The sequence below is a fragment of the Crinia signifera genome, chromosome 4, assembly GCF_055691185.1.
Source record: "Crinia signifera chromosome 4, ASM5569118v1, whole genome shotgun sequence".
NCBI classification, from domain to species: Eukaryota; Metazoa; Chordata; class Amphibia; order Anura; family Myobatrachidae; genus Crinia; species Crinia signifera.
The window spans coordinates 121,496,775-121,626,535 of record NC_139220.1 but is presented as its reverse complement, the minus strand read 5'-3'; the positions used below and the strand labels follow the sequence as shown (position 1 = coordinate 121,626,535).

At 42.1% G+C, this 129,761-nt stretch overlaps 1 protein-coding gene across 1 annotated transcript; it reads left to right on the top strand.

Annotated features, from left to right (window-relative positions):
• The first annotated feature begins 8,185 nt into the window (after window positions 1-8,185).
• On the top strand, window positions 8,186-76,655 carry SLC6A15 (solute carrier family 6 member 15). Its single transcript, XM_083182343.1, has 12 exons — window positions 8,186-8,387; window positions 24,562-25,009; window positions 28,999-29,156; window positions 34,162-34,288; window positions 38,911-39,092; window positions 40,450-40,560; window positions 52,573-52,814; window positions 52,902-53,094; window positions 56,980-57,172; window positions 62,837-62,996; window positions 68,278-68,440; window positions 73,469-76,655. The coding sequence occupies exons 2-12, from the start codon at window positions 24,721-24,723 to the stop codon at window positions 73,844-73,846; spliced, it is 2,196 nt and encodes a 731-aa protein (XP_083038469.1). The 5' UTR covers window positions 8,186-8,387; window positions 24,562-24,720; the 3' UTR covers window positions 73,847-76,655.
• The last annotated feature ends 53,106 nt before the right edge of the window (window positions 76,656-129,761 follow it).

The window sequence follows — 129,761 nt, the reverse complement described above, 5'->3', positions numbered from 1 at the left end:
ATCTGTGCTGCATAATCCAAAAATCACTCCTTCCCTTCTGAGTCCTGCCATGCACCCAAATGGTATTTTTTGGTCACATGTGAGACATTGCCGTACTCGGGAGAAATTGGGGCACAGATTTAGGGGTGCTTTTTCTCCTTCATTCCTTGTGAAAATGAAAAATTTTGAGCCAGAACTGCATTTTTGTGTAAAAAATGTAATTTTTCATTTGCACAGCCCAGTTGTATCAAAATTGGTGAAACCCCTGGTGGTTTGAAATGTACACTATACCCCTAGATGAATTCCCTGAGGGGTGTAGTTTGCAAAATGGGGTCACTTGTGGGGGGTTCCACTGTATTGGTGCTTGGGGGGTCTTGCTAATGCGACATAGCACCCACCAACATTTCACCAGAATCTGAGCTGCAAAATCCAAAAATCACTCCTTCCCTTCTGAGTCCTGCCATGCACCCAAATGGTATTTTTTGGTCACATGTGAGGCATTTCCGTACTCGGGAGAAATTGGGGCACAGATTTTGGGGTGCTTTTTCTCCTTCATTCCTTGTGAAAATGAAAAATTTTGAGCCAGAACTGCATTTTTGTGTAAAAAATGTAATTTTTCATTTGCACAGCCCAGTTGTATCAAAATTGGTGAAACCCCTGGGGGTTTGAAATGTACACTATACCCCTAGATGAATTCCCTGAGGGGTGTAGTTTGCAAAATGGGGTCACTTGTGGGGGGGTTCCACTGTATTGGTGCTTGGGGGGTCTTGCTAATGCGACATAGCACCCACCAACATTCCACCAGAATCTGAGCTGCAAAATCCAAAAATCACTCCTTCCCTTCTGAGTCCTGCCATGCACCCAAATGGTATTTTGTGGTCACATGTGAGGCATTGCCGTACTCGGGAGAAATTGGGGCACAGATTTTGGGGTGCTTTGTCTCCTTCATTCCTTGTGAAAATGACAAATTTGGAGCCAGAACTGCATTTTTGTGTAAAAAATGTAATTTTTCATTTGCACAGCCCAGTTGTATCAAAATTGGTGAAACCCCTGGGGGTTTGAAATTTACACTATACCCCTAGATGAATTCCCTGAGGGGTGTAGTTTGCAAAATGGGGTCACTTGTGGGGGGGTTCCACTGTATTGGTGCTTCGGGGGTCTTGCTAATGCGACATAGCACCCACCAAAATTCCACCAGAATCTGAGCTGCAAAATCCAAAAATCACTCCTTCCCTTCTGAGTCCTGCCATGCACCCAAATGGTATTTTTTGGTCACATGTGAGGCATTGCCGTACTCGGGAGAAATTGGGGCACAGATTTTGGGGTCCTTTGTCTCCTTCATTCCTTGTGAAAATGAAAAATTTGGAGCCAGAACTGCATTTTTGTGTAAAAAAAATTAATTTTTCATTTTCACTGCCCAGTTGTACCACAATTGGTGAAACCCCTGGGGGTTTGAAATGTACACTATACCCCTAGATGAATTCCCTGAGGGGTGTAGTTTGCAAAATGGGGTCACTTGTGGGGGGGTTCCTAACTTTTAGCATCTTATGGTGCCTAGAAACCTACATGGTGCCTAAAAAATAATCTCATAAAAAGGAGGCTCCAAAATCAAGTAGGTGCTCCTTCTATTATGAAGCCTGTGGTTTGGTCAACGTGCACACTAGGGCCACATATAGGATATTTATGAAAACAAAAGAATTGGGGGAATCAATTTTTAGACACATTTCTCTAGTAAAATCTACTGTCTTCCTTAGAAAAATGTATTAAAATTGCAAATCTGCAAAAAAAATGAAATTTTGAAATTTCACCTACACTTTGTTTTAATTCCTGTGAAACACCTAAAGGGTTAACAAACTTCCAAAATGCTGTTTTGAATACTGTGAGGGGTGCAGTTTTTGAAATGGCATCATTTATGGGGGTGTCTTACATACAAGTCCCTCAAAGTCACATCAGAACTGAACTGGTCCCTAAAAAAATCAGTGTTTGAAATTTTCTTGAAAATTTGAGAATTTGCTATTCATATTTTAAGCCTCCTAGTGTCCAAAAAAATTAAAAGGATGTTGAAATAATGATGGAAACATAAAGTAGACATATGGTCTATGTTAGTTATTAACTATTTTGAGTGGTATGATTATTTTTCTCACAAGCAGAAAATTTAACATTTTGCAAATTGCTAAATTTTCCATTTTTTTACGACATTTTTGTATTTTTCACAAAAAAACACAGACTGTATCGACCCAAATTTACCACTAATTTGAAGTACAATGTGTCACGAGAAAACAATCTCAAAATCACTGGGATAAGTAAAAGCAAAAAAAAGTTATCCCCACTTAAGTGATACATGTCAGATTTGAAAAAAAGGGCTCTGTCAGGAAGGCAAAAACTGGCTGTGTCAGGAAGGGGTTAATTTGGTAGGCGAAAATTTTTACAAAAACTATTTGTCTACAAAAGTTTTTTTTCTGTGACTAAGAAGTAATGATAACAAAAACAGGAATTTCTTAATAACGAAAATGTTGACTAAATATAATTTCATGTCATTATGACAAAAATTGACCAGATGAAATTGCTGTATCATTTTCTTCTGGCCATCTCCAGGTTGTATTTTTTGAGTGACTGATTTATTGTATTCTTTACTTAACTCTTTGAGTGCCCACGTTGCTGAGAGAGATGTGCAAAAAGAATTAACAAAAGATTAACAAAACTTCAAATAATTGACTTACTGTAAGATCATTTGCACTGCGGCTGTGCAACAACTCTTTGTCATGAGAAAACAGTTTATGTACAGTAGCTAGCTAATTAGATAACTTTAGCTAAATACTATATATTATAATATGCATCCTTACAGCTTCATTTTTTTTTTGCAGTAGACTAGTAAGTAGACTACTAATACTACAACTACTTGCTCATATCAGGCGGGTTGTATATTTGCTAGTGCATGAGTGTTTTCTTTAATTACAAATTTTTTTTTTTTTATTAAAATCAATTGTATTTTTGAATTGATAGTTCCAAAAAAATAAATAACCTACAGTAAAAGAAATAGCGTTTGTGTTGCACTTGTTGATACCTAGATTACTGAACACATAGTGAAAGGTATACAAAGTATTCAAGGCAATGATATAGAAATGCATCTGCAAAATCCATTACAGTATCATTAAACTGCACAGCTATGACTAAATGATTGACTAAAATTATACTACAATGTTAGTCAAGATCCACTGACTAGATCTTAACTGATCCTCAATTACCTGAGTACATAGACACCGGTGGACAGGAGGTCCTGTAGATCAATCAACACCAAATACACATATATATAAAAACACATAGAAGAATACAGTTTTTTTTTAAAAAAAACAATGATCATATAGACTTCAAGGACCATTAATTACAGTGAATATTGATGTTTCATTCATTGAAAAAATCACAGTATCTAACATATGTTGACACATTAAGTCGACAAAGAGTGTAAACATTAAATTATGGATGATTCTACACCGTGACTAGACTAGATTAATTTTCTTTACAGGAAACAATGTAATCCCGCTTTCTCATTGAGCCCCCTAGGAGCCAATGAGTCCAATTTAATTATCCATTTACTCTCCATTCTTAACAATAGATTATCTCTATCACCCCCACGTATTAAGGGGGGGGGGGGGATATGGTTAATAATCATGGTGCGTAGGCTGGCGATGGAATGACCAGCAGCTACGCAATGTCTGGCTACCGGTTGGTCACTGTCTCCTGACTGCAATGCTGCACGGATAGTGGACTTATGGTTAACTAATGTTTCTCGCAATGTAGTCTCTGTCTTGCCAACATATATCAAGCCACAAGGGCAATAAATCAAGTATACTACTAATCTGGTAGTACAGGCAAGTACATGATTGATGTACAAAGTTTTGCCACTATAAGGGTGCTTGAAATGATTGCCGGTAAGGAGAGAACCACATGTAGTGCAGCCTAGACATTTATAACAACCATTAGGTTTAGTCAAAAAATGGCTTGATTTAACAGGTTTAGTCAGTTCTATAATGTCCAACTTCACCAATTGGTCACGTAGATTTTTAGGGTGACTGTATGCCGGCATTAATCTGGTGTTATGGAGGGATGGTAAATCCCTATCTGTATTTATGTTTGGCCACATCTGTTTAACAAACCTAGTGGTGTTATTGCTGTCAACTGAAAACCTATTAATCCAGGGAATGAATTTGTCTGTTTTCTCAGTCAGACATTGTTGTCGTGGAATTTTCAAAACCCTGGACTTAGATGCCCTCAAATCAGTTATATGGGACCCTCTTTCCAGAAATCACTCAATCATCACATCTAGTGCCCTAATAGTCTCGTCAGGGTAACTAGTGATGCGGCGTACTCGTAACATTTGAGAAAATGGAAGACGTCTAAGTGGTAAGGGATGGCAACTGCTGTGCAATACATATACATATATATAACATATATATCAAGCTATTGCATAATAATTCTCTTCCAATATAATTAGTACAGTAGCTCTCAAAAGCTTAAACATAAAGAAAAATAACAAAATCAAAGTTGCCTGACTGCCCGGAGGGTCCATAATGTCTAAATGCTGAAATTAATGCAAATGCAATTACTGTAAAGACACCTTTGAACATTTGCATGATATTGTGTCGTGTATTTGTATCTACTGATTCAATAAATGGTCCCCACTTGGCATAAAATTTGTCTACTTCTTTTTCAATATCTGGGAACATGGCATGTACTGTTTCTCAAAATACATAATTTCCAAAACCCATTGCTTGACTTCAGTATAGTTGTGTACATGCGGGGCGATTCAGCCAGGCGATTTCGACTAGATCATCAAAATCGCCTTGAAGGTAAGCCAGAATTGCTGCATGTGTACACAGTCAATGATAGCCATGCGCGGGCCCGCAGTGCCGCTATGGCCTGGCCTAATAGATTGTGCAGGCAAGGCAATTTTCACTGGCTGCGGCTGGGGGAAGTACAAAAAAGAGATTAGAACCTCAGGCACGGCCAAAGTTGCTGTACAGGGAGTGTGTAATTCTCCCAATGGTATATAGGCAAAAGAAAAAAGTGGATGTACAGCGCTAGGTTTTTTCTGAAAAAAGTATACACTACCACATGTGAATATTTATAACATTTATTAATAAAAAAAATATAATTCAATGAGAGCTCTCATAATAATTCATAACAATAAAAATACATTAAAAACACATATATTGGAACAGAGGCTCTCTGATGTAAATATCTCCATAATGTTGGCACCAGCACGTTTATAGTTACCAGGGGGAGACAGGGGAAATGAAAAGTCTCCTTAGATGTCTGGCTGCATAGATTGTGTCCCAATCCGGAAAAATGCCCAGTAGGTCCAGGTGATCCAAGCAGGTTTAGTTATGGCAGTCCTTTTGGTATAAGCATACCTGGCACGACACTGCTGATGGCTGCTGAATTGGAGAGATCCTGGAAACAATAGTGAAACCGGTCCGGAATAAAGTGCGGGATATAGTGCAGTCCTGGTAGTGCAAATGGCACTTAGGTGCAGTGGAGAGATACTGCTCAACGCGTTTCGACGCTGGCTCGCGTCTTCATCAGGAGCTTGGCTGGGGGAAGGCAGGATGTAGTTAGCTATGTTATCTCTGATGGCCAACACACAGTTCCATGATCCTTATGATGTCTTGATTCTTTATCAGTTGTTCAGTTCTGTGATGGCACCTTCCACTCTTTAAGTCTCTCTCCCTGGTGCAGGAAATCCATGCAGAGACCTAGTGATCTGGCCAAGGACACATAACAAGGGGAGCCTGACAGCCATCAAGGTAAAGGGAGGTGTCCACTCCCCCACCTGCACAGACTAGAATTGATCATACAGACAGAAAAATTACTTCTGCGCATGTGCTGTATGGTAAAAATGTTACATGCATCTGTGATGAGAGATTAGTCTAACGTGGGGTACACACTAAACGATATCTTGAACTTGTCAGTGACATTCACCATCCTCTGTACCTGCACTACAACATAGGACATTGTTAGCATGGCCGTCCCCAGCGCTCCTTGCTGCCGGCATCAGGAAATGCGCATACACCTTCTGATGCCATTCCCCCGAGTCCTGTCGCCCACAATCTCACTGTATACACAGAGGGCGGGATTCTCTAAAATCCACAGCCCTCTTCGCCCGGCATCGCATTTCTAATGACCGCATATTCTCTAAAATATGCGGTCATTAACGCAAGGGACAGCTCTTGCGGTAAGTGCTGTCCCTTGTGATGCAGCGCCGTTGCTGGACTTCCGGGTCTATGACCCGGGAGTCCGTCTGCGCATGCGCAGACTGACGTGCCGGCCGCAGGGCATGCTGGGAGGGATCCGTGACGGATCCCTCACACACCGCTGCGGTAAGAAGCCCATAGGCTTCTGCAGGGGATCGCCAGCTTTTGCTGGCGATTCCCTCCGCAGCGGTGACACTGCGGAGGGAGGTTAGAGAATACAGAAATGCAGTAAAAACCCCGATAACTGGGTTTTTATCGCATTTCTGTAATAGAGAATCTCGCCCAGAGACTTTTGTGTGTACCCAGTTTACCTCAAAATCTGTCCCAATGTGAGAATGGATAGAGACTAGGGGTGGGTTATTAAGGGCCGATCGCTGGTGTGTGAATTCTCATGGTGATCGGTTATTGAATGACTGCGCTTGTGTACAAATCACAGTAAGCATGTGTGAGGCCAAACAGCGACACATTCTATGAAAAATCTAATTGCAATCCCCTGGCAACTTGACTGACTGGATCCTGCTGTTCATGGGCCACAATCTGCTGTTTTCTGGCCGTGTCATAAAAAATGCAGGCATGCCCAGGTGTTGTCTGGGAGGGTGTGTGATATCAGCTCTGGCCTCCATCAGCCTGACTCTATCGCAGAGTTTTGGAAGGGTCAGAGTTCTGCACACTTGTACAGACTGGGAATATCATTCGATGGGGAGTAAGTTGTGAATGGATTTGCAACTGGACGTTGAGGCAATGGGGGCACTTGGCTCTGTGATCCCTGCCCTGAAGGGGCACCTGCATGTACAGCAGCACCTGTTTAGTTCACAGCGTGATCCAAGTGTGACCGCTGCTCTTCTACAGTGCACCCACTTGCTGATGCATAGCTAATTGGCTCAGTCTCAGGAGCTCAGCTACCACCTGTGATAGGGGACAGAACAGCTCTCATCTGATATCACTCAGCTGCAGCAATCAACGATGCACACGCCACTGCTGCTGGACTGTGAGATGGGACATGGGATGTCGTGATAGCTGATTCTGCATATGGCTGAATCTTGTGGGTCTGACCCTTAGCCACCGGCTGTTGTCACACAGCATATCTTTTTTTTTTTAAAGAGGGAGGAAGCACCAAACATCAGCTTGCCTCCGGGAAACTGGGATGAATTTACGCCTCAGAGTGGGTTTTCAATCAGTCTGGGCAGTGACTACCTGACCACAGGGCTCTGCAAAATCACACAGCAGCTCTGACTCATCCCTTACATTTCAATGCAATCCTTTTGAATGAAACCAGATTATACATTTGATAATATAATACATTTGACAATTTGAGAATTGGAATAGTTAGACATTGGATTGCCTGACAATTACCCATGTTATACAGACTAAATGATTGGCTTGAGTATTACCAGTTATGTGTAATTTAAATGTAAATAAAATGGCATTTTATTTTTATGTATACATTTTATTATGCTCCATTTTCATATCCGCCCCATACAAGCTCAGTGCTACAAAGGGACAGCAACAGCTAAAGTTGTATCTTCAAAAGTGGGGAGGGGATGGGAGAAAGTAAAAGCAGTGACATTCCATGTGCACTGTTATTACATCCATCATAGGAAAACTATTTGCTTTCCTGCTCAATTTTTTTAGAGACAACAAAGGGATGAAAGTTGCATGGGAAATCACCCTTGTGCACTGACCCTTAGGCTTGGCAAGGGATTAGGGGAAAAACAAGAATGTATGTCATGTTGTTATAACAACTATATAAATGAACACCATCCAAAGATATATTTTACATTTTGGTTGAAATTATCCTTTCACTGAAGTTCAGTCTAGTGTAGGTGGGGGCTAATAAAATAATAATTGGGGGGAAAAAAAGTATTTTCACCCAATTTATTTGTTTGTGTCTGTGAGGGATAATGTAGGTATGACGTCTCATACACTGTGTATGGACCACTCCCTGGACCAGGATGATGCACGCTGCTTGCTACAGCTTGTACCGAGGTGGAGAATTTGTAGCAGACACTCAGCGCTCAGTCTCCTCCCTCCCACTCATTCCTCCTCTTAACCCAGCTCCCAGGGAACATGTGCAGATCCGTCATCATCACACAGTGTACACACAGCAGGCGTGCTCCCTGACCACACCACCGACCATCTCCATCCTTCTCCCAGCAGGTAAGAACTGCCCATTGCATCTTATGTTATTAGTATTCTACTCTAAATTGTGGATGGGGGGCTACAGGCATTTTATATGAGCGGATGGTGCTGGGTGAGAGTGCTGCAGGCCTGTCTGATGCTGGTGGCATTGTATTTCTTGTAGGCTGTAGATGGTATCAGAGGATGGAGGGCACATGTGTGTAGCTGCTGTTCTGCTGCCTGGCAGCTAATGCCAGCACCTGCTGATTGGCACACACCAGATATAGTGTGTACCATGTGCCATCACCGCAGGGTGACTGGGAGACAGACACCTGTATTGTTTGCCTGCAATATAATACAGCCATAGAGATTGTGCCTCGCCAAGGGTCAGGAAACACATGCATGATTCCTTGTTATTCTTATGTGTGTGTGATGCCGGCTTCTGGCTGGATACAGGACATTAGATGGCTTGCAGGGGCTGCCAGGTGTAGGAGCTGCTTCCCTCTGCGCAGTGTAAATGAATCATTCCTATTGGAATCAGGCAAAGGCGCCTGTGAAGGTCGAAATACAGAAATGTATTTAATAAATGATGCTATCCCCCTTATGGGCAGCATTAACTCTCATTAGGACGATGCCGGTCCTAATCATATAAGCTGACAGGGCGGATGAAGGGATGAAGGTGCTGCTGACTGATGCAACATCCCTGGGAGATGAAGCACTCGTTAGTAAATGTCATTGATGTGTGCAGTCTACCAGGAATGTCTGGAAAGCTACAGTTGCCGCAGGTATGCCTGGCAGGCTGAGCATGGGTATTATGGTGCACTGCCTCCCAGGGCGGCCTCCATTGCCCCCCTTCCTCCATGTAAACTACGGTAGAGTAAGCAGGCGGCCGGCTGCTGGTGCACTGGAGGTATTGGTGCTGGGTGGCTGATTCCCCGGCCTCCTCCTCCCTCTGCTGTCTGTGTGTTCTCAATGACAAGGGTGGGCCGGCCCCTCTCAGCTCCCCGTCACGCCCCGGGTCATTGTATTCCTGTCATCTTTAAAACATGAACTCGCCAGTGCTCCTGCACATGAACCTTTGCCTGCTAATTAGAATAGCAAGCGTGCTAGAAGTACTAGGGGTACATTTACTACTGTGGGAGTTTTTAGAAGGGAGAGTTGTTTCCCGTAGCAACCAAAGTCTAGCTATTATTCTCTAGTAGGTGCTAAATAAATGACAAGTATAATCTTATTGGTTTCTATAGGCATCGTCTCTCACACTTAAGTAACTGTACCCCTCTCTCCTAAATCCTATTATTTTCTCATCATTCTCACTGATCATCTCATATAGATGCGAGTGTACACTACTTTATCTATGTAAATGTAAATAACCCTGCATGTTTCTACTATAAAGGAGATAGGCTTTGTGTGAGTCACTCAGATTACAACATGCATCTTTTATTGCTAGCATGAGTCATTAGAGTAGTCATCATTAGACCATTTCAGTCTATTGTTGACTTGTAAAGTTGTAGGTAGTATGAATTATTGCCTGTACAAAAAGAGTAACAAACAAAAGTAACAAACAAAAAGCACATTTCTTTCCTATCTGTTAGTACTAGAGTTATACATTCAAATGTTTCTGGATATAAAAGGATGTACAGAAAATATGCACTATAACGATAACAATCGACTATTGCTTGCACTAGACAACTACTTATATTGGTTTTAGTGCAAATCTGCAAAAATCATGATATATCGCTTGTGTTGGTTCATAGTATGGACTTTGGTGCTGTTATATGTATTTTATTAGTTCAGAAGCATTTTAAAATACCTGTTTTTGGAAAATACTGGATTTATATTGTCCATGACATATTTACTATGTATTTCTTTATGTGCGGTCTAAACATTGCCAGAGACTAAAGGTGCGTACCCACGGTAAGATATAGTGCAAAATCTAGCACAGTATCTAGCTAGATTAGTGCACTATATCTTATCGTGTGTACGCACTATCCGTTGTACGATGTGCGCTCCCGCTGGTCGTCTGGCAGGGAGCTGCTCGGGTGAACATGCAACTCAATTCTGTCTAGAAAGCATAAGATAGTATAGTGTAGTACAGCTGTGACATCATATCGTATATGATATCTTATGCACATTGTATGTTATTTTAAGCACAAATCTTATGCTTTTGACCACTGGGACTTTCCTGGGAAATCTTATACAATTTCATACGGAACATTAATCGTACCGTGGGTACGCACCTTAATATATAACTTATAACATAACTCCCATTTGATTCTGAGAGTGAAGGAAGGAATACCACACACATTTGTGCTTTTATTATTTTATTTACTAACATTTCTTTGTTTCACTATATTTTGATCTATTATTAAAACAATGTCTCATTATTAGTAGAGATTAGCTATCTATTATATGGGAATGTCTCTGACTACAGTAGAGTCCACACATTTGTTGATAGGGTTCGCACATGGTTGGTCTAATTAATTATTCAGTCTGCAGCAACAAAGTTATGTCACTTGCAGTGCAGAAGAAACACAAATAGTATCTTTGTGACCCTTTTAGACTTTTTGGAAATCCCTTAATCTCCAAAGCAGCAGGACACTACACCTGCCCCGTTCATTTTTGGTTATTGTTTTAAATATTACTGTGGTGGAGCCAGTCAGAATGTCTGCATTTATGGTTATGTATAGTATGTAATCTGTGCTGTTTCTGCTGCATGGCTGGGAAAATAAGTATTGTACAAACTGCCCCCAATTTACTTAACAATAGTGGCTCAGTTTAATGCCCGGTACACACCAGGACGATGTTGCTCGTGAGTGGGTCAGCACAGGAACATACGACCCGCTCACAAGCTGACGGCGCCACAGACCCGCCGCCGACACGCTGCGAAAATGCCACTGATGTGATCGTGATCTGATCATGACCCCACCCACTGCAATGGTCGGTTCTGAGATCCAACCTGCAGCAGGTAGGATCTCAGAAAAGACCGACCAACCCGCGGGGCCGCTCATCGGATCGGGATCGCATCAAAAGGACAGCGAAATGGCCCAAAACATGGCCAATTTACATACAAACGGTCGAGATTGTATCTAAATTGAGTCGTTTTGCGCCAAATTGTCCTGGTGTGTTCCCCACATAAGAATGCACCACAACCCCATTAACACTCAATTAAGGGGTCATGGTATCCACTGTGTTTTTAGCAAACACATGTATGCTCAGGTTTCTGTTGTTTGTGACAGTACCACTTATGCCATCTATAGATACTGGCAATGCATACCAAGCAAAAGACTGGGTGTATCAAGCTTCACAAAGTGATAAAGTGGAGAGTGAGAAACAACCAGCCAATCAGCTCCAAAACCAGCCTGCAACATGACAGGTAGGAGCTGATTGGCTGGCTGTTTAGTGTAAAAGCGGTATTATTAAGCTTTAGCTATGGGACTCCATTACCAGGAAACAGGACCTTATACTATTTTGTCATTGCATACTGATATTATCTGGGTGATAAAATACATCTCAATAAGTATTGGCTTGGCCTACTAATCATGACTCTTTTTTTGGCCTTAATCTAGAGGTCTGCCACAGCTGTTCAGTCAAGGAATTCTTAAAGTCCTGCAAGCAGTTGTTAATTTAGCTTTAATTTAGCTTTTTTCTATATGTCTTAGTAACTTTTTACATTTTAGTATGCTGAAAATCAGGAGTAACTACATTATCCGTAATTAGTTTATGCTATATACAGGGGTTAGACAAAAATATGGAAACAGCACAGAGATGGTACATGTGTGAACTAGATGAGCGTTCTCAACATCAAACCGGATGTGGTGCCACAGTACTTTCTGCATGAGGGGAGACCTGTCAAGGCGGATGGAGGTCTCAGTTGCTGTCGACATTGTTCTGTGCAGACATTAGTGAATCATGTCCTAGCTCACAGTCTTTCAGAGAAGGCAAATTGTTGGTTCCCGGATAGTGGGCTTTTCTGTAACCGCAGTGGCCACTTTATTTGGGATATCGCGAGGAACTTTATCAAAGGTAAGGATGGCACAAAAACATCAGTTAAATATCAGCATGGATGAAAGTGTAAACTGAGGGCCAGACAGAAGGGCATTAAGAATGATTGTGACCAAGAAGAAGAAGACAACTACTGCAAAAGTGATTACTGAGCTGAATTGACATGTTCTACACCCCATGTTTACAAGAACAGTGAGGAACTCCACAAGTACAATTTTTATGGGCAAACTACAGTTGTCACTCCTTTGGTAGACCCAGCGAATGCCAAGAAGTGGAAAAGAATGGTGTAACACTTATAAATTGCGGACTGCCAAGCAATGGAAGGCTGACGTCTGGTTCGATAAATTGTCCTTCACCCTCTTCCCAACTGCAGGATGAGTTTGCATGTGGATAACATCAAACCAATCATACTGTCTGATGCCAGGAGTGAAACATGGTGGAGTGCCAGTGATGATTTGGGCAGCCATATCACATAATGTTCTTGCCAGGCTGTTTTAGCAGGGCGCCGCACCCTAACAAATTTTTAAAGAGCAAATTGCGCCCTGCCCGTTTATCAGCGCCAGTTGGCTAGCGTGCTTGAATGCAAGGGAGAGATTGGAGGAAGGAAGCCCAGCATCTCTGTAGTTGGGATACGCCCCTAACAGTGACAGCGGCGGGTGGGCCTGCCACTGACACAGACATTGGTGGGCCCACATACTTTTTAATGATGTGCCCAAAGTGAGCACACTGCCCCAGCTCCCCCGGTACATAGACTGTAATCCTCTGAAACCATTGCCTGGATTGTGTCTGTTACCAGACTTAGAGGTAGATGGACACGCGCTAGGAACTAATGTATAGAGAAAGAAAGATTTAAGAATTTATTAAACATACATATTGCACTGGACAGTGATCAGATAAAACATAAAAAATAAATGTATAAAATCATGAAAAAATATATATATGAAAGACTTCCGTAGAAAGGATAAGTCCAGCTATGATAGCCGCAGTGTGTCCTTGTATATGTGGGGCATAATCTTTTGCAATAGCCACAAGTGTTTGTCCACTGTCTGGCCAGACAGAAAAAAATGGGTAACCCGATATCTTTTTTGTTTCCAAACAATCAGTCACTTTTAATACAGTGCTGTATTGAAAAAAAGTGTCAGTACTTGTTACCAGACTTTGCCCCCATTGCTGGCGAAAAGATGGAAGCTGCCTTCCCTCCCCATCCCACCAGGGAGCAGAAGCTGCTTCTTCCCTCCTCTCACCCAACCCCGTCCCTCTGGCGACAAACCACCCCACTGCTAGGGGGCTGCCTCTTTTCTCCCTTGCGATCCCTCCGCGCTGAGCAAAAGAAACAGCTGCAGCACATCTCTCTCTGCATAGCTGCTGCTCTGCTCTTTTCCTGTCACCACAGCAGCAGTGAAGGCATCAGATGCCAGGTGGCCTGGCTGGATTGGGAACAAAATATAAGTGGCACTTTTGGGGGCATTTGGAAAGGTGCACTACTGGTGGCATTAAATTTATAAGCAAGAATAATGGGGGCATTATGTTCAACAATGTGTGGCATAATGTGTAATGGGAATCACAGTGTGCAGCATATTGTGTAATAGGCAGTACAGTGTGTGGCATAGTGTGTAAGGGGCATTACATTACGGTGTGTGGCAAAATGTGTAATGGGCATTACGGTGTGTGGAATAATGCATAGTGGTATTACGGTGTGTGGTAATCACCTCATCTGGCGGTCATTGCCAGGGCCGTGGCTGATGCCGCCTGTCCTGGCCCGGGGTTTCGCCGTGGGGACACTCTTCAGTCCTCCTCGGCACTCCTGTCCTCCGTCTGCCTCCTTGGCACTCCGCATAGGGTAGATGTCACTGGTGATCTTTTCCAAAGGGGTTTTCCGGGCCGATGGCGCTGCCCACCTCCTGTCAGGTGTCGCCACATCCTGCGCCAAGGGACACCTGGAACTCCAAGGAGAATTCAGGCTGTATTGCATGGCAATGCCAGTTCTTCACCGTATTAAGAAATAAAATCATTATTTTCTTAGGTGTTTCTACTGTATATTTGTATCTAACCCCTACTTCTGCAAATTGCGCAGGACCTGACTAATGTATAGAAAAGCTCTTGCAGAGACATTGTGGATCTACAAACTGCCCTTTCTTCATTTAAAAATGTCCAAAATGGGGAAAGCAGACCACTAAATCCTCTGTGGGGTGCTATGTACCTAAATTTGCACAAGTGTGTACTAATTTCTGTATAGATATATTCAGGGCTGGATTTCCCACTAGGCTTGTGAGGCAAGTCTGGACTAATCAATGTGTGAGAGTTGCTTGCGAAATGCAGAGTAGGGACACCACTTTGTCGAGTTTTGAAGAACAGTGTAAAAAACATAAAAACATTTTTTGTGTATGATTCTCAGTAAAGTAGATCAGTGTTTTTCAACCCTGGTCCACAGTTGGTGCACAGGAATCCACAGACAAGATAAGAATGCCCTCGCACAACTCCACCCCCGCTCGGCGAATTCCCCCTCACGGCTGACATTTGTTTTTTTTTGCTAAACATCCATTCGCATCATTGGGTTTAGAAGGTCGTGTCTCTCTCTGGTGTCTTAGCTTTGCCCCGCACCGCTCGGTGCGAATGGGACGGTGAACTAGTAGTTCTCTGTGTTCACTCGTACCCAGTGTATGCACATGCGCAAAAATGCACAGAAGTAAAACATCGCTCCCCCGTGCAAACGCGCAGGGGAGCGAGTGACCCGCCTTAAGATTATCTGTCCACTCTTTCTGATTGGAATGAAAATTTGGTAATGCATTTGTTCCGAAACACTAGAACACATTTTCTGGCTTTTGGAAGCAAATGGTTGTTTATCATGTTACAAATATAATCTATCTATTCCCAAAAAATGCACTAGTTTCATGTAATCAACATTATATTTTTTTGCAGTCAGTCAAAAATGTAATGAAAATAAACATCTTTTCATAACTATAAATAAACCAATTGAAGGACGCCCTATCTCAATTAGTCAAACTATTTGAGATAGTGTTTCCTTCGATTGGTTTCTTTCTCGTTTTGAAGTAATGCAATAGTTCATATATACTATACCTTTTGATTATGTTCCCACGACTGTTTATTTTAAGTCTTCCCTGTATGAGTCCTTCTTTATACATTTCAATTTACACAGTGTGCAACAATTTATTTTATGCTGGTGAAGAAAGAGAAGATTTTGAAAATGTCTATTGCACAGTCTAGGGGGTAAACATACCCTCCAACATGACCCATTCCATTAGGTACACAATGCTATGTTCCTGGACTTCCCTGCCAGTGGCAGTTACAGAGGTAGGACTCCAGCACAGACCAAAATTCAAAGAGGGGGGTCACATCAACTGCGAGTGAGTTCAGGACAGTGATATTTGGAGTGGCATTAGGTATGGCTCCCCTTTTTGAATATTTGACTGTGCTGCAGCCTCACAGCTGCAACTGCCACTGAGCATTTTGTACCTAATGGAATGGGCCATGTTGGAGGGTATGGGTAAATTTACTAAGATGGGAGTTCTATTTCACATGGGATGTTGCTATGGGCAATGGCTTTGTATGTAAGTAGAAGAATTTCATATTGAATGCGGTAATATACAGGCAACCAATGGAGGGACGGACAGAGCGGATCAGTAGACAATGAGCGTCTAGCCAGGAAGATCAGCCTCGCAGCTGCATTCAAAATGGTAAGGAGGCTATTGCAATAGTCAATGCGTGAAATAGAGTTTTTGTAGTGTCTTGTGTAAGGTTGTAATTGTGAGCTATTTAATCATTGAAACATAATCTACCTAGGTTTGATTTGGTATACTACAGTAGGTAAACTTTCATTGCATTGGCATTCATAAGGTCAACATGATAATTCATGGTCTCTTTGCAAATTAACTAAGTTGCATTACAATTACTTTTATTGTATATGAAAAAGGACTCTCAATCTGGTTCTACTGAAATATTCAGCACTCGCCACTCATGTATGTTTTTGCTGTAAACATCGGGGGGGGGGGGGGGGGTATTTAATTAGTGCGTTTATCTTGCACCCTTGTCATTAAACAAATTTGTCACCCATGCCTTTTCACTTTTTTTGTGTGTGTGTGTGTGTGTGTGGGGGGGGGGGGGGGGGGCTCAAATGTGGGGACAAAATGGATGCAATTTCAGCTGGAAAGTGGCAAAAACATGGATTTTCGGCTCATTAATCCAGGTGACAATTATTTCTCCCAGGCGAAAAATCATCCCTCCGTTTGAATCCCCATCGCTCTAAAAACATCAAAATGCAGATTAAATGCCCCCTGTAATCAAACAATGTTACAAGGGTATACAAAGAATAGAAATAAGTCCCAAGAACAGGGTCACCACTCAACCCTAATATAGGAAAGCTTGTTTTGGAGAAATGGACCGATGGGCGATGAAGGGTTGTGCACACACATCTCCGATGTTTTTCCCAGGAACATGAGATATACAAAATAAATAAAAGCAGGTGTCAGCAAAAATTCCTTCAGGTCTACAGGATATTAATAGGTTTCACGAAGTGGGTAACCATATGCGTACCCTCACTCACTGTTAAAACAGGCAAATGGTGCTCATAAAGGTGTATTTTATAGGTTCACCACACGTGCAGCATCAAAGGTAGGGGATGCGTACCGTACTCACAGGTGAATGTGTAGTTACAGATGCATCTCGGTATCTTTATTTTAAGAAGGTGGGTTCAGGGCCGGCGCCACCACTAGGCAGCTCTAGGCATTTGCCTAGGGCGCCGGCACCTGGAGGGCGGCAGTTCGCCCCTCACCCCCTGCACTGTGGTACCTGCGTAAAAAAAACTTCTGTCCCCGGCGTCCCTGCTGAGTGCTGGTGTAGGGGTGTCCGTGCCGCCGGGGGAGCCTGCGGCGCTGTTATCGTGTATACGCTTGTCGCGCCCGGCGGGGTCCCTACAGAGCATAGAAAATAACGCCGCGCGCATAGCGCTAGTTATTTTCTATGCACTGTAGGGACCCCGCCGGGCGCGACAAGCGTATACACGATAACAGCGCCGCAGGCTCCCCCGGCGGCACGGACACCCCTACACCAGCACTCAGCAGGGACGCCGGGGACAGAAGTTTTTTTTACGCAGGTACCAACCAAGACCCCCCGCCCCCGCCCCCGCCCGGCACCGGGGCGCCCCCACCCCGACTCGCCTGGGGCGCTCCGGTGCCTTGCACCGGCCCTGGGTGGGTTCCTCTCATAAGGATGTCAAAAACTCTGTATAAGGGTATAAAGAGACAGAGAGCCCACTTTCAATGTTGATAAATTAATTTTGAACGGAATCCAACCAGTTTATTACTAGGGTTACTGGTGGTACTGTATGCTCTTAACCTACTTTAACCTCAGTATGAGTTTTGTTCTGTGATAACTAAACACAATAGTTTTTGCACCTATTTGTCCTTATGTGTTTTGCGGCATACACACATTTCAGTTTTGGTTATTCTCATGTACGGTACATTGTAATTTAATCTTGAAATTGAAGATTCATATGAACTGTCCTAATTACATATGTCACTTTTTCCCATTTCCCAAACATACCGATTTAAAGTATGCTTTGAAAGTAAAGGCATTCCAAAGAAAGAAAATGTCAATGACTGGTTTACACCATCTCCAGAACATGAAACCTCAATGGGTATTTTGTCTTTAATATCACTTATATAAACTTTTTGGGCAAATCAATCAGTATTCAGAGCCAGGGATGTATGTCCCAGAGGCAATGGTGTTGCCAGACTCCAGTCTCCAACCTCGACTTGAATGTACAGCAGCACCCATGTGGCTCACAGCAGGATCCAGGTTTGACCACTGCCCTTCCGATGGAGCTCTGCAAGGCACCCGCTGTTGCTGCAGCGCTTATTGGCTCTTATCCTGGAGTCATGATAACACCTGCAATAAGGACAGTTCCTGCCTGGTACCACTCAGCCTGTACTGCATTAAGCGACAATGTACCTGCTGCTGCTGGACTGAAATGTTTGGTGAATGGGGATTCTGCATTCTGCACACTTCTGGACCACATAAGTCTGACCTTGACCGATCGGCCATTTTCCCATAGCGTAGCTGTAGCTTGCCTATTCACTGTGGGCTCCGGACTCTGTAGACCGGCTGAGAGTGCTATCTATATAATTCTGTAAGTCGCATGTATTATCTATGTAATGATTTCCCTTTTTTTTAAGGCAGGGCACCAAACTCCGACATGCCTCTGGTCATCTGGGATGAGTGTATGCCCCTGGCGTGGCCCACACTATGCCCCTGGCGTGGCCCAAACTCTGCAGTAAATGCCCAGTAAATACTGTACTCCCAAGTACAGTTGAATCCAGCTGACTCTGTCACTTCCATCTGCATCATCTAAGCATATTTATGACAATACAGGCACTAGTGCAGGGACGGGGAACCTTTTTGGGGCCAAGGGCCACTGTGGGAAAATGCTTTGGGGGCCATATTTAAAAATAAAAATCAACTTACAAATTGCCCTGTGGCAGCCGTCCCACGCTCTGGCGGCTGCAGCTGAATAGCACTCCCTGTGTCCGGCTGCTGTAGATCATGTACAGGGGAAATCTCGTGAGAGGTCGGTAGCTCTTGCGAAATTTCCCCTGCACTTGACTCCCTGCAAAGCCGCAGGGCGGGTGGGCAGGCCACACAAACAGGCTACGGGGGCTGTATATTGCCCTGGGGCCGGAGGTTCCCCACAGCTGCACTAGTGTGTTATATATAACTGTTATATACCACAGTGGGCAATCAGTAAACTGTAAAAAATAGAACAATATCAGTATTTTGTGAAAAAAATACATCTTTATATATAGTCATTTACTAGATACAGTACCTTGGTGTTTGATACCGTCAACTAAATATGATTTAAGACTATGCAACAATCTGTTTCTGAATTATGTCTGCAGCAGGACTTTAAAAAACATGGGCATCTGGAACCCGGCCCAGTGGTATGCAAATTGAATATATGAAATTACAGTAGACAATTAGTTGAAAAACAAATTTTCTCTCTATACACTATTCTCTTTAATGTCTGCAGTTGTGACATGTGACAAATGTTGCTGGAGCCTTCATGGAAGTAGTTTTTTTTTTTATTGTTAGTTCACTCATTTATAGTCATACAAAAAATAGGTGTCTAATCTGTATGCTACTCAGAAATGATGACTGAGAATTGTATTGCTGTGACCTCATTAGTAGAAGACTGGATGAACTCATATAGAGTAGGCAGGATCGCAAACGTGTGGGTGATTTAGGGGTGCAGGTACCTACTACTCAATTTATATTTCACACTGTACTTACAGCCAAGCTGCCTGGCACATTTTAAAACATATATGATGCCAGGTCATTTAGTTCATATATAAAATGATAAGTGTTACTAATGTACTGGGCCAAAATAATGGTTTTTGCATTGAACATTTCACATTGTAAATGTATTATTGTCCTATGTAATAAAAGGCTCTCCTCTATGGAGGGAATTCAAGTGTTTTGTGTGCCAGTTCCCCCTTTTTCTGTGGAAATGGCAGCTAATTTGCCATTTTAGCATCTGTTTCTGCAAAAGCAGATTCGGCTTTACAAGAGCCGGATCTGCAGAAGGGAATCCCAGCCGTTTCCCTGGCGAGGACTACCGGAATTGAATACTCAAATCCCATTATTTCTGAAAATTGGAAATAATGGGAAACATTGAATACTCTAATATGATGCTCTGGTATTCCATATGCATAACTTGAATTTTAGGCCATAATGTATAGTTCAGTAAACATTACTTAGGTTTGCTATAAATATCCATTTAATATGGGACACCTATGATTTACACAGGTTTTGTGGGTGGCTCAATTCAAGCCAGCATTTCACATGGTTTTAATCAACCTGTGTTAATTCATACCTCCCACCTGTCCAAATTAGGACGAGACAGTTCATCAATTTGAAGAATGTCCCTCCCATGGGTAGCAATGTCCTGTGGGTGGGGGCAGTTGGGGGGAGCTGGAGATCACTCTGCAGAGCAGCCGGTTATCGCTGAAAAGAGAGATGCCGTGCACAATATGCCCAGATTAGCATAACCCACAGTTCTACCTCCATGCAAATGACAGACACACAAAAACTAGCCTATTTACGAAAACCCATTCAAGCCCAAGTGAACTGAGAACCACTCTGAATGGAATACATACGGATGTCCGGCAGTCAGGATGCAGGAAGTAAAAAAGGCCTACAGCATTGTCCTGATGTGTCAGTATCCTGTCAAGGTCTCAGTAAGTATACTTATCCTTTCCCCCTACTCCCCTAACTCTTCCTACCAGATTCCTTTACTTAATTTTGTTCATGATTTGTTCTTAATATGTATATTGCATAAAACTGTAAGCTTTGTTAAATTACAATAAAAGTAAAAAAAAAACACTCTTCCTAAAGTACGTTTCTTTCCCTTCCAAATATTTAAGAAATCCAATATCAATCAATGTGGAAAACCACACAGTATTGATGCTATGACATACTTATTTATGGTTCATCCATAAATAGTAAAATGCCAATTAAAGTGAAAAAGTTGTTAGATATGGCAATTAGCAATAAATATCCACACACATAGAAGTTGCAGAATACTCGCAGTTTGATTGACAGAAAGCCAGTGTTTAGGGGTAGAAACATGATGTTTTATGGGCGTGTTTGTAAAAACACAGGTATACAGTGTCCAGGCATTTTTCGGGTGGGCCTCTGCCTTTAGAGATGACCACATCCAACCTGCTTTTTAATCAGATTAGTGGACGCATTAGACTGACGCAGATGGAAAAACTGGTCAAGGGTTCAGTTTTTGCAAATGGATCGCTATTTGCGATGTATTCCCAATTTTGCAAGGGGCAGTTTTCCTTTCTTTCACACCTTGATAAAGCTATAACCACGGATAAATGCGTTGGTGGATGAAGGAGAGCACAAACCACAGTCCTTCTGCTATCTAGCACCTTTACATGTCCACCAGTGACCAGAACCCTTTTTGGCTCACCTATACCATCTCTTATGGGGAAACCCTGCATTAAAAGCAGACATATATTTATCATACGGCACCGTATGGACTGTCATACAATATTTCCTCTCTGCACTCAGTTTGCTTACAGCAACATCTTTTTTAAATACATGCATTTATATGTTTTCTTTAGTTATGTTTCATCATCTATTTTAACCTATTTTATGTAATATGAATTACTATATTTTAAACTTTATTAAATACTTGTTTCTTTAATACACATAAAGATTGGCACCTCCATTGTTTATACAACACAATATTAAATTTATTACAAAGCGCAGTTTTAAACCCCACCCTTTTTTTGTATTCTATTTTCCTTTCTGTCTGGGCAGCAACTTTTTCTTGCAGGCAACTGTTTTTCTTTTCTAATTAGCGACCCAAGCTGAATAAGGCCCGCTATGCGATATTTATGGACATTGTCAGACTACATGTAAATATTTGATTAATAAAAATATGTAATTAAATGCTGATTCAGTGCACCTCTGTGACTTGAATAAAAATCGTTAAAAAAAATCGAGACTTTTGCTCTAATCCTGCAAGGCTTGTGGTCACATGACGGAAACGCCAAGATCTTTTAGCTTTGAAGTTCCTTTGGGGTATGTCATGTGAATAAGATATTTATAATTATTCAGAATACTTTGTCTTCCCCAATTACATTTTCTTTTACATCATTTTTGAAGCAGAAGATATGAGATTTGTGACCAGTTCAAGAGAAAATTTGTGTTAAATTTGTAAAAAAAAAAAAGATTGAACTAATCTTCTGTAAAAAATTGAGCTCCTGAATGTAAAACAAAACCTCACAGGAACATCGGTGTTAATCTGAGAAAATGTTATTTCTAAAATCTCAGAAGGTAAGTCAGGGACAATTGGCAAGTTAAAGGTTTAGTCAGCTTAAATGTAAAATATAATTATTTATGGTCAGTACATAACGAATTAATAATAGTAGTTGATGGCCTCACACAGTACAGAGAAAGTTCTCTGTATTCTCACTCTCCCGATAGAGATATAAGAGTGCTGTGCTGTCATTGCTAAGCTGGATGCCTGCTCTGTTCCAACTTGGATTTGCCATTACATCTTCCTCAAAGGGTTAGGCTGCATTATACAAGCCTTGATCAAAGGAGACAAGATGTCAGATGCAAATTGATACAGATCAGACAGTCTCTATCATACAGCTCATGGGAGCATTAGGAGACTCTATATTTGTATCAGAAAGCAAAATGCCAGGCTTGCAGTGATGGTAAGTACCACTGCTTTTAATATTTACTGACCATAATGGCATATCTATAATGGGTCCAGGGTATGCACTGCACAGGGGCTCATGGGTCAGTGTGTCCGCTGCACCCACAATTTATTTTTCATGCAATGGACCTCATTCGTGGTGACTACATTCTGCTCATGCATCATCACTGGAAAGATGGCACCGGGGAGGGGAGGTAACAGCTATAACCGTACCCTATTTCTTAAAATGTTTGTGACTGTCCTTGCTTCACAGTTTCCAAAGGCTGATTTCAATTTAACAGTGTATGTAATGTACAAAATGCTATGTGTAAAGTATACCTTTGAATAAGTGATATCAATGAGGCCATTAATTTGCTGGAAGACATTTGGTTTATTGCTATGATTGGCTACTTGCTAGGCCTTTTACCCACTAAGCATCGTAGGCCTTCGCTTAGGGTATGATGCACTTTACAGTTGCCTGGATATCATATCCCTTTAAGAAGACATAGCAAGCTATGCTCCCAAGTCTATAGCTTCCACGATATTTAAAGTAGCTGGCTCAGCAGTTTTAAGTTTCAGTACAGTCCACATCCCATGAATGGGCATGCACTGCACTTCCTCAATACCTGAGGCTTATGTTATGACATGTGCTGAGTTCCTCCAATCAGGAGTCAGCACATGCTACTCTGATGTTTGGGTGGTTTAGTGGAAAGCAGACTTTGTTTAGATTCTTTTGTTATAGCTATTCTTGTTTTTCCAGCAACTCATCCTGAATCAAGGCGTTTGCATTATTCAGGGGCAAATCATTTTCTTATCCACAGTAATATTAAATGAAAAATATTGTGGTAAACTACAGGTCATTCATTACATGTACAGATTTAATTGTTCAATTTGATAATTTGTTAACTAGATTGACAAACTGAATCAGATTGGTCGCTTATTGCTAAATCAAAATTAAAATATTCACAACCAGATATAGCACCATCCATAACAGTGCACAGGCAAATTGAGTGTGTCTTTCTAGTTAGGAGCCACAGTTCAGTTAATTAAAGATACAGGTAAAGGATTATCTGTTAGAATCCAGGACTAGTTCCTTAATAACAGCTGGAGAACAACAGTTATAGAACGTTGGTCTTTTTCACAGGAACTGAAGCAAATCTGTATAATGTAACACGTTGGCTGGTATGTCGGGACGATAGTTCTTTAAGTGGAGCCTGCTGAATGCCCTTATATCTGTGATCCTCGTATGCTTTTTTTTTTTTGGGGGGGGGGGGGCGACGACATAATATTGATGATAGGGGTCCAGACCTACTAAACAATACCAATAAAATGAAAGAATTTTTAAATTATGAAAAATATAGCATAATGTGTAGTTAGTGAAAAATGGCATTTGGTAATTACCATAGAACACATTGATTAACAGGTAAATGATTGAATGGAAGAACTCTGCTGGGCCATTTTTTTTTAAAACTCTGATAGAATCTTCTGGGCAGTATGTATCAGCTTGTGGGTGAGTGAATACAAAATAAACATGCAGTCAAGAAAACAAACTAAAAGGTGAATGTCTCTGGAAAAATACGTAGAACATATTACACAGCTTAAGAACATTTGTGAGATTCCCAAAGAACTTTGTAAAACGTATTTAGGAAAAGTATAAATCCATTATTATAATACATTGCAAGGCTACTTTCTTCACGCTGTGGAAAAATTCTGCATATTCCCGCGCCTTGAGATGTACTCCATTAAGTGAAGTGAATAAAGGCATTATGGTTTCACAATGAGGAGTTAAAGTCAAATAATCCTTTCTAGCTAATATTACAGTAACTAATCCCATGCCTGGCTGTACCCCTGTTGTTAATAAATATGCTGTACTAATGCATTCTGTATCCTGTCTAATGACTATTGTAGAAAGTGAAATACGTAAGTAAGGGTGTTAAAATGAACAAATTCTTGTGTATTAAATATATCTGTCTTTTCTAGATGCCTGAGCACCATGGATCTCTGAGAAGCATTGTTTTTGAAATAAAGCAGCTAAAATAATCTTAACGAAACTGACTTTGATGATAGAACGTGGTACTTTGTGGACTTTCCTTCACTAAATATTGAATAAATACATAAAATACAGGCTTATTACTTCAGATGCCTAAGAACAGTAAGGTAACTAAAAGAGAACTGGATGATGATGTTGTGGAATCAGTTAAGGATCTGCTGTCTAATGAGGATTCGTGTGATGAAAGCTTTAAGAAGAGTGAGCTGATGGTCCATGATGAGTTAGATAAGGACAGAGATATTGAGGATGGGTCAGATACAGAGGATGAAAGACCGGCCTGGAACAGTAAACTCCAGTATATTCTTGCACAAGTTGGATTTTCTGTAGGCTTGGGAAATGTGTGGAGGTTTCCATATTTATGCCAGAAAAATGGTGGAGGTAAGAAATATTGTTTACTATGATTCTATATTGATTGAATCTGTAATAGGGTATTTTCTTCCTGTTGCTATACCTTACTTGGAGTGTTATCTACCATGCATAGCATTTTTAATGCAATACAGCCGACCATTTATCACAGGCATAGGCTTCTACTAGGCAACATCAGCTACAGATGGCATTGCCTACCAAGTACAAGTGCATTGTAAATACGGGGAATGCAATCAAACTCTGAAATTTCAGAGTTTTGATTATATTTTAGCCTTAGTACATCCCACTCTTTTTGTTTGAACAGTATATTCTATTCATTGCTGCGCTGCTTATTGTTTTACCGATGATTCTTTTTTTTTGTTTTGTTTTGTTCCATTTCCTACTGCGAAACAACTGCTGTTCGTATGACCCCGGTAGCTATCGCTACCAGGGGAGTGATCAATAGGATCCCTCTCTGGAAATATGCGCTTGCACATGTGTGGTCTGATGACCTTGTATGCGCAGTAGTGAGGCCAGCACCTAAACTAGCAAGTACAGTTAAGTGTTTTCACTTTACTTTTTCACATCACATTTTAATACATTTGGGGTGAACCTTAATGTCTTATGGCCGTGATTATAAATGTCGGTACAAAGTCCCAATAATTGATAGTTAAACCCGTGTATCTCTTTCTAGGCTGAAATGAATTCTTATGTGCATTGGAACTAAGAGAATCTTTCCTTTATGTAATGCAAATTCTGTTCTGATAATCTCCTGGAACACATATTTGTGTATGTTATTAATAGCTTTTTCCCCTCTAATTTACAGCCGTTTATATTTGAGGTGTTATTTACATTTAATTACATCTCCTGCTATTATGCTTCTAAATTACAGTCATTCTCTCATTCCAAAGCAGTTACAGGCGGCCTGATTCACTGTGGGGTATTCCAGGCTGTACTTAACCTTTAATATCAGTAATAGGTTAAAATAATACATTTATAGGTTGAACTTGATGGACTGATGTCTTTTTTCAACCTCATCAACTATGTTACTATGTATATAAAGAAACTAACTGTAATAATAATAATACATCAGGAATATATAACAAAAGCTGCAAGCTATAACAAACAAATGTAACAAATAAGAATAAATGAGTTAAGGGCTGAAGACAGTGGCATATTTATAATGGGTGCAATGTGCGCAGTGCAAACAGGGCCCCTGAGTCCCACACATTGCACCCATTTTTTAAAATGTACTTTAAGAGTACTGATCAAATTGCCAGAAAAATGACTGCAGTGCCATTTTTTGTTTAGTTCTGTGAATGCACAGATAGTAGAGACTCTACTGCGCTGTGTAGTGCAGCGCTGTGGCTGAGAGAGAAGAGGGGGCACAAATGGAGGAGGCTGCACACGGGCCTCCTCCTCTCTTAAAGTGCCCCTGGCTCAAGGTGATTTCACAGAATTACCTCTATTACCCCCCCCCCCCACACACACACACACTTTCAATAACCTTATCATTTAGTTTGTGGCTTTGATACCCCAATCAGCAAAGCATACAAAACTCTCTGTCCTCTGGAAGTGTAATTGAGACCAACAGATTGCTCTCACGTGACTACAAAACATAATGGAAAATGGGTATGGATCATAGGGTCAACAATAATTTGGTCAACAGTGTCTAGATTGACCCCAAAAGGTTAACATATATACAGATGGAGCCTGGCTCATCCTTGGTCGGTGCCCGCCAGATCCCTTTCACTGGCGAGCGCCGGCGATAGGGACTGGGACGCGCGTGCGTCTCACATGCACACGCGTCCAAGTATCACGGCGGCTGGGCAGCGTCTCCTGCCCGTCTCCACTTCAGGGAGACGCTGCCCAGTTTGGGGGGGGGGGGGATCTGGGCGGCGAAGGGGACCAGTGGCGACGGCGGGGGAGGCTGCGGCATCTCGTGTGCGTGTGCCCCTGGCGGAAGCCGGCCGCTGCAAAGATGTATCTGTATAACGTTGATATGGGGAAAAGGTAGACATGGAAATGGTGCATACATCAAAGGATGAACATGAGATATTCACATTTTTGGGTGTCAATTAGTGCATCTGTAGTACATGGACCCCCAATTTGTGTACCGCATCCCCTTACATGGCTTATTTTGCTTGCCATGCTTCAGGCAAGTTGCCTCATTCAGCTGCCCTTATGCTCACCAAACTTTACTATTCTCGGTACTTGTGTATTATCAGGGCGCCCATTACGTAGTTTACGTAGTGGTGTATTCAGAATACCAATACAGCACTATGTAAGTGGCTCTGGAGCCCTAAAAATACACAATGCTTAATATCCCCACTATCCACGTCATATCCCCAGTATCCATGTCAGTGTGGAGTTGATTATACATGGTGTGGCCAGCGCAACGAGCCACGAGCCCGAAGCGTGGTGCGTCCGCTCGCCACGCTCCGGGCTCAGAGGATCGCTGCGCTCGCCACACTTTATATCATCAACTCCACGCCGACGTGGATACTGGGGGTATGATGTGGATAGTGGGGGTATGACGTGGGGTAAAATGGCTGATCTATACTTACCCTCCTCCGGCCCGTGCACCGTGTCGATCCCCGCTGCCTCCCCACTGACTCACGCTGGGATCCACGGTGACTCCCTGGCAGTCGCATTCAGTCCCCCTGCTCCGGCACTCGCTACGGACGCTGTACACAATTAGCGTAGTGCCGCTGGGGGAGCTGGGAAACCATGTGATGCGCTGCCAGTGGCACTACACTGAATTACGTACAGCGTCCGCTGCGAGCGCCAGAGGAGAGGGACTGAACACTGCCCATCGGGGAGTGACCATCGCTGCCTCCGGGGAGTAACCGTCGCTGCCACCAGTGATTCATCGGGGATCGCCGTCCGGAGGGTACACCACCCTGCTCCCAGTGCTGCCTCCTGTATTATCACTGTTCCGGCAAAGTACCCTATTCTCAATAATATTCAATATGCATGGTTAAGAATTAAAAAGTTCTGAAAATGAAAAACATTGTCATAAACTAATTTCAAACTTTTTATGTGTTGACCTTTTGCTTGCAAACTAGTGTATGTTGACTAGAGTGGCCAATCCCTGGATCGGCATCATTGGGATCCCGGGATTTGGCTCTAAAATAACTGGGATTTATTGGCCTGCGCAATCCAATGCTAGGCAGCATCTAAACACCCGCTCAGACACTGCCCGGCTGCTCCTGCCCCCTGCTGTGCAGCTCTGTGCAGCATGATGCAGAAAGAGGTCACATTGCGCAGCACGCCAGCTGCACTTCTTCACTGTTTTTTTACCCGAATGTCGGAACAGTCGACATGGACACAGTTTGAAGTGCACCCTTTCCCCTCGCATCGCTTGCTCCACTCGCAATGCTTCGGGCACAGTGCCTCACTACGCTCGGCACACTATTTTATTCTCCCTCCATGCCCTAGTGGATGGTAGGGCATGAAATACCGCCTGTCGGCACATGTCAGCTAAAAAAACAGTATAAAACCCCATGTCGACCTTTTGACTGTTGACCTAACCCATGTCGACCTAATGCTTGTGTCGACCCAATGTCATGTCAACCTAGACCTATGTCGAGCTTGACCAATGTTGACCTTAACCCATGTTGACCTTGCTGCATGTCGACCTAGTGGTGTCGACCCAATGCTTGTCAACCTAGTTATTGTTGACCTAATGACCTTATCCCGAAAAAAACAAGGGATTGAGCATTTTCCAATCCCGAGATTGAAAAATTGCCCCAGGATTGGCCAACCAATTGATCAATAGTGGTCAACCTATTGATTGTTGACATAAAACATGTTTGGCCATGGTCTTAATTCCTGGATCCATGGATTTTAATATTTTAATAAAAATAGGCAAAGGTACTTTATATGAGCACTTCAGAGAAAAATGTCTAGTCATGTTGACTCAATGAGGGAGAAGGTCAAATAACTGTGGACTCATCTGAACTCTAAGCACCCACTAGGATTACTGCTGAAGTTTTGTAAACCTATTATATTCTTTCTAGGTGCATATCTGGTGCCATATTTGATACTTCTCCTGGTTATTGGAATTCCACTTTTCTTCTTGGAGCTGTCTGTAGGACAGAGAATACGGAGAGGAAGCATTGGAGTTTGGAATTACATCAGCCCTAAAATGGGTGGGATTGGATTTGCAAGCTGTATTGTAAGTATTCACTTTTATGTATTTCAGTATTTATAGAACTGAGTTTTACAAATGTATCCTTATATATGAGTTACTTGTTTAAATATGTGAATGCATCAAATACATACTAAGGGTCTTACAGTATGTAGAAATTTATGTTGGTGAGGTATCCCCAGAACTAGAAATATTAAGCATCTCGCAAATTAATGTACAGGGACTTTATTAGATATTGGGATATCTGCTGCAATCCCCCATTTTCACTTTCAAAAGTGAACCATGGGTTTCTGTGGGGGCTTATTTATTTTTTTGCAGAATTTACCAAGTTTTTATTGCGATGCATCCCAGACCCTGGTCCCAGTGGCTAATGACCATCTTCAGAGTTAGCTGTTGCAGCCTACAGCCTTACTGGAAGAGGGATCTGAGGTATCTCCAGTGCTCTCCACTAGTGAATCTACAGTCAGCAGCCAGCACATGCGCAAGACGGTGCCCTGCTCCCAAAGGAGGAATGAAGGGATTGCACCACAGGGGCAGACTCTTTTTGGAGGCCCTGTGATTATATTTTAATACATTCATATAATCAATAAATGTCATAAATAGTGGTGATAAGAAAATACATTTACTGAATCTAGGACGTGATAATTAATAATGATGTGCCCAAATCCTTTTCCATATTCCATGAATCCTGATAAAATTTGCACATTACAATTAGTCAGAAAAGTTCAGTATGAGTTGGCCGTATTTCCTCCCTTTTTGAATGCATGGATCTAAATTTGTATATTTCCCGTCTGGAGAGTTGTACATATATAGAAGGACAGACCTCCACTATCCATACAGTCTGATTGTGTATACTATGTGCAAATGGTATGTCTACAAACAGCGGAACGAGCCACCGAGCCCGAAGCGTGGCGAGCGGACGCGGACGACTTCACATGTATTCCGCAGCCGCACGCCACGCTATCTAAAATCAGTGGGGGTATGAAAAGGTCGGAGGACGTGTACCACTGCCCCTCACGGGCTCGCTGCGCTCACCACGCTTCGGGTTGGCGTTGATAGTGGGGGTCGTGTTGACAATGGGGGGGGCATGTGATGCGATATTTAATTGTACATTTTTCCGTTTTGACAGGAAAATCGCATGCCATTGCATACCTTATTTAGTAGTATGCGATGCGATGGGCGCCGTGATAATACACAAGTACCCATTTACCAAAGTGATGTGCAACCTTTGTACATCTGTGTGTGAATGAGACACAGGGCTTTTTTGACATAGCATAGCCGCCGCTTAATGGCAAGTTGGAGGTGAACATTTAAAACGGCACTCGTAGTAAGTGGAAGCACTTTGCTGTACTCTGACAAGTACAGTTTTAAATTTTCACCTCCAACCTTCCAGGAAGCGCTAGGGGTGTCTCACGCTTCATGGCGTATAGATGCTAGGTGTACGAGGACACATCTGTGCATCCCAATTTGTCAATTAATCTACACAGTTTGCACACTATTCCCATGCTACTAAATAATCAATCACAAGACTAATAATAATGCATTTATTTATACATTTTTTGTCTCCTCTCTCATTGGTCTTTGCCATTTTCTCCACTTAAGCCTCATCATTGTGTGCTACTGCTGATGTGCAAAGCAAGTAGAAATGACTTGCGAGTAATGGAATTATTTAGCCAATGAAATCAGTGAATTGTTCTTTTTCCCCTGCATGACTTCAGACTGGTTGCCTAGCAACATGAGTTTAACCAATGAAAGCAATGGGCGATATAGCGAAGCCACAGCAGTTACTGAAAATGCTGCTTTTTTCTGAATCTATAGTGAATCCACTGACTGCTAGAAAGGGTATGGGTCATAGGGTTGATAGTATGAAGGTTGTGATACATTAGGTCACCCACTAAATGTCAACAGGGGTTAGGTCGACATATGAAATAGGTTGTCGGGCCTAAGGTTGACAGGTTCAGAAGGTCGACACAAGCATTAGGTCGATAATGGGAAGGTTGACAGTCAAAAGGTTGACGTGGGTTTTTCACTTTTTTTAGTGCTGAATGTAGACTTAAGTCGACATGGACACTTTATTAGTGTACAGCGTCCCCTTGCTGTGCTCGCCATGCTTTGGGCACGGTGCCTGACCCGCTTAGCACACTATTCTATTCTCCCTCCACACCCTAGTGGTAGGGTATGAAATACCATCTGTTTTTGCAAAAAAATTAGAAAAACTCATGTCTATCTTTTGACTGTCAACCTTCCCAAATGCTTGTGTCAACCTTCCAACCCTGTCGACCTTAGACATGACGACATATTTTATGTGTTGCCCTAAGCCCTGTTGTCCTTTAGTGGTCGACCTTCACAGTGTCCACCTAGCGACCATCTTCCGCTAGAAGGCTGCCGTTGGACGGTTATGCTTTATACTGTACATACACTGAGTGGCCAAATTATTATGACCACTTGACACTTATACGGAGATTGGCCATAACTTCACATTGTTGCCGCTAGAGCGTGAGATAGCAATAAAAGGGAATGCAGGACAAGTGAAGCATCAATTGCACTGTGTTGCTTGCGAAGAAATGGTCAAAAAACGTGATTTAACTGAGTTTGAATAATAATAGGCAATGATAATTGTAGGCACTTGAACCGTTGGAACCAGGATCAGCAAAACGGCTGCACTTGTGAAGTATTTGAGAGCAGCCGTTATTAATGTTTACAGAGAGTGGACTACCAAGCAGAAAACCAGATCTTAACATCAGGCTTGTGGTCGTCCCAGGCTACTGAACGCTCGATCTGAAAGGAGACTTGCCAGAGTCGTCCAATCAAACAGAAGAGCAACAGTACGTCAGATTGCGGGGAATCTTAATCAAGGAGCAACTGCGAAGGTCTCTGAAAGAACTGTTCACCGCACATTACACCATATAGGCTATGGAAGCCGGCGACCTTTTCGAAAGCCTCTATTGTCTGCCTTGAACAAGAGCAGACATCTCCAGTTCACAATGGAGCACAAAGATTGGACAGTAGATGACTGGAAAATGGTCATGTGGTCCGATAAATCTCGTTTTCAATTACACTATGCAGATGGCAGGGTGCGAATATGGAGAAAAAGCACGAAAGCATGGACCCCAACTACATTGCCACAGCACTTCAAGCTGGTGGAGGCAATATTATGGTTTGGGGGATTTTTTCTTGGCATTGTATGGTTCCTTTGATTCCTGTGGAACAACGTCTGAATGGCCAAGGGTATTTGAGTGTTATCGCAGATCAAGTACACCCTGTTATGTTAATAGTGTACCCGGCCAGGGATGGATACTTTCAGCAGGACAATGCTCCTTGTCATAAAGCTGGCATTGTCCACAGATGGATCGAAGAGCATGACAGAGACTTTACCTTGCTTAGTTGGCCTGCACAATCACCAGATCTCAATCCAATTGAGAATTTGTGGGATGAGATTGAATGGGCCATCAGGCAGCTGGATCCAGTACCATCAAATCTTAAGGAATTGGAAAGTGCAGTTCATCGGATATGGACCCTTATTTAGATATGATCGCAGTACAAATTTGTTCTCAAAATGGGCAAAACCATGTGCACTGCAGGTGGGGCAGATGTAACATGTATAGAGAGAGTTAGATTTGTGTGAGTTATTTTGTTTCTGTGCAGGGTAAATACTGGCTGCATTATTTTTACACTGCAATTTATATTTCAGTTTCAACACACCCCACCCAATTTTAACTCTCTCTATACATGTTACATCTGCCTCACCTGCAGTGCACATGGTTTTGCCCATTTTGAGAACAAATGTGTACTGCGATCAGATCTGAATAAGGGCCATGGTCTCAAATTCCTCATACTACCTAGCCAGGGCCGTCTTTCAGTATGACCTTAATGGGCACTTGCCCAGGGGCCCCAGGTGTATAAGGGCCCTATGCTGATAGCTGAGGATCCCCTTTTTCCAGGGATACCAGAATTTTGAAAGCCGGCCCTGGGGAACTGGAGATATCCAACTTTAAAGCAGCAGTCCACATCTGATCTGTTAATTGCAATTCCCAGTCATATTTCTCAGGTTCTCTCTGACTTAGATAATATTCCAAAAACTGGGACTCTCCCCTTTCTGTCGATACTAGCGGCTTGTCTCTATTATGCCCAGAACCAGAGATATCAGCCTTCAAGAAGCCGGTCCCTGCTCCAGCTCCAAACTTCTGGTGTACAGTTTTATATTTTTGTCAATGGATTGCTCTGGCTCCTGATCTTTGATCCCCAAGTCCCAAGCACCTCCTGAAAGTTGGGACTTTAGGTTTTTATACTATTGAAGGCTAATAAATCTATTTCCAGTTTCCTTGTTTGACTTCTTGTTTGCAGTCAAACAAGCTGCCCTTCCACCGGAAAATGACGAATATTAAGCCCACTCCATTATCCAACCCTTCACTGCGTATAAAACACCCCCTACCTCCCTGGAAGTCATTTACAAGGGACCCTTCATTCAGCTCAGTGCCCCCTTCCACACGTTAGTGTTCACCCTCCCACCACCTGTGCAGTAAAGGAGTAATTAGCAGAAGTTACTGCTCCAGGTCCTATATGTTGAATGGAAGATAGTGCACCCCCTGCCACCCATGGGACATCAAAGCTGCTGCTGATAGCACCCCCACCCCTAGGAGGGGAGAATGGGAAATGGCCCCAGTGCATTGCTTTGCACAGGGGTCCACACTGCTGTTAAGACGGCCCTGCACCTAGCAAGATTTCTTAGAGTACCTGCGAAGAAGAACCCATGCCATATTAAGGGCAAAAGGTGGTCCAACATTGTATTGAGGGGGTGGTCATAATAATTTGGCCACTTAGCGTATATTTAGGAGCCTGTACCAGTGAACATTATCATGTGACTGGTTGAATATATTATGCAAATTTATGGTTAGAAAAACTTATGGTTCTTTAATATGTTACTTATTTCATGCTTTGTCTTTAACATCCTTCCAAATAGACAATGGTTAAAATGACTGATGTCCTCTAAAAACATGAGAACAGCGACTGATGTACTTGTTTTATTTCGCAGGTTTGCTTGTTTGTGGCCCTTTACTACAATGTTATCATCGGATGGAGCTTGTTTTATTTCTCTCAATCCTTCCAGCATCCCCTCCCATGGGATCAGTGCCCTCTGGTGAAAAATGGCTCTAATACCTGTAAGATATTAATATTTTCTCTATTTGCTATAATTGCTGTCAATTAAATTGAACGTTTGTTTCAGCTATGCTATTTTTAGGACAGATTTAAAACCCCCAGCTTTGTATTAATTATATATTCTGTATTATCTGTAAATCCACTCAGTTAAATGCGCAATCTAAGTAGGTGTCTTATTACTCAGCAAATACAAAAGTCATTGTGGGCAAGGAATCAGGAATTTGACCATGTTTGTATGCTTTTGCTCCATGCATTGAGAATATATTGGAGCATGTAACTAATTGGGGAGTATAAAAACACTAACAGTAGGAATGTCAATCAGCTGTGCTGGTTTGTAAATCGGGCCCTTATGTGATGCTGTTTTAAACAACTGAAAGATTGTACTCTTATGCCCCATACATGGTATACGTCATGAGATCGACCCTATTAAGGTTGACATGCATTGGGTCGACCACTGAAGGTCAACAGGTCAACATGGGTAAGATCGACAGGGTCAGAAGGTCGACACAAGCATTAGGTCGACAATGTTTTCACTTTTTTTGAGCCAACATGTGCCCTACCATCCATTATGGCGCGGTGGTAGAATAAAATTGTGTGCCGAGCACAGCGATGCACCATGCCCGAAGCATGGCGAGCCATGCGAGGGGACGCAGTATTCTTAGGCAGTGTCAACAAAAACGGTACTTGTTTCCTTGCACGGCGCCACCGATTTTAATTGTATGAAATCGGGTCTCAAAAATTGGGTCGATCGCATCGCATGCAACCAAAACGCATGCGATGCGATTGACCCGACCGACCCGATTTTTTACATTGGAACCAATGTTAAATGGTCCATGAGACCCGATTTTACATTGGCCCCAATGTTAAATGCCCCCAGACCCAATTTTTCATTGTATGCCCCCCATTGTTAACGCCACGCCACGATCAACGTCAACCCGAAGCGTGGCGAGCCCACGAGGGGCGGCGGTACGTGTCCTCTGACCTTTTCATACCCCCACTATCCACGACGGCATGGAGCCCGAAGCGTGGCGAATGGACGCGCATTACTTCCGACATTTTACGCGTCCCCTCGCGGGGCTTGCTGCTCTCGCCACGCTTCGGGCTCGCCACACTATATAAAATCAACTCCACGCCGTCGTGTATAGTGGGTGTATGAAAAGGTCGGAGGACGCGTACCGCTGTGCTCGCCACGCTTCGGGTTGGCGTTCATCGTGGGGTGGCGTTAACAATGGGGGGGGGGCATTTGACATACAAATTACCTATCTGGGTGGCTATACAATCAAAAATCGGGTATGGGGGGCCATTTAACATTGGTTCCTATGTAAAATCGGGTCCATCGCATTGGTCGCATCGCATGCCATTATAATGTGATGCGACGGACCCGATTTTAAACGGCCATTTAACATTACATACAATGTTAATTCGGGTCGCTTGCATCAGTCGCATCGCATGCCATTATAATGGCATGCAATGGATCCGATTTTTACATTTTCGGGAAATCTCTTAAAAAGCCCGAAATTGGGTCGGTCGGGTCCCATCGCATACCTTAAGTTAAGGTATGCGATGGGACCGACGGGCGCCCTGCTAGGAAACAAGTACCACAAAAACCTCATGTCAACCTTTTGACTGTCGACTTTTCCATTGTCGACCTAATGCTTGTATCGCCCTTCCGACCCTGTCGGCCGTACCCATGTCAACCTATTTCAGGTGTCGACCTAAGGCCTTTCGACCTTCATTGCAAATGCATTGTTGACCTAAATTGGACTGACCCAATGACCCATACCTCCGTACGGGGGGTTTGTGCAGTGTGCTGAGATATCTAGTTAAGCTCGTGTTTATGCCCTTTAATACCAACCCATTATTTACATATATTTTTTATTTTTTTTGGCTGTACACATATCTCTTATACTAACTTGCTCAGCAAAAATCTCTTGTGCAAATCTCTCAGTGTGTATGGGATATCTAGATTGTGGGCATAGGTGTGCACACATTGAGTGTTAGGGGTGCACAGGCACCCCCTAATGCTGTGCCCACCCTTATGAACACCTCTGCCGCTAGTAATACCTGCAAAAGACTTTTGCTTTTTAGAACTGTATTCCATTAAAAGAAGCACCTATCAATCAATTATATGTGTGTTTGCATTGTTAATTGTACTAGACCATTGTCATATCAATAAATACCTTCGTCATCCATATATGTTTATGACCTTATTTGCATGTACTGTTACACAGAGTAATTAGAAGATTAAAACTGAAATAGGCAGATGGTGTGGCTGAGATATATTGTAGATATATTGTAGCCAGTGCCAATCGATGATGGTAGACATGCCTAATTGGCGGTGTTAGACATGCCCTATAAGTGGTGCTAGACACACCCCTCTGACGGTGCACCCCCTAATAAAATGTGCTGCGCACGCCTATGATTGTGGGAAATCTCCCACACTATATTGCTCAGAACACATCTCTTGTTCAAATCTCCCTGTGTGTATGCCCCATTATGTATGAAAATATAACTCAAATAAAGCCTATGGGGATGTTATTGCCTGCAAGACCCCGAAGGTGCAAGACTTAAGATGCCGACAAATTGCAATTTGAGCTTCCAATATTGACTATATAGTCAAAATTGGAAAGAAAGTTAGCACAAATCCCACAATGTGTATACAGCTTACAATGCCAATACGTGCTCCCATGGGATTGGCATCCCAAGAAAATATAGACTGTGCAGGCAAGCCAATATTGACTATATTGTATACATAGGGGCATAACTAGACCCATACCAAAATGTTTAAAAGGCCCCCCAGCACTCTGCCAGAGTCAGAGGTGTGGTTTGGTGTCAGAATAGTAGTTTGGGAGGGGTATGACAGAGTAGAAGGCAGGACCAGAACAGAGATATGTGAGAGGCAGGATTAAGGTTATGGGGGGTTAAATTTATGCAGGGGGCGGTTCACTGTGACTTTACTGGCTGGTGGTCAGGTGGTGGGCACTTAGCTGGCAGGGAGGGAAGGGAGGGCAGGGTGACAAACACAGGGATGGTGTGGGCCACTGGGGGATGATTGATTAGATGGGGGACTGTCGATGGAGGATGGTTGATTAGATGGGGGCACTGGGCTGGGTATGGATATGGTTGGTTAGATGGGGGGCACTGGGTTGGGCATGGGAGTGGTTGGTTAGATAGTTGGGGATGGGTGATTAGATGAGGGGGGCACTGGGCTGGTGTCGGGTATATGGGAGCACTGACTTTGGGATTGCTTGTATGGCCCATGCACATTACAGTTCCTCAGGTTCAGCTCCTGCTGCTATCAGTGGCGTAACTATAAATTTTGCTCCCCCCTGCCAAAAAGTTTGTGGCGCCCCCACGGGCGCCTCTCCAGCGGTTGCCCCAGCGTGTGACGTGGTGACGTCACATGCATAATGGAGAAGCTGAAGCAGGATAGAGGAAGAGAAACCAGCAGACACTGCTGATTCCCTTGGCTCCGACGCATCCCAGGTCGCCCCAGCACGCCGATCCTGCACACAGTAGCCAATAGCCAGCTCTGTGTACAGTCAATTGAATCAGTGGGGGGCATTTGTCGTATCTGCCATGGCCGCACCCGCGCTGCGGCTGACTCGCCTCCGGTGCTCAGCCAGTGGGCAGCGGCAGGCAGCAGCATGTCAGTGCGTCCAGCGGTTGCTGGCGCCCACATAGACCCCACTGTGGCTTGCTCCCCCAAGCGGCAGCTGTGGCTGCCTTACAGTAGTTATGCCACTGGCTGCTACTGGAAGCTCCCAGTCAGGTCCAGTTCATGATCAGTGCTGGCATCAGGGGAGAGCCGACAATTCATTCCCCCCCACTGGTCTCACAATCAGCGCTGGAGCTGGGGCTGGTGCCAGGAGGCAAAATCTCACCTTGTTTGAGTGAGTTCCCCAGTTTATCTTTTTTAAAGCAACAATTATTTACATAGGAAAACCAACCATTTGCCATGTAAATGATTTTGGCTTTAAAAAATTGAGAGAACTCGCACAAAGGGCCCTATTCAGATCTGCTTGTTGGGCTGCAAGTTTTCGGAACCAAGAGAGCAGTTAGCCGCTGCCCTGCCGAGTGAACTCCCCCCCCCCCGCATGGCCCCACCCCTGTGCACGGGTGTGAATGTGTACGCAGCTGTGCACACAGGGGGAAAATCATTCACCAATCAAATGATTTTTCCCCTGCTGCAGTGCTGAGTGAGCCAGGACTCACTCAGCGCTGGGAAGGCTGTGGGGAGAAGGAGGACGCTGATGACGTGGGAACGGCTGCATTTTCATGGGGATGGCCAGAGAACACCAGCGGCATGCTGCCAAACGCCCTCAGGGTGTCAATCACCCTACGAGCAGCCTTTGTTTGATAATCACTCAGGCTGCGAATTTGCAGCCTGGCGAGCGGTTCTGAATGACCCCCAAAGTCTCACACTTCCTGTTTCTTGCAAACTATTACTTTCCCTCTATGTTTCATATGTTAATGTGCATTACCCATGATAGTGATGATTGCAGCAGTCTGATATAGCCTGCAGCTTCTGCATCTAGTAGAATCACTTGCTGACTTTTTCCTAGTTTATTTACAGTACTGAGAAGATTTTGTAGCATTTGATTGATATTTTATTACATTTCAGATGTTGAGCCAGAATGTGAGAAAAGTTCTGCAACCACATATTACTGGTACAGAGAAGCTTTAAACATCTCTGACTCAATCTCAGAAGGAGGAGGACTGAACTGGAAGATGACTCTATGCTTACTCGCTGCCTGGATATTGGTGTGCCTCGCCATGATCAAAGGCATCCAGTCTTCTGGGAAAGTGAGTATACTGTATAAAGGCATTCCATACTAAGCATAAGCATATTGTTAAAAGTTATGCTACTGTATGTTACTTTTTAACTTATCTAAAATAGACATGAAAATTTAATTTTTGTAGTATGTCAATAGTATTTCACTTTTGCTATATATTTTTGCAATGCAGATAACAATAATATATTAAAATGCAAATATATGATGTTCTTTATTTCCTGTTGTGTGTAAGCCTTATTCAGTGTAAGTACCATACAATACATACAGTACATTAGGAAGACGACAGGGGTATATCCAGGGGATACGGCCATTGTGTCTACAGCAACTAGGTTGACAAGCATTGAGTCGACACCACTAGGTCGACATGCCGCAAGGTTGACATGGGTCTAGGTCGACATGGGTTTAGGTCGACAGGTCATTAGGTTGACACAAGCATTAGGTCGACATGGGCAAGGTCGACAGTCAAAAGGTCGACATGGGTTTTTTCACTGTTTTGTGTGCCGAGCATAGCACCATGCCCAAAGCATTGCGAGCACAGCCAGCGATGCGAGGGTATGCGTGTACCTTATACTGTGTCCATGTCAACAGTGTCGCCATTTGGGTCAAAAAAGTGTAAAAAAAACCATGTTGACCTTTTGACTGTCGACCTTGCTCATGTCTACCTAACGACCTGTCGACCTAAACCCAAGTCGACCTAGACCCATGTCGACCTTGTCCAATGTCGACCTTGCTGCATGTCGACCAAATACTTATCGACCTAGTTGCTGTAGACCCAATGATCCACTATATCCAGTGTGAGAGCTTCTGACCTTGCATTGGCAAAATAATTAACATAAAATGTGACTGAGGGAAAACATAGTGAAGGCAGAGGAAACTTGGATTAAGTTTTACTATTGCTCGTTAATATACCCCTGACACATTGCTTGGCCATTGGCGGAAATAATAGGAAGTCTCAGCTTAGATATAGAAGTACATTTTTGAATTTAAAAATGAATGTCTTGGAAGTATAGAAACCACAATCTCTTATATTGCTACAGTTCTCAACTGAGGAATGATAATGTTATCCACTCAATTAAATATTAATCATTTGAGTTACATAATTGCTAAACGATCTGTTCATGGCTTCCTTTAAAACTGTTTGTCTAAAAAGGAATCGGTAGGAAGCTCCATTACCCCAGTGTGATACTGACATGAATTGGTATAATAGGAATAGATTTATAATTATGCTAATCCAATAATAAAAATATATTTGTTGTTATATTAACTAAATCAACTTGGGTTCCAAAGAAAATCTAACATTTATTTGATTATTATATCTATTAAATCTTATGTAACTCAGTTATTTTGTGTTTTTTATTTCCTCCCAGATTATGTACTTCAGCTCTCTTTTCCCTTACGTGGTCCTTACCTGTTTCCTTGTACGAGCCTTACTATTAAATGGCTCAGTTGATGGCATCCGACACATGTTTACTCCAAAGGTAAGAAAAGATCATACAGGACTCTCCATAAGAAGTGTTAGTAAGGGTCATGGATTCAGTATTGAATCCCGGCGGTCAGGATCCCGGCGTTCAGAATCCCGACGCCAGAATCCCGACAGCCGAAATGCCGACAAGGGGGGGACATGGATCGCCCCCCCTTGCGGGCTCGCTGCGCTCGCCACGCAGCGGGCCCGGTGCCTCGCTACGCTCGGCACGCTAATTTATTCTCCCTCCAGGGGTGTCGTGGACACCCCAGGAGGGAGAATGTGTCAGCATTTCGGCGGTCGGGATTCCGGCGTCGGGATTCTGAACGCCGGGATCCCGACCGCCGGGATTTTAACTGCATCCCAGGGTCATATACTAACTGCAAATAGCTTGCACAAATCTGACCATACGTATGTCTACTTGTACCTATTTAGTGACAAATTCTGCTATAAACCATAATATTGAGATGTGCCTACTGTACTTTTTGTATGCTCCTAAATGGCACTTATGGCTAAATTTATTATAGCTTTTAAAAATGAAGAGGTGATATTACCTATAGAAACCAATCAGATTCTAAAATGTATGTATTGCATCCTAGAAAATGATGGACAGAATCTGATTGGTTTCTATGGGCAACATCACCTCTTTTTTTTTTTAGAAGCTTTAGTAAATTTACCACTAAATTTTATTCATGCAAACGAGTTGTTTTGCTATTACAGGTTGAGTATCCCTTATTCGAAATGCATGAGACCAGGAGCATATCAGATAGGGGATTATTCCAGATTTTGGAATATCTTTTGTGTTTTCACACTTACCTGGTCCTCAGGTGTCCCCGGCATCCACCACGCCCATTGTGTTCATCTTTTGAGGCATCCCTGGTCCCAGTGATGTGTTGCATGGGTCAGCCGGTGATGCCATGATGCGCACAATGCATCATTGGGACTGGGAATGCCTTTGAAGACACCGGAGGACCAGGTGAGTATGAAAACCCAAAAATCTAGGTGCAATGGGGAGGGGGGCTTGCTTTTAAAAAAATACAGGGATATTCCGAAAACTTACAGTTTTTGGATATCCAAATAATGGATGCCCGACCTGTAAGACAAAATGGCCGTCTTTAGTACATTAAACTAAAAGGCAGAGATGTTTCAGTCACATACTGTAATTGTGTGTCAAGAAAAGATCTTAGGGCCTTATTCTGGTTCATTCGCTCGGACACGTGCATGGATCCTTGCAAATGACCCCAAACCCGCCTTGCGAATGGTTAGCCCGCACCACCTATTCGCACACCGAATTTGTTCACAAGGCTTGCGAGCATATGTTTTACATGAACATCCATTTGCATGCCAGTGGGAACCTCCCTCCATTTTTCGATGTTCGCCGGCCATCGAATGATGGCAAATGCGCACACATATGTAAGGGTGGTCCAGACCACTCGTACATATGAGTGAAGAATGCAGGAAATTGGACGTGCGTCATGACCGCATTAGCATATGTAAGCCCAGCGTTTTAATGGGAACGCCCATATGCTTATACCCAAGCTAAGCATCCCGCACCCCTCTCCACGCTCTACTCGCAAGGCTGGGAGTGTGCACTCGGCGACCACACTTCTCGCCAAGTTTGCACACACCCAGCATATACACATGCGCAGAAATTCTGTTGCACATGCACATACACAAAACATCGGTCCTCCTTGCGAGTTCGCTTCCGGGCGAATTAACCAAAATAAGGCCCTTAGTGCAGCTGGAACCGTGCACAATGTGTGAATATATTTTACACGGAGGTCGTGCACCATGTAACAAGCTTAGGTCATTCTCCCTTTGAGTGCCAACATCTATGTGAGAGATGTTCAAAATATCTGCGAAAAATAGCAGCGTCACTCACATTGGTTATATAAATTCAAAAACAATTTTGTCTAAAAAAGGATTATGTAAGGTAAGATAAGTTAAACATTACAAGTCATGATGAATAAAAAATGTTTCCTTGGCAATTTTTACACCTATTTTGAGAACTTCCCTTGGCACTCAAAGGATTTATTTGTGAATCATTGGCTCTTTAAAGAAAATTAAACTAAAAATAACATTTATGGATAAATATTCAAAATTTCATGTGATTATGGGAATAGAAGAACATAAAGAAAAGTCCTGTTGGTAAGGATGCATGCATGCATTTCTTGTCACAGAGAATGTTAGTCTGAAGTAACATTGACCTTGCTTATTTTGTTATACATTTTTAAATAGTTTCTTCACCTTATTGGGCCTACACACATATTGATGTGCTGAGCGTTCTGAGCGATGCTATATTACTCAGCAAAATCACTTAGCACACTTGCCTTTATTCAGATCTGATCAAAGTACAAATTTGTTTGGAAAATGGGCAAAACCATGTGCACTGCAGGTGGGGCAGATGTAACATGTGCAGAGAGTTAGATTTGTGTGAGTTATTTTGTTTCTGTGCAGGGTAAATACTGGCTGAACTATTTTTACACTGAAATTTAGATTTCAGTTTCAACACACCCCACCCAAATGTAACTCTCCCTGCACATGTTACATCTGCCCCACCTGCAGTGCACATGGTTTTGCCCATTTTCCAACCAAATTTGTACTGCAATCAGATCTGAATAAGAGCCACAGTGATGTGTCAGAGCTGTGTGCTAAGTGATCTGTCAGGGCCAGTGTTCTCTGCTTGGAAATTAATAGTGACGCACTGGGCCGCACATAGCATATTGCTATGTCCCTACACACAGAGCGATTTAGGGACATTTTCTAAGCCTCAGTGCTACATTAGTTCATGGAGACTGTTGGGTTCCCCTTGCAACCCTAACTTCATTGTAATGTGTTATGTATTCTACAGCATTATTATGGTGCTATATCTTCTTTCATTATGGGACAGGGAAGATAGAGTATTTGTGATTACAGCATTTCATCAACTAGTATTTGGGTTAATGTATTTCCACAGTAAGCAATCGGAAGACATAACACTATGTTTTAGATTGAATTGTTCCAAAGAGTCGGTAAACAATGAGAAAATAATAAATTAGTGTTTGTAAGTGAGCACTTGGTGACCTTCATTACCAATACAGATAGTACTCTGGATTTTCTCTAACTGCAGATTGCATACTGTTATCAAAACAAATTAAGTTTTATTCAACCCATTGAAGAATTTATCACATAAACCAGTTGTTCCCAAACTTCAGTCCAAGGCACCCTTTGGGCCGCCATGACTTTTTCAAGGCACCCTTAAGCCAAAATAATTACCGACCTGTCCTTTTTTTAAAAATAGTTGGGATAAAACAATGCTAAAATTATTATTAACTGTGGACATGTGGCATGAGGGGGTGACACAAAGCTAGAAGCTAAATGACAATAGGGGCATGGTCATGTTATGCCACAGAGGAGGAGGTTGGGTTCAGCGGCGGCGGTGTGGAGGAGGAGGCTGTGGTCAGCAGCAATGTTGCGGAGGAGGCTTTGGTCAGCGGTGGTGTGGAGGAGGCTGTGATTGGCTTCTGCAACGGTGCAGAGGAGACTGTGGTCAGGACAGAGAGTTAGATGGCAGGGACAGGCGTAAGGACGGCAGGGACACTTGAAAGGGACGGCGAGTTACAGCAGGGATACAGATGGACAATAGAGACAGGGACAAGGACAGCAGGGACATCAAACCCCTGCTGTCGTCCTGGCACACAGCCCAGCACTCAGTGTGACTGCCATAGCAATTTCTTTATGGCATACAAACACACACACCTCTCAATTTCTAAAATATGCACACATGCAGTGTTTCCATTCTAAATAGGATCCAAGTGGAATTAGAATAAAATGTAGGGTTCATTCAGCTTTGTTAGCAAAACAAAAGTCACGCAAATGGGAAAAACCATGTTGCACTGCAGGTGGGGTGGACGTAACATGCACAGATTTGGGTGGGGTGTGATCAAACTGAAATCTAAATTGCATTGTAATAATAAATCGGTATGACATCTGTGGGCTACATGCAAAAGAAGCCATTATTTATCCTGCAGAGTAACAATATAAATGTATTTGCTCCCCTTGCATAGCAACATGGTTTATTCCTGGCACGAAATAACTTTTTTTGCTTTACTGAATTTGGCCCTCTATATGCATGGGGAAGATAGGGTGCAGATACTGATTACCTGGACCTTTGCCTGCTTGGGAATTTGGCAGGAGTCCTGGGTCAGCTGCCGAGGGGAACATTGCTCCCCTTTGCAGCATGGCGCTGCTTCTTGGAAGGGCTCAGCAGTGTTGGAAGGGCACTTGCTGAGGGGAAATGTATTATAGAACTTGACTTTTAGCAATTTTCATTAGACAGGTAAACATAGTTAGCAAAGAAAGAGAAAGTTAGAACGGCCAAGTGGTACTCTAGCAGAGTGGATCACTTTGAATTTGCTGCAGCTTTCATTGCATAACTGGCAATTTAATGGGCTTGACCAGCACTTCCTGCATAATGGAGCAGCCTTTTTGCTTCCCTTTCAAAACCATGGCAGGTGTGTGCATTATCCATTCACTGCTTCTTGGATACCTCCCCAATTGCCTCAATGAAAATCGGGACAGCTGGGAGAAAATCAGTTGGGTTTTTTGAGTTGAAACATATAGGCCCTTATTCTGATTGACGCGGACTTTACCGCGTACTTACGGATCGCGTCTTTACGGCGTCTGCGCATGCGTGGAGAACGCTACGCGCATGTGCCACGCCTTGACTCGGTACCAGTTCGGCCAAATCCCGTCCAAAACTGTTCACCGCTATCAGTCGGGAAATAGGGGCGTATTATGGGCGTCATGCGGAATGACACATGGGCGTAGTTTCAAAGTGGGCAAAACGGGGCGGAAACATGGGCGGACACGGGGGAGTACACTTATGTTGGGGGGCGTACATTCGGAAACCACTCCGAATGCACGCGAGCAAAAAGGGCAGAAATGTGCGGTGTCCACAAGTGTACTATTGCTTTGCGGACACCACTCGTTCATGCGGTAGGCGAACGTACGCCTAATGACTACAACCATTAACACCTGAACCCAATAGAATCTACTCCTTTACTCATTACTCACTAATAGGCCGCTTGTCAGTGCTTTAATTGAAACCATTGCTGCTTCAAGGAAACCTTAGTAATCCCCCACATATGCTGTACTTGTCCCACACTTAAAAACTGCTAACAATGGACATGACTGAATCTTAATACTATCAATACACATGTGTATTAGACATGTACTCATGAAACCACACACATTGATTCCAATTCCAAATAAGCTGTTTTTTATGAGGATAGGTAATTGAATAAGTGGGTCATGTGATGTATTGCAGAAGATACTTCATAGTGGGTTGTTTGGCGTAAATACTCCGCTTACGGGCGGTAGCACCGCTTGGCTCCCGTTCGGATGCGGTATTTCCGAGCATACTCTGTAATACTCTGTAATACCGTGCAGAATCGGAGTGTTTCTCCCGCACACGCATGGTTTGTATGTCGTCCGTAAACACGCCCTGTTCTTAAAGAGTGAGTCCGTCCGAATGCGGAGGACACGTGGGCGTTTCTACGGACGATGGCCGCATGCGGCAAAACACCGTGGCGTGCGGACCGCTCCGTAAGAATGCGGGAATATCCGCACCGATCAGAATAAGGGCCATTAGGAGGTTATGGAACATGGTGCAAGTTTTGATAAACATTGCGATTCTGTTGATTGAATATTTTAAGAGGCAATAATGGAACCAGCTTGGTTCCATTGCGGGCGATTACAGAATTTTTGTTAATGATAGGGCTGGAATTGATTTTGAACCCTAATTTTCAAATTTGAATTGATCTTCAGGTTAAGTATCCCTTATCCAAATATCCATTTTCAAAATTATTCCAAAAACCATACAGTACATTCCAGAAAGTGAAAAAATAAAAAACTACTTGGGACATCAGTAACAGCACTACTGAGGACATCATACCTCCCAACTGTCACGATTACAGCGGGATAGTCCCGATTTTCGGGTCCTGTCCTGCTGTCCCACCCGCGGCAGGCATTGTCCCGCTGCGGGGGGTGGCAGTTGGGAGACCCCCCAATCTAATAGAATAGACGCTGTGCGCATGCGCACAGCGTCTATTCTCGTATGAAAATGAGGTTGCGGCTAATTAGCATAAGCCACACCCTCATTTGCATACACCCCACCCCCTTTTCGGAAGCCGCGTGAGTGTCCCTATTTCCCCAACACAGAAGTTGGGAGGTATGGGACATGATATGTAACTGGCACTAAATATGTGCAAGAAAATGATTTCTTAGCATTCAAATTCAGTGCCTGAGATAGTACACAAACTTTGTTTCATGTTTTGAAACCTTGTTTTATGCACAAATAAATTATATGTGTGTGTATGTCATGTGTTTTATGTGTTTATACAACATAAATACAAGATACCTCACGATACATCATTGAAATATAATTTGTATGAAACTGAAAGCCCAATGGCTCATGCATTTATATAACTTCAGAGAATGGCCAGTTATACCCCTATCACACCAGAAAATGCAGGGACATTCCCGGGTTGGCCCCTTTCACACCAGCCTAGTCCCTGCATTTCTGGTGTGAGGGGGGTAGTGAACGCTGTGACCAGGAGCTGTGTACTGTAGTTCCTGGATGCTGTTTGAGGACAGCACTCCCTGCCAGACCTGGGCTGCCTCCTCCGATCCCCCCATTCCATAATGCAGTGGCCAGTGGGGCAATGGGGTCACCAATGGGGGCAAGCGGGGAGGCGGGGATGGGCCAGCTGGGGGACGCCACAGCAGCAGGACCACAGCAGCAGCAGGAGCACATCCATCAACAGGTAGGCAGAGACCGCCAGCTTCCCCAATGACAAGAGAGCATGCGGTGAGCTTCCAGCACCGCGGCCAGGACAGGAAAGCTGGGCAAGTACCTTTCACATCAGCCTGTATCCCACGCATGTCGCAGGAGCAACCCTGCTAGCTAGCAGGTTTGAGAATTGGGCTCGGGACCCTTTCATACCAGCGCTTATCCTGGATCGTTCCTGGGGCCAACCCAGGAAAATAGGCTGGTGTGAAAGGGTGTATAATATAAAACTGCTATGTTCCAGTACCACTGAACTACCCAATGAGGTATTTAATAAATGGAATTTATTAGCAGATTATTATTGTCTATTAAGCTGCGAAAGGAAAACGTTATCTACATGATTGGGTGAATACTAATTAAAAAATTGTACAAGTCGGTCAAAACTTTTGACAGTGTAGTTTGTGCAGTGGATATTTGTGTCACTTATTTACTCAAATGTTCAGCAGATTGCCATGCTGATTCATCCATATCCATGTTATTGTATCTGAGTCGGACACCAGCCCCAATGTCAATTACGTCTTTGGAGTTAGTACTGCATTACATAATTCGGAGCTTGGGTTTCATACACAGCTGGTCAGAACTATAGGAGATATAGGATGTGTATGTATATACAGATTATCGCAGTATCCAATGAGTACTTCCCTGATTCCCCACCTGCCTATGGAATTTCCCAAACTTCTCCAGTATACTTTAGCTCAGTTGTACTGCACAGAGTTCACTCTATCATTTTTGTTCTGCTTCTCCCTTATATCATCCCAAACACATAACTGAGCAGAAAGAACAGGCACCATCATCATTCCAGTGCTATTTAGAGACTACGGACCTGATTCTGAATTCTGCTGTACAGATGAATCTTATGATTTTTAGCAACTGCTCATGCATTGGAATCTGAATATGCACATAGTGATACAGAGAAGTACGCATGTAGGCTGCATCTAACTGTGCAGCAGCTGCCCATTTGCATGTGCTGCAGTGATAGAGATGGAATTGAGGGCTATTCAGAGATGAGTACTGTTTGCAGAGTTTGGTCTTTCAGAATTATATCTTGCACCAATGACATTCTGATATTGATGACACCTATATCCACAAGCTAATGTAGAGGAATGGTGGAATTGGATATGGTAGAGAATTAGACATCCACATTTGTGACCTTAGATTGTATACACCTTCATAGAAACATAGAAACATAGAATTTGACAGCAGATAAGAACCATTTGGCCCATCTAGTCTTCCCCTTTGTTATCCTTCAGGTAATCTCAACCCTTTTTGATCCTTATTTCTTTGTAAGGGTATTCATATGCCTATACCAAGCATGTTTAAATTGTTCTGCTGTCTTAGCCTCTACCACCTCTGATGGGAGGCTATTCCACTTATCCAATAACCTTTCTGTGAAGTCATTTTTTCTAACATTTCCCCTGAACCTACCTCCCTCCAGTTTCAGTGCATGTCCTCGTGTTCTATTACTTCTTTTCCTTTGAAGAAAATTTCCCTCCTGTACTATGTTAAAACCCTTGATATATTTGAAGATTTCTATCTTTCCCTTCTCTGCTCCAAACTATACATGTTTTAGTCTTTCCAGGTAAGTTTTGTGATGTAGGCCCTTCTAGTCAGTCCCTACTGTATCAGTTCCATGAAATGCACAAATTATTCAATTTACAAATCTGGCCATCCCAAAAGATGACAAAGATTAAGTGAAAATTGTATCAGTTTTGCAACCGAAAATGCTGGTCCACTGCTGAGAACTTTAAAGATGCATATACTGTACTTCAGGAGGTTCTGGTTATTTCCTGTGAATATATGCCTTAGATGTACAATGCTGAATATGAATGGACAATGAACATGTACAAGTAGGCCAATACTTTTGACAATGAAGTTGTAATGGCAGGAGGTTCCACAAATGACTTGCCATCGGACTGCTACAACCTTAATCTGACCCTTACTACATTCTTGGTTGTTACTACAGTCATAGTTGCCTACCCTCCTGCATCCTGCAGGAGACTCCCTGAAATAGCAGCAATCTCCCTCTCTCCCTCATTAGTCTAGCAATCTCCCTCATTCCATCTAGCCCACATTATACTGTTACATTTTTGGGGAAAAAAGGAATGAGAGATAGATACATTTACATTGAATCATCAGCACCATTTCCCAGCACTTTACCAAGTATAGTAGCTCTTACTAACTGCTCTGGGGATCATCTACATTTGTATATACTGTAAGTGATTTTAAAAGATTCCTCTCAGATGTAGCAGCACACACCCACACTTCTAGGTGCCACAATCTCTCCATATATGGAACTAGACACGCCCTTTGGATGGAGCATGACACGCCCTTTGGATGGAGCATGACACGCTCCCTCAATGGGGCACTGTGCAAAATTCTTTTACCAACTATAATCTCCCTGAAACTAGTTTTCAAAAGTAGGCAAGTATGTACAGTATGTGTTGTTCATCATGCATTGCATATGTGTATTTGTTTCTTGTTAGCATACTAATTTAACTACATGAGTAGTGAGCACTTCTTCATTCCCAGATAAAAGACAAATATGGACCCAGCTTGTGATCTGTGCACAGTCCATGTAGCCGTGGCAATCCTTCTACCACAAACTCAGTGAATGTGATAACAAGGGCCTCAGTATTTCTATGTACATTGTTGCCAGTGTCTACACTATCGCAAATGCTTTAGTAGCCAGTTTGAGCGCAATTTGAATGATTGTTTCCTAATATCTCACAATAGACTCAGCCCCCACCTTGTCATTAAAATGGGATTTTGCTATATTTATTTTCTGCTTGGGCGAAGACAATCCATGTAATAAAAAATATATTTTCAAATTGGCTGCAATGTGAAAAAATCAACTATGAAAATACAATTGTTTTTATATACAGTATTGAATATCTTTTATTATTACATATTAAATTTGTGTAATAAACCTTGTGAAACTTGGGTATACTGCCACCTAGTGTTACAAATCAAAATTGTTTCTACAAACGTAGCAATATTCACAAAATACTGTAGTACATGGGTCCTCAAACTGCGGCCCTCCAGATGTTGTGAAACTACAAATCCCAGCATGCCTTGCCACAGTTTTAACACTCCCTTATAGCAAAACTGTGGCATGTTACCAGCCCTCAAGGGCTACACTGTGGATTGAAGTGTCTGCTGTCTTCAGCTACTGCCACATACATGATGAGTATATGAATCTTGTTCTCATGTTTCAATAAAAGGAACTGTTTTTGCATAGTATTTGCAAGGGTGTGCTGGCCCTGTCTGTCAAAGGATTGGTGAATTGCCTAACCGATGATTGATACATGCTATATATATATATATATATATATATATATATATATATATATACAAATCCAAACGACCGGCACCCTCCTCGTAATCAGCAAACAGCTACCGCGGTGTCCAAGCTCAATAAATAATACAAGCAGACTCCAATGAGCAACACCCAGCAGTTTTGAAGAAATAGACACAAGCCTTGTTTTTGCAAGCTTTCGGGAATTTATTTCCCTTCGCCAGGCAGCATACTCCTGTGTATGCTGCCTGACGAAGGGAAATAAATTCCCGAAAGCTTGCAAAAACAAGGCTTGTGTCTATTTCTTCAAAACCGCTGGGTGCCGCTCATTGGAGTCTGCTTATATATATATATATATATATATATATATATATATATATATATATATATATATAGAAGTACCAACACACTCACCATTCCTAAGAATGTGGTGCAAACAGCACCCACTTCCCAGGATGGGGTGCAGTGGCCTGTGACCACACACTCTAGTAAATACAAACACAGGGGGCCCAGCACTCACTACAACAAACTAACTCACCTTAACATTCAAATAATCAAATAAATAAATAATGGAGTTTTAGTTCATGAATTGATCAATGCTTTTAAGCTTGCAGCCCATCGCCAAGGGACCCCATTTCACTGCAAGGGGCGCCCAATAGTGTAGTATTGTCAAATCAACAATATATTTATTGGTTAAAAATGCGATATATCACTAGTACATTCAGCGTACCATAAAAGTCCTCAGTGGTGGACTTAAAACCACATGGTGTAAAACAATCCACACTGGCAATATTTCAGGAACAATTTGTGCTTTTTAGCAGAACACTCACGGATACCACAGCAAGGTCTCCCTCGCTAGTGGCACTTCCAGAGGAATCCGACGGTCAGCACAGCGGCTTGTCGGCTCGCGTCACCTGCTTTCAGAATCGCGTCAGTTAGGCCACGTCCCTACGCGTTTCGTCAGAGACTTATATATATATATAAGAAACAAAATCTCCTATGTCGTGCTAATTACAACAGTTCAAACAATGGTAGCCAGTAGCACTAGGCCCCCTACTAGTGGGGCTCCCCAATCCATATATACTTACAATAGTGGGAAATTCCTGTCTCTCTTTCACTTTGTAATATACACACAAATAACAGTTTTTAAAATATAGAGCATTTATTAAAAAGCCTTTAAAACACTTTTTCAAGTAAAGTTCTTTTCACAGAGGTATTTTTCACAAGTTTGTGGATGAAACGTAAACCCAACGCGTTTTGTCTCGTTTGTGAGACTTCATCAGGGGTATTAGTGTTTAAACAAATCTTTTATATATTCGGTGAAGGTTCTTCTAATGGCATAAGACAAATTTTTGGCTGACCATCTGGTAAAGTGAATGAACCCTTCTGTACTGGGTCAATTTCCTGTGATAGATTTAAGGTCACGATAATGATTGCCTCAGTAGGACCTTTTTAGCAATGGATGTGGAGAACCCTTTTAAATGGGGGATGGGGTGTTCCCCTGTTTGACTGGGTTATTCCCCTGTACAAGGTATAAAGAGAAATCCAAATTCTGGTTGAGTCAGGTAATGGCCTCTATATATCCTCTAACTCGTAGTAGGGAACTTGTCTCCCAACAGGTATTTTTTTCCAGATATTTTTTTTCAGAAGAAAATATTTTAAAAGACTCCTGTGGTATAGGTGAATGTGTTCACATCAGAATCCTACAAGCAAGTGCTTGTAGGATTCTGATGTGAACAACACGTATACATTTTGGGTGAAACTTCAACCTAGCGCACCTCTATATCTTTTCTTTCACACACATATATATATATATATATATATATATATATACATATATATATATTATTCATTTTAATTTGTAGTTGGAAATGTATTGAATGAAGCTCTTATTCTCATTTTAGCTGGAAATAATGCTGGAGCCCAAGGTCTGGAGAGAAGCCGCCACGCAGGTGTTCTTTGCACTGGGACTGGGGTTTGGAGGTGTTATTGCATTTTCAAGCTATAACAAGCGAGACAACAACTGTCATTTTGATGCTGTTTTGGTGTCATTTATCAACTTCTTTACCTCTGTTTTGGCAACATTGGTCGTCTTTGCTGTATTAGGATTCAAAGCAAACATTATGAATGAGAGCTGCATCGCTAAGTAAGATTCTGAATCCTTTCATATATTTATTACAACATACAGTACAATATCTACTCATACAATCTTGGGTTTCCTTCCCTATTGCAGGAACACAGGAAAGGTTGTCAGACTTTTGGAAACTGGCAACCTTAGCTGGGACATTATACCTCATCATGTCAATTTCTCCAGTATCACGGCACCGGATTACCAGTTGGTTTATAGTATTATTAAAGACATTAAAGAAGAAGAATTTGACGGTCTTGGATTGGCTGCTTGTCAGATAGAAGATGAACTTAATAAGGTGGGTCCTTACATGTTATTTTGCTATCTATGCATGTACAGTACCTGGCTCACACTGTAGTGTGACACTTTGCATAGTTTGGAGTCTGGTGTCATCATTTGTATTTAAACATAAATCTGCATATTCAATAAGCTATGAGGTTTACCTCATGGCTAATTGGCGGGTCAGACATATTTAATCAGGTCCTGCAAAGTACACCCCCTGAGGGTGCATGTTTTCCCTGCAGCCTCAGGAAAGACTGTGTTAGCATGCACCATATGGATTTAATGTGCAGGAAAACCCATCGTTCCAATATTTTACACTGTATCAATGGGTTTATGGTGCAGTAGTCAGACAGAGGAAATGCTAAGTTGAATTGCTCCTGTTGTAAAACCTGGAGCTTCCCCCCGCGGTAAACCTTTTGGCTAATTGGGACGGTATGCCTCAAAGTATTGCTATGACTCCATACTAACCCTGTTTTCCTGCCAACCTTACACATTAATACCATATTGCTTTCTGCAATAAGGCCTTATTCTCACATTCCAACAAAGGCTGTTTCAAGCATTGACTCTGGAGCGATTTAGTATAATTACAACTTTGTAATACCACCTTAATAAGCTTGTAAGCAGCATTCATATATACTGTATATTTATTTATTAACAGTTTCTTATATAGCGCACACATATTCTGCAGCACTTTACAGAGAATATTTGAATATATCAGTCCCTGCCCCAGTGGAGCTTACAATCTATATTCCCTACCACATGTACACACACACACAGACATTGTAGGGTTAATTTTGTTAGTAGCCAAATAACCGACCAGTATATATTTGGATTGTGGGAGGAAACCGGAGTACCCGGAGGAAACCCACGTAAACACGGGGAGAAAATACAAACTCCGCGCAGTTAGGGCCATGGTGGGAATCAAACCCATAACCTCAGTGCTGTGAGGCAGTAATGCTAACCATTACACCTTCCGTACGTATATTGTATTTCTTCAGAAAATATAATCTAGTAATTGCATGTATAGGCATGGCAATAATCAGACTAGACCCATTCGGGTACAACTTGGGTATATAATAGTATGAAAATATATATAATATATATGTCTACTGAGAATTCAACTCAGCTAGCTTGCAGGGTTTCCCAGGGAAGGACAAATTTATGGTCAATGTTAACAGATAATGTTGATCTGGCTTCTGTTCACAACATGGAGAGATTGCCATACAGTATCTACACACAGGTACCTGGTTCCTGCAGCACTGCTTACACTGCACCAGAGTTGGGAATAGTGATATCAGGGGGTGGATCAGGTTCTGTGCTGGTGTCTAATTAAGAAGCACTCCCAAGGACTCATTATAAAGGGGTCAGTCCTGTGTTCCAAGTTTCGGGTAAGGCACAGGTGGAAAATGGATAGGAGCACACAGAAAAATGAGAAGTGAATCAGTTCTTTAATGCAGGATTGTAGTGCCAGGTGAGAAGTAGTGTGATTGTTACAGCTATGTTCTAGTTTGAGTACAGTTGCAGAGTTAACACAGGACCCAAACAGTTCATGTTTTCTTGGTCACCCAGTAGGTACACAGCTGTAGTCATTACTCAATGACAGCCTTTAAAATGGGCTAATTATTTTACTTACAATTTTTTGAGGAGACCTGGGAAACAGGATTGCTTAGAGTCCTAAGGACCGATTTGGAGAACTTATGACCTAACATTTAAGGCATTCTCTTCAACTGGAGTAGAATCGTGGGCTGTCCTCTGCACATGCCTGGTCTACTCTGAGGTTTTAGCAGTTTAACATCTGTAGGTGGATATTTGAAAACAGTAAAGATAATGGTTATGCTAGGAGCACTGTCTTTTACTTAATTCTGTGGTACAGTACCAATAACAGTCCTCAAAGCACCCTAATGGTCCAAGTTTTAAGGATAACCATTCTTAAGCACAGGTCACTAATTAGTGCTTCAGGTAATCCGATGGGATATGGTCATTAGGTCAACAAGCATTGGGTCGACACCATTAGGTCGACATGCTGAAAGGCCGACATGGGTCTAGGTCAACAGGTCATTAGATCGACAAAAGCATTAGGTCGACATGGGCAAGGTCAACAGTCAAAAGGTTGACATGGGATTTTTCACTGTTTTTTGAGCCGTCATGTGCCGACAGGCGGTATTTCATGCCCTACCATCCACTAGGGCAGGGCTCCTCAAACTATTTTTCTCTGGGACCCCATCAGACAAAAAAAAATAATTACACGACCCCAGCAAGTTACTGCAGAAGGTCATCACATCACATTATTATTATTATTATTATTATTATTATTATTATTATTATTAACAGTTTCTTATATAGCGCATACAAATTCCGCAGCGCTTTACAGAGAATAGTTATGAGCAAACACAAAACAATTACATTACAAGACAGTTTAGGACAAGTACAGTACATGGTTAATACAGATAGTTGCATCAGGGGACAGGACACTGAAGCAATTATCAGGGTGGCAGTGGTTTATATATTCTAAGAAAGGCACAAGAGAAGAGAGGGCCCTGCCCGTGAGAGCTTACATTCTAAAAGGGGAGGGTTAGACAGACAGGGGTGACACAGAAGGGGGAGAGGTGAGCATAAACAGGTTAGGATGAGAGATGGTCAGGTTTTATGCAGGAGGGTCGGAAGAGGTCAGCTTAGTGTTTGATATTTTAAGTCTAAAATAGCGCTGGGTCATCCAAGAGTAGATAGCAGAGAGACAGTTGGAGATATGAGTTAGGATGGAAGGAGAGCGATCAGGAAACGAGGGGTAGATTTTAGTATTTTCGGCATAGTGGAAGTCGAGTGAACAAATAAGTTCACCCAGAGAGGACATGTAGAGATAGAGAAGAGGGCCAAGAATAAAATAATCAGGGACACCTACTCTCAATGGAACAGCAAGAGAGGTAAAGTCATTAGAGGTACAGTTGGGCATTTTCAAAACTGACAGTGCAAGTACAAGCATAAAGAGTGATATTCAAAATGTTTTAGCAGATGGAGAAATGGTGATATCACAGCTGAATAGGCAGATTAAGCAGCCATGTGTAGTCAGCAGGCAGCACATGCATGGCAGCATTGTGGAGACACAAAATAATGGGAGGAGTCTAAAATAACAGACAATACAACAGATTATTCGGATTCCTTGAATCACTGACTGATATTAGAAAAGTCATCAGCCTGATGGTCAGCAACATGGAGTTGTGACCCCATGATGAGAACGCCGGGACCCACTTTGGGGTCAGGACCCACAGTTTGAGAACCACTGCACTAGGGCATGGTGGGAGAATAAAATAGTGTGTAAAGTGTAATGATGCACCGTGCCCGAAGCATGGTGAGCGCAGTCGACATGGACACTTTATCCTGTGTCCATGTCGACTGTGTCGACATTTGGACAAAAAGTGAAAACCCCATGTCGACATTTTGACTGTCGACCTCACCCATGTCAACATAATGCTTGTGTCGACCTAATAACCTATCGACCTAGACCCATGTCAACCTAGACCGATTTGAGCATGTCGACCTTTCAGCATGTCAACCTAATGGTGTCGACCCAATGCTTGTCGACCATCCTGTTGTAGACCTAATGATCCATACCCAATTCGATATGATCTGTGCTCAGCCATAGATAGCCATAAACCTTTTCATATTAGGGTGTCTTGAGGACAGAGATTGATAGCTTGTGTGCTAGTCTAAATTTGTGGCAGCTTCAGGCTGAACAGATTTTTGCACATGCAGAGTGTACGAAACGCTGGACGGTCGCTGGGTGGGGGTGTTGGGGTCACTTCAGTCATTGCATTAATACATCGTCAGTAAATATAAAGTTCTATGGGCTTATGTGACAAAGTACCAGATAGTCATTCATTTTAATACTACTCTTGTTTTTCAGTCTGTCCAGGGAACTGGCTTGGCTTTCATTGCATTTACAGAAGCTATGACACACTTTCCAGCTTCACCTTTTTGGTCTGTGATGTTTTTCCTCATGCTAGTGAATTTGGGTCTTGGTAGCATGTTTGGCACCATTGAAGGAATTACAACTCCCTTAGTTGATACTTTTAAAATACGTAAGGAACCTCTCACTGGTGAGTCAGTATTTTATTTGTATACTAGTTAAAAGCCCGTCAAAATGACGGATTCTGCAGTGTACTTTCACTTTGAGCTGTGACAGTTTTTAGCCCACAAACTCTTCACCCCACCTCCAGTCCCTATGTGCTCCTACCCCCAATCTCTCCACCAGACACACTAAGCTTTAAATGTGATACAATGGAGAGTGATAACCAACCAACTAATCAGCTCCTGTCTGACATTTTTCAAACACAGTCTTTGACATGGCAGGTAAACGCTGATTGGCTGGCTGTTTATCATTCTACATTTTATCACCTTTAAAGCTTAGTGCATCTGACCCCCTGTCTTCACCACTCCCCCTCTCCAATTCCAGCAAGTTTGAAACATATCAGTGTCCCTGCAAAAATGTATGACATCATTTAGCATACAAAGGAGTAATTTGGCCTGCCGAGTGGTCTCTAGTGGTCACTGGCAGTACTTCACCTCATAGAAGTGAGTAGTTTCTATATTTTCTACCAGACCAAAATCTATCATACATTATCTCATCATTACTCTTATCCCAGTGTTTATGTATGGGATCATTGGAATTATTGTGCTGCTAAAACAATTACAGACATCACAGGAAGATGAGTTTATACAAAGAAACTTGGCTTTATACTGTAATGCAATCCAAATTACTAAGCAACTACTCTAATAGTAATGGCCATATTTATACTTTATATAATACTAGTTAACGGCCCATCAAAATGACCAAACAAGAGAACAGTAATGTCAGAACCAAAAGGCTGTGCATGCCGAGCAGGGCAATATATAAATTGCTTTGTCAGATGACATCTAGTGGCCGCCACTGCACAAACGCTTGTATTCCCCCCATAGACGAGAGGAGCAATGGTAGTTTTTTTATTATAAAGATGATGCTGTGCAAGAACATTGATGTGGACACAGGCTGTTGCTTGAAGCCATGGAAGAGCAGGAGAGACTCAGACAGCAGATTAACGTGTTCATAAAATTACCTTCCAGTCTCAGAAGATCAATATAAGGTATTTGTTAAAACCACAACACGTTACTTATAACCAATAGCATATGTGTTTCTTTATGTAGACTTGCCATATCCATTTAATCCGGGACACCTATGATTTACACAGGTTCTTTGGCTGGTTAAATTCAAATCTGCATTGAACTTGGTGTAACCAGCCATATAACCTGTGTAAATCATAGGGTGTTCCACATTAAGTGGATATTATGACAAGTCTAGCTACAATTAATGTAATATATGTATCATTATGTGATAGTATGGCAAGCTATCTCAATTAATATAGTTGGTAGTGATCCCAAGTCAGGAACAAGGATAATGGTTTGTAAGATGCTCTTATGTGTGAAAATATTAATTCAAACATAGTATTTAGTAGTATTATGGCAAAAATATGTAGAATACTACAATGTGCTAGAGAATACGAGTATTTGTCAAGTTGTTACACGGTAGTACAGACTATTAACCTTCTGAGGCCTCAGCATCCAAAAGGAAATAAAGATAAAAACATAATGAGGTACAAACTCGTAAATCAGATGGCAGCTCTTAAAAAATTGCATGGAGTATAGGGCAAAATATGGTAATCTTACAGAGACTTTGAGATAATAGAGCAGGGAGAGGGAACCTTTGGCCCTCCAGCTCTTGTTGAACTAACATCCCAGCATTCCCTGCAACAGTTTTGGCCAGTTAGCAAAACTGTAGCAGGGCATGCTGTGATGTGTAATTCAACTACAGCTGGAGGGCCAAAGGTTCCCTATCCCTGTTATAGAGGCACACAATGCAAATACACTTGTCAGGTATCTGATGCCAAACAGAGGCGTTGGTTATGATATGTTGACAGTCATAATATTAACACTCATCATGTTGACGTGGTAGAATTGACTGAAGGACAGTGTTATGAAATGTCTATATGCTAGAATGTTGATAGAACTTCCCTGATGGCCCAGTGGTGACTTTCCTGATCTGGATGGCTGCAACAACTTCACCTGGGTCATTATTCCCTAAGCCATGCCTCTAATCCTCCCTCTACTGCCTCCCTCTACATTTTTGTATTATCTGGATGTTCCCAAAACCCATTTATGCTCCTCTTCAGATATCCTTAAGATCACCTTATCTAAAGTGTGATCAGAGAGTATGATGGTTGTATGAGCCTACTGTACTATAGTTTGAATATAAATGGTTCCGGTACATGTTTATTTTCACATCAGCAGCGTCTCAGTTGCAGCAGCGTCTGTGTCCCCTTGCGGGGCTCGCTTCACTCGCCCACGCTACAGGCTCGGTGGCTCGCTACGCTCGCCGCTCTATCTAAAATAAACTTCATGCCAACGTGGATAGTGGGGGTATGAACCAATTCACGTTGGCTTGGACTTCATTTTAGATAGTTTTCCGAGCGCCGAACCCAGAAGTAGCGGCCGGCCATGCTGCCACCGTGAAACTAAATAAGTACCATGGTTCCTTATGTAAGTTGTTCTGTATGTTACAAAGTCTTATCTAACATGCACTTAATACCTCATTAAGGATCCATATACTAACAAATGATAGGATCGGATTACCTTAGTATCTGCTCACACACTATAAAGTAATTTGTCCATTTTATTCATTTAATTTCCCTTCAGTAGCGGTTTCATTTATTTTTTAAAGAAACTGGGAATCTACTGCAATATTATATATCTATTAATAGTGGAATAAAGAGACACCCATACATTAATTCATTTTTTTTACCTACATGCTCGTTGCCAGGGGTTTCTATTTTCGTTGTCAGGGGTTACATGCTCGTTACCATGGTTTGCAGGCACTGTACGCATTGAGCTCCCCTGACAGAGAGAGGGGGAAATATGGGCAGAGAGAGAGGGGGGAGAGATGATGGGCAAGGAGAGGGGAACAGATGGTGGGTAGGGAGAGGGTGATAGATGCTGGGAAGAGAGTGGTACAGATGTGGGGAGAGGGGGCAGATGGTGGGGAGGAGACAGATGCTGGGGAGGTGGGGACAGGTGCTGGACAGAGAGGGATTGGGGGACAGATAATGCTGGGCAGAGAGAGGGGGACAGAAGCTGTGCAGGGAGAGGAGAGATATGCTGGGCAGAGAAAGGGAGGACAGATGGTGGGCAGGGAGTGTGGGGACAGATGGTGAGCAGGGAGTGTGGGGACAGATGGTGGGCATGAAGAGGGGGGGACAGATGGTGGGCATGGAGAGGGGGGACAGATACTGGGCAGGGAGAGGGGGGGCAGATGCTGGGCAGGGAGGGTTTCATACAAAGAGAGAGAGAGAAGCTGCAGGGAAAGTCAGGAGCTACAGTGGAGGCAGATCCATGCTGTGAGATCCTCCGTGTACCAAAAGTCACTGCGCCCCCATGGCGCAGGCTCCCCCCGCCACCGCTAGGGCTGCAGAACCCTAGCTACACTACTGGAATTACTATAGTAAAGAATGGCTCTAATGTCCTTGGGAAAATAAAAGAATGCTTGTAGGGGAATAGGCATCAAGTGATAGTTATCTCTACAACACATAAAACTACTGTAGAACTCTCCAGTCAAATATTTATAATCGCCTGTAAGCACAGGTGAACATAGCTCCTCTCGAGAAATGAATAAAATGCCTCAGTATTTTTTTATAAAAATATCCAGTGCCTTATAATGGCCTTAAGCCGCCCATACACGTTGTGTTTCCCGGCGGTGCGATGTGTGCTTTGAGGTGCGCGCTCCCGCGGCACCTCATCGCACAGTACAAAAAGTATGTGCTGCACATACTTTTTGTACTTGCTTTTCATCACATTGCATAGCATTGCATGCACAAGGCATGCAATGCGATGTGATGGATGCTATTTAAGCCCACAACGCATGCCGGGATCGCAGCGTGTATGGGCAGCATTAGGACTATGTGCATATACTGTAGTATTACAGGGAAACATATTTGGTGAATTTGGTGAATATCCTCAGAAAACTGTACAAGCAAATATTAAGTACCGTATATACTCGAGTATAAGTGGACCCAAATATAAGCAGAGGCACCTAATTTTACAACAAAAAACTAGGAAAACGTTTCGACTCAAGTGGGACCCTCACTCGAGTATAAGCCGAGGGGGGCTTTTTCAGCATAAAAATTGTTCTAAAAAAGTAGGCTTATACTCGAGTATATGGTATCCTCAGGATGAGCCATGGAGGGCACCAGATATTCCTCCATTTCTGACCCCACAGCAGTCCTACTATGCTGTCATTTTAGTTACAAAATTCTGCTGGGCTACTGTACAACAATTTTTTAAAGAGATGGATCTAAAGGATAAGTGCAGTGTGGGACTGGGGCATGAAAGGCCCACCAGGAAATGTAATCATAAGTGCCCACTAGAGGTGTGGACGGTATCCAGAAGGGGTGTGGTTGACCACCAGAGAAAAATGGACAGCCATTATAGGACCATTATAGAGTGCATGGTGTGACTGATGATGGCGTATAAAGATGCACCATTCTGTGTTACAGCACGTTAGCATACTTGTCCTTGCACATCTAGCGACACAGATGGAAAGAAATTTGTACTGTCATTTGCATAAACACATAGACAGGCAGCCACCAATAGACCCTGCTGCTTGCGCTTTTTGCGTACAACTCAGGATTAGAGCCTGAAGGCCTGATTCAGACCTGATAGCTTATTTGAAAACTTGCAGATGACTGTGAGTCGTTAGCTGCTTCATAGACAGGAAGAAAACCCACACTATGTAAACTTGCGAATGCATGGCAAAAATCTTGCTATATGCTATCCTGTTTGATTTCCCCCCTTGCTTATGTACTCCGTAATAGAACACTGCGCTGACTTGTGGTAATACAGGAGAATAATAATAATAATGCATATGGCATAAGTAAACACCCATATGCATGCAATGAGTAGTAGCAGGTGCATTGCATGTACAATGCATTTGCATCATACAGTACATCCCGCCCATAGCCACAGTTGCTCTAGTAGAGGTGATGTTACTAGATGATCATTAACTATATAGTGAAACGCTATATATAAGTAACAATCCTTCAGTATAGCAGAGTGTCCCTATTAAAGAATATTGTTATTACATTGAATACATTATATTCATTATGGAATAAGCACATGCATGCTTTAAATATAGAGCACTAATAATATAGAACACTAATAACTGAAATATCCCGACGTGGATAGTGGGGTAATGAAAAAGTTGGACGACGCGTTCCGCTGCGCTCGCCACACGCCGGGGTGGCGTGGATAGTGGGGGGGTGCATTAAACCTATTTTTGGGACATACAATCACCTCTTACAACTACCTCCTTTAAACACAACATAACTTAAAGTTGTACAGAGTTTAATAAAAATGTTTTTAGAATAGCTTGCAGTGATTTGTCATAAGGCACATACTTATTTTTGTATTTGTATAGAATACAGCAATGAGCTTGTTGGTACTAGACTCAAGACATTGACTCAAACATTTCACTAATATCCATTGTTACAGTAAGTTTGTTTTGTTTTGTGTGCTGTAAAGGTATAATGTAAAGCACTTTGAGTCCTATTGGGAGAAAAGTGCTATATAATTATTATTATTATTATTATTATTATTATTATTATTATTATTATTATTATTATCATCTAATCAATGTATATGGTTGTAACTATAGGAACTATTTTATATTTTTCCTTTAGTTGGATGTTGCCTATTTGCATTCTGTATTGGACTACTCTTTGTGCAGCGATCAGGAAACTACTTTGTTACTATGTTTGATGATTATTCTGCTACATTACCGCTTCTCCTTGTGGTCATCCTGGAGAACATCACAATCTCTTGGATATATGGAATTGACAAGTAAGTGCTAGAAATATGTTGCCAAAATGATCTATCCTTGCTTATTAGGATTTACCGATCCATGTGTTTTTCGCCCATGCCAAATTCTTTTCATAGGGGAAATAATTGGCTCTTTAATTGAATATGTAGGTTAAAAATTCAACCTAAAATACTGTAAAAAGTGCCAGTATTTTGCCGAGTTGACAAATCAGCATCAATTAAATACCACCCCACCATAATTGTCAACTAAGGTAGATGTATATCACTTCCTGGTGCTTGTGTGCTAATGATATGCCGGCGGTCGGAATCCCGACCGCCGCAATGCCGACAAGGGGGGTCGTGGATTGCCCCGCCCCCCCCCCCTGCGGGCTCGCTGCGCTCGCCACACAGCGGGCCCGGTGCCTCACTACGCTCGGCACCCTATTTTGTTCTCCCTCTATGGGTGTCATGGACACCCATAGAGGGACACAGTGCCGGCATTGCGGCAGTTGTGATTCCGGCATCAGTATTTCGACCGCCAGGATTCCGACCGCCGGCATATTGACTGCATCCCATGTAAATACCCGCTAATAATCATTATCAGCACTAGTTAGCTGCTTCTGATTTGCTGATTGTTGATTCTCCACTGTAGCTGTCATCATTTATTGGACCGGTGATGGGGACGGAGAGGTGGCTGATGGCGGTGGGGAGCTCCGTCACAACGGGGCATGCGCGTGCTTTAAAAAATGGGAAAACTCTCCCAAAATCTCTCACTTTCTGATTTTCACACCTTATTACATTTGGGACAGAGGGCCTTATTCTGATCGGTGCGGATATTCCCGCATGCGGACGGACCGCCGATGTTGATCGTCTGCGCATGTGCAGAGGTCACTCTGCGCATGTGCAGGCGATTTCGCCGCACGGATTCTTTATACGCCGCACAGGGGGCGTAGAGGGGCGTGAGGGGCTACTTAGCCTCATTACCCTATGCATACGCCCCGCGTTTCATGGGCGTTCCCATGCAAACGCGGGGCGTATGCATGGTAATGAGGCCGTGACGCGTGGGTACGGGGCGGGCATCTGACATCGCCGGATGTCAGCTGCCCGCCCCCATACATGATTTCACACGGACAAGTGTCCGTGTGGTCTTGTGTTGCGGGACCTGGTGGAGCGTGCGGCCCTGCATTCGATGTTCGGCGACCATCGAATGCAGGGGCTGCTCCCAAGACGGAGGAGGCGTATCCCCGTCCAATTTCATGCGGATCGCCACATATCCGCGTACGGACGGCAGGTGGCGATCCGTATGGAAGGCGGGGATTCGCCTGCACGGTTGCGGCCGCATATTCTGATCGGGCCGCACCGATCAGAATAAGGCCCAGAGTGTCTAAATGCCATTACTTGTGTCATGGTGTTTGTTGCTACCAAGAGAGAGTACCAGCTATCAGAGACACAACATGGCAAGCCAAGCTGCTTAGACTCCTGAGAGTTCAGTTTCTGTGGTGGAATCATGAGGGGTCAAACATAGGCCAATAGTTTAAGAATGTTTTGAGATATGGATCTGATATTAATACACAGACAAACAAAACAAGAAAATACAAATGAACTGCACTAAAATAGAAATCAGTTTTTCGTGTAAATAAATAAAATATTAACTAACCCTTACTTGGTTCCGGTGGCGATGGTGACTCCGTGTATCGGGTCGCAATGTGCGTGCTGCCGCTGCTAATGCATTTTCTTTTCAGGCATAATTCAGATTTAGCTTGGCCTTTATATCCTTTCAATACAATCTTCTTAATGGCTTGTTTGAAATCACACCATTGTGGATTTTTTTATGTTTTTATTATTATTATTATTTATTATACTTATCATATATTTCTGGATTGCCCTAATTTAATTTAGTCTGGCTCTGTTAGTAATTTATTAGATTTTAGTTAGTTCTTTTTTATATTACTTAAATATTAAATATGGTTAAATAGAAAAAAAAATGAAAAGAAGACCATATTCAAATGGGGCAAGTGGTTGTTAGGGGTTTAATATCACAGTTCTAGAAATGACATACTGATATACTTGCCAAATTAACTTGAAACCCTGAACTGAAACTGAATTGTCAGCATACAACCTGACATACGTTACGAAATGATTAAATAGTATCTTAACCTCAGTATGTGTATTGAAGCTGTATAAGTAATCAGTATTTGGTGCAAAGACAGACTGAGAACAGGCTCAAATCAGACAGTGAGACTATGGCCCTCATTCTGGTTGACTCCGTAAGCTGCGAAGCTCACAGTTTACCGTGTCCCAGAGAGGCTGCCCCGCCAAATACACCTTTCCCCCACCATATCCCCTCACAACCATGCAAGGGGTTGCGTTATGAAAACACATCCCCTCGCATGTGCCCAGAGCAGGAGAAATCATTGGATGGTCAGCGACCATCCAATGATTTCAGTGGAGACTGACTTATATGTGCAGGCTTTGTGACAAAGACACGGCAGGTGGCTGACTTCATGATACGTCACCCGCCCGCTCCCGGCACACTGCGTCCCGCATGCATTTGCATGGGAATGCCCAGAATTTGCATTGGGACGCCCATGAAATGCTGCAGGTAGGCGAGGGCACCTGCACAAAAGGCCTGCACATGCGCATATAAGAATATCCACATGCGCATAGGCTTACCATTGGTCCGATGGAACAAGAATGACCCCCTATATTTCTATAACTCCTGATACACCACCAGAATACCATGATTCAGTCATCTGTCTTCTTAATACAATCTGATTTATGCTTAGCTTATTTTTGTGATCCATAATCTAAACGCATGGGTGCACCTAGCACAGTAATGCTATTATTCATCAGAATTGTGAGCATGTGTTGCCCTCCTAAAAAGGGGGTGCAATGTAATTTAAAGTAGTACTGTCCCCAATTGTATTGAAATAACTAATGTTCCCAGTTGAGTATACATATTTAATGGCCTTGATTGTTTATAAATAAATAATTCTCACAGTGGTATATAAATTAATAATTGCATCAATTGTAAATAATGCCCCCAATGGTTTTTAAATAATGAATGTCCTGATTATATTTAAATAGTGAATTCCCTAACTATTTAAATAATTAATCCCTCATAAATATGAATTAATTTTGCCATTACTAAAAAAAAAATGAATTGTGCTTCCATAATAAATAATTTGATAATGTATTCTGTCTTGGCCCGATGTAATCGAATGTTAAAGTGGAAAAGGAACTAAATCTTCAAACCAACAGACCTCTCCTAATGGGCACACTAAACTAAGTTATTCTCAGATGAGCCCAGTTAGTTATTTCTAATCATTTAAATGCAATTGAGAACATGAAATATTTCAATAAAACTGGGAAACAATACATTTAAATATAATTAGAAAATGTATGTAACATTATTTGTCGCTATTTATTTATTTACATACAGAAGAGGTCATTTTTCATTTCTACAAAATCAGGGTTAGAGTGTTTTTGTGTTTCGGTTGACATTGTTGTGCAATAGGTCATTTTCCAAAAGTTGAAATTTTGACTGGGGGAGGCACTGGATGAGACAGAGTGTGTGCCTGGGGATGCCGTGATATGAAATAAAAATAAGTCAGCTTGCATAACAACTATATTCTGATAAGGATGATGCATTAAAGGGGCATATATTTAATAGTGTACAGTCTTTCATTCATGGGAACCATCTCCCCCACTCCCTTTCCTTATATAAGGTTTATAACTTATGACAGAATACGTACACCAGACCGACAGTCGGGAGGCCGGTGGTCAGATGAACGACAACATTATCCCGATGATTAGAATCCTGACAGGGGCTCACCATAACCCCCCCCACCTGCTTCATAACTTTAACCCTCCCCCCCAACCCTAACCCACCCTACTGCCTAAAGACACCCATCCACTTGGACAAGTTATCGCATGCGAAAATGTGTATGAGCAAATGACAATGAATATTGTTTCCAAATGCTGTAAAACAGACAAAAACAATTCCTTGGATAAGTTTGTTAAATCAAATTGATTTAACCAATTTGTCTGACTGACCATTATCTGTTTTCCAGCATTTGGGGGACATTTTTGGTTGTCATTTGCATCCAGTTACATTTCCAGGTTTTTGTTCCAACCAGATAGATTGGACAGATAAATCTTTAGGTTTGTACCCAGCTCCCATGCAGTATGGGCCAATTTTACCCAATTCTGATGGATCGGGCTGAGACATCCGGTGAAATCATCCCGAGTTGCATGTGCCTGACATCCCATCCTATCCAATACGCAGTCCCGTGCACCTGTCTGCACGTCCGAGAATCATCAGGGTGTGAGAATAAGAAACTGAGAGATTTTGTGAGAGCTTTAGCTTTTTATTTAAAGCATAGAAGAGGGTAGTGGTGCCACGCTCTGCCCCTATAGTCCTTTTTGCTGGTGCGGTGTGTAGGAACAAATGACTGGAAACTGTGGTAGTTTGCATCTGGTGTAGCGTTCTGTTCAGACCATGCACTTCCAGGTATCTGTACTTCCCAACATAGAGTCATAGACTCTATGTTGGGAAGTATAGATACAGTACCTGGAAGTGCATGGTCTGAACAGAACGCTAGGCCAGATGCAAACTACCACAGTTTCCAGTCATCATTTGTTCCTACACACTGCACCAGCAAAAAGGACTATGGGGCAGAGCGCGGCACCACTACTCTCTTCTATACTTATCGAAACTAGCCGCCCCAGGTCAAATGGCTGGTGCTGCCGCTAGCACCGAACAGAGCACAGTGCGTAGGTTACCCCCAAGTATCTACTTTTTATTTAAAGCAGCAATCATTGACACTGAAAAACAATGTTGATTTTGCCATATAATTGATTGCCACTTTATAAAGAAATGGGAACACTCTTCCAAAATCTCTCACTTTCTGACTCCCAAACCATATTACATTTGGCCCCAAAGCTGTTGACAACAAGCTAGTGAGAAAGTTGATAGGTTCATTGAGAAAGCATATAAACCTGACACACTTACTGTAATCAAATGATTTTACATTTCAGTACCACACATAAGAGTACCTTATTATTAAATAATGTTAATAAACATAAAGATAAAAATGAAAATTTCAGTTTAGCTTTAACACCATATTCAATAAACAATATAGCAGTGTTGAAACTATTTCTAGGGGGAAAAAATTATATTCCGTTGAAGGATTCAATATTTTTTTATGTATGCAGCAAGTTAGTGCGCAAGTTTTTATTTCAATTTTTTTATTCAGTGTTGTATTTCTTTTATTTCAAATAAGTGAGATTAATACTGTAAAAATTGACTGTCTTCTTTTAGATTCATGGATGATTTAAAGGATATGCTTGGATTCACTCCCAACAAATACTATTATTATATGTGGAAGTATATTTCTCCTATACTGTTAACTATTTTGCTTATAGCAAGTGTTGTCCAAATGGGTTTCACCCCACCAGGTTATTATGCCTGGATTGCTGAAAAGGTGAGTAGTAAAAATTTGACAATGCTTATACAGTATATTCATATATGTTATTTTCACAATATTGTGGTTAAGGTTTCTGACAGTAAATGTCCCAATATCACCCCTACAAACATAGTGGTATCGTCCAAGATTTTAAAGTATATCTAATTTATTTAAAAAAAATAATTACAGATAAGAAGTGCCCCAACAAAAAGAGCCATATTTTCCCTTGTTTTGTTTAATTGACAGTACATTGCCAGAATCAGTATGCAGATAAAGCTACGTAAAGCTCTGTAAGTCACTCGGCATTTCAACTTTAAATGCGTCGGGTGCGGGATCCTGACAGTCAAGATGCCGACAGGAGCCATGCTCATCCATCCTGCAATTTATACTCATAGCGGCATGGATGGCATGACTAGAGTGCAAGGGACACGCGTGTACTCATGCTCCATTCATTTCTATATGTAGCCAGTGTGCTGTGACTTGTTGCAGCCCGACATATAGCGAAGCTTGCTGTGATGGGTATGCCTGTGTGTATGCATCGCGGCAATGATTAGCATGGCTACTATTTGTGTAAGTAACATACTGTACATGAATAATGAGTGAAGTTGGCAACCTCTTTACAGCAGCACCTAAAGGACAAATATGCAGAGGTTTCACTGTTTTACATACTAAACATACAGTATGCACCAATCTAAATTAGTTTAAACCTCATGGGGCCTACACAGGGGTGACTTCAGGGCATTTTGTAAGCGATCTTAATAGGTCGCTTACAAAATGCCCCTACATCGCTCCGTGTGTAGGGGCCGTAGCGATAGCGATACATGGCCCCGAGCGTTACTATTGCCCGGTGATTAATATTCAGCATGCTGGATAAATCTATTTAATCACTGGTCAGGGCCAGTGTTCTTACCGGAGAACACTGGCCCTGACAGATCACTCAGTACACAACGCTGATACATCCCTTTTTGCTGAGCGATCTTGCTGAGCGTTAATTCCAGTGTTCATTTTGTCGACTAAATCTATTCATGGACGAAGGTTTGTTTCTGTGACTAAAATGTGACGATAACAATAAAAGGAATTTGTTGAAAATGTTGACTAAATATTTGTCCATGATGTCATGACCAAAATTGACTAGACGAAAATGCTGTATCATTTTCGTCAGGACACCACATTTTTCGAGTGATTGATTTTTTGGGATTCTTTAATTAATAATACTGTATTTTATACAGTTTTATCCATCCTCTCAGGCCCTAGAATTACTTATTTGCGCTGCGGCAGTGCAACAACTCTTTGTAATGAGAATCAATCAATCGTCAGTTTATGTAGCTAGCTAATTAGTTAACTTTAGCTAAATAGCTATATATTATAATTTGCAGTCATTTTATTTAGCAGTAGATTAGTACTGTATTACTTACTTGTAAAAAGCAGTTTGTATTTGTCTTTCACTATTTAAATTAATATTTAATTCAAAATAAATTGTATTCTTGAATTGATATTAACAGAAAATAAAGGGCCATCTGTGAAGGAAATGGCATTTTTGTTGCACTTGTTTGATACCTAGATTATTAAACACATAGTGAAAGGTATACAAAGTATTCGCAGGAATGATAGAGAAATGATCTTTAGCATAATCCATTTCAGTATCAAAAAACTGAAAAGCTATGACTAAATCAATGACTAAACTTAGATGAAAATGTTTGTCAAGATCGTAAAACTTCACTAAGACAAAATTAAAAAATTTGTCTAAAATGTGACATTTATTTTTGTCAAATTTTAGGAAAGTGACTAAGACTAAGGTCAGTATTCAATGTGGTACTTATATGTTAGTTGGGCGCCCACTAAGCTATTTGCTTAGTTTTCCGTGTCCGCTCACCACGCTTCGGGCTCGGTGGCTCGTTGTGCTCGCCACACTATATAAAATCAACTCCATGCCAACATGGATAGTGACTATAGTGGGTGCCCAACTAACATATAAGTCCCTTCAATGTCAAATTACACTATGTGCAGCAAATCCTGTTTAGGAGTCGCTGCACATTTGCAGGGTTCCAGAGGGCTGGAGTATTCGCTGCACCCTAATCTCGCACCCTATTCAATGCTGCAGGGGCTCGCTGCCCCTGACGGTGATCTTTAACCCCCACGGCAAATGCCACAGGGAGCCGGGGGATGGCGGCAGGCAGCGAGATGGAAGCCTCCCTACCTGTGCCTGAATGTGTGTGGGGAGGGGAGATGGGCTCCCAGGGACAAAGGCAGCAGAAGCTGCCCCCCCCCCCCCCTGGGAGAACTGGCAGGGGACGTGGGTAGGGAGCCGCTGCACTGGTCCTGCTCGTGCATATGTAATGAGCGGGACCAGTGTGAAGTGAATATCTCATGAGCGGCTCCCCGCCCCCGGCTGGCGAATGTGTGTAAAAAAAAAAATTTAAATATATATTCATGTGCTACAAGCACATGAAAGAAAATAGCATGCCCCTTCACAGAATAAAATTTCTGATTTTTTTTACACAAAAAAAACCCCCAAAAAACTTTATTTTAAAAGATCATATTTCAGTTCACCTTAAAAAGATGTCAAACGCAAAACGGTAAATAATGGCGAAAATCATGCTGAAAGCAGTTCTCCCTCCTAGCATTGAATACACTCTCGGTGAATCCCAGTGAAAACCCCATTGAAATACACCAGCAAATTGCAGCGAGCATGAAACTGAGAACTAGCCGGCATTCACTGTTCTCTTTCGGCGAACAGTGAACATTGCATAGGGGTGAATCAGATTTTCAGTGAAAAAGATTCACGGCAAGGAGTGAAAACAGCCCGATTCTCCGAAAAAAAAACGGTGAATCAGGAGCATTGAATACTGGCCTAAAACTAAATTTAAAAAATCCTGATGAAATTAACACTGGTTAACCCCCATCACACCAAAGGACATTAGTAATACAATTTTAAAAAAACAACAACAACTTAATAGAAGGTAATTCAGAGAGCTTAGTTACATTTATTATTATAAAAACATGGCATCGGCAAGGCCTCTCTTATACCGGAGGTCCCATATGTATACATACATTAGCAGGCCCTCTGGAGATGCCACATTGTTAGACATGGGTACATACCCAGATAAGGTGCTTAGGAAGCCTAAACTCTGCAGATACGGAAACTCTGGTTTCAATGATAATAATGATATCTGCAGCACTATGTTATTACTAGTAACCACTGAATGGCTTTTTGTCTGGTCACCTGTCCAGCTGATATCACTTCCTCCAATAGTGCTGCAGCTCTATTTATTTATTTATGTTATTTATTTACTGTTCTTCTACAGTGCAGCAAATTCCGTTGTGCTTTACAATTGGAAACAGTGATAAAACAAACTGGGTAGTAACAAACTGACATAGAGGAAGGAGGGCCCTGCTCGCAACCTTACAATCTATAGGGATACTATTATAATCAAGTCTCTCCCATCTCCCATCTATTCAGATTATTTATTTGTCATTTACATTTGGGCTACTGCAGGAAAGAAGATTACCACTGGATTTTTTAAAGGGGTAACCAATGGATATTGACTTGTTTGTATTTCAATACACATTATGTGGAAAAATTAATAACACTGTCAAAACACAATGCTCTCGTGTCCTTGTTTATGCAACACTTCACTGTTTATGTCCCTCATACATTTGCTACTAACATTGTCATGACACCACTGTACTGTACGCTATCTTTAAATATACCCATTTTTGTGCCTGATGCAGAGATACAGCTATTTTTTTAGTTGTACATACAGTATAGGGCCCAATTCAGATCTGCACACAAGGCTGGGTACTTGTGTATTTTGGCGGCGCCCCCGATGTCCGTCGTACGATGAACGTATCGCATCGCATGCCATGTACCCGATGGCATGCGATGCGACGCGACGCGATTTTGACCCCCTATACGATAAAAAATCGTATAAGCACCCACATTTTACAATGTTAAATGCACCCCCACGACACCCCCCCACTGTAAACGTGAACCCGAAGCGTGGCGAGCGCAGCGAGCCCGGGATGGGCGGCGGTACCTTTTCATACCCCCACTATCGACGTCGGCGTGGAGTTGAGAATAGAATAGTGTGGCGAGCCACCGAGCCCGAAGCGTGGCGAGCGCAGCGGATACCTTCACAGGTAAACGCCACGCTTCGGGTTCACGTTTATAGTGGGGGGGTGGCGTGGGGGTGCATTTAACATTGTAAGCACCCATTAGGGTGCTTAACATTGTATAAGCACCCATTAGGGGATGTTTAATCGCATCGTATGGCATTGTATGCCATGTACAATGGCATACAATTTCTAAATTGTATGCCATCGTGCACTATCGTACGATATCGCGTCGCATCGCATACCGTCGTATGCGTTATGGTATGCGATGCGATGGGCGCCGCCAAAATACACAAGTACCCAAGGCTGTGAAGTCACAGTCCTATTGATTATGGGACAACTGCATATGCACAAGGTACTCCGTGGCCATGCGTCTGTACAAACGGATCTATACACTGGGTGATTGACACCCAGCGACCGTTTGGGGGTGGGAAAGCAACGTTTTCTAGGAGTGTCTCAGGAAACACAGACGTGACCCTGCCATCATCATCAGCCTCCTCCCCACAGCCTTAGCAGTGCTTAGTAAGTCTACACTTACTCTGCACTTTCAAATAGGGGAAAATCCATTTGATGGTAACTGATTCTGAATGGATTTCCCCCTCTGTGTGCAGTATTTCGCTCATGTGGGGCAGGGTTTGCCTGCTCAATGAGCTCCGAACAAGCAGTCTGAATCGGGCCCATAGTGAGATCCTTGACACTTAATGTACACACGTAAGTATGCTTAATGAGACACTAAGCTGTTCACTAAAGTAGTTGCATGATGTGTGGCTCTAAAGATTCAGAAACACGTGGTTCTTCAGTATTGCTATAGGTGGTCAACACTTGGTGTATGCAATGTGGTATATAATGTAAGAATGTACAGCTGATTTAAAAAAAAAAAATACTCTAGGGTACTTTGGACTATTTTATCTGTTTATGCTTTTCTTATATCAGGCCACCGAGGAACGTCTAAGCTATCCAACATGGGGACTTGCTGTGTGCATTTCACTCATAGTATTAGCAATGGTGCCAGTTCCTTTGGTCTTTATTGTTCGCTTCTTCAATCTCATCGATGATAGCACTGGGAGCTTGGCTTCTGTCTCTTATAAAAGAGGGCGCATCATAAAGGAAATATCCAATCCTGAAGAAGACGACGCCAGTCTCATTCATGAGAAGCTGCAAAGTGAAGCACCATCTCCGAACATTGGAAATAGTATCTACAGAAAACAAAGTAGATCGCCATCTTTGAAAGTGGATACCGCTCCCAATGGACGTTACGGCATTGGGTACTTAATGGCAGATATGCCAGACATGCCTGAATCAGACTTATAATTGAGATGACAGAATTGCTATTATTTTCTCCATGGCACTGCAATCTAGCTCTTCTTAAGTGAAGAGATTGGCTTTAACGCTTATGAAGCACTGACAGCTGTACAATGTTCTCAGGACTGAGAACACATGGTTTGAGAGGGGCATTTTGGGTTGTTACCAGAAGGCATGAGACTTATGTTCTGGATATGGCTTTATCCCTTAGCACTTTCTAGGACCTTAAATACTGTATGTGTCTTACCTCTCGGTGCCTAACTTTGTCCCAACAACAAGTGGCAAATGAATTACAGACATTTGTCTTTACATGCATTATACATTTCATCATTCTTAACACATTATCAATTCAATCAACGATAAGGGCAATTCAATTAAAAGTGCAGATGAAAGCAAATAAGTTGGATATGGGAATAACTTGCTGGTCCCTACATTACCTTTAAGCCATAATATGGGTGGTTTGTGTAGCAACTACAGTATTATCATGTATTATGGATATTCTTCGGTATGTTAATAGTAGAGAATCTGTTCCGCAGTGTTGCTCAGCTGAAGCTCAGGGCCATGAAGCGACAGATCCATTTTAATGTATTTTAACAGTAAATTAATTTTCTGGCTCTTTCATCAGTATTATTAATTATCATGTCAATGTGTCACAATCACTGAGTGGTTAAAAAGTAATGTTTTTCCTCCTGGTTATTTAGTGTTCACATGACCAATACTGGCTTTTGCCAGAGAAAAAGTACAGTATGGCACTGGGGTGCCAAAGTAAAGATCTGCAGCTCATGGTAACTGTTATGATCCTCCCCAAATATGTTCTACTGTATATGGATGAACATTATAAAAAAAAAACACAATGCATTTTGTGCCAAACAAAGCTGACTCCTGTAAAAATGGATATGAGCACTTACATACTAACCAACCCATTCCAAGTTGAATGTGTACTGTTATATTTATGTCTTATCAAAGTATGCCTGCTGATTAGTACATTGAAGGCAGATATACTGAAGCTCTAGCACCTCATTGCTTTCGATAACAGATGTCAAAATTCGGAAGGAAAATGTTTCTATTTGTTACACAGTGCAAACTTTCGTTCAACTTTCCAGTTCGCACATAACAATACCATGAATCTGTAATACAACTTGCACAATGATAAGAATGTACAACTGTTAGGTGTATATGATATTCCTGAAATAGCTTAAAATTACATTTACCAAATAAAACCCTACACCTTTTCTGCCTGCAAATGGGGTATCAGCCAATGGTACATACATTAGACATTTAAGCACTATGGGTAGGGTATTAGCCAAGACAGATATATACATACACACCTGGATGTATATATGTATATACAGTATATCTATACAGACATATATACACACACACGCACACACACACACACACACACAATAGCACTTAACCTGTAGATCAATGTGTCTTGTGTATCACTACAGATAGAAGCCTAATTGCAGAGGGTCAATCCAAATACTGTATGTAGTTGGTGATATCTGAACTCACTTTTGGTTTACATTTTAAAGCAGTTTAAAGAACAATTTACCTGCATAAATTAGTTGCTGTAAAGTCAGATTGAACTGAATTTCACCCACTCTCTAATTTAGTACAATAACATGGAAGCAGGATTTAATATTCCATCTCCTGCAATGCTGAGCACACTAAATTGGAGAACCACAATTGCAGGAGACAGTAATTGGCTGGTCATTACGCGTAAATTTAGAAAGAGGTATTCATTTCAGCTTCACTGTTAATACCTGCGGTGAGACAATATATTAACAGACTTTCCTCTAAGCTTTGACAGCCAGTGCTATTATAGCTCACATATACTTATGGCTAACTTTCCTTTAGTATTAATATTCATTTACATACATGAAAATTTATACTTTTATCTTCTGCGCAGGTAGAGCCCACTTTGTCTATTCTTTTGCTGGCATTGTACGTAATCAAAGAAACACCATAATAAAGTGGATTAAATATGTTCTTATTAGTGAATATCTGTTTCCTGCTTCTGAGGGTTCTAATGCTGGCTAAAACGTTATACTAATTTTAAAATAGGCAATTTCTTTTAATACATACACCTGCACTTGATTGTACTGTACAATATAAAAGCCAATAGGGTACATTTATGTTATTAGGCCTGATAGCTGTTTGACATATAGAATTAAAGTAGTGTACTTATTATTTTCATATGTTTTAGTTGTATAGATAGTAAGGAGTAAATAAAATAAAGTATAGCACTTAAATGCTGTGGGGTATAATCTGCCCCCTTATTTGCTGTGGATGTATGACTTAAAGCTGTATATTTTGAGTAAAGAACTTGATGTTCTCTACCAAATGATGTGATCTTCAATCAAGTTACGGTATGTTACAGTGAGAATTAAAGCGGATTATTCATTGTGCAGTTTTTCCATCTTGTGTCCATCTTGAAACTCATTGATATTTATTGTGGTCACATCATGTACAACATGTAGTATATTTATACAATCTACTTGTACTGTAAATATGTATATTACTATACCCTGACTAAAGCGAAAAGACATGTTTCAAGCTAGTCGTGGAAGCAAAATTTCTCTTTTATCCAAAGAGAGCATATTTTTTGAGTTCTTGTGAAAAATATATACAGTGTAACATGCAGTAACTATAAAAGCAAACATATTTTTATATGTTTATGTACCCTTCTAACTACTGACATCTTCATATCTTCAACCATGCAATTAATACATGTTCAGTTCTCTGCATGTTCCTGTATATTAGTACATCATGCCTAGTTTGTATTATAATGTCTGTTATTAAAACATTAACTAGACATGCAGTGTTGTCTTTTTCTTTTATATAATTTTATGTATATTATATTTATTTATGTTAGGGTTTGGAAGATCCAAAATTTATGGGAAGTGTAATGCTGTGTACACACGGTACAATCCAGCATGAGATTTTGACTATATAGCCAAAATCGCATACAGATCGCACAGGTTTTTTACCTTGCAATCCCGATGCGCGCTCCTGTGACAGCACAAATCTAAACCCAGCTAGACAGGGCAGCAATGACTATATAGTGCAAATCGAATGCAGATTGTATGGATTGTATGTAAATAGTACAGAGTTAGCAAAGATTGTATAGCAGTCGAATCTTAAGTCGAAAAGCATTAGGCTGATATCAAACTTACAAAATTTAAAATTGACACAAAAAATAATATCAAGAATTGGCAGTAATATAAATAAACAAGCAAATGATATACAGGTTGAGTTGAAGAATTTTGGATAATGGATTATTTTGTATTTCGGAATATTTTTATATTTCAATGATGTATCTTGAGGTATCTTGCATTTATGTTGTATAAGCACATTGAACACATTAAATACACACGTTTATTTAATTTGTGCATGAAACAAGGTTTCAAAAAATGAAACAAAATTTGATACTATCTCAGGCATTGAATATGAATGTTAAGCAATTATTTTCTTGCACATATTTAGTGCCAGTTACATATCATTTCCTCAGTGGTGACAGTTACAGGTGTAGCCAGTAGGTTTTTTAACAAAAAAAAGAAAAAAGAAATTGCATTCTGGAAACTATGGATAAGGGATATTTGGATAAGGGATACCTGTATTGCAGTGGTTTTCCAAACGTAGGGGGTTATTTTGGTTCACTCCTTCTGGCAAATTCCTTCTTAGATGGACAAAACCATGTGCACTGCAGGTGGGGCAGATGTAACTTATGCAGAGAGAGTTAGATTTGGGTGGGGTTTTACCTCAAAGTGAGATCTAAATTGCAGTGTAAAAATAAAGCAGTCAGTATTTACCCTGCACAGAAACAAAATAACTCACCCAAATCTAATTATCTCTGCACATTTTACATATGCCCCCCCTGCAGTGCACATGGTTTTGTCCTTCTAAGAAGGAATTTGCCAGAAGGAGTGAACCAGAATAAGGACCTTTGTGCAGCTTGGCACTTGGGGGATGCCACAAGTTAATGGGTTAGGAATAATTTCAAGTATTTATGGTCAGTTATGTGATAGGAAAAAACAAAGATGGGGGCTACCAATTATAATCTATTTTCTGAATTTCTGTTTCTAAAGTGTCACTGCTGTAAATTTCCACTAGATGGTACTATTGTGTAACCAATGTCCTTAATTTTACTCTCAAAGGAAAATACATCTATTCCTGGTTTGATTTAATCGGATAAATGTAAACAATGAACTTAATACCTGGCTTGAACTATACGTTAAAAATAATATTTATGTTTGCATATATGCCTTAAGCTCCGTACACATGAAATAATATATTGCCCGTTTTCATCATCGCTGATAAACAGGAGACTCTACATTGTTTTTTATTTGAATTGGAAATAAACAGTACAATTTCAGGAACTCTGGGTCTAGAAGTGGAGCTATTTAAAAAACTTATATTGATATATAGATAGAAATATATATTTAGAGAAGTAGGAATTTAAAAAAAGAACTTTAAAATAAAACTGATTTTATGGAAAGTACATTTTGGCCCAGGAGAGTTGTAGGAACCAGGTTCCAGATGATGTCATATTTGTTCAGATTCAGTGCGCATCATAGTGACCACCATATAATACAGAAAGCATTGCAGTGAATAACATAAACTGCAGGCAGCATCACAGTGGCCTCTATAAAATGAAATGACTGTTATATAATACATTGCTATTACTGCCATATTGGTTTCGGATGATAGTGTAGATCTACGGTATCTAGATATACACTCTATAGGTCTACTCCAAAAGATTGACATGCCATAGGTCGACATGGTCAAAATGACAACATGAAACAGTTAGACACATGGCAAGGTCGACATGAGTTTTCCATGATTTATTTTTAACCAGCTTGTTCTTTCATCCATATTGGCATAGAGTGAGAATATCATAGTGTTCCGAGCTCAGCAAGGCACCGAGCCCGAAGCATGGTGAGCGTGTTACACGAATTGGGGGTCAGTGTCGACAGTCGTTGACATTGACACAAAAAAAGTGAAAAAATTATGTCTACCTTTTCATGTGTATACCGTTTTCATATTGACCTTTTGATCCTGTCGACCTTTTGACTCTGTTGCCCTATTGACTGTCGACACTGTCTAATAATGCAACCCCCTGCCATATAATGCATAGAGCAACTAATCCCAACCTCGGTCCTCAAGACACACTAACAGTGCAGGTTTTCGTGATATCCAGGCTTCAGTACAATTGGTTAAATCAAATTATATGTGGTACTAATTAAGTCACCTGTGCTCGTGCCTGGATATTTTTAAAACCTTGACTGCTAGTGTGCCTCAAGGACCGAGGTTGGAAATGCCTGGCATAGAGCATCATAGTGACTGGCATATAAGGCAGACAGCAATGCTGTTTTGTAGGCTAATGTACACAAAAGTTGTTGGAGCTGGATCTGAAGGATCCCTCTCCAGTGCTAGTTCCTTGCGAATGTTTATGTGCATTTCTGCCACTGGATCAGAAACTCAGAAGTTAGGACACTGCCAGAACAGTTGGTTATGCTGCTGCTGTCCCAGCAAGAAAAGGGTAAAGCATACCAATGGATGTTCCCATAGGTAAATATGAGATGATACTAACAATAGTAAATACTAACATTAATACATATTGCCCTCAGTGTCATAAAAAAAAGAAAAAAAATGGGGTATATTTACAAAGCATCAGGTTGTTTGTGTTAATTCCCAATATTTAAAAGGTCAGTTGTTTTTATAAAGACATGGCCATTAACAAAAAATGGCCTTATAAATATAGAGCAGTGGTCGGCAACCCATCGCTCGCGAGCTACTGGTAGCTCACCTGAGCAATCCTGGTGGCTCGACCACTGTTGCCCGCCTCCACACACTCGCCCGTTCCCCCACTCGTCTGCCTGTTCCCCCGCTCGGCTGCCTGTCCGCCCGCTCCCCCGTCTGCCTCTGCTGCTTCCCCTGCACATTTTGATAGGGGACAGACGCTGGAGGTCATATTTGACCTCTAGCATCTGACAGGAAGCTCCCTGTCAAATTTGAGAAGTCAAATATGACATTTAGCGTCTGTCTCCTTCGAGTGGGAAGGTGGCAGAGGCGGGCAGGCAGTGACCCCTGGCAATGGATAGTAACCCCTTGGCAATGTGCATTATTAACCCCTGGTAATAGATATTAATATTATAGAGCTATTGGCTACATCACCTAGACAGTGTCCTTTAGTATGTCTCTAGATTGCTTGTCATCTTTTCCAACAAAACAGCGCATTAAATAAATACACTTTCTCTCAAATCACTTTCTACATTTCTACTATGTTTTTGTATGAGAAAATGAAACATCCTATTCTAGTTAACATTCAGCTTTGGCTTTCTTTCATATGAAATAGGATTTAACACAACAAGCAAATAGGTCTCATTATAAAATTATTGTCTTCAAGAATTCCATTATATATTTGTGCAGCACAAATGTTGTTCTCAGTACTGTATGTTCAAAAGAACAATCCATTGTGAACCTGTAAATCTAGCATTTGACAGCATTTTACATAAAACATGATGCATAAATTGCTATCCGGGAATATCCTGTTGGCTATTTTCCATTAATACTTCAATATGACTTCTGGCTTATTTCAATATTTTAAATATTTCCGTAATTGTATCACATGGCTTTTAATTCATTTCCTGTATTGTATTGCAGTTTCTCTACTGGGAATGAGAATGTGTTTTAGGAATACAGATATATACATATATATATATATATATATATATATATAATTTATTTATTTTAGTGAACAAAGTGCTTCCTGTGTGACTTGAAGTTTGTCTGCTATTTCATTATTCGTGATCAGAATGTTTAAACTGACAAGTAGAAATTTCTAGAAGCCAATGTAAGAAGTGAATTTTGTTCATTTGCATTATAATTTTATACTGATAATACATGTACAGTGCAATATGTACATGTGACAGTTGCGACACAATTTAATAGAATTTTGGACTATACTGCGGGCCCTGCTTTGGAACCGCTATTTGAATTACTGTACTTTAAACATGATATGGTCGATAGGTCAACAGTCAGTGGGTCCGCCGCTATTGGTCGACAGCCAAAAGGTTGACACATGAAAAAAGTCGACATGCATTAGGTTGACATGGTCAAAAGTCAATGTGAAAAGGTCGACATGAGCTTTTCAAATTTTTTAAGTGTTTTTTCATACTTAACTAACCAAGTGGACATAGAGGGCGGGATGTATTAATATACATCGCCGCCCTTCGCCTAACAACCGCCGTGATGCTGCCGCATATGTACTAACATATGTGGCTAGCACCGGGTTGCGGTGACGGAGACCCCCGTGATACCTGTGATGTGATCTGCGGGGGTCTCCGTCACCTCCCGGCGGCTGCCACCGTCCCCCTGCATCTCCTCCTCCCCCCTGAAGCCGGATGTCCTGCCGGCTGTGACACCTGGGGGAGGAGGAGATCAAAGGAGGACGGGAGGGGGGGGCATGGACGGCGGGCGGCGAAAGAAGCCCATAGGGTGGCGATACCCTGCCTAGCGAAAACGGGGCGGGCGGATATTGATACATAGGAAAATGCGGTAAAACTGGGGTTTTACCGCATTTTCCCTTTAGTACATCTCGCCCTCAGTGAGTAAGTAAGTTTTATTTATATAGCACGCTTTCTCCAACAGGTCTCAAGGTACAAACATCAAAACAATGGGTACTTGTTTCCTAGCACGGCGCCCACTAAGTTAATAGCTTAGTGGGCTATTCTGCGTAGGAAAATCGCATCGCGTACCGTGTATAGTGCTGTGCGATGCGATGTCCATATTAAGTGCACAGGAGTGCTTATACATTGAAACATCGCATCGGATGGCATGGCACCAAATGCGATGCGATCCGATGCGATATTTCATTGTACAAGCACCCATGCCATGTGATCTGATGGGTGCTTACTATGACATGTGATGTGATTACATGGGATGGGTGCTTACAATTGTAAGCACCTCTGGCATTGTTTTGCTTCACCCCCTGTATCCACGCCACCCTGAAGCGTGGCGAGCGGCGGCAGAACGCGTCCTCTAACCTTTTCATTCCCCCACTATCCATGTCGGCGTGGAGTTGATTTTATATAGTGCGGCGAGTGCAGCGTAAAGTGGATGTAAAGTAATCCTCGTCCGCACGCCACGCTTCGGGCTCGGTGGCTCGTTGCGCTCGCCACACTATGTAATATCAACTACACGCCAACATGGATAGTGGGGGTATGAAAAGGTCAGAGGACGCGTTCCGCCACCGCTCGCCATGCTTTGGGGTGGCGTGGATAGTGCTGGTGTTTTAGGAACACATTCACACCTGCACATTCATACAGCTGACACAGTACTGATGACATGTGTTAACTAATAACTAATTTACTTATCAAATTTGATTAATGTAGCATAAATAATTTAAGAACATTCATTACTGAAAATCGCATCGCATCGCATGCTAGTACAATGCGTTATGCGATGCGATTTGACTAGGTTTGCCTACCTAGCAAATCTGGGCACCGTGCTAGGAAACAAGTACCAAACAATGCACATAATACACAGGATTTCAGTAGTACAGCAATAAATAAGTCACATAGACATAAAAGAAACCTTGAGAGCACCGTAGGCACAATGTAGTGTTGGTACTTTGGGCATTGTGGATAATAACTTCCATGAGTTGTGTATTCCACCTTAACAAGGTACCAGGTGAGGCAGCCATCTTGGGCGTACTACGGATGATTACCCTGGATGGAATAGGTCACAAAGAAGAAATGACACAACATGGGGTGATTGCTGTGTAGGGTCCCAATAAGACAGTCAGGTCCATGTTTTTCTTATCCCATCCACAAGTGTACCAGATGAGGCAACCATGTTGGGCGCACTACGAAGGTTACACTGTGGGAGGTGAGCCTTACAAGGATCCAATGCACATTTAGGAAATCTGATGCATGTGTATCAGTATAATATACAGTACATGGAAACATCCACGTGAAGCACATCCTGCCCATGAAGGAACCATCCAAGGCAACCAGATGGTACACTGCGGGGGTAATTGCTGGCAGGGTGTGCTATCAGTGAAGGCACACATTATAGTAATAGCACATGTGATAAAAGTACAACAGTTTTTAAAACTCCCCTCTAGCCAAGTAGATCTGGATAGATAATCTTCTGATGAGGCTAGCTTTACTCCTCATGGTTGGATACAACAGCTACAGTCATTTTCTCCCTTGAAAATTTGAGCACTGGAATCAGTAAAATGTAAATAATCTTGTGCCAGTTAGGTAGAGCGCAAATAATTATGAAGACATGAATTGGTCTTTTGATGAAGCAGTAAAGAGAGTGAAGAAGGGAGCGGTGTGGATTATTAGGTTGACTATGTTTGGGTCAACAGTGAAAAGGTTGACCACTATTGGTTGACAGAGATAAAGTCAACACATAAAAAATGTTGACATGGAAATGGTAGACAAGATAAAATATATGAATGTTTCACAGTTTTTGAAGGCTGTGTCAACATGTGCTGATATGTACCCACAATGTACCCTTGCATGGCTCATTTCTTTCACCATGCTTCAAGCTACCGTGCTCAAAAGCAGTCAACAAGTAAAGTATGAACAAATCAGTTAAAAGAGAAAAAATCAGGTTAAACTTTTCATTTGTCATCCATATATCAGGGTCAACCTGGTGCATGACCACCTTTTGACCATGTTTGACTGTCTAATATTAGTTGTCAACCTACTGACTGTTGACTTAGAGACTGTCAACCTAACAATTGGAACCCGAGGGGAGCTAGTGGAGAAGTTGTCCATGGCAACCAATTAGCTTTGAAGCAACATTTATCAAGTGCATTCTACAAAATTATACTTAGCATCTGATTGGTTGCTGTGGGATGCTTCTCCAAACTTTTCACTTCTTAATGAATAGACCTCAATGTAAAAGATAACTCTTATTGTATAATTATCAAGGCTGGGGAGTAGACTTTCTTCATCATTCGTATCAACATTTGAAATTAATTGAAAAACCACAAAGTTTATTTATTTTATTGAGGATTCAGAATAATAATTAATGCAGAAGTTGATCTCCTTTTTGACACTCGTAGCAGCCTCATGCTAGGTGCAAGACATCTGTCAGAAACAGGCTTCCTTCTCTATTTGCATGATTTAGATACTGTTCATGCTCACAACGCTACCATCATACTCACACAATACAGTTCAGTTGCATGTGCTTCCATTGTTATGTTGCTATTGTCTTCCTGAAACAGCGGATTCCCAGAAATACAGTTCTGGCCAAGTTCCACCTGCACATGTGCTGTATGCAGAACCTGGGGTTTGTACCCATGACCTTCTGACTCAAAAACAGGCCCAAACTAGAAAAATACTATTAAGGACTCCAACACAAACTGCTGCTTTGAGGCAACTGAGGATTTAGGCCCTCATTCTGATTAATTTGTTCTCCACAAATTTGCAATGCTTATGCGCATGTGCAGGGCTTTTGTGCGGGTGCTTTCAGACTTGCATAGTCTCCATGGGGGGGGGGGGGATGGAGAAGGCGTGCTAGGGAACATTCGCATACATACCCGCCAAAATGCGGGTGGGCACCTGGTGTAACCAGACATCAGGTGCCCGCCCAGTTCTCGGAGCAAGGCCGCTGCAGATCTAAGTCAACAGAGAGTCACTTAGATTTGCGAGCGCTATAGAAATCATTCGTTGGTCGGCAACCATCGAATGAGTTCGGCTCCGCACTCTACACTGCAAATGGATGTTTATGCAAAACATCAATTCGCAGTGCGCCGGGTACATTCAGCAGGTACATTTGCCATGCAGCGGTGGGCGGAGAAAGAGTGGAGAGAAAACAATAAGAGGAAAAGAAAGAAAGTGGAGAAGGAAAGTGAGAAAATTAATGCAAAAGAGATTTAAAAGGAGACAGATAATGTGGGAGTGGCTTGTTAGTTGCTGATTCACATAAGAGCCTTATCTGAGGCAAAATACAACTTGGAGGAGGGGTTACATCCGGTCTCCTCACTTACTGCAATTATTTTGGAAGAGCAAAGCTTATTATTTGTATGATAAACACATTTACATCGTCACGGTCAGTGGTGTCTGATGCAGTCAAGAAACTCTTGACATATTTGACCCTATTGTGAGTACTGTAGTGCACATTAAACAGGACACCTAATTAAAATGATAGCAGTTGTTTCAGTGCCATCTGACACATCAGCATAGGAATTAGATTACAAATGCTGTTTCCATACATCCTTGCACTGTTTGTTGTGCAACGGAGTTTATTGTAATTCAGTCTTTTCTATTGAGCTATCCTTGCTTATCCTTGATGATTCTGTCTTTGATCTCAAGTTTTCATCATGGTCTATTTGTTGATTCTTGGTCACATGCTCCTTTATGGGATGGCTTTTCCAACTATCAAATTCTCTGTGTGGGGAACTGTGTGCTGAACGCTAGTAACCATTTCCACATATACAAAGGCTACACCCAGATGTGCAGTAAGTAGTGTATACACTAGAAGTGCACGATGCTCAGTGTAGAATAGTGGGGACTTCTTGGAGCAGTCGTGGTACTGGTGGTACACACACATATACACTTCTCACTTCTAACCCTAAGTACATGCACTTCATTGTGAAACATTCAATTTTTTGCTTTCTTTCTTTCTTTCTTGAACGATTGCATAGGTTTCTTAAGTGCATTCCTTGCAGCTATAACATTTCTTATGCTGATCTGATACCATCCCCTCTATCAATCAACATGTCATCACTATTATTATTCCCTGACTCTGACTTATCACCAGATATATAATGATCAATTTCAAGGCCAGCTGATTTATCATTCTTATTATCATTGGCGGCAGAGCAACAGCAGTAATAATATCATCACCATCATCACTGTGTTGTAGGGAATGTAGAAGCATTGGCTTTCAGCGTTGAGGGTAATAGCTGTTTTCTGTTTACACTGCCCCCTTTTTTAACTTGTGCATATTGCTTTTTTTTATCCGAAATTAAATTAAGTAAGTACATTTCATTTATATAGCGCACTTTCTCCAACAGGACTCAACATGAATCCTATTTGCCTCTTCTTTCTTTGTATTTAACACTTTGATTTCCAACATTGCTGCGAGCAATCCTCAAAATATCCACAAAAAATGCCAGCGCCGCTCACAGCGACTGTTGTTTCAGTATAAATAATGGTTAATTGACGTTTAGTTGCATATCGCACCCAAACAAAGAATGGTCGCTTTGAGCGGCGCTGGCATTTTTAACGGATATTTTGAGGATCTCTCATGGCAATGTTGGCACTCCAAGGGATAATAATAAAAAAAAAGGTTTGCTTGGCAATTTTCACACCTATTTTGACAACTTCCCTTGGCAGTCAAAGGGTTAAAGAAAATAGAAAATACCGTAGACCTCTTAATATCAAAAATATGCCCTGGAAAAATACCCTTTTTTCAGATGTGGGCAATAGTATACTTTTGAAACAATATCAATGAGTTCATTATTGCTAGAAAGGAGATTTGGGGGTTGATGCTAAGTCCATAATTGCTCCTACTGTACCTTGCAATTAATAAAAATGTATATATTCGCAGGTATACCAAGTTGTATGTATCTTATAATGCAAGTGTTAGCACTTCTCTCAACATCTATTACAGTAGGGCAGAATTCTCCAGTCTCTGTACAGGTAAGAATGACACTTACTGTAGCTAATAGCATACAACTCCAACTTTTGCTGTTACGTAGAGAAAAATGTTTGAGGGATGCTATATATGCATTTAATAATGACATAGACATCATTTGAAATTTTCACCTTCTTTAAATGTATAATACTCTGTCTGCCATAAACTCAATATAGAATACACACAAAAGATTGAACAAACTCAAAGCACAAAAAGGCCTTATGCAGCCACACTCAAAATGAGATCACCAAAACTAGTAAGCAAACATCAACAAATAAAAATGATAGTGCAATATGACTTTCAAGTCCGTCCTCTTTCAAGTAATAACATAGGGAATGTCCCACGTAGTCAATATGTGATAATCCAGCCTTTGGCTAACCTACAGGTATGGCAGGGGTTCAAAGATATTGGAAAGTTTCAGAAAGCCAGTTGACCCCTATCAGTGAGTGGGGGAGTTGTATGACATGGCAGACATTCCTTTAGGCTGCTAGGGATAGAACAGGATGCAGGTGGGTTTTCTTAGAACAGGAAGCGAAGTAAGTTTGGGTGAACAAAGAAACATGAAATCAACTCAGGACACTCAGAGGACAAGATGGGCATGGGCTAAGTCCAGTAATGGGGCTTAGGCCTGGGGGCTGTGGAGAACGGGTGTGGTACAGGGTTTCGACAGTCGGGATCCCGACAGTCATTAGCCCGACATCGGGATCCCAACTGGCCAGACTCAAACAGCTTGGCGAGCGCAAAAAAGCCCCTTGCGGGCTCGCTGCGGGCATGGTGGCTCACTACGCTCGCCACCTATTCTATTCTCCCTATATGGGTGTCGTGGACCCCCACAAGGAAGAATAGCCGGTGGCCGTCGGGAACCCGTGCGTCTGTATTTTAACAGTCGGGATCCCAACGTCAGGAAAATGACTGTCGGGATCCAGACTGTCGGGACCCCATCCGGCACCCGTGGTGAACAGAATGGGAATCCACAGCCCTAGGAATTATGCGACATGGAGAGAGCCTTTTGCAGCCAATAAGGCCCAGAGAAGGAGGACAGCAGTGCATGGGAGATAGCAGCAGCAAGGAGAAAGGCAGCAGCAGCATGCTGTCCCACCATTGTTTATGCTGTTGCCACTGAAGTAAATGTGTTTGTACAGTATGCTTCAACAGCATTGTTTGCGCTGCATAGGAGAGTCTTCTTGAATTGAAATGCTGCACCACTGTAAGCTGATGTAATTGATACGAAGATTGTGCTGGAGAGAGCAGATGAGAATAAGGAAAGAAATGTAATTGCTGTGACAACCCTGAACTGTGAACTGTTTAAATAAACCCTTTCTTTGTTTAAAAAGAGAAAAAACCATGACACTTACATTTTAATTGCATTGCATGACTTTTGCATACCCACCACCCCTGGGTACCACAAATACGTATACTTCTTTCAAGAGATGTCGCTCATAAAAAGAAGGAAAATTAAAAAAAAAAAATAAGGTGTAGTATGTCCAATTTTGATGCATTCCCAAAGTGAAAAGATGTTAATGAAAAGAGTGGCGTAGCCATGCAAGAGTATGCAATACACTAAATAGGGGTCCATGTTTCGACATTGACACCAAAAACAGTGAAAAACTCATGTTGACCTTTTCATATGTCATCCTTTTTAGTGTTGACCTTTTGCTTGTCGTCATTGTGTATATTGACCTTTAGGGGTCAACCTAGACACTATTGACCTAATTTCTGTCTACCCTATGATCCACACCAGAAGTGAAAGGCAAACAGTTCATATTTGAGTACAAAACCTATAAAAGGTATTTTTTGATTCCTTCCTTTGTTATTGTGAAGTCAGGACCTAGATTATACTCTTATATTAATAGAGCCTTTGCAATCAGTAATACTTTTAGTATGATCTGAAAATGATTTGCAAAATCCCTTAGGTTATACGTTACCTTCATAAGTCATTGATCTGGAAGATGCCATGAAATAACTTCATAACCCTTGGGTCACACGAAGAGAAATCACGGGCCTTGCAACATGTAAATGTCTTCAGGTGGGGCACACATGAGGAATGTATTTATCCATCTCTCCTGTGAAACTGCTTTGAAGATAGATTTATTTTCATCAAGCAGTCTAAGGAAAGATATAAACCACTGCAGCTTCCAAATACAATTCCGGTTCAATGCTGCTTATATATGTCTCAATATACACATCTATAGGTTTTATCTGTTGTCGGGCATTCCAATAACTTTACATAAAGAAACTTACAAGTAAAGGTATATTTCTTCCACTATTTCTCCCACAAGTTTCTCAATTACAATGAGATTAAATGAAAAACATAAAAGCAAATAGAAAAAGTGCATTTAGTATAAGGTAATACAATATGCATACTGTATGTACAGTATTATTATGTGATAGGCATTCTTAAGTTTTAGGGTCAGCTGTTTTAAGCTTGAAAAGTGATAAAATAGAGAGTGATAAACAACAAGCCAATCAGCTCCTAATTTTCATGTTACAGGCTATGTTAAAAAAATGACAGTCATGAGCTGATTGATTGGTGGTTTATCACTCTTCATTTTATCACTTTTTAAGGCGTAGTTCATCTACCCCTTAATCTGATATTTCTGTAAATTAGAAATCTAAGTGGTGCTTATACACACCCTGACAAATCATATTCCAATAAAAAAAGGAATTTTTATTTAATTAACACATAAATAATTCCTGGGATTAGGTAAAATCTCTGTGGTGGGTTTGCTTTATGTCATTGAGACATACATTAATCTAATAATCAAAAGTCTTATCATTCCCAGTAGAAAGAAGTTTATTACCACTACATTCATTATAGGCAAGGATAGCTACTTTTAGGTGTTTTTGTTGACCTAAAAGGCCTTTAAAGTGTAGAAGCCACACTGTGCAGGGCAGCCCAACACATTTTTATTGGGCTCCTACAGGTGTGTGGCCTTTTTACCACAAGAATAGTGGTTCATGTTTGCAGCATTAAATTGTTTGACTATATCTTCTTTGGTGGCATGCCACTATTTAAAAAAAAACTGTCACAATTCTGGGTCGGACTTATTGGATTCCCGCAAACAGATGGGATTCACTAACAGCAAGGGCACACTGGTGATTTTCTCCACAAAGCCCTGACAAGGTTTTTAAAATTTAGCCGTGCCCTAAACACAGGTTGCAGACAGTTGTTAGCATAAATGTGATACCCTGGTGGCTTGTAGGGAGGAGTGAGTGCATTGTCCAGACAGAGAGAGAAAGGACTTCATGCCCCATGTTAACAGGGATAGGGGCACAGACATGGAGCAAAAGAATAACACTGTCTATTATGATTCACTCCTGATGATGTCCCATAATTGCTGAGAATGGATGAATCGCATTGGGTACACATAAGCACTTTTTAGCATGTAAGCACTAAAATCACTTTATACACAAGAAGCACACTTTACGGATACTACAGTACCTCCATAATCTCTACCTATGTGAAACAAGTCCTGGTGGAGAAACCTGGGAGAAAGATACGATTACAAGCTGATATTCACCAGATGACTGGTACGCATATAAAAGTAGTCACAGTCACCATTCAACAATATTCTCAGTCTTAGGAAAAATGGCAAAATGTGAAAACATTGTATATATTTGGAGTGTTGCAAATTTTTTTGGTCATTGTATTCATTTTGTGTGGGTAAATGTATTCAAATATAGGCAGTGCCGGTGCAAGGATCTGCCTCCAGGCGGGGGGGGGGGGGGTGGGGTGGTTACAGCTCCAGGGGGGTCAGTGCTGCCGCTATACATGGGCGGGCTCCAGGGGTAGGCTCACTCACCTGCTCCCAGGACGGTGCTTTCCTCCTGCTCTCCTCGGCACCGGCGGGAGTCGAGACCCTTCCTGCTACTGCTGCTCCTCCAGGCAGCTCATTACCGCCCTCCAGTGGCCGGCCCTGCATATAGGGCCTTATTCTGATTATTCTCTAATTCGCACTGAGCGAGATTTTAGTACGTATGCGTACCATCCACAATGCGCATGTGCAGGTTTGTTTAACCATACATGCACGCAACCTTATGATTGGAAATATGCTTGTGAATGAACTCGAGCAAAGAAGGCGTCATGTGGGCATTTGTATGGGCGCGACCACAAAAGAAGGCAAAACTGGGCGGAAATTGGGGCGTATACATGAGTGGTGACTACAAGCACTGGGTGTTGGCTTCACAGCATTGTGCGAGCGCTCGGACTGTTCGAGCTCAAAATCATTCACACTAAATAAAAAAATCTCACACCTTGCAGGACAACCGCTTAGCGGCCCAACATTCGCAACCCCAATCAACACGGACAATTGCTAAAACACAACCAGCTGCACTTAGTAGTTTGGCACTTTTAGATGCAAAACCTTTGTGGGACACATATATTTTCATTAACTTGTGCAACTTTGTAAACACATTAATCAGACATTGAATAAAGGAAACTTGCTATTTTTAATTGGGTAGTCAATTCGTAAATTGGATCCAATAAACACAATGAAATGAGGAAAAATTACTTAATGGGTTGATAATGGGTTGTGAACGTATTCTTGGAGTAGAGAATGAAATCACTCGCACAGCCTGTTCGTTTGCACGCACAGTGGTTGACCTTGGGTACACGCCAATGCGGCAACGAACAGTTAAGTGTGCGTGCTGTTTGAGGCCACTCCCCGTAGCCGGTTGTTGTGAACAAATACATTGCATGTGTCATAGGCTTACCTTCACTGCCTGAGTGCATGTGGGTTCCCTTCGGTCAGCTGTTTGCAAATACACATGCATATGAATCAACAAGAATAACCTCCATATTGTAAGATTGCAGGAGGTTGCAGTGCTTTGCACTTCTCTCTCTCTCTATCTCATCAATGGTTTTATTGAAATATAAATTAAAAAGCAGCTTCTCCTGGAAGACCCCTACCTGCAAACCAACCTCTTCTGAAAGACCCCAACCTGCAAACCAACTTCTCCTGAAAGACCCCAACCAACAAAGACATATCAGTGAGAATACTGAAATATAAATGAAAAAGCAGCTTCTCCTGAAAGACCCCAACCAGCAATTGATCTACAAAAATAAAACATAAAACAACAGAACATGAAGGCAGTCTAGGAAAAGTATTCAATACCCAGAAATTGGTGACATTTAAGTATTATGCAAACTTAAATTTGAAATGTGTGAAGCTTGACTCAAATAAAGATTCTGATGCCAATCATCTTTCAGGGTTCCAGCTAAATTAGGAATACTGAGAGTAAATTAGGTACTTGTTTCCTAGAACGGCCACACCGATGTTGATCGAATCGGTCGCATTGCATCGATCGCATCGCATGCGACCAAATCGCATGGGATGCGACCAACGCGATGGTCCCAGGGACCCTATTCACATTTCAATCAATGTAAAAATTGGGACCATCGCGTTGGTCGCATGCGATGCGATGCGACCGACCCGATCAACATCGGTGTGGCCGTTCTAGGAAACAAGTACCGGTTTTTATACCCTACTTAACAAACCAAATTGTGCACATGTGTGTCTTTTTCCGGCCACTTCCGGTTTCTGCTGACCGGAAGTGATGTTACAGAAAATGTGCAAACAGTAAAAGTGGTCCACTAGACAATTGGAACTGCATATCTCCCAAATGTCCCAATTTTCATGGGACATTCATGTTTTTTGGGGGAATGCCATGCTGTACTACCCATGAGCAGCAGTGTCACACGGTGGGGAGTAGTTGGGAGACCTGTCATTTGCTGTCCTGCTCAGAGCAGCGGTGAGTAGATACTGTGTGCATGCACAGTCTTGGGGCTGTACCCCATTGCCATCGGTAATTGATTGTGAAGTGTCAGCTTGTTAGGGCTAATTTGATAGCCCTCAGGGTATCCATTAACCATGGTAATTTACCATTACTAATAGAATAAAGTCTTGGCATTATTATAAAGCTCATTGAACTCAATAATTTAATTGTCAAGGAAAGATATTTTCTTTTAACTGATATTCTTCATCACACATTGAAGAAGGTATGAGGCATATTTTATCGCCTATGCACATTTCAAATTAAAATTTTCAATTTCAATCATCAGGTATTCACAGTTTTACATATTTCAATTTACAACAGTATTTCTATTTAAAGAAACCTTAAACAGAATGTTTTGGATTCAAATGAAAGATGCAATGCACCACTAGTAAATTCAAGAATAAAACAGACATACTGTACTTTTAAAATGTTAAAGCATCTGCTGTAAGTAAATTACTCAATTTCTCCTGAAACCATTTATAGTTTCAGTTTTTTTAATAGATGTCTGCTTTATAGAGGGATCTGGCTTTGCTTCTGTAATTGTTATAATAATAATAAAAAAAAACTAAATACCCCCAAAAAAACTCATTTAAAATTGAATTTCAAAGCTCTTCAACAATATGTTAAAGGGTGATTTATGGGAAGAGTAGTTTCTGGTCAAAATTTATGGGGCAGGATGTATTGGGTTGTGAGTCTGGTGGCTGTGCGGGATGCCGGCCAAACAGAGGTTTTCTCAGGGCCTGATTAAGGGTTCCAGCCATCTTAGGCTAAAACAGAAGTGGCCGCACCCCATTTCCCACCGCCAATTATTTAGCTTATATTCAGCTTAAAATCTCTAACAGGCTCGGGCCTCAGCTCCATTCATATTGCCACTTCCTGCCCTAGCAGTGCTGGCAATGGCAGCAGTGGCATCAATCATAGTCTCGGTGGCAGAGCAAGTCATGGCTCTCAAAGGATCTCCTTTTCCCAGTGTCTCTGCTTCGGTGACTACGGCAATCCCAGCAGGCACCTCTGCTCCCACAGTTCCTTAGGGAGAACTCGTAAGACCTTGCTCAGCCCCAACTACAGCGGCACCAGGAAGCGCTCCCATCCCAGCAGGACCCAGAGCAACCTAATCAGCCTAATGGTTAACAAGGCCTGGGTTTTTCTTAAAGGGGCAGCATCCCACACAGCCGCTGGACTCACTACTTATTACATCTGCCCCACAGCATTGAGGGAGGAGAGCAAAACCACATTAATGAAAACAATTCAACAATGCAGTAGGGATGGCCATCGACTATCGATGTTCCCAAAACATCGATGGTTGGGACCTAGTGCTCGATGTTTTGGGCATCAATAGTGGATGGTCAAATAGTTTTATGCCATCGATGGATGGCTTCCGATGGTAAAAGTTGTGGGCGCATGCGCACTGCGTGCGCAGCGTCATTGCATCCAGCGGCATCGCTGCGGGCGGCCCGCCGGAAGGTGCGCGCATGCGCAAAAGACACTTAAACTGGATTGATGGCTAAAGTTTCTTCTGCGCATGAGCGCGGATCCCAGCCGAGCAGGCTGCCCGCAGCGACCCTTCCCGTTGCTCTGCGCATGCACGGCTAAGTGATGGCAGTACCATCGATGGTGTGAGATAGAATGGTTTATAGCCATCGATGGTTTCTGCTCTAGAAGCCATCGATGGCAACCATCGATGGGGGATGTGCCGATGGCCATCCCTACAATGCAGCCATTCTTACCACTACAAAACAAGAATGTCAGACACAAAATGCAGTAAAGAAGAGTGGGATTTCCAGAAGCAAGAGAAAGTGAACTGACAGCTACTATTAATATTGCTAACAAAAACAGTTCCCTTAATCCAATAGACTATAGTAAAGCTCAAATTCAGAATGAATGCATTTAAAACAGGACATCATCCAGTCTTAAATGCTCTGATCAATGGGTTTAATTATGATCCATCAGATCCGGTGATAATCCCAGGCACTTTATCACTTGTCCTCCCTTATCAATGCGCCATACATCTACCCCAGAGTTTGAGAACCACTTGACCATACTTGCCTACCTGGCCCTCTCCATGAGGGAGAAAATGCTCTGTTCCTGGACTTCCCTAGAAATGTATAATTGCCACGACTTGTGGTGAGCTAGTTACTTGAGGAGGTGTTTCACCACAGATGCTGGCAATCATACATTACCAGGGAAGTCCAGGAACAGAGCATTTTCTCCCTCATCGAGAGGGTCAGGTAGGCAAGTATGCACTGGGCTAGACCAAATATCAAATTCAGGAATTATGTAAATTCAAAATGGAAAATCTCGTATTAAATGTACCTTGCTTAAACCCACCCAGGGGTTTAATAATGCTCAGTCATTTGCCAATACTGAGCATATTCAGTGCATGAATTCTATTACTGTAGTTTTTGTGTATAATAAGGCTCTCATATAGGTGATTAATGAGAGTTAATAGATGTTGGTGTTCAAACTTTAATAAATGTGCAATAATTGTAAGCAGCTGTTAAGTGTTTAAGCAAGATAATAGGATGCTAATTTGGATGTGTCAGTACACCTTAAATTCAAGTTAAAAGATTAAATTTAGTTAAATGGAAAGAAATAGAAAGGTGTAAAGATGACTGATGGAAATGTGGTGCCTAGGCCATCGATGAGTGGCATATGTTATCATTATTGCATTTATTCTGCTTGGAATTAATATGAAGCAATGCACTTTTATTTTATTTCAACTGAGCATACATCTAAGTCGCTAAAAGGCTGCAAATGGTATGCATCCCATGCTTGTATGCACAGAAGTGCAGCTGTGATTTAGGCACATGGTATTATAAATATATTGGAAATGTGCTGTGTTCCTGGATGGTGACTGTCAGTTGGCCAATCGGATGCGCAGATATATGCATTGTCTGATGGGAATGTTATTTGCAGGCTTGTTGCTTGAAATGGTAGCAAAATCAAACACTTAATGGAGGCCATACTCTGAGAGGGAATCTGCACCAGGGGCGTAACTATAGCACCGCAGCCCCCGCCACCGTGGGGGGGCGCTGTGCATGTGGGGGCGCCGGGGGCTGCGGTGCTATAGTTACCCCCCCCCAATCCCCAGCAGACTTACGTATCTGGTCCCGGCGGCTCCGTTCTTCTGATGAGGACCACAACAAAATGGCCGCCCCCATATAGCACACTGTTCTCTGAAACTGTCTGCTGTATGGGGCGGCCATTTTGTGGTGGTCCTCAGCAGAAGAACGGAGCCGCCGGGACCAGCACAGCGCGATAGGTAAGACTGTGGGGGAGGGGGTTAGCATAGGCGGCGGGGCGACGGGGCAGTGGGGGGGGTGCTTGACGGGGCGGCGGCGGGGGTTGAGTATGGGCACCCCCCCCCTAACGGCGGGGGGGCGCCCAAAACGTAGCTACGCCACTGATCTGCACAAAGGATAGGGTTTGGGCAAAGTATGATCCACCAAGCGATATTACAGCACAATAATGCTGCTTTCACATTGCAAACTCTGCTTTGACCCAGTATTTTAAACATTTCTTAAAACGGGTCAGAGCAAGTTAAACCCCTTTCACATCGCCAGTTGTAACCAGTATATTACTGATTCATTACTGGGTTGGTACCTTTCACACTGAACCCGTTTCACCCATAGAAAACAGTGGATGTTATTTGTAATGGACTTTTATGGTTCACATTTTTGTATTATAGCTCAAAATAAGCCTATTTGTGGCTGATTATGTACTGGACCAATCACAAATGTCTTTAGTTATATATTAGAGAATCCTTTACAGTGCCAGTGATGTGTCTGGCAATGTCTGCCTCCCCTCCTCATCATTGCTATAATGGTATGTTCTGTAGTGTAGAAATATGCCAGCAATGCTTCTTTACTACTTGCTATTTGGTTTCCTGATTCAGGATTGTGTCTTCAGGCAGAGATATAACCTATCACCTCCTTTTGCAGAGTTGTGTAATGTGTTTAAAATACCGGGTCTGAGGCTTTCACACTGCAAATGGATTTGCTTTGAGACGTGTAGGATCCTTCTTTAAACATGGTTTCAAATACCAGGTTTTTGTAAACGGTAAATTCTCTCTGGCACTTTCACACTGCAGCTAGAACCGTTTTGAAACATTTAAAAAGTCAATATACCGTGTTATAGCTGTGGTGTGAAATGGGTATAACACAGTTTGATGTCATTTTGCAACAACGCATGTTGCATGAAGTCACGTATGTTATATAGTAACCTATATTTGCCGCACTCACAGCCATCATATGTTGACAGTGGGATGCTTCCTCTAAGGTAACAGAAACTGTTCCACATATATTAGTCCATAGGGCCACTTGGGTCCAATTAAGGGCACTCACCAATTTTTCAAAGAAATGAAAAAAGTTTTATTACATTACCATTTCCACAGGTTTGTCTAGTTACCCGCAGGTAAGTATTTTTGGGGTAGACATTTTGGCCACGTATGGCCTTTCTTAAGACTCAGCAGCTGTTGACAACCATTCAGTTCCAGATATATGTTTGCTGATTAAATATGTTTGCTGATTAAATATTCTCTTTTTCTATCTTCACTTATATTCCCTGCTTCATGAGAATTGTTCCACAAATGGTTTTGTCTCTATATTTTGCTTATTTGATATGTACGGATATGCCTTTGACAATTGTATTGCGGTTGCTCCTGAGTGCACAGTGGTTTCTTATTGTATTGTTTCTATTACTATCAGTTAGATACTTTTTTTTTTTACAAACGTATCTATGTCTCTCCCTATCAAATCATACACAGTACATCCATGGCTGATCTCATAATACAACATACCTTCCAGACTAATCCTCAACTCTCACTAGTGTTTACCCCAATTGAAATCTCATTCTGTAGAAAATATCACCCATTAAATAGTTGCAACAATGGATCATTATCTCTAGTGCCTCCATTGTGCATCTTTCTGCAGGTTCTCTGGCAGCAGCTCTTTCTGATCCAAAATCTAGTTTGGGACTCTTTGTCCTTCTCTCGGCTTCAGTAACAGGGGCGTGCTTTCATATATGCTGAAAGCATGCTCCTGTCACTGAGGCACTTGGAATGGTGCCGCTTCTAGTACTTTTTTTAATGGGCATTTGCAGCTCCCTGCTTGTCCCAACCACCAGCCTGCCTCCTGATTCCAGGTTTTGTTATGGGAAGCTGGAGGCACTGCTTTCGATGCCTCCAAAATCAATTTATAAAAGAAAATGACTAGAGTAATATAACGAAGATATTTATGACAAAGAATATGTGTCATAAGTATTTTCTTTGTATTATTTTAGTCATTAATGACAGGAGAGGCACTGCCTCCCCTGCCTGCACGAAAATGGAGTGATAAATGACCAACCAGCTTCTAACTGTCATTATTCAAACACAGCCGACAACATGGCAGTTGGGAGTTGATTGACACCTTATCATTTTTCACTGTATCACTTTGCAAGACTTAGTACATCTCCCATCATTGTCACACTCCACATCTCCCTCACCTGAGTGCAAATGTAACATGTCTATTGCCCTGCTGAGGAGGATGAGCGTTAGTGCAGCTCCTTCCCACATGTTGCTGAACACATAATATGTGAGATCAATTTGGTATATTAATATTATTTTCTAGCCAAACATTTATTTCTAGTGTTTTCCTTTTGTGTCTTTAGTATGTAATGTCACACTGGGCGAACATTATGCTGTGGTTGGAGTGTATTTGGCTCATGCTTATATTAATTCAATCACCATCTGTCTTCTTTATAGTGTATGAGTATTGGAAATGAGGGTGTGCCATAAACCATGTCCAAACCATTCAGTGTGACCTACATTTGTGAAGCGCCAGTTTCTTCACCTAACAAAGCTGACCTGATGCCAAATGTCTGAATATGGCCTCTGTTTGGATGAGCTCTGTTGTGTATATTTTAATAATGAGAATGATGTAGCCTTTATGTTGATTTAAAATTACTCATATATAATATATACAGTAAGAGCATAAACTAAGAAGTAGGAGGAGTCAGGAATAGTAGAGGAAGGCTTCTCTATGCCAGGAACCAGATGCTGATACCAAGGTGGGCCTGTGTGATTTAAATGTCAGGGCCTATTTTTAGTTCCAATCCATCCCTACCTGTGGATCAATTGATAACTAACTCATATGATAATTAAGTTAGAAAATGTTTGCTTGATTATAACAAATTACAGAGTATTTGCATTGTGCATCATGAGTATTCCTCCAGCTGCCATGGAACTACACATCCCAGCATGCCGTGTCACATTTTTTGCATGCCTTAATAGTAAACTGTGACAGGGCATCCTGGGATGAGTAGTTCCACAACAGCTGGAGGGCTGCACATTGGGGTTTATTTACTAAGATGGGATGTTGCTATGAGCAACCAATTAGATTCTATCTATCTTCTTGAAGGCGTTAAATAAATAAGAAGTAGATACGGATTGGTTGCCCATGGCAACTTCCCATCTTCCATAAACTCCCATCTTTGTAAATAAACCCTTTTGAATCCCCCTCTATAAATGAAGCCTTAAAATGATAATGATGTTACTGAACAGTTAAATGAGTAAACAAATATGACTCATTTGCATTTTTGCAGTGTTTTATGTTAAAAAAAAAAATCATTTTCTCACGCTAATAATGCCAAATAACTTCCCTTGTCTCACATTGCAGCGCGATTCTATTGTTGGTTAGAATGACTAGAAGATTCCCACAGCTTTTGTAATTGAATTTCTTGGTACATTTAATAACTGAACAGAACTTTTTTTTTTCTTTGTGGTTTATTGATAAAAGTACAATGGACAGCAAAGAAATAATCTCCCTTCTCCATGTATGGTAAATAGTTTTATCCATAAAGGAAACACACTTCATTACATTTTTAGCTGTGCATGACAAGACATGAAATATAAAAAAAAAATCTATCAGAGCTTGAAAACAAACAGCCTCCTGGACTAGGACCACTTTATGTCAGGTTAGGAATATGAATAAAGTCTCTGTCCTGGTACTAACTGACGGAAGATATGAAAAAGAGTTAAATGTAAATACTATTCTAATTTTTCTTTATATATGACCAATTCAAATATAGGGTTACAGTCTTCATTAATACCCCATTTTACACCAATGGCCAGGTCTCTCCGGGATTTAGAACATGGTTCCAAGATGGATCAGACTTGGTACCCCTTTTCCACTGTGGCGCAGACTTGGGACATTCCCAAGCTCCGCCTTCTAGAGGAAGTTACTCACATCAGGCTGGTGGCAAGCCCAGGACTCTGGAAGCTGCTGGACTGCCCCCAAACTCTGGCACACATGTTTACTTGGCCGGTTCTGCTATCTGCTTAGCAGGACAGATAAGAGCGCTGACAGCATGTCCTGTGTCCCCCCAACCTCACACTGGACTCTGCGGGTTGGAATGGGCTCTCAGCATGCTCTAAATGCGTTGTTTACAAAGCTTCTTAACCAGGTCATACCCAGTTTGGATTCCAGGGCTACTTGTTTACCATTTTCCAGAGGAAAGCAAAATTGGAATGCACTTTGTGACCTGGGCTGTAATTTTGTGGTTCCAGTGGTGAAACATGTGAGTGGTGGGCCCAGATACAAAAATATAAATATGCTTAAGGCCCCCCTTCTCTGCCACATCCCAAGTTCATAAAATGTCACATGGTAGTGGGGGGCAAAGAGAGGCAGATGATGACAGGGAGAGGCAGTGGGTTGTTTATATACAAGGACATAGTCCTGTACATTTCAGAGATGGGGGAGGGTCTTTGTTTGTGTATTGGGCAAAACACAGTGGCCTTCTATGCTTTCCCTATATCAGTATTCAGTTAGGCAGGCTCTGACATCACTGTCTATATTTCACAGATGGCTGTCTATGAATTGGAGGCAGAAAGCAGCAGTGATTATTGGTGCTGATAGTTAACAGGACTGTATACATTGTGCTACAGAGCCAGCTGGGCAGCCTAAAGCCAAAGTCTCCTTCACATGCCACAAGAATTGGATCCTTCATGCAGAGGCGTAGGGAGGGCGGAGCCACCGGAGCTCCTGCTCCGGGCGCCGATTGGTTGGCTGGCGCCGCCGGCCCGCCCCACCTCCGCAAATGGTCCCTGCTGCTACTAGTAGTGTGGCACTGTGGCGGGTACGCGTACGCCCGGGGCGGGCAGCGCCTGCGGCTGCCCTGCCCAGCGCCTGCCTCCCCTCCTGCCCAGGCTGCTCGCCCGGTCCCCGCCGCCAAGCGTCACGGGCGGTGAGGCCGGGCGGCGGGCTGACAGTCACCACCACGGCTGCCTGTGCATTGCTGCTGCTGCTGCTCGGTCTGGCTTCCGGGCAGCGCAGGCAGCCAGCGTATCAGCACTAGTGTGTGTGTGACAACAATGTCACACTCCTCCCAGCGACTCCTACCCCCTCCCTCCTCCCTGGCTACAGCAGCGCGTCATCACCAGCCTTCCCAAGCGCTGGCTGTAGCCTGGAGGAGAAGGTGTGTTGCTGGCTGCCGCACGTGCGATATTCAATTATTTAAGGTGGATAGATTTTTTTTTTACAGCTAAACGTTATTAAAATAAACATAGTAAACTTGTTGTTTTGTTGGATATGTGGAGCCGGGGGGGGGGGGGGGGGGGGGTGGGGGGGTGGGGGGGGGGGGTTGTGGTGAGGTGGGGTGGGTGGTTGTGGTGTGGGGGGGGGGGTTAGTGAATCTCTGGCTTCTGCTGCTGCCCTGGCCTGCTGTGCTGTATATATCTTTATTTCTGCTGTATATATATTTAGCTATCTTTATTAATTTGTCTTTATTTACAGTGCAGCAGCTTCCTTTACAGTGTCTTAGCGCAGCAGATTCCGTTACAGTGTCTTATACAGCGCAGCAGATTCCGTTACAGTGTCTTATACAGCGCAGCAGATTCCGTTACAGTGTCTTATACAGCGCAGCAGATTCTGCTACAGTGTCTTATACAGCGCAGCAGATTCCGTTACAGTGTCTTATACAGCGCAGCAGATTCCGTTACAGTGTCTTATACAGCGCAGCAGATTCCGTTACAGTGTCTTATACAGCGCAGCAGATTCCGTTACAGCGTCTTATACAGCGCAGCAGATTCCGTTACAGCGTCTTATATAGCGCAGCAGATTCCGTTACAGCGACTTATATAGCGCAGCAGATTCCGTTACAGCATCTTATATAGCACAGCAGATTCCGTTACAGTGTCTTATACAGCGCAGCTAACACGTGTTAGCCACGCCCCCAATTCATTACCGGGGGGGGGGGGGGGCGCGAAATATGCCATTGCTCCGGGCACCATGGCGCCTAGCTACACCGCTGCCTTCATGCCAGTTGTATAACCTTCATTCCATGCACATGGGCAGTACGACTTTAGCAGTATTACAAGGGGAGCAACATGTGTGTTAGCCTAGGCCACCTTGAACCTTTAAACAGCCCATGAGTTACACAGAGACATCAATATGATTAGTCACAAAAGTAAAATAAATTCCAAAATATTTAATAGTGCAAAAAATATGGTGCTTTGGTAGGCATGGGGGTGACTTTATGACCATGGTAAAGTTTGGATGAACTATATTCTGCTTGATAAAAAGTGTGTTATGTGTGGAGGAAAAACCAATGTATGAAAATTAAGCTGGTATACATGTATGAGGGATGCCCTTGTTTTAGCAACTGGAAGGACAGAAATGGCTCATGTCATACCAAAAAGGGAATGCTGTTCTATTTCCAGGAGTTGGGTTTCGGTAACAATGCCAGTGGCTGTAAAATTCAAAAGGTTAAAGTACAAGAAATATAAAGTTATTTCACAAATGCAGTCTTTTGTATTGTAAGAAGCACAAAGTGGTGATGTACTGAATTTTAGTGTCATGGCAGGATCCTAGGAGGTGTGACACGGATGGTCGTCTTGGGCCCCCACACATTGGGGGCCCCCACACTCTCCTCCTGAAGCATGCATGCAGCTGATACTAAAATCAGAGCACAGCATGATTCAGCTGTGCCTTTGATTTGTCCAGTACATACACAGCCGCTGCCAGTGCCTCCCGCCAAGGTGCTGCTGAAGTCACTGTCAGCCTTTCACAGGATTTTACAGTCACTGTCGCTGCGATTTCTGTGATAATTCATAAACAACAGCACTATATACTATTTTCCATTAGGCAACTAATGTTATATAGCTACTAACATTTTGGACCAAATGTATCAAGCTTCAAAAAGTGATAAAATGGAGAGTGATAAACAACCATCCAATCAGTTCCTAACTGTCATGTTACAGGCTGGATTTTTTTTAAAATGACAGATACTGTAGGAGCTGATTGGCTGGTTGTTTATCACTTTCCACTTTATTACTTTTTGGAACTTGATAAATCTGCCCCGTTATGAGTTACCTTTCTTAATAATTTTATATATACTGTATGTACTTTAATTTTAACAAATGTATTAAGAGTCCCATTTTCTTTTTTAACAATTATTAAAGCTTAAACAGACTGAACTAACACCTAATAAGTACTTGACAAATGAACTTTCAAGCTTATTAACATCTAAATAGCATTTGCTTCATACTTGTCAACACATTTTAAAATTTATAATACAAACTTCTCCATTCTGCTATCTCCAGCCCTAAACAGGCTGAACTAACAGCTATTCCTTGATTGAATAACAGGGGAGGGGGGAGAATGGGAAAAGCTGTGCACTAGCTGTTAGGTATAATGCATAAATAGATACCACAATAATAATCGTCCAAACTTAAGAGTATTAGTGGACACTGACTCACGTGGCGGGGCTCCCCTGAGAGTCTATATATGTAGAAAGAGGGAAAGAAAACTCTATTTTTCTGGGGCACTCCAGGGGCAAATGCAGGATTTTCAGAAGGGGGTTTCCAGACAGGGCCGGTGCAAGGCACCGGAGCGCCCCAGGCGAGTCGGGGTGGGGGCGCCCCGGTGCCGGGGGAGGGGGGGGTACCTGTCCTGCGGCAAATTGTATTTAAAGCTGGCGGCGGTGGCAGAGAGGGGTCCCTGCAGTCAACGAGCGCTATCCGCTGGGCTATGCGGAAGCGCTTCTGTTGTGAAAACACTGGCCGCACGGCGCACGCTGATTGGCTGAATCTCAGCCAATCAGCGTGCGGACAGTGTTTTCACAACAGAAGCGCTTCCGCATAGCCCGGCGGATAGTGCTCGTTATTTCTTATTGACTGCAGGGACCCGCCGCTGCCGCCGCCGTCAGCTTTAAATACACAGCGCCGCAGGACAGGTACCCCCGCGGCACGGGGGGCAAAATGCCGCCCTCCAGTGGCCAGCGTCCTAGGCAAATGCCTAGATTTGCCTAGTGGTGGTGCCGGGCCTGTTTCCAGAGAGGGGAGGAGTAAAGCACAGAGATGGACACTTACTGTAGGTGACCCAGTATATGCCGGGTCAGTTAAAGTATTATAGATAGACCAAATGTATATAAATAATAATAATAATAATAATAATAAATATATATATATGTATACATACTGTATATGTGCACACAGACACACACACACACACACACACACATATATATATATATACACAGTATATATATATATATATATATATATATACACACATAGGGTAGGGGTGGTGGGTGCTATGAGCGGAAGCTTTGATATCCCGCGGGTGGTAGGGGGTATTATATCAACCGCTCAGTATGTAGTGCCTGGATCAGTAATTTCCACTAATTACCCCTTTACTGCACAGATGATGGGAGATGAGGTGGGAGAAGGGGTCCTGATACATAACTTCCAGGGTGGTAGAGGATGTTTAATATGCAGAGGATGGGTGTATAGTGCAGTGAGCTTATTATTCATAATTTTCTGGTGGGAGGACAGCTTGCTTGACTGCAGATATCTCCAGTTCCCAGAAATAGATTTCCAAATGGTACTGGGGACTAGGGGATCAGAGTTCAGGAGGCAGAGCAATCTGTCAATGAGTATATAAAACGACATACCAGATGTGTGGAGATGGAGCAGTAACCAGCTGCTGGATGGCTGATATCTCTGGTTCTGGGCACAGTAGAGACAAGCTTCTAGTGTCCATCAAATGGGGAGAGTCCCAGCTTTTGGAATATACCCTCAGAAAAACTAAGTCAGACAGAACCTGAAATATCTGACTGGGAAGAGCAATTAACAGGCTTGGATGGGGACCACTGCTTTGAACTCAGATATCTCCGGTTCCCAAGGGCCGATTTTTAAAATTTTTGTACCCATGGAAAGAGGGGACCTTCAGCTTTCAGCCTAGAGACCTTAGACTCCTTAAGGGGGGTTCTGGGTACTCAGAAACCCCCCCCCCTGCGTGCGCTACTGCACTCTTTAGTATATAAAATTTACCTTTTTTTTTTTATATGCGTTAAAAAAGCTGGAAAGCTGTACGACACGTATAAATTCATAAACGTAATATGCAAAGTATGGGAGAAAGGTTGGTTTATATATACTGCATATATGACACTTTCCCCTCAATTAGTAATGTCAGTTAAGTTAAACGTCAATATCATTGAAAGCCTGTGAAAATATGAGTATACAGTAAGCACATCAATAAATCAAATACAGGATTTCCTAAGGATATGAATCCAATATTGTGTCTCCTGTTATTTGACGTGCAGTGAGTCACCCTCTAATAATTTTCTAGAACTAATTTCTAGAAAAAAATGTTATACATTGACTGCTTGGAAACTTTGGGCCTTATTCTAGTTCACTCTTTCTGAAAAAATCCTTCTTAGATGGACAAATCCATGTGCACTGCAGGTGGGGCAGATTTGACTTTAAAGTGAGATCTATATTGCAGTGTAAAAATAAAGCAGTCAGTATTTTCCCTGCACAGAAACAAAAAACTCACCCAAATCTAATTTTCTCTGCACATTTTACATCTGCCCCCCTGCAGTGCACATGGTTTTGTCCATCTAAGAAGGATTTTGTCAGAAAGTGTGAACTAGAATAAGGCCCTTTGTCACGTATTAAAGATTTGTATTAAGTAAACAATTAAGTACCAGTATATGGTCAGCATAGGCGAATCTAGGGGGTGGTCCGGGGGTGCACAGGACCACCCATTAGCCCATTTTGTAGCTGAGGAATGGGGCTTTCCAACAAGCCCAGCCCTGTGTCTCTAGCCCCCTGGGAACCGGAGATACTGCCAGGCAAATCGGGAACGTTTTCCCTATAGGATAACATGGGACCCGCTAATTCCGACCCCCACCCAGTTCAACGGCTGCCAGTTCCCCCTTCGGCATCACTGAAGCTCGAGGTTGATCTCAGTCTAACCCAAATCGCTGGGCCTTCAATGTGATACCAGGCTGGATACATATGGGTTAATTGATTCCAGGGATATTGAGGTTAAAATGTTTTTTTCATTTCTTAAATGTAATTTCATGACTGTTTATGTTCTTTGAGGGCAGATTTCTCTGGAACCAAACAGCCCAGTTTCACGGGACCAAAATCATTCACAACCAACTCAAAAGTTGATCAATATTATACTGGTCTCATGTAAATGGGTCAGTTGGTTTAGAAGATATAGCTGGTTGGTTAAAGGGGGCATGGTTGTCTCTCCCCCTCACACCAGAAAAAGTAGGGACTAGGCTGGTGTATAAGGGGTCAGCCTGGGAATGTCCCTGCATGATCCTGGTACCACATTCCCGGGTAAATCCCTGCATTTTCTGTTGTGAAAGGGATATTCTTTCAAACAGCCGTGACCTGCAGTGCTCTGAATACAGCCGGGCAGCCCCCTGCTCTCTGCCCAGCTGTCAATGATTCCACTCCAATTCTTCTCCCCGCTTTCACCTCAGCCCGCCCCCCCCTTTAATCATGTGGTGCCGACGCCCGGCGTGCTCCCCCGATATCACGCACAACAACAGCGCGCACAATATTTCAAATGTCCACTCGGCTAGAGGGGACACCAGGAGGGGAGTGCGAGTGTGCTCTGCGCTGCGCTCTGCTCCTCTCCCTATAGAAGCAGCTGCACCGCTCTCCATCTCTCCCTGCAGCAGCAGCAAAGGCTCATATAAAAATTTACAGTAAGTGGCATTTCTGGGGGCATTGCTTAAGGGATGCTACAAGTGGTGGTATGTGGGGGCTTTACACATGTGTGGCTTAATGTGTAAGGGGCATTAAGGTGTGCAGCATCATGTGTAAGCGGCATTATGTGTGCAGCATCATGTGTAAGGGACATTATGTGTGCAGCATCATGTGTAATGGGTACAATGGTGTGCGGCATCATGTGTAATGGGTACTATGGTGTGCGGCATCATGTGTAATGGGTACTATGGTGTGCGGCATCATGTGTAATGGGTACTATGGTGCCATCAAGCAAGAACCCCCTAGCAATGAGCACGTAGGTAAGCAGCACTTATGTGGCAAATATGTAATGGGCATTACGGTTTGTTATATAGTATGTAATGGGCATCATGATGTGTGGCACAATGTGTAATGGGCATTATGGTGTGTGGCCTTATGTGTAATTGGCATTACGGCATGTGGCTTTATGTGTAATGGGTATTACGGAGTTTGCTAAAATGTGTAATCGGCATTACTGTGTATGGTCTAAAGTGTAATACCACACTCCTTTTTGTGATGCCATGCCTCCTTCTCATGAGGCCACGCCCCCTTTTGCCACGCGGCTGCGCCGCGCAAAGGTCCCTCTGCTGTTAGGTCTGGATCTGGGACCAACCATTACCATAATTCTAGATTCGCCTATGATGGTCAGCTGATAGGAATATGTCTAGCTGGTGTGCAGGGGCGAATTTAGGTGTCAGGCCGCCCCTAGGCACAACATTTTTGTGCCCCCCCTCCCCCTATTTTCATGTAATCATATATGTATATACATTGTTATTTATATATTTCATAAAAATGTAACTGTAGCCCACCTTAATTTTTTTTTAAGCACTCTGGACTGCTCACTGTACGGAGGACCCGGAGGGAAGGAGGCACTTATTAGTACAGTGATTAGCACAGTGTCTCCGTCAGTCTCTCTCCGGCTCACACACTGTGACTGACTGAGCGCAGTGAGGATCTGCGCGCCGCTCAGCTCAGCTGCTGGATATACAGCAGCCAATTGACGTGCAGGGGGACCGTCGGACCCAGCCACTAAGCGGGGATGTAATGTGGATGGCAGAGTGGGTGGGCAGTGGCGGGTGACGAGCGGCGCTGCCGCCGACATATTATAATTCATGTCTGCGGCGGCGTCGCTCGTCACTCGCCGCTGCCTACCCGCTGTGCCATTTAACAGAATGTCAGCCTGCCTGCTGCCCTTAATTCTTACCGCCCTAGGCACAAATCTGGCCCTGGTGTGTACTGGTATGTATAATGTACAGGTACACCTTGGTTAGAGAATAAGAAAGCTGTGGCAGGTGCCCTACCAGTGTATGAGGCAGCTGCTTCTTCCCCAGTGCTTCACCTTGTATTAGCGGTTGTCCTATAGGTGGACGTTTATGGGGAAGTGAGCGTGGCTCAATTATCCACTGTGTGTATGGTGGACGTAGCCAATGAAGAACAATTTGTAATGAAATACTTCATTACATACCATACCACTAATGTGGTCTGTCTTGTTGAATGCAAATGGACTCTCTACATACAAATGGAGCACTTTCTTCCAGCGGGATCTGGCTGTCTGATTGCCATCTGCCAGCCGCCGGAAGTGGACGCGCACAAGTCCCCTTCCAACGGAGCTCCCCCCCACGGTCCCCGCCCCCCACCTAACCCTGCTCATCTCCTTGAAGCTGAGACGGGCAGGGTTTGCATCCACTGGTGCCCAGAAACTGGGACGTGTGAGCGTGTGCGTCCTATTTAGATGGAGCACCATCTCGGCAGCAGGGCATTCTGGCGAGCCCCAGCGCTGGCTGAGAGGCACTCCATTCTTGGTGAGTAAGATGAGGAGGTCACCCTAAAATACTTTTTGGAGGATAAAAGAAACCGCTATGTGCCTATACACTGCTACATCTACCGTGAGTGGGGTACGCCCATCCATCAACTCCCTTCCACCTCTTTCGTTCATCAAGAGTGTAATATAGATAGCAATATCTAACTATGGATTTCTCTGATTTTCTCCATATATCAATGAGAACAATTTTTGAAGAGATTGGAAATACATGAAGATGCAGATACTCTGATCCTCTTTATTGACTGATTGTGCCTCAGATTTGGAAATCCCTATTTTGTGTATTGTATGGTATCTGAAGGGTTATTTTGGTGATAACCAGGGTATAGTACAGCTCACAGGCAGCAGTGCGCCAACACAGGTCCTATCCTAAAAAACCTCTTGCAGATGTATTAAATTGGGATTGTTCAGAAAGCTCCCTTTATACTGATGGCTGTCCAGGGATTGGCTGATAGTGTCATGTGGTTGCAGGCCAAACACCTATTGCAGAATGTCACTGGTACTGGATGGAACTCTGGCGTGGGGCATACTGTACTACAGAGAGAATAGCAATACCTCTACATCAGGGATGGGGAACCTTTGGCCCTCCAGCTGTTGTTGAACTACACATCCCAGCATGCCCTGCAACAGTTTCGCTATTTCTCCATGCTAAAACTGTTGTAGGACATGCTGGGATAAGGAAGTTCGACAACAGCTGGAGGGCCGAAGGTTCTCCATGCCTGGTCTACATGATATTGGCAGTTCAGGCCTAGCTGGACTGCAAACACTGCTGTAATCAGGAATCTGCAGAATTTACAGAGAAATTGCAGCTTGTAACAGACTTCTCAGGCAAATAAGAATTATCCAAGTCTGAAAGACAGATGGCAGAGGTAAATCACAAACAAACTAGTAGATTACTAGTAGATAATGAGAGAACTAAGTCAGGATCATGATAAACCAAATGTGGTAACAACTTTATAAGGTGTTCTGTGCTTATTTTGGTCCTTAAATGGATTAAGATGTCATTTACTGTAGCGGCAGCTGGAAATCAGAAGTAAAGATGTTTTACCCTACTGTGTGTATATATGTTCTTCAGACAGAGAATAACCATACCAGAGAATAACCATACCTCCCCCATACTGCCACCAATACCCACTTTGCAGAATGTCAGGGAGGCGCCCAAAAATTGGGTGGTCCATCCAGAGGACAAGAAAAGGTGCAGAAATGTAGGGAAGTATGCATCAGGGGAAAGCATGGAGGTGAGGTCATAGAGAAGTTCCACAGAAGCCAATTGCATTAAGTACAACAAAGATCCTCATAGACATCCTTGATTTATTTGATAGGCAGGCTTGGTGGCGCCCCCTCAAATCCTGGTGCCCTAGGCAGCTGCCTAAAGCTGCCTAATGGTAGAGCCGGCCCTGGGGCTTAGAATGCATTGGATCATTCCATGGACTTTTTGCACCTTTACTGACTCAACAGAATCTCCATACATTAAGGAATCCCCAGATAACCTGGCTGCAGATCTGAACAGGTTATCTTTAACCTCCTTTGGTGTCCTATATCACTAAGTTTACATATCTGGTTCCTATGCTCTGGATTTATAGAATTTGTCAAATTCTATTTTTTAAGTATTTTCAGTATCATTTTGTTTATGTGGTAATTTCCGTATCATTTGCAAAGTTTTAGTTTTTTTTTTGGGGGGGGGGGGGGGGGGGTAATAAACAAACACAATGAGGGTAACTTTCCAAAGAGCTATCCATCAACATATTATTATAACAATATTCGGTACTTATGTAATATCTGGACTCCAATTTTTCTTATGAGACCGCGTCCCCTCACGGGGCTCGCTGCGCTCACCACGCTTCGGGCACGGTGGCTCGCTGCGCTCGCCACACTATATAAAATCAACTCCATGCGTAGTTGGATAGTAGGGGTATGAAAAAATGGGGTGCATTTAACATGGGAGTCCAGATAATACATAAGTACCCAATATTTTTCTGATGCCGTAGTGTTCTGTCTTCTGATTTTCATTTCCTCATTAAGTAGTTATGTAAAAAGGAAAAAGAAAACAATAATGTGTAGAATTGACATATAAATTTAGAGCAACAGAAGTAAATGAAGACAAATTCTGTGTTAGGTTAGATAATATAATGATGTATAATACTCACATACATACATACAGTACATACATACTGTACATACATACATACATACATACATAATTAGTATGTATTGGCATATGTGTAAAGGTATCTTTAAGTATTCCCATCATCAAACTAGTGAATTACAGCATGTAAAGGTAGGTGGTATTTTTGGTATTATGCACACCAAACTCACACAATAATATAGGAAAACTCGCTCATCTGGGTTTCTTTTATGTTCCACTATACTTCAATCAAAGAGATTCCTGCAGCTTCCACAGGTAATGTTTTATTCCATAAAAAATACACAAAACAAAAAGTATAAACAAAAAGGGAACTTGTGTAGTTTCACGGCGCCAGCATGGCGGGGCTCGATTCGCTCGCCCACTCTGCAGGCTATAATCAACTCCATGCCAACATGGATAGGGGGAGTATGAACTATCCATGTTGGCATGGAGTTAAGTTACTTAATTTTACATAGTTTGTGGTGAGCGTAGAACCCGGAAGTAGCACGGCACCAGAAACTACACAAGTACCACAAAAAGTTACAACTGGATGTCCAGATAGTGATTTTCCCACAGCTGGAGGTATAATCTCTTTAAGCTATCTCATCCACAACTGTGATATATACATAAGACAAAGGGCCGTATTCAGACCTGTTTGGTAGACTGCATATACAGTACTCACAGCCTAGTGAACATGTCCTGCCTGCCGAACGGCTGCCCCCCCCCCCCTCCACACACTAGCATGTGAGGGGATGTGTACTCAAACTCATACCCTTGCATGCGGTCGAAGGGGAGAGAAACATTCAATGAATTTTGGGCACACCCACCATTTTTGTCATGCCCAGGAAATGCTGGGTATCCCCATGTAACAGCACTGTGCCCACCTGCTAGCTACCCCACTGTGTGCGAAGGCTTCAGCGACTGTTATCGTCACCGAAGGCATTCACACATCGGGTCTGCACATGCGTAAATTTGCTGATACGCATGTGTAGTCCTGCACCATTGGTCCCTGAACCGAATTTGGCAAAAGCCGAATCACCCCCATAGTCTTGCATACCATATACTGTATCAGTGATTGACAGTATAATGCCATTTGAAAGCGGGGTCTATAGATATAAAATAGAAGAGCACAGTTGTGCCATTATATTGAGGCTGAATATAATAAACTGAATTCTCACGAAGGGAATTCCTAAAATGGGGGCATGGTATTAGAGGGGCTATACCTGAAAAGTGATTGGATTATTTTTTACCAAATTGAGTGCTCATTGGAATACATACATCCAGTCTATACATCTGGCAGTCTGAGAAGATAGAGCTGTGCGCAAGGGGTAAGAGGGGTGTGGATGGTAGGGCAGAATGGCCATGATAGGGGGGGGGGGACTAAATAGCATGGACTGGTGGGGGTGGGGCGGCAAAGTAACACAGAAGGGTAGAAAACAGGTACAGAGCAGCATGAATGGGTTAGAAGAAAGCAACACAGCTGGTTGTGGAAAGACCAGTGATGAGAGGGGAGGCATATAAAAAAATAATAATAATTAAATATTATTAATATCTTCTTTGTATTCTAATCATTTTTATAGTCAAAACTTTGGAGTAAAAAGTGTATGACAGGTGAGGCACTGGCTAGCCTGCCTAAAGGTGCCCATACACTGTACAATTATTGTATACAATTTGGACTAGATTGCATCGCATAGGTTTTACAATGCAATAAGATGAGATCTAGTACAAAAAGTATGTGCAGCACATACTTTTTGAGCTGTGCGATGAGATCTGTGATGGGAGGGCGCATCTCATTGCACATGGCAATTGTACCGTGTATAGGTAATTTAAATTTTCCTCACATAACTGATCAAAAATCGAAACTTCCAACAGTATATACTTCTGCACATTTGTAAAGTATAATGTCCACATGAACCCTCGGGTTCATATATATATATATATATGTGTGTAAATGTGGCTCTCATACTAGCCAGTACCTAGCCAGCCATTTACCTCACCGCACATCACTTGGAAAGACAGATTGGTGTGGTTGAGGAAACACAGGCTAGCACAAATGGGAGAATTCACAGAAGTAGGGATCGGGAAAGTCAGCAGAATCGAGGCATATAGGGGAAAAGAGTGTAGATGCATAGACAAAATATTATAGTTTAATCAGCAAGATGCTTGTGGGATCTGAATGTGTATTCTGAATGACATGGATTTATGGAGTAAGATGGAATAAATGTTGCAACCCAGTGAATTTTTGGTGGCTCAGTGGGAGTAACAGAGTGGGATGATTGTGGGCACTGAATGGGATGGGTGGGCCACATAACTACTAAGACCTTTAGTTGTATATACTGCATGTCTGTATTCCAATGAGCACACAGTTCTGTAAATAAGCAGCTCCACCATTGTGTGAGGTGCAGCGATCTCACTCTGGGCCAGATGCACTAAACTTCAAAAGGGATAAAATGGAGAGTGATAAACAGCCATCCAATCAGCTACAACCTGACATTTTTCAAACACAGTCTGTGACATAGCAGGTAGGAGCTGATTGGCTGGCTGTTTATCACTGTACATTTTATCATTTTTGAAGCTTGATGCATCTGGCCCTCTGTGAGAGTGATAAATCTGCAGCTAACCACAGGGTATAATGGCATACCAAATCTATATTCACAAGGAACACATCTATTAAGGCATCAGCCTTAATGATCAGAATTTAATTGCTTTTATTTTAGTTTGAGTGGTATAAATTCATAAATTCAGAAGTTTTACATAGTTACATAGTTACATCGTAGGTGAGGCTGAATAAAGACTTGCATCCATCTAGTTCAACCTATGTTTATAGTAGCTTATCCCTTGTTGTACAGTATGTTATGATATTTTAAAGACAGATTATGTTACTTATTCATACCCATGGATGTTTTTAACCAATAAATGTTTATCCAACCTTATTTTAAATGTATTTATAGTGTCTGCCGACACCACTTCTCCAGGAAGAGAGTTCCAAAGTTTGACTGCTCTGACTGTAAAGAATTTTTTTCTTCTAGATGAACAAAATCTTTTTTCTTCTAATCTAAACTCGTACCCTTGAGTCTAGATTCCTTTCTAGTAGAAAAAAGGGTGTTTGACAGATCGTTATATTGGCCCCTAATATATTTATACATGTTGAGCATATCCCCCCTTAAACGTCTTTTCTCTAGTGTAAATAGTCCCAAATTGTTTAGTCTTTCCTCGTAGCTTAAATTCTCCATTCCCCTAATAAGCTTTGTTTCTCTTCTTTGGATTTTTTCTAATTCTATGAAGTCCTTTTTATAGTGTGGGGCCCAGAACTGCACTGCGTATTCGAGGTGCGGTCTAACCAATGATTTGTACAGAGGCATAATTACTTTTGAGTCCCTAGTTTCCATGCCCCTTTTAATACATGCGAGAATTTTGTTGGCCTTTTTTGTTGCTATATTACATTGAGCACTACACCCCAGTTTGTTGTCTATTTGGACTCCTAGATCCTTTTCAAGTACTGAATTACCCAATTCATCCCTGCTTAGGTTATAACTAGCACACTGGTTATGTCTCCCAAGGTGCATGACCTTGCATTTGTCCACATTCAACCTCATCTTCCACTTCTTTGCCCACTCATCTAGATTGTCAAGATCATTTTGAAGCGTGGTGACATCTTCTGATGATTTAATAACTCTGCTCAGTTTTGTATCGTCCGCAAAGATGGATACATTGCTGAGTAACCCCATCCCAATATTGTTAATAAAAATGTTAAACAAAATGGGCCCAAGAACCGAGCCCTGTGTCTCTCCACTTAGTACTGGTATCATATTTGATAAGGCACTGTTCATGAACACTCTTTGTTCTCTATTACACAGCCAGTTCCCTACCCATCTACAGATATTTGCCCCTAATCCCATGTCCTCTATTTTATTTATCAACCTCTTGTGTGGTACTGTGTCGAAGGCTTTAAAAAAATGTAGGAAAATCACATCTACAGCGTTTCCATTATCAAGGTTTTGGCTAACCTCTTCATAGAAACCAAGTAGATTAGTTTGGCATGAACAATTTTTCACGAACCCATGCTGGTTATTACTGAGTAAACTATGAAGGTCTAAATATTCCAGGATACCATCTCTTAAAAATCCTTCAAATAGTTTACTCACTATTGATCTTAAACTAACAGGTCTGTAATTAGCGGGAGCCTCCTTTTTCCTTTTTTGAATAATTGCACTACCTCTGCTATTCTCCAGTCTTTTGTTACCTTTCCTGATGATAGTGAATTATCCAAGATATAATGTAGAGGGGAAGCTAATTCCTCCCTTAATTCCATTAGTACCCTAGGATGAATAAAGTTTATAGACAAGAAACAAAATTGATGCACTCAGTCCTGAGAATTTCCAGATTTGTTGCCCAGATGAAGAAAATCATTAAAAAGTAATCTATTCCAGGCCTGGCCAACCTCTGGCTCTCCAGCATCCCAGCATCCCTGCTAAAACTGTGGCAGGGCATGCTGGGTTGGCCAGTCATTAATAGGAGTAGCATATGAGTATGAGACACCAACTCGGTTTGAATTTTTGTTGTGCCATGTACTTTGTAATGTATTTCTGTATAATGTAGAAAGACAAGATGCGAAACATGTTTACCACATGCTTTCCTCACAGAAATTTTCAATAATAAGAATACGAATAAAGGGAAAGGGTAGCATTATTTATACTTAAGTTGACAATGGGAACCAAAGTAGTGATGTGATATTCACAGATTAAACATCTGTGGATTCAGAGAATTGTTTACAGCTATTATTTTGGAATAAAACCCATCTTTCAATCAAATGAAGGCCAAAGCATCCCATAAAAGTTCACATATGGGAAGCCCAGTCCCAAGCTAGCAGGGAGAACTGTGGTTTCTGAGCATACTGTACTTCATTCTGTATGTGTACAGGGCTTGTTTGTTTTCTGTCCTATGAATATTTGTCTAAACTGTCTTTTAATTTTCTGTGTAGCGTATCAAATGTGACTTATTTCTAAACCGTCATACAATAAAAGGAATGTCAGTGATGTTAAATTAGTAACAGCTGTTCTCGTGAGTATTATTCCTGTAGCCTGAAAAAATAACTATTTCATAGACTTAAAGATGTTGGTTGCTTTAATTCTCAATATATAGGGGGTATCCAAATAGATTTTTTGCAATCATTTTCCAGCCCAAAAAATGTGCTTATTGAGATTTTAGCGTGATGGTCATTATTGGGCTGTAAAATTATAGCTCATTTTTATCAGCCATTAAATAACTCATTTTTAGGCATTAGCACATGGTACCTGGGATAAGCTACCAATCCCATGTGTTTTCACCTGAGGTACCCGAAGCATAATTCCCAATAAGTGCCAGTTATCGGGGCTAATTGACTTGCCCCAGTGAACCTATTAGCAACTACAAGGCTATTAAAAGCCCAATTTTATAATATTAGAATTGTAGAAATATTCCTGTTGGTAAAGAGTCAGTTTATCTACATTTGTTTTTAGCATGGTATAATTGGGTGTGAATCAAAAGATCAACACTGAATAAGTCAACGGTCAATGGGTTGACACCATGGGGTTTATTTATTAAGATGGGAGTTCTAATGAAGATTGAATTTATTTATTTAGTACATTCTGAAAGATAATAGATCGAATCCATAGCAACATCCCATTTTCAATAAAACTCGCATCTTAGTAATTAAACCACCATATGGTCAAATGGTAGACAGTAAACAAAATGTTGACAACTATAATCGATCAACAGGTTCAAAATGTCAACATAGACATGGTCTACACACCATTCTCTTTTTGTGTCATTTTTCTATATTTAACCATAATAAAAAGTCAATAAATACTTCCTTCCATTCACTTTAATGGTGAACATTGTTGCCACATTATAACTTATAATGGAAACCTAGGGTGAGATTTAATAGGATGAGATATTCAGAAAGTGAGAGATTTGGGAAGAAATCTCCAGTTTTTTTAAAGCGGCAATCATTTACACTGCAAAATCAAACTGATTTTGCAGTGTAAATGATTGCCGCTTTAAAAAAACTGGAGATTTTTCACAAAATCTCTCACTTTCTGAATCTCTCATCCTATTAAATCTCACCCCAAAAGTTTATTCAAACTCAATTCACTTCCAGCAGCCGCATAGTTTCTGACTGGTTGCATTGGATGCGATCATGTCAGGTAAAGCCTAGTCTGGTCTGGTCACATCTGATGCGACCACACCAGCAAGTGGTTAATCAATTCACATTATTAATTTCATCAGATACATTAGACCTATTTATTCCTGTTACAGAGGATTACTGCTGAGACAGCACATAAGATACTAATGTTTCTTACCCTTTATCAATATGTTCAAGAATATTCAGTGTTCATTTTTAAAGCGGAAAATATTTATTTTACTAGTTTCACTTTCACTTTTATTCAATGTTGCTGTGAGAGATGTGCACAACATCTGCTAAAATTGCAACTATTATTGTTTTGATAAAAATTGTGGCCAAAAAATAAGTGTTTCATATTCCTCGGCTTGGACCCTGGCATTTTTAGCGGATATCTTGCACTTCTCCCACAGCAGCGTTGACACTCAAAGGGTTAATAAGAAATAAAAAATAACACTTATGAATTTAAGTAATTAATCATATAAATATTCCAATAACTTAGGCAATCTCTCCTCTCCCCATGCAATTAACCAATTAGAAGGAATTAGAGGAGATAATGCTATAGTATTGTTTTATGGAGAGAAGATATTGTCAACAACCATCTGTCTACATGACCTTTCTGGTGCCTTCTTCAAGAACATGGAAAGCCCACACTGCCACCAATACTCACTTCTCAACTCCTCGAATGAAAGTGTAGATGTGGCGCCCATCTATTACTGCGACTTCTAGGCTCCCATCCAATTCTGTGGTTTCGCCGAGGGGAGACGTTGATGACGATATCTCTTGAGCCTTCCTGGGTGGCAGGATCACATGCAGTATATCTCATGTGGTAATTTTGCATGTGATATTGATCGCATGCAATCCCATACCCCACTTCCGGGAGGCTGCCCAAGTGGGAGGTCTCCAACTCCAATCTGATGCACACAGGACCACATATTGGATCGGATGTCAAAAACATATGATTTGGCCACTTTTCAGGCCAATCCATCAGAATCTGGTGAAAAGTGGCCATATCGGACTAGTGGATGGGGGCCTTTAGAAGTTCCACAGCCACCAATTATATTAAGTGCAAAAGGATGTCTTCCTGATAGACTTCCTTAATTTTGTGATAGGCAGACTCGCTGGTGCTCCCCAGATCCTGACACCTTAGTCAGCTGCCTAAATTATACCTGTTCCGATATAATGGTTCCTTTTAAGTGAATTAACTTTGAAGTAGCTACATCTTAATGGAAAAGCTATTTCTATTGCCTTTTCCATTTAAGAAGTAGATTTATACAGTAGGTAATATAATACATAAGAAAGCCAAATAAAAATGCCCATCTAACCTGCTGAGTTGTTTGTCTCATTTTGTAGTTTGACTTACTTTAGTTTTTGCAACATTCTTTTAGTGTTTATTGGAATATGACGGTACAAAATCTGAGACACAATCATCCCCTCTCCACTGCAACCAATTGACTGACAAGGCTGATACTGTATGCAGTGAGAATGTCACAGTTTAAATGACTATGTTTCGCTTCTGTCATATAGCTGCTATAACATATAATGTATGTAATTTGGTGCTCCGTCATTCAGCCTAATCAAATGCATTCAGCCACGGGCACACCATGCTTTGTTTCTGTATGGGGAAAGGTTTACAAAGAATCGGTGTGGCAAAAGCATTCTCCTCGTTTTATCTACCTATTAACTCACATAAATGTTATTTTCTGTAGATATAATATATTCTTTGGGGTTATTGTTTGAACCACAGCAGAGACCACTAAATATGTCCTTTAGACTGCAGCAGCTTGAAGTGTTTGCAGACCACCTGTTTCCCAGGGTATAGGTCATAAGGGCCCTTATTCTGATCGGTGCGGACTTTCCCGAATTCTTTCGGATCGCGTTTTTTAGCCGTCTGCGCATGCATGGGGAACGCAATGCGCATGTGCCACGTATGGTCTCCGTACTTGTTCTCACTAATACCGTACAGAAATGTGCACCGCAATCATTTGGCCAATATGGGTGTGTTATGGGCGTCATGCGGAATGACACAGGGGCGTAGTTTCAAAGTGGGCTAAACTGGGCGGAAACATGGGCGGACACGGGGGAGTCCACATATTTGGGTAGGCGTGCATTCGGACAGCACGCCGAATGCACGCGAACAAAAAGGGTAGAAATGTGCGGTGTCCAAAAGGCTAGTATTGCTTTGCGGACACCACTCGGTCATGCGCTAGGCAATCGGAACGCCTAATCAGGACGGACGCAACACAACCAATGTTAGCTGAACCCAATACAATCACCTACTTTACTCATTACTTGTTAATGACACGCTTCTCACTGCTACAATTGGAAGCATTGCAGCTTAAAGGGAACATTACATGCTGCACTTGTCACACACTTTTACACAGCAAATAATCAACACAACTTAATATTAATAATACTAATACACATGTCACTTCTGCGTGTATCAATTAATACAGACATTTGTGGGGCCAAAATAACATTTATTAAAGAAACTTTGCCAAAAATGACAAAAACATCACAAAACAAATGGTACCATAACAGGACTAAAAGTAAATAATATATAATAAATAGCCACAGCAGAATCATTAGGAACACATCAGGTGGCTTCATAACAAAAGTACAGCACCAACACTTCAAGTACAGCACACAGTAATGCTAGCCGAAACAGGGCAACAGGGGAACCAAACATGACATTTGAACCGCGGGCAAATGTGGTGACCCTCGGCACGGATTTTGACACAGGATGCTGACACACACAGCTCAATGGAAGATTTGGGAAGACATAATGGTGGAGATTAATGGGGACACAAGTTCATTTGCGGGCACATTTGCCCCTGGCAGGCTCCTTGCCACGTGCAGCAGCTCTTCGGCCTCGCCCACGGCCACAGTCAGATGGTGGGTCACGTGGAGCACATGCTGGGGAGGGGGGGGGGGATCTTCTTCCCCCTCTGGCAGCAGGGAGTGATGATGTTGGTAAAGCACCCGAAGCGGGTGACATTAGGACCCTATTGGTGGTAACTAGCTCCACCATAAGTTCATTATGGCGGAGGAGGAGTTCATTTTGCCACAGGGCTTGATCAGCCAGCACCTGCAGGCTAGCAGCAATAGCTTGCTGGCTGTCACTCATAGCTTGCTGGCTGGCACTCATAGCCTGCAGGCTCGCAGCAATACTCTGCTGGCTGGTGGTCAAACCCTGCAGCACCTCCTCGGCCCTACGCATCCGCTCGAATGCCGAGTCTCCCTGCTGCACAATACTGTCTAGCACACGGCCCCACGTGGACAATTCAGCCGCGGACATTTCCGGCTGCTGCTGCATGGGCCTGCTACTGGGGCCAGGTGGCACAGACTCCACAACCTCCTCAAGAGAATCTGGACCAAGCGGTGGGGATGCTGTTGAACGAGAAATTACCAATTACCACACATTCCATGCCAAATTCAAAACATCTACTTATGGCCTGGCAAATAATTACCTTCAAGCGTAGAAGCCATCACTTCCGCTGGGGACTCGCTGTCTATGGTGCTCACCCCCCGGACCTCCTCCACTGCAATGCAGCACTGGGCCATCTCTTCCAGGGGGGTGAGCTTCAGCTTTCCAGGCATGGGGCCAGCCCCAGAGGTGTGGCTGTGTTGCCACCGCTCGGTCAATTTCTTCTTGAGGTTGCCTTTGAAGTCGTGCCACCTGCAATCAAAGTGTACATATTAATACATGTAACTCCTCATGTTTGCTGTAGCACCCATTGCAATCTGAAACATAATACAACATGTGCCTACTGACACCAAACTTACATTATATTCATTTTTAAAACCAACCCTTAGAAGATACAACACCAGTCACCCTCCAATAACTATCAATTCAATGTCATGGCCAACATGTCTGTGCCTCCAAGCAACGTGAACACCCATTGACCAACTCCATCTAATATTGAATGTAAACATTACTGGACTTGTACTGCTCAAATGTAACACACATGTACTTGCCTCTTCTTAACGTGCTCCGCCTCACGAACTTGTGGAGCCACTGCATTAATCTCCGCCGTTATCTCCTCCCAGATCTTCCATCTCCTTGTGTGTGTCAACTTTACCGCTGGGCACTCTATTAAATCACGTGCCCGGGTCACCAGGATGTCAAGCTCCTGCGGTTCATATGCCATGTTTCTTGTGGTTGGTTCCTCTGTTGCCCGACTGCGGCCACGGGCACGGCCACTGGCACGGCCACAGGCACGGCCACCGGTTGGTGTACTTGAAGTGCTGGGCTGGCTACTCTGTTGGGAAGCCACCTGCTGTGTTCCCAATGATTCTGCTGATGCTGAGGATGGGCCAGCTGCTGATTGGCCTGATGTTGATGGCCCATCTGGCTGCTCTGGGTTGAGGGGGACATAGGTGGTGTTGGCTTTCATGCGGGACAAGAGATTCTGCACCACCTGTTCTTCCTCTGACTCTGAGCCAGCCATGTTTGCAACAACTGTTTGCCTTTCTAGGACAACTTTAAATACTATTTCTGTAATTGGCGTTAATCAGCTGCAACCTGCGTTCCGTACGGCCGCGTTCCGTACGCCAGCGTCAACCGTGCGGCGCATACGGGACGCCCCTTGGTGTGAAAAAATATTTCTCAAAAACCAGGCAAACTGAGTAAGTCAGATTTAGTAGCTAAATGCAGATTCCAACACCAATTACAGGAGAAATTTGCCTTAGGCGCTGGGGATGACTGTGATGTAACTCGATGCCCAGCAGCCACCACGTAGGAGGGTTGCCAACCTCCAAAATTACAGAAACCAAAACAGAAATGTGGGGCGCTCTTGGGTATCGGGATGAAAAGAAGTATAATCAACACAATGTTTTAAAAGGTATCACAAATTTAATAAACAATAATGCATGGGAAACACATACCAAATAGTACTAAATGACTAAAGAAAAATGAAATAAAATAAAATAAAAATAAAAATAAAAATAAAAAATAAATAAAAAATACACAGTAAAGATAGGTAATGAAAATAAAAATAAAAATAAATGCAGAAGTAATTAAAAAAGAATTGCAAATTAAATAATGAATTTATAAGTGAACTAAACAATTATTAGATATCGGCACATCCAACTTATTTAAGGTGCAAATGGTAGCTCAGCGTAATCCACCAATGTGGATTTGATCTTTTTTACCCTTAGATAGGGTCTGGCAGGTAGATATATATAAAAATCTACTGGGTGCAGTTCCTTGTATAAGGTTTGTAAGTCCAGTTGTTTGACTGAGACCAGTTTTATATTTAAGTCGCTAGTGTGCACACTTAATACTTTTCTGACGTGGCTTTACAAAGCAATGGTACAGTTTGAAGCGAGATTGGGAGCAAGGACTTCTGTTTAATATTTGTAGCGTGATGAAACAGTGTCCGTCCTGTCCCCTTTCAAGCTCTTACCAGTGATTGATCTGCTGGCGTATTTTCAGTTTTGCGCTGGGTGGAAAACTCAACACCACAGCGCCCGCTCTCTCCGTCCTCCGCTCGGCTTAGAAGTGAATATTGCCGGTCAGCCGGTAGTAGTATCTGTCAGTGACCGCTTTCTCCTGCCTCCTTCTCCGCTTGGAGAATCACACGGCGCTCTGCCACAGCGTCCGTGGACAGTGATGTGATCGGCGGCTTGGAGGAGATGTCAGTAGTCGGCTCAGCGTCTGGCAGGTATTAGGAGATGAGAGCGCCTTTCCTGGATAATGCTGGAACGCGTTTCGCCGCGCACTGGGCGGCTTTGTCAACCAAGTGTGAGGTGTGTCCTCACTGGTCTGTTTAAATGCTGGTCTCTTAATTCAGCTCAGGTGTCTCTCATTATCTGATCACCTGTGTGGTATCTCAAGCTGTGTTTCTCCCATTAGGAGTATATCGTATTGCTTCTTGTGGGAAGAGTTTTGTATCCCATTAATATCAAGTGCGATTTTTCAATATTATTGGACTAATAAATGTGACAATACATGAAATATGCAATTTCTTAAAGTAGACAGTACATAAATAGTAAATGATAAAAATAAAAAATAAAAAATAAAAAATAAAGAATAAATAAAGTAAAAAATATATAAATAAATAGATAGGTCAAAAATAAATAGTAAAAAAATGTATAAATGAATAAAGGATAAATAATAATAATAAAAATGATATATATTTTGAAAAATGTATTTTTAAAAAAAATATATATGTATACACACATGCAGACTTCAATAGTTCAACTTCCAAAACCAACAGATATTTGGTGCTTCTTGCATAAGCCGCTCTATCGGCTTTTTCTTCTTTAACTGTTGCGGACAGACCATTGTGGTATTCCCCTATCTAAATGTATACATGTACATCCTAATATGAAACCAAATGTATCAATGTATCTTGTGTCTGCAGTCCGTCCACATTCTATAGTGTCGACGGATTGCACACACAATTAACCAAGGACATTATTTCCTTAAGGGGAAAAAACCCACTTTATTAAACGCTAATCAATAACTGTTCATCACATTGAGGGTGTTAGCTACTATCATCATGTCTTAGCTGGTTTGTCTTTTTGTAGTAAAACCCGCCCCTAAACAGTGACTAATTATTTCAGCATCCGACATTCCCCAAACTGCTTTTATTATAGAAAGGTCAATCTTGCTCAGGGGATAATGGACGCAATGAATAAAGTCTGGTTGTTGCAGGGAAATCAAAAAATCAAAGATAAGCACATATAGTTGTACAGCTAAGCATACATATAATATAGACAAATAGACAAATGTAACAGATAAAATTAAATTAAATGTGTGCAAATTTCACATTACCTAAATAAGGGGAGAGAGAACCAATTGCTAGTATGTTCGAGTAACATCTATGTAATTAATTACTTTTCTAATATCTCAACTTCTACGCCCGTGCATGTGTGCGTGCATATCATACACACTCACATATAGGGGCGCGTGCTGATAAAGGGAAATGAATGGGACCACAAAAATAATTTTATACCATCTGTTTCAATACATATATAGATCAATTCATACAGTATAATAGTTTTTGATAAAAATTTGATAATTGGGTGGACAGACTTTATTCATTGCGTCCATTATCCCCTGAGCAAGATTGACCTTTCTATAATAAAAGCAGTTTGGGGAATGTCGGATGCTGAAATAATTAGTCACTGTTTAGGGGCGGGTTTTACTACAAAAAGACAAACCAGCTAAGACATGATGATAGTAGCTAACACCCTCAATGTGATGAACAGTTATTGATTAGCGTTTAATAAATTGGGTTTTTTCCCCTTAAGGAAATAATGTCCTTGGTTAATTGTGTGTGCAATCCGTCGACACTATAGAATGTGGACGGACTGCAGACACAAGATACATTGATACATTTGGTTTCATATTAGGATGTACATGTATACATTTAGATAGGGGAATACCACAATGGTCTGTCCGCAACAGTTAAAGAAGAAAAAGCCGATAGAGCGGCTTTTGCAAGAAGCACCAAATATCTGTTGGTTTTGGAAGTTGAACTATTTAAGTCTGCATGTGTGTATACATATATATTTTTTTTAAAAATACATTTTTCAAAATATATATCATTTTTATTATTATTATTTATCCTTTATTCATTTATACATTTTTTTACTATTTATTTTTGACCTATCTATTTATTTATATATTTTTTACTTTATTTATTCTTTATTTTTTATTTTTTATTTTTTATTTTTATCATTTACTATTTATGTACTGTCTACTTTAAGAAATTGCATATTTCATGTATTGTCACATTTATTAGTCCAATAATATTGAAAAATCGCACTTGATATTAATGGGATACAAAACTCTTCCCACAAGAAGCAATACGATATACTCCTAATGGGAGAAACACAGCTTGAGATACCACACAGGTGATCAGATAATGAGAGACACCTGAGCTGAATTAAGAGACCAGCATTTAAACAGACCAGTGAGGACACACCTCACACTTGGTTGACAAAGCCGCCCAGTGCGCGGCGAAACGCGTTCCAGCATTATCCAGGAAAGGCGCTCTCATCTCCTAATACCTGCCAGACGCTGAGCCGACTACTGACATCTCCTCCAAGCCGCCGATCACATCACTGTCCACGGACGCTGTGGCAGAGCGCCGTGTGATTCTCCAAGCGGAGAAGGAGGCAGGAGAAAGCGGTCACTGACAGATACTACTACCGGCTGACCGGCAATATTCACTTCTAAGCCGAGCGGAGGACGGAGAGAGCGGGCGCTGTGGTGTTGAGTTTTCCACCCAGCGCAAAACTGAAAATACGCCAGCAGATCAATCACTGGTAAGAGCTTGAAAGGGGACAGGACGGACACTGTTTCATCACGCTACAAATATTAAACAGAAGTCCTTGCTCCCAATCTCGCTTCAAACTTTACCATTGCTTTGTAAAGCCACGTCAGAAAAGTATTAAGTGTGCACACTAGCGACTTAAATATAAAACATACTAGCAATTGGTTCTCTCTCCCCTTATTTAGGTAATGTGAAATTTGCACACATTTAATTTAATTTTATCTGTTACATTTGTCTATTTGTCTATATTATATGTATGCTTAGCTGTACAACTATATGTGCTTATCTTTGATTTTTTGATTTCCCTGCAACAACCAGACTTTATTCATTGCGTCCATTATCCCCTGAGCAAGATTGACCTTTCTATAATAAAAGCAGTTTGGGGAATGTCGGATGCTGAAATAATTAGTCACTGTTTAGGGGCGGGTTTTACTACAAAAAGACAAACCAGCTAAGACATGATGATAGTAGCTAACACCCTCAATGTGATGAACAGTTATTGATTAGCGTTTAATAAAGTGGGTTTTTTCCCCTTAAGGAAATAATGTCCTTGGTTAATTGTGTGTGCAATCCGTCGACACTATAGAATGTGGACGGACTGCAGACACAAGATACATTGATACATTTGGTTTCATATTAGGATGTACATGTATACATTTAGATAGGGGAATACCACAATGGTCTGTCCGCAACAGTTAAAGAAGAAAAAGCCGATAGAGCGGCTTATGCAAGAAGCACCAAATATCTGTTGGTTTTGGAAGTTGAACTATTGAAGTCTGCATGTGTGTATACATATATATTTTTTTTAAAAATACATTTTTCAAAATATATATCATTTTTATTATTATTATTTATCCTTTATTCATTTATACATTTTTTTACTATTTATTTTTGACCTATCTATTTATTTATATATTTTTTACTTTATTTATTCTTTATTTTTTATTTTTTATTTTTTATTTTTATCATTTACTATTTATGTACTGTCTACTTTAAGAAATTGCATATTTCATGTATTGTCACATTTATTAGTCCAATAATATTGAAAAATCGCACTTGATATTAATGGGATACAAAACTCTTCCCACAAGAAGCAATACGATATACTCCTAATGGGAGAAACACAGCTTGAGATACCACACAGGTGATCAGATAATGAGAGACACCTGAGCTGAATTAAGAGACCAGCATTTAAACAGACCAGTGAGGACACACCTCACACTTGGTTGACAAAGCCGCCCAGTGCGCGGCGAAACGCGTTCCAGCATTATCCAGGAAAGGCGCTCTCATCTCCTAATACCTGCCAGACGCTGAGCCGACTACTGACATCTCCTCCAAGCCGCCGATCACATCACTGTCCACGGACGCTGTGGCAGAGCGCCGTGTGATTCTCCAAGCGGAGAAGGAGGCAGGAGAAAGCGGTCACTGACAGATACTACTACCGGCTGACCGGCAATATTCACTTCTAAGCCGAGCGGAGGACGGAGAGAGCGGGCGCTGTGGTGTTGAGTTTTCCACCCAGCGCAAAACTGAAAATACGCCAGCAGATCAATCACTGGTAAGAGCTTGAAAGGGGACAGGACGGACACTGTTTCATCACGCTACAAATATTAAACAGAAGTCCTTGCTCCCAATCTCGCTTCAAACTGTACCATTGCTTTGTAAAGCCACGTCAGAAAAGTATTAAGTGTGCACACTAGCGACTTAAATATAAAACTGGTCTCAGTCAAACAACTGGACTTACAAACCTTATACAAGGAACTGCACCCAGTAGATTTTTATATATATCTACCTGCCAGACCCTATCTAAGGGTAAAAAAGATCAAATCCACATTGGTGGATTACGCTGAGCTACCATTTGCACCTTAAATAAGTTGGATGTGCCGATATCTAATAATTGTTTAGTTCACTTATAAATTCATTATTTAATTTGCAATTCTTTTTTAATTACTTCTGCATTTATTTTTATTTTTATTTTCATTACCTATCTTTACTGTGTATTTTTTATTTATTTTTTATATTTATTTTTATTTTTATTTTATTTTATTTCATTTTTCTTTAGTCATTTAGTACTATTTGGTATGTGTTTCCCATGCATTATTGTTTATTAAATTTGTGATACCTTTTAAAACATTGTGTTGATTATACTTCTTTTCATCCCGATACCCAAGAGCGTCCAACACCAATTACAAAATAAAACTGAGGTCACACATGAACTGTATATTTGAATGTACATCTGTACTGTGCACTTGTTTGGTATGTAGTACAACTGACACTACCCATGCCATATGTCAATCCAGTCCACCACTTAGCCACAAGTAATCAGTGCTAGCATCCAAATCACATGTGAAAGCACTCCAAATTCAGGCTGGATGCTAGCTACTTTTCATTCCACCTCTGTAGTAGGGGCCAGTAGAAGGTAAGTGTACACATGGCAGCATGGCCTAATTTTTGTAAAAGGTCTGCCACTATTTGCTATGTTTCTGCTGCATAGCTTTCATTATAAAATAGCTGTTTAGAACCTTGTGGAGTTAGGTGTCAGTGTCTAGTGATGCAGACTATTTCACCTGGTGCTTCTACCCATGTTTGGTGGATGGTATAGATTATATATAATGTGTTTCCATCTTATTTTACACTGTCTGTTTAGGATGGGTGTGCGATGCAATGGGTTAGCCGTCTGTTCTGGCGCATACACGCTGTTAGTGTAAAAATTAACAATAAAGTTAATACCAAATATCACTCTGATCAACCAATGACAGCACATGATTGTTTGATTTGTGCCATTGCTAAGATGGCGGCCTATGGGAGAGCAGCCCCATTCTCACCCGCGGAGCTGAGAACTCTGGTCTCCGTTATGGACACCAGGCTGGGGCGGGCGGGCCCCTTTATAACCAACAGGCAGAAACGCAATGCCTATGTGGTGGCCCGCCGCCGTATATACGCACGCACCCAGGTGCGGCGGACCATCGCTCAGCTGGAGCGGCGGTGGTCCGACCTCAGGCGCAGGGAGCCAGAGAGGCTGCAAGAAATATATGAGTGCTACTTCCTGTTTGACACCCTGTAATGGTCATAAAATATGTTATTGGGGAGGATTAATGCTTGTGATGCTTACAATGGCCCAAATGTCACAGCATACCTGCCATGTTACAGGCTGTGTTTTGTAAAGGCCACTAAGGAGCTGTTTGCCTGTACAATTATCTGTACTTCTAACCTTTGCATTTATAGCTTGATAAGGCTTAATAGTAATTACCACTAATTGCCACTTTTTTGATTTTTCACATACACAGCACGTGCTCGCGCAAGACAGGCCCGGGAGGAGGCAGAGGTGGCCCTCGAGGACCTGCCGCAGGAAGGGAGCCCGGAGGAGGGGGCCCAGGAAATGGAGGAGGAGGAGGCAGCGGTGGCCCTGGAGGACCAGCCGCAGGAAGGGAGGCCGGAGGAGGGGGCCCAAGAAATTGAGGATGAGGAGAAGTGGGCTGTGGAGGCACTGCAACCCAAGGAGGACGTCATCGAGGCCGAGGATGGAGCATTGGAGGCCCCTGAGGAGGAGGTGGAGGCCGGTGAGGTCGTCCAGGCGGCCGGAATTGGTATGTATACATAAGGATTAATTTATCCGTTTGGCATGTACTATTTGCTATGTAGCACTGGTGATTCAATTGATTTTTGCAATACTAAACAATGACAAAACAAACGGGATAGCAACAGACACACTTTGGGGTTAGATAGGGTGGCCAAACCATCCCTTTCAGCCAGGACACATATTAATGACACAGGTTGTGAAGATGTCTTTCATCTTGATTTTAAGTGCCACTGAACCTATGTAGTTAATCTGTATCCTGGAAGAAAGGGATGACTTGCTAATGTAAGTGTTTCATGTCCCTGCTGCTTGCATACAATCTGTAGCCTCATATAGGTGAGTAGAGTTTACTGGTGAATGATCTTTGTAAACTAGATTCAGTATGGCATAAATGGAGTATGGACAGGCGTGGCTTAGACTGGAGTAACAAGTGGTCAGTGCCCCTGGGCCCTCCTCTAGCTAACCACCCCCTGCGGCCTGCATGTATGTTTTGCACCATAATTGTGTGTGTATTTGGTCTTAGTAATACTTTTGAGCATGTGAGTGGGTTAGTGCTGCAGCTTACCCTAACTGGCATTCTGACAATGATTTCTGGAGCAGACCATCAGCAGGCAAGCCATGCTTGATTGCACAAATGTACTGAGCATTCCTGAGAGTTGTGTAACTCCCCTGCCAGGCTCCATCATATAAGAGACAATGAACTTTGTTTGCCGAATTGTGATTGGTGCAGCGCGTGACATGCTTCTCAGAGCTTAGTCATGGGTGGGTTTGGATTGAGAAGGAGCAGTATGACTGTGAGGGTAGAGGGCCAAAATCAGGCTTTCCATGTAGTATGTATGCATGTATGTATAGTTGTATGTCTCATATATATATATATATATATATATATATATATAAATATATATATATATACACACACACCTGTCACAATGCATGTTTAAAAAGTAGGTTTGACTATGTTAAATGTATGCATGAATATCATTAGTCATTTTTGAATTTGAATTTCCTCCACAGATGAGCCTGCCCAAGCAGAGGAGGGTCGCCGTGGGGCCCTCCTTAGACTGAGAGGCCTGATGAGGCAAATGATGGAGGAAATGGACCGCATCATTGATGGGGAAATTTAATTTTTTGGTTGGGGACAGTTATTTTGTAATAAATCGTTATTTAAAGTTCAAAGTTGTCAGTGTTTTTTTCTAACATGCTAAAGTATATGTGTAACTTGTTTAAAATCTTTAAAATAAGCAAAATGTACATAGTGTATCTAGATGTATGTTAGGGTCACATGCTGTAAGGGTTAATGTGTGTCATGAATGTAGTAGGAATGTGGGTCAGTATAGATGAGCATTTAATTGATTGAAATTGATAACAATCCCTTTTTCAGGAGGTTGGCTAATTGCCTAAGTGGGTCCTGTGATCGCTGTGTGTACTCAGTAAAAAAGTGTGGGATTGAGCGTAAATACTCCGCATCGGGGCGTACGGACAGCTTCC

Bases quoted from the DNA above. Each gene is read 5' to 3' on its own strand.
- SLC6A15 (XM_083182343.1), top strand. From the start codon at position 24,721: ATGCCTAAGAACAGTAAGGTAACTAAAAGAGAACTGGATGATGATGTT. The intron at 25,010-28,998 runs GTAAGAAATATT...TATTCTTTCTAG, and splicing joins ATGCCAGAAAAATGGTGGAG to GTGCATATCTGGTGCCATAT. The intron at 34,289-38,910 runs GTAAGATATTAA...ATTACATTTCAG, and splicing joins GAAAAATGGCTCTAATACCT to ATGTTGAGCCAGAATGTGAG.